We start from the raw sequence: 143,469 nt of genomic DNA, 5'->3' as shown, positions 1-143,469 counted from the left end.
ATATTTAATCAAATTATTGATATTATTATTGATGTTATATTTAAATTAATGTTCACAAATTACCTTCACAGTCACACTCATTAACAATTAAATGCAATATTTTTTAGAACCTAAAAGTTGGGATTGTGTCAGAGACGTGTTGATTTAAGTTTATGGTCATTTCGGAGGCTTCATTTCCTGTAGTGTTGTCTTGTATTGGAACACCTGGCCCCCACCATTATTACTGCTTCTTAAAATCATTGTATCTACAAAGTCATGAACAAGCGCCTGTGAGCCCTGCCCCTGTCTGACAGTCCTGCCTGCCCATAGTAAATCGTTTCAGTGTGAGTGGGACCGATTCCAAAGGCCCTCGGTCAAGACTGTGGTGGAGATGAAATGGATAAAGACTATGAATAGAGATCCCATTTCCCCCAAGCAAGAGCATGACACACAGATACACGGCGCTAGGAGAAAATCCATAAATGCAAATGGTGTCTTGGATGCACTGTGGTGGCTGCAGGACACAAGGAACTTCATATTATAGCTCAGCAAGCCCATTGGTTCATGAACAGCCAAGTGGGTGCTGCATTGATTTCTGGCAAAGGCCTTGATGTTGATTTGCTTATATGTAGATATATAAATCCATATTTATATATATATATTTTTTTGGGGATGTCATGTCATTTTTGCTGATGCAAATCCTGCTGTTATTTTGCACAATAACCAAGCAGGAATTCTCATATTATAGGTGGCAAGATTGGACTTGACAGTGTTATTATGATACATGGATGTTTCCATTTTTTAACCTGAAGAAAATATTACAACTCAAAGTTGCATGGTGTACCTTTACTTTTCTTCTTTGCCATTCACGTTAAGTATTACAAATTATACACCGATCAGTCACAACATTAAATCCAGTCACGGTTTTAATGTTTAATGTTTTAATGTATGAGGCTGGAGTTTTGTGCCTCTATCCGACCATGTTACAGTATATCATCATTCAACACCCTTCCCGGCTCCTGAAAACCTAAATATCTGTAAATGGTTTGCATAGAGCTATTCGCTGTGGTGAGGCCACATTGAGACTATGAATAATGTTCTTTTACCCCCAGCGAGAACATGACACACTGGTGCACAGTGCTGGGAGAAAATCCATAAATGCAAATAATGCTGTGTTTATTGTGCTAGCTACTGAACAGGGGGATCTTCATATTGAAGAACAATAAGCTAACTGGTTGATGCACAGTCCAGTGGGTTTCACATTGATTGCTGAAAAATATCCTTGTAGATGTTAATGTTCTTGTTCCAGGCTGTTGTTCATTGTCCTGTTTTCCGGACTTTAAGCAAAATTGCTAATATTCCTGAGCTTACACCAAACTTTAGAAAGAAAATTGACTCAGCCTGTACCTATCTGATACAGGCAGTTTTGGAGAACAGTTTCAATAGATAAATGAATAAATAAAATAAACAGCAAATGAGGCCACTGGCCGGACTATTTCACTTTCTCTTTCTTGCATTTACAATCTCTGCAGCAAACATCAGTTGCCGTTGCTTCATACTGTCATTTCATCATACTAAACACTATGTTTGAGTCTTGTTTGTGTGATAAGAGCGACAGTGTAATGTGCTTGCTAGAAACAGGATCTATCCATATTTAACAATAATCTGAACCTGTACTGAGAGCTAATGGACTCTACTACTGGTGTGGTTGAAAGTATTGTTTTCCCCTCTTTGATGTTATTATTGTCTTCACTACATTAATAGATATGACTCAGCCCAACGGACTCTCTTCTTCATAAATACCAGTTTCTCTGTGGATATACAACATGTACTGCAGCATTTATACATCAGGGTAGGGAATGAGTTACCTGGCTAAAAATTCTCAAAGTGATGTGTGCTTGGTTCTGCTTTTTGGACAAGGAGTAAAAGCTTTTTATCAAACTTATTAGCAAATTAGTGAGCAGTTTCTTACAGTATGGTATATCACTGGGAGACTGAAATCTGAGGAATTATTAGTGAGCGTGCATAAACATGGCACTAGTTAAAGAAAAAAATGTTGCTTGGATCTGAGATTATAAAATATAATTTCTGTTTAACCCCCACAGAATAAATATCAACTATAATCAAAAGAAATATAGTCAGGTTTAGTTACATGTAAGTAATCAGTTTAAAATGTGCCCATTAATGTTTGAGGTGGACGCTGTGCTCTGAGATGAGCTCAGAGATGCAGGATGAATGAAAACAGAGAGAAATAATGATTGGATAGGGCTGACTGGGATGTGACACAGCTAGGGTAAATCACTACTTTAAATTGTGTATAGATTTATTGTTCAAGCTGCACAAGTGGTTTCTAGTGTTTGCTTACAGTGTTAAGCGAATGGCTGATGGGTAAATATCATCATGAGACTTAAACTGTTTCATTAGCATCATATTTTTGCTTATACAATCCATAAGCTAGCAAACATAACTTAGCAACCTAGAATATTTGATCCTACACAAACTTTTCTAGGAATTAGACATTTAACAAATATGAGCCCAGGCCCCATGATGACTGTGGTATCAGGCTCATCCAGGCAAAGGGGAAGGTTTGCCCCCTAGATTGTCATCTTTATTTCTATGTGCAGCTTTACTGTGAAGAGCCCTGTGCTATACTATAGTGTTTGACTGCTTCCAGTTCCTTTTTATGAGAATATACAGGCCCCATCAGCCACCCACAAAGAGGTAGAGCAGCCTGTATGTAGCCTGTAAGGCCACACCCAGGGCAAAAGACCATCATGAATCCAATGTACCACTCACTCCGGCTAGTTAAGCTCAGCCCACCCCCAGTGAAAATTACACCCTTGCATCCACAGGAGGGCAATTAATAAAAGAACACAGTTTACCCTGCCTCTGTGCACTAATGAATGTATTCTGATTAGAACACTGAGCAGCACTGGGATAAAAAGCAACATTTAACCTATATAAGAGAAAGAGCTTGAAAATATTCCATACATGTTGACATGCTACCTGCTAATATTGTTAATCATTAGTGTGTAAATTTACAATGACATTTACTTTGCACTGCAAAGTGAGAGTGAGAGAACAGAAAGAAACAAGTTTCTTAAAATGTTTTAAACAGTTTGAATAAGTTATGCTTAAGCACTAGTTCTCTTATTTTTCACTGGGTGGATGTCAGCTAAGCCACAATCATGGATTATTTATTACCTCAGTCAACATCCTCCCCACATGCTTTCACATGACGGGTGTGGATGGAAGACACGATTAACCAGTGGTTAATGAAATGCTTTGGACAGCCCACAACATTTGCATCGTGTTGGTCTAACAGATGTCATCTAAAATGTGCCAAATTAAAACATTTGCATAAAAACGGGGAGAATTTGCTGACCTAAAATGTTCATGCACCAAAAGAAGTGGCACTCATCCATAAAAAAAGAGAATGTAATTTGTTTCTTCCACCCTTTGACATATGAAAGAGGCCTTTGCGAATGAATGCAATTATCAGTGGACTCCGCCGCCTAAATGAAGTAAACAATTTTGCATCAATTTTCTGAGTACTGAAAGGAATAATAACCACATGTGTTCCGTCTCTGCAATGAAAAAAAAATCCAGAACAAGTAAAAAAAAAAAAAATATTTTTTTTTCAGTGAAGAAAATGATTAAAATCAGTCTGAGCGCTGGCCCTTCCCCAATTAGTACATGATGCAGGCAGAAAAGAGTTCAGCACTCTGCGGTGTGTATGTGATGGAATTAGTCTGAAATGCATACAGAAGTAATGATTGCTGGAAGTGGGCTGAATCAGCAGCCGAACAGGTGTTGTTGGAATTGTTTCAGACAGAATCCATTCATATTTAGTATCTCTCAGCCGCGCGTGCTTTGCATGAGGCAGCACAAAATGTACAGAGGAATTATGGCTCATTATTATCCTGACTGCAGGATAACATGAAAACTAAATCTCATCACTTGACCCTGATAAAACAGGAAACATTACCATCACAAATAGAGAGCATTACAAAAACTCCAAAGGGAAAAATGTAAATAACTTTTCTGGTTAGTTCAAGACAAAATATTCCTGAATAAATTTCTGCTGTTACTTTAAAGCCTGTGCAAACTTTATTTTCAACTTTTTATAGAAGTCAAAGTCAAAGTTTGAAAAAAGAAAATAAGAGTTTAACTGTAAAAAAAGACTTTCACCTGACAACACATTGTAAGCATAATGTGAAGTTGCTATGTAACTTGAAATTTAATGTTTTTCTTCCATAAAGTTGTGGGAATAACAAATGATAGAATTAAAGAAAAAAAAAGAATGGTTAAAATGTATGATGCAGAAGCTGTGATTCTGGGCCTGGTCTGGGTGAAGCTTCAGAAACAGTTGATCAATACATTTCCCATAATTCATTTCAGTGGAACACAGTACATCTTGATTTATTCATGCAACCGCAATTCTGTCCTACAAAGACAGAGTGCAGTAATTACAGAGGCAGTGAAGCTGAGAAAAAAAGGTTTAAAGTTTGCAGGTTAGACAACTGTAAAACACATAGAAAGGCTGGAATGCTTTCATTTTAAGTCTTTTTAGGCCAATTATTTTATCCCAAAATATCTGTGCTATAGATTCACCACAATACCTGAAGATGCAGATGTTGCACAGAATAAACTTGGTGGTGACCTGTCCAGGTGTGTCCGGCCACTCGCCCAGTGTCAGCTGGGACTGACTCCAGTCCACCCTGAAAAGAGTAGAGAGCAGTATAGCTAATGGATAGGTTTTGTTTGTATTTTTCATGAGGCAAAACCTAATTTTCTAGTGTAAAATTTGTGGAGTGCCCCTTTAAACACACTTAACACTGACACACTGTTCATATCATTACATGGCTGTAAGTATAATAGGGGCATCATAAGCAAGGAATTTAGAGGATGTGACATTTTGTTGCTGCAACACGTTCATATCACATGATAAAATCACAATGTACTAACTTTTCAGACTATAAAAAAAAAATCAGAGGCAGACAGGTCTAATTGCAGCATAGCGTTAGATGGTTTGGATGTTGTTCGGTTATGTTGCAACTCAACAGGGAAACAACTGACATAATTCTTATCATAATTGATTGGCACAATGGCAAAACCGAGAAAAATAAAAAACATATTTTGAAAATAACTGTTATTATCCTTTGAGAGCAACTCCAGCGGGTCAAGCTGGAGAATGAGAACAAGATCTTTCCCAAAACCTCAAACCAGAAAGAACCTCCAGCTCATTCCTTCACACACCAAATCCCTGCAGAAAAGTATATCTGGCTCCTCTGCTTTAAACAAATGTGGCAAAGAAATGGATGTTAAGGAGGTATCAGGTGACCCATGTAGATACTGGACTTTATTCATAACCGAAGTATGAGGGGAAAATGTTAGCTTGTTCCCACACAGCCCAGAGCAAGACTGCAGTAACCTGCCAGCTCAATTCGTCTGATGTCCCTGCTGGTGATTTATTGGGGCTTTCTGCAAGGTTAAAAAGTTATGGCTGAGTTACTACTTGTCTTCCATATTAATTACATAAACAGAAGGGTGTGCGAGGCAGAGATGGGCACTGATATTCCCTCAAGTTGCACAGATCAATCAATATTGATCAACAGTACCTTGATGTATGGCAACATCTCACGGCTGAGACCTTGGGTTGCTTGAGTGATGATGGCATCCAGAAATGGCAGTGTCTCTAAAACAATTCCCCCCAAAATAGATAGGATGGAATTGAGAGCTAAGGCACACACACACACACACACACGCACAAGCACACACTTTTGCTCCCTCATTGTTTCTCCCTCTTTGTTTCTTACTTTCTCTCATGGAGAACCTACGATGCCTCCCCACCACACAAAGACACGCTCTTGTGGATCTTTTTCTTTCAGGTTGGCGTGATGAATTTGAAATGAAATCCATATGGTTCTGTCAATAACATAACTGCCAACACAGCTCCACAACCATTATAAGTGGCTACACCTCGGGCAATACACAAGCTAATGAATAGTGCAAGCAACCAAAACGAAGCATTACTTCATAGCCTCGCCATAAATGAATAAACATGAGTGAGAGTGTACAGGAATGAAATGTTTACTCATAAAAATCCTGTTTCACTTACACACATTTTGGATTTTCACCCTGACACTTCAATTTAACTGGGTGGCTTTTATTTAAATCAAATCAGAGGAGAGGAGGAAAAAAGTGGAAGGAAAAGCAGTTGTGGGAGAGTAAACACAAACGCACACATCTATTTCTATACACTCTCACATGACAACACACACATTCAAGGACAGAGAGGAATTAACAGCAGGCGGAGGCAGGGCTCTTTCCCTGGATGCTTCGGGCTATTTCAGGAGGCTATTTCAGGTCTTCTGTCTTCTTCCCAAGTCTCCTCTCTCCGTATATCCATCTGACTTCAGCTGAGGGAGGGCACAGGAGTATTTTTAACACTGTGACTCAACAACCTTTTTTTTTTTTTTTTCAGATGCACCTCTGTTCACAGTTTACCACTTTCTGTAAAGCGAGATGGCAAAAGGGCCCTTAAACTGTAGCATTTAGCTACAAAAATAACACAAACGTTTGACTGGCGTTGACACAGACACTGGATCAGACTTTTTGGGGGAGAGCTTTTGGCCCTGAGTAGCAGGAAAGTGTAAAACTCTACAGAGATTGCATCAATCTTTAAGAGTTTATCGGATAAGCGAGATAAGTGTTTACACTTTCATCCAATATTCAAATATTCTTACAGCTAAAGTGCAATTTCAGCTTAAATTTTTCAGATTAAAGTCAAGTAAAAAAAACATTCCTTTAATTACATATCTCTGACGCTTCATCTTGCTTGTTGCTTGTGCAACAGCACAGCAGTGTTCTGATTATGGATCTCCATTACTGGCATGTATTTAAACACAAGTAAACAAGTTTAAAGTATTTTCCATACTCTTCAATCTGAAAATACAGTATTGGAAAAAAATGAGGCTGATGCTGGTTATCAGAGTGAGGTCTGTCAATATCCACAACCCTTCTTGTGCTTACATTTGGCTTTGCATTTTCATTGTTACTATCATTAGTAGTATCATCCTGGATTTACCTAATTAGTCACTGTATTTTCAAGGGAAACATCTAAAAACATGAAAAACATACTGATACAATAATTTCAACATATATACAATTGGTTCAATATTACTAGACTAATATCACTAGACTTTCATTTACGTTATGTTAAGACAGCCACCTTAACCCAGACTAAATTAAAATCTATAGATATGATCATGTGTTATCCACCTTAAACAGCCCACATGCCAAGAATGATTGTTCTGTCACTGAAGACGTCAGCTGAAATACATCAGAAAATGCAGTGCACCCTGGGGATTTTTTGGGGGGACTGACATACGTCAACAGAGTGCTAGAGATGACTCAGTCAGGTTGAGTTACATTTTTCAACAAGATATCACAACTCAAAATGTGCTCTGCCAAATGGTTTGGAAAACCTTTAATCAACCTGATTTCAATGCATTGCTCCATTTTTCAAAAGCAAACACATCACACATCCTTTGACATACGTCACTGCTTCATATACTGAAGCAGGTTTGATCTGTAATTAATTTTCCATAAAATCAATGACCAATAATCAGTGATCATTTTATTAGTATACCTTCACTGTAGAGCGCTGCCACCAGCTTCAACATTACAGTGAATTACACAGCAGGCCTGCCTGTTTTAGGACAAGCCAGCATTCATTAAAATAATCATAGTGATGAACTGATTCACTTAATATCACATAATACTGTGAAAAAAAATTAGTGGCAATCAGGCTCACACGGTGCTGACATCTGTGTTTCATGATGGCATTAGACAATGACAGTGTTATACTGTATGATGTACAGAAACAAATGAAATCTCACACCTCTGGCTCATTTTGTTTTCCACTTGCTGTAAGATAATTTGATTAAATGACTCGGCTGGATTGAAATGATGGACACTGTGTGCAGTGATATGATGACATTCCTGGATTTGTGGTCAGTGAATAATGCATTGGTTTTGTGACTGGGGTCCTGTTCAGACATGTCTTGTATCCAGATATTTGCTTTAGATGACGTATTGTGAAATATGCAATCACTGCGAAACTGGAAAGAATGTATGCTGACGCTTGGCTATAGAGCTGGCAATGGCTTTTTGGTACCTTGCCTCAGGTACAGACTTCACAACCTTGTCCCAGTTGTTTGGCATAGACAAATGAACTGTATCCAAATGTGTCTGGGACTATAAGCTAACTTATAAAAACTAAAAAAGTTGACTAGGCAGTCCTTCAATGTGGTTTGGGGGCACTTTTTATGTAGATTTTGTCTGCACTCGAGTTTCGTGCTTCGAGAGCTGTTCACTGGAGTTTCCAGTAATGAGATCCTCTATTTTGTCAGAGAACGATGGAAATGTTGGAAACCCCGGACGATATTTTGTTTTTTAAGTCCAATAGAAATGTTTTTGAAATTCTCACACATGGCAACAACAGCATGGTGTGATTATGATCGGGCAACTAAAGGACTGACTGTGTTAGCATGCTGACATTTGCACTGAACACAAAGTACAGCTGAGGATGATGAGATTGTCATTAGTTTTGAAGGTATTTAGACAGACAGGAAAGCAAACTTAAATTTTGACCTGATGATGACACTAGATAACAATGTCAGGGATCACCAGAGTTATTACCATTCATCCAAAATCCTAAGGGTGAAATTAATGTGTGTTCACAATTTTATGGCAATCCATACAATAGTCTGGAAGTGGTGGAGCAACTGACAGACACTGCTGTCCTAGAGCCATGCTTCTAGTATGACCAAAAATCTATTAATGGTTAATCTAGCAGGTATTTGTGCTATGTTGTGCTACTATGTCAACTTGTAATTAGATTAGACAAATTGTAATGCTGAATTTGAACATAATGCTTACATGAAGATATACATGTTTTGAATACCGCAGTCACGCTCTGTAACCTGTATCATTCCTTACTGGTTCTCAGTCCTCAGTCACGGCTCCTCGTGGGCAACATAATGCTCATACAAAAACAGATGTTGGGTAGCAGTGCCTGGCAGCTGATGGGGGGCCACAGCTGCTTTATGGAACTCTGCCATTTCTTCACATTTCCCCACAGGCTCAGTGACAAGCTGACCAGAAAAGAGTAGAACAGGACGTATTGATCAGTAGCTAAGAGTAGAACAGAGCCACTCAGAGTATCAAACCCAGAGGGGGAGGACAGAAGAATTGGCACTTCTCCCCTGCGAGTGTGAAGGACTCCAGTGGGGTCTTTTGTCTCCGGTCTGACAGGGCCCCTCGGTGCCTCATTACAGTCAGCCCTGTCTGTACCCAAACCAGCATTTTTAGCTCAAGTTTTTCACTGAACGCTTCTGTCTCCCCTGCAGCCCTTAAACCAAGAATACTGCTGACTATTCGAGGCAGAGATTTGAAGTGAGTAAATGTTAAACAGTGAAGCACAACACAAAGCAGCCCTTTCTCTTTCTGTCTGTCTGTCGATTCTGCTTTATATTTCTCAGTGGATTAGGAACAAAGGAAACCACATCCACATTTGAAAGGTAATCAGCATTTCTGTACTGAATGTAACAGTGGAGGGAAAAACTCATTTCATTTCATTTTCAAAGCGGTGGCTCTACAGCACCTTGCTTCGGTAATTGTTACCCTCGGAGAGCTGCCAAGAGGTTTGATGTTGTGCCAGATTAGCTGTGTGTGGTTTGTCTCTCACTCGGGCCCACCTTGTACCCGGCCTCTCGCCCAGGCCTACGCTGGCACTGGCTCCTACCATCTGTCAGAAACTTGGGCTTTGAACCCCCCCCACCCCATCACCCCCATCTCCATATATAAAAAACAAATGATTCCAGTGTGGAGAAATGCTCAGGTAACAAGTGAAAAATCCACTAGAGATCATGGAAACAACCAAGCAAAGGTCGCTTCTCCCAGTCTTTTTTTTTTCCTTTAAGAAATAAAAACTATGATGTTCAGTCACCTGGTTGGATATGTGTCATAGTATATCGGTGGGAGTATCTCTTAATATCATGTCAACACTGAGCCTGCAAGTGGTTGACTGTTACTGACCCATTTGACATGGATGACAAGATTAGGAAAAATAAAACATAATGCAAATGCAAAGGGAACTGCAATAACTATTGTTACCCTACTTAATACATGTTCAGTTTTTATTAATACTACTTCCTGAGCTGTTTGTGTGTTGATTCAGCTACTTTTTATAGTCATTTTTGAGAATGTGTATTGTTGCAGTTTACAGTATTATAGGGAAAAAGTGTTTCTAATATTTCTTCCACCTCACAAATTTACAAACTACAGTTATAAAGTCACCGTAAAATCAGATCAGTGTATATAATAATTCCATTACACAATTATATGAACATATTATTAAAATTATTATCATTATATAGTAAATAACATCTGTTCAACAGAGAGCCAGTTAATTTAAGGAATCAGCACTCTGCTTACCACTTTATTCTTGTGAATAAAGCAGACATTTGTCTCTGAGTAGAAAGTAATGAGAAAAAAAACAGTTCACTGTTGTTCACAGTGTAGATTATCAAAAAAAAACCACCTGCTTGTTTCAAAATCTCATTTTTCAATGCTGTGAGCACCACAAAAAAATTCCATATTGGAGAGGAGAGAGAAATGTCAGAGATGGATAAAACCTGGACAGATAAAACCAAAACATTTATTTTGCGTGTGAATTAACCCTTAAACAGATGCTGTATTCATGTATGAATATCAATTTTGATTTGGAATTCAGGTATTCCTTATTCAGTACTGTTCACTGTTCAATTCCTTACTCTTTCATCACTGATCCACGGTCCATGTTAGACACATGAAAAACAAAAGAATTGCTTTTTTTTTTTTAAACAAGACACGTAAAGGCATCAGTAGGTGAAAGCCTCTCATTTCTAATCACTCTTTGTTGGAGGGTCAAAACATGCGACCTCCCTAGCTGCAATTGGCAGACTACAAACACGCTTGAGAGGCAACAGACAGTCTGGACCCGAAGCACCCCAGGGAAGGGCAAACGTGGCAATTAATATTCCCTCACACATGCACGCACACACAGGCACACACCTATAGATGCTCTCCTCTCAACCCCTTGTCCCCATCTCCCGCGTTACACCAAAAAGCACCTTTCAGAGGAGCCACACCTGCTTGTCAGAGCTATGGTTTGAAACCACCTGATCAGTGGTGCAGATGGATGGTCATGAACAACCGGCAAGCCTGGGGAGACAAAGAGAGAGTGGAGGAGTGGGGAGGGGGGGGGGTTGTCACTCTGATGTACATGCTGCAGCTCTGCCGCTCAGAGGACCACGCAGCACCTCACATTTCACAGATAGTGGTATCAAAAAAGGGCCGGTTGATCTGTAAAGGCCTCATTTGTCGTTTGCACACACTCTGCCAGTGGCAGCAGCTTCTAATTATGAGCAACCAAGAGCAGAGCAAGCAGATCATTTATAATTCCAGCTCTTTGATTCTGCTATCTCAAAAGAATACACCTTCTTCTTCTCCTTCCCCTGTGTGGAAGACTGAAGATGCAAATAGCATGGCTTCCTCCCACCAGAGCCCTTTAAATAATAATAATTATAACATTGATCCATACTGGAGAAGGGCACCTGCTGAAGTTACACAACCTTCCTTGGTTGACTGGAAAAGAATAAACTCTCTATTAACCAGTAACTAGCATGGATCAAATACAGTAGCTAATACACACTACATTAACTAGTCTTAAGTACGTCTACACTGTAGGTGCATGGACTACCACAACTATTATAATACAGATGCATCGCTCCACTTTATTTATTATGGCTCAAACCATTTTTGTAAGGGGGAGCAGCAGAGATTTCTTCTCTGTGATTCTTGTTGGGTGCTAAATTATTTATTGCTGGGGCTGTGGAATTTGTAAATGCCATGAAATTATTTAAATTTAGAAAAGAAAGAATAAAATAATATAGGTATTAAATGAACAAGTGTGGATGTGGCCTTGTGACACATAAAAGTCAGCCCTGAAGATTCAAAAGCACTGCCCACTAACAACAACAATTAAAAATGTTTAAAAACAGATTTAATAAAATGCTGTGGGCCTGGTAGATAGGACGCACGAGCAGACAGATGGACACTGATGGACACAAACCTTGGCTACTGGCTGGCTAACATCTTTAGATTCATGAGTTTCTTGTTCATTTTGACCAGTTTCTTTGATGATGAAATGATGCATTTGATCATGCTACTAGCATACTAAATTAAACTAGACTAAACCTAATATATGTGAGGCTTCAGCAGTCTGAGTTAGACAACTCCAGTGGGTATTTTCCAAACACACAGTCTTTTTAGCAGCCCAGAAAGTGTTTCCATGTTAAGCTGCAGTGGAGGGATGGTAGCACAAACAGAAAATTTCATGCTGAAAAGACTGCAATTTTAAAAGATACCCATCGGATTCCTTTAACTCTTACTGCTGTAAGTAAAAATATCTGAAGTGAACAACGTGAATTTGCCCGGGTTATTCCAATGCATAGAAGAATGCTATCGCCTTTGGAGGCATTACTGGGAAAGGGAGAAACAGCACACAAATAAAGCCAATTACACAGGATTTCATCTGTCAAACAGCTGATCATTTCTTCGTGGGGGTACTGTAATTCTTGGTGGTCGTATATCCTTATCAGCCCCCACCCCAGCAGCCTCAGACGCACCTGTATATTTAAGTTATCAAACAAATTCAGTGAGCCACTTGTATTGATGCAACAGCAAACTGTCCTCAGTAGCAAAACATGTACATGGAGAATGAAGTGCTACCTTAAACTGTACTGAGTTAACAGCTTACTTCATGAATGTTTGGATAAATGCATCTAAAAATTGGTTTTGGCAAGATTTTATGTTGGTTATGAAAAATGATAAAATGCTAAACTGAATTAATTAGTGTTGGAATTAATGTGTAACAGAAGCACAGTCTCTGAGCTGAAGCCTTTTTTTTTTTATTTGTTCCTTTGCCAAATATGAGTAGCAGTCTTGTTTTTATGCGTTTCTGTTTTGTATTTTACTGTGCATGGACAGTCTATTGACTCTTAGTTGTTTTCTTTGGCATTTGAGAGATATTGACGTCCTGTGTTTGTTCACGGGGGCTGAAAACAACTACAGATCCAAGCATTCTCCTTCATTTTTTGCCATCATGTTGTGTGTATGTGTGGTTCTGTGTGTGCGCATTGTGTGAGAGGTAGAGAAAAGAAAAAAACAGAGAAGACACACACTACACACGTACACATGCAGTGTGCAGTGTGGTATTTGCTTTCCCCCTCTTTTAACACCAGCCCATAAAAAGTTTACTGAGAGCCCTCCCTTCTGCTTTCATCAGCAGATCACTTTGAGCTCCTATTATGCAAATGAAATCACGGCTCTATAAAGCATATGTAAATGGAAAAACACAAGCATGTCCAGATGAAATTACGCTCATAAATTTGATCAACAGCGCTCTAATAATCAGAACAGTAAGTGAAGCTCTCCTGTTCTGTATTGTTTAGTAAGATCCTTTCCATTCATCAGAGTGATGTGCCAGCCAATATGTGTCAAATTGTCAGAATTTGAGGGATGATTGTTGGGAAATTTGCTTGTAGCTTCAATAACTGTGTGCCGCATTTCCAAACATCTTTCAAAGTACGCTTAAAATACACTCATGGTAGATAAAAAGGCACACAGCACGTGTCCTTCAAGTCTATCGACCATGCATGATTGACTTTTTTTAGCAATTCGATTTCATCTGAATGCATCTATGCAAAATTGTCTCAGATGTAACTGTGATGTATTGATCAGGTGGAGGCAAAAGCTGCCTCAAATTGCATGCAGAGTATTTACACTTGAAAGGAGTGAGAGTTAAAAAGCCAACACATCAAGCAGAGAACAGAGTGTGAAGGAGAGCCAGATTTAAAGGCCATGTGGACTGAATGGATCCCATAAGCTTCTGATTCCCCAACAACATTAATAATAAATATAGCCACAAGCAGCCATTAGTGGGGTCCAAGCCCGTGGAGCGAATGCTTTGACACTGGGAATATAAAACTGATTCATCATTTTTGGATAAGTGCTATATCTCTCAGATAGAAGCTCCGGCAACTGCAGCTGAGATGGTACCTAACAAATTTCCATTTGAATAACCGCCAATTTTGGTGAAGCTACTGAATGCAAGCAAATGTGGTCTTATGACTTTTAAGCCCCTCTCAAATTTATTAAGTTTGATTAAACGTCAATAAATTATACATCCCTTTTTGTTTTCAAGAACCCTTTTTTCAGTGTTACAGTGAGATGTGTTAAAAAGTATGTGATACAAAGATGATATAAACAGTTGAAATGGCATTAAAACAAGATAAATAGATAAATGTTTTAGCTCATCACATGGTAAACAAAAAAAACTCCGGTATTCATAGATCGTTAGTGGAGCAAAAAATGCTAATTCTCATCTAAGTTAGCATTTCAGCATGTTGGCTTGATATCATATACTAAATACTTCATCTCTGTCAATACTTGATGCTTAAACCAATACATTTATTTATTTAATTGTTTATTTATGGCCATTTGAGGCAGCACAACAAGCTAATGGAATAGCTTATACATACCTATTATGACCTTAAAGTCATAATAGGTAGGCTTATAAAGTTATCCTGTGTTTCCAAATGTAGGAATCTAAGTCAAATAGTCACTCTCCTTTTAGCTCTGCTTTGGCCTCCACCAACTCCTGTGGGAAATATATTGTTCTTTAGCAGCTTTTCTTGCTTGTAACATTTTACCATTACCTTGAAAGACACAAAAAAATGTGCCGTCAGGTGATAATTCTCTACAGCACATTTTCATTGTAGTCTACCTGTCTGTTTCATCAATCAGTAACATGAAAATATTAATTAGAGTTGATTTAAATAGTGTAGTAACAATTAGATTAAAACCTTAACACAAGAATGACAGCTCAGCCTAGCTCAGCATTTACACTCATCAAACGGAAGTTCAACAACAATTAAAAAGGTCTTAAATGATTTAAGACAGATTTCCAGTGTAACATCTTCAAACACACTCTCTCTGAGTCTCAGGGCCCTACTTAAAAAAATCTCCACTCTTTAGGTTTAAGTTAAGGGCTTAAAAATAGTGCAGCAGTGATTTGCTGTATTTATAGGATAAAGATCCGCAAAATAATGAGGTGAGATACCATTAACATAATTGTATATGTGTGAGGCCTTGATAATAAAGCACTGTGTTTGTCTGCATTAAAAGTAATATTTTGAAACTAGATATAAGGCACAGAACAGCCAGAAAAATATCAACTGGTGTCCAGGCTCTCAGCTTGTCTCCTGCTGTGTTAATGGGCTCTGGTCCATATCCAGACTATGACCTGCCCAGCATGACACTGGTTACTTTAGCTTTCACACAGAATGTGACCCGGTCACCTTTACAGCAGCTTCACAAGTGACTGACCACTGTGTTTGTGTGCTTTCAACACAAAAGATGAGAGCTTTGTCTTTCTGTCTGTTCTCTGTAATGACACATGCAGTGGTGGCCTGCTACAGAAGGCTAATGTCTGCACTGACAACAACAGGTGCTCAGTTTAGATTTTGAATAAATACAGTGGGCCTATATTTTATTCAGTAAGTACTATAAAGCTATGAGTAATTTGTAAGGATGTAAGTAACAAATTTTGTCTTGATTTTCTAAACCATGTCTCGTTCTTGGGCAACAACTACTATAAAACTGATTCTTTCAGTTGAAAACCCCATTAATACAACTATTAATAACTGAGGAGTTTTAATTACATTTTCAAAGGGAAGTTTAATGAATATATTAATGACGTATGATATAATCTGTAATACCTTAAAATGGACTAAATAACAGCACACCTTAATTCATGTCTTAAAAGGTCCTTATCATGTTTTTTGGTCGATTTAAAGTTACTTTAAACTTTGTTAAAACTTTTGAAATGATGCACATAATTCCTTTAAAAGCCTTATATATGTCACAATATATGAATTTATCCATTAATTAACCCCACACTTTAAGTGAAATGTTAATGAAATTAATTTGCAAGGGGTTTTATTTTCACCTTTTGCACAAATGATCTCTGGCTACTGTAACAAATATATTAATTTAGTGTTTGGTACGTTTTCAGGGTTAAAATTAAGGATAAAGTAAGGTTATTTTTAGAGCTTGTTGTTTCATGTTACAGCTTTATTACTGTTTCTGTGCAGGAAATATGTATTTTAAAAATTCTAAAACAAGTAAATGTTGAAAAATAAAATATCTATCATGTGAATGTCAGTGCAGGGGAGTTTAGCATACATGCAGAGCTATTTAATAACCCCTGGCTTTGTATCCTATAATGTTGGGAGCTCATTCACCCAAGAAAAAACTGTCATGGGGATGAATTATAAGAATTGATGTTGCCCTTGGGCCACAAGCTGCCCATTGCTGTTATAATGTATAATAAGATTTTGCATGTTACTGTGCTCATAAAGCACTGCAACAATTTATGGTTGCATCAGAACCAATTTTGTTCCATAAAATGACAATCCCCCTGTCTGTCTTCTGCTTCCTAAATTGACTTCTTGGCTCTGAGCACCAGTGGGCAGGCCTGAACCTTTGAACCTGAAGTGTTAATGGGCTTGTGTCTGTTGCAAGAGTCTGACCCGGTTGTGCCGAGACAGCAGGAACACGGTCCCTGTACGTCTCTCACGGACTGTCACCTTCAAGTGAGTGCTCACACTCTTGGCACAGCGGCGAAGCAGTCCATGCATATTTGCTTTCAGGAGACACACACAACTTTCACATATCACCTTCTGTAACCTTCCCATTAAAAAAAAGCATAAAAATTCCACACATGGGGCTTAAACATACACAGATGAGAATTTAAACACAGGGGGAAACGTAACTGCCCATTTCCTCACAGACACATACGCACACATGCTCTAACACACACACACACACAAACACACATCTCAGGCTCTGTCTAGCCTGAGGGCTGATCAAAACCACCGTATAAAAGCTGTCTTGGTTCCCAGAACATAGATGCTCTCTCTCTCTGTCTCCCCTGAGGCTCCTGAACCATCCTGCCCTGCCATCCTCCACATCTGAGGCAACCGAGAGATGAAACAATAATTACTCACATATTGAGGTTACATGTCACATATCAAACAATATGGATTTGGCTAGTGGGGTGTGATCAGATATTGGCATCGTAATAAAGCACTCCTCTCTGCATTGCATCGAGTTGCTTAGCTCTGAAACAGTCCCAAATACGATCCCATTACCACAGTGAAAAATTAAAGTTTTAAGATTCAATCTCAATTTTTTTATCAAAGCAAATTTTCTTTACATTTCATGCTTTGTATATTTTCTGTAATTCGCAGTACAGGCTCCATTCCCATCTTTTTTCATCACAGGGATTGTTGAAGTTTCATCTAATCTTTTGCAAATGCGCTCACTATTTGAAGAAAGTACATTTCATCATACATCCAGTAATGGAACTAAAAGCACAGTGGCCCCCGTCAAGGTTATTTGGCTGCCATCTCCGTACAATTTCGGTACATCAAAGTCTGCAGAGAGAGCAATTTTGTCCTCTTTTGGATGGAGGAACACCAAATTTTAACTCCGACACACATCAGACAAAAAATTACTGAATGCAAGTATTGTAATCTGAGTGAACATGAAATCTAACTGGTAATTAAAGACAAATTTATTTCTCATGGTTTACACGTTTCATCACACAGACTGTTTACTCAGCAAGCAGTGAATGTCAAAACCTATTTTGCATGTTCTCAAGATAAGGGTTAGGCTAATATGAATGTAATTACATTTAAAGTATAAGACATATTAGCATGCAAAGCTTTGAAGCCTACAGTATTCTCACAAAAGAGTTTAGTATGAATATTTTTTTTGTCTTTTCTGTCAAATAATAACTGACCAATTTTGGTGCATATTTTAAAACACAGTTCTGCTAAAGGGGCCCACCCATCTGACCCGTGAGCCGTATTAACCACTTTCAAACATAGCATACTATTTATGGTTATTATTTACTGGGAAATTTACATCCACATTGCCCAGTATACCTAGCTAATCAAAATTTTTAACTACGTGTTTAATAAACCTTGGCTGAGACGCCAAGAGACTCAGTGCCCAGCGAGGTGAGCGACAGAGACAGACCAGAGGGAGGCAAGCTAACACATCAACTTAACTTTTCTATTATTTTCTGACATCAAACTCGGAGAGGAGACAGCACAAGTTTACCTGAGTGCAATTCACTCGTGTTTTTTTCCTCTTTTTGTGACCAGAAATATAGTTTCATTTCATCGTCTTATCGAATTTTCAAACACTGACGCCTCTACGCAACTTAAATAGCGAGCTTAGAGGGGCCACCTGGCTCCCTTTCAAGCTCTCTTGTGGACTCTTGGGGGTCATCTGGCGGCCACGGGGGCCCTAAGCATGCACTTAGTTCACTTGCGAGATTCATGAGTTGGTCACAAAATAAAAAAACTGAGAAGAATGAATGTTTTTATGTTTTCATGTATATCATATATTTTAAATAATAATTTTAGTCTCAGCTTTATTTATCTAATAAAATGTGAAATACCAATTTAAAATCTAAAATAAATAAATAATCCATTTGTATGCATATAACAGGAGAAGAAAGTGTACAGGCACACAGATGTGCCTAAGCAGACAAAATATGTCCTTACCACTATTTAAACTAAACCTATGCCTTTGCATTACACCCAAGCACATGCGCAAATCCATTATGTATTAGCACACACCTTCACCAGGCGTAAAAAACACACCAAAGGTCTATTTAAAAAGGATTAGATTTATTTAAGGAGGTAATTCTTATGGACTGCGCATTCCCCTGCCAGTAAAATTCTCAACCTCTTGTACCTTTTGTATAATGTCCAGTAAAAATAACCTCAGGTAAAAGTAGTCTGATTAGAACTGACAGCCTTGAAATTGCTGGCAAAGTTCTGCATGTATTGCTTCTTACACTGAACGGTTGTGAACCATCTGTTCAAATTGCACTTGAAAGCAGCATTCGCCCCCAGCTGAGAACAAACCAAACTTTAGTCTACATACGATCTCTCTTCACCTGTACAACCCTGCTGTAATGTTTGTGCCTGTTCACAACAGCTGCTGAAATTGTGTATCATGCACTGAACATTTTTGGTTTGATGATAATATGTAAGAGAAGTAGACACATCTGTGATTTTGGGGAGTGACAGCGGAGTTCTTTCATCCTCTGCAGCTTGGCATTCACACCACAGATGTCCTGTGTTAACAGATACTTCATGTAGAGAGAACCATGTTCATAAATCAGTGATTTCCAAACTGATTTGTTCATAAATCCTTCATAGCCATATTTATACGGTGACGTGGGGATTGAAGGATGTTTCTGCGGTCTTGAATTTGAATTAGACACACAGTTGACCGTGAGTGCGTACACTGCTTTAACCCTGTGAGCCCGTACGTATCATATATGATACCCACATTTCTGGGACTCATTGCATCACCATCAAGCATAAACTTTGCATTTAACCCTTTTAGATGAACTCTTATGCTCGTATACTGACTCCTGGTAGACACTCCTCACTTTTCTAAATGTTTTGACATGTGTGATACAAACAAAAGATATACTTAGAATTTTTTTTTTTTTTTTTTTTTTTTTTTACATTTTGTCAAAGGGACAAATAAAGAGTTCATATTTGAAAAATTAGAATTTTCTGACCATTCTTTCATAGTTCAGGTCTCACAGGGTTAAACTGCTTTCTTAAATTATTACATGGACTAGCGTACAAAGAAAGACATTGAAGAAACTCATATTAATGTTAAAGGTTCCATTTTAGTTCATGGGAGATAGTTTTTGCAGTCTTTTCACAATCTGTCTTCACCCTTGCAGCCCTGCTGTGATACTTAAGCATTTTAACACCAGCTGCAAAGTTTATGTGTCATGTACATGGACAAATTTTGGTGTGATCATAATGGATAAGTGAAGCAGACAGCATCGGTTATTTTGGGGAATGAGCAGAGTTTTTTTCTTTTCATTATGTGAAGTTTGGCATTCAAATGACAGCTGTCCTATGTTAACAGACACTTCTTTATAGACTGAACTTCTTCATAAGTCTTCGATTCATGAACAGATTTGTTCAGAAATCTTTGACAGTAACATTTATGCTTTGACACCAGGATTCAAACACGATTCTGTAGTTTTGAATTTAAACATTACACCCACTTGTAATTATTTTTCTGTAATTATATTATTAGGAAAGAGAGAAATGGCATTTTAAAGAAACTGACTAATTGCTGTTGCTTCTGTTTGATTTAATAGCTGATAATTGTTCTAAATCTTTTAATAAGAGCAATTACTACTACAAATAATCGGCACTTAGATAAAAGTGACAACCTCAAGGAAGAGACATTTGCAAACAGTCGGCTGGTTGGACTTGTTCTCTCTTGCCTGTTGAAAAGAAAGCCATGAAATTCACGACCCCATCTGTAACTAAACCAGAGTCCAGACACATTCCCACTCAGGCCACAGTGTGATCATGAGACTGAAAAACTAGAACAGTTGTTCTTTTGTCTCCTCCTGTGCCTTTGATTTTACTTTGTGTGGCAAAAAAGTGCTTTAGCCACTTTTCAAATCCCCTACAAGCACTGCATTGTCTCAGGTTCTGCTGATATTCATTTTCAGTTCCTTTCATTGACTTGTGGACGTCTTCTCTGCCTGTACTGCCTGATCCCACTATATGAATTCATGTTAATTAAGGTCCCATGAAATAATTTCTACCATTTAATTTGGACTGATCAAGATAATCAGATGAAGGTACATGAAAGCAGATGATTCTGAAAATTTGCTCCATCCAGAAAGTGCTTTTGGTTTGTATTATTTAGATTGTAAATACTGTTTACCATAAATTTAGAATGTACTGGTACATGAGACCCCATATTCAGAGCAGTAAAGCAACAGTTAGACAAAATGGGAAGGGAAATATGCATATTATATATTTCTTGTATAGAGTTTGATGAGAAGATTGATATCACTCTAATATCTGTCAGTTGAATATGAAGCTTAGACCTTAGATTAGTATTAAGACCTGAAGCAGAGGTAAATGGTTACCTTGGCTGTGGCCATAAATAACAGGATCAGCCCATTAGCACCTCTGAAACTTACTAATTATCAATTACTAATTGTATTTCTTTTGTTTAATCCATGCAAAAACAAAAATCAACTTTAGTATTTGTTGTTTTATTAGTAGACAATGCCAAACTAGCTGCTTCTCTGTGTTTTCAGTCTTTATGCTACTGTAAAGCTAATGTTCTCCTAAGCTAATGAAAAGCAAATAGGCCTATTTCCCAAAATGTCAGACTTCTTTTCTTTTTTAGCATAAAAATGTGTAAGTGGCTGGTTGACTCGTATTTTTGGACTTATTTTTTCCCACAGTCCAGCTGGACTTGACAGTAAATGTTCTGTGTAGACGGAGGAAAATAGCAGCACTCTCATCTGAAATCCTAATGGTCAGATTTGTAGCTAGAACTGAAAACAGATGCCTAAATATGTTCCTCTTGCAGCTGTGTACTTCGGCTTCTGACAGCAGTTCTTAGAGATAATCATAGCTCGAAGATCTGATGGTGGCGCGTTAACGTTCAACTGCCCTGTTTGGTGTAAAAGTGGAGAAGTCGTGAGCGGGCAGCGACAAACAACAGTGAACAAACCCCTGCTGGAAAGACAGAATCAGATTAATGCATTTTAATGAATACATTACCAAACCTGAAAATTTAAATATTGCCACTTTCACAATCAAATCCTGCTGTTTTGTATTGTTTTTTCCCTCTAAACCAGCTTTTTGATGAGTCTTTGGGTTTCAAAGGTCTATAGCTGTATTATTAATGTAACAGCATTTCAAATTTCAGAACTGCTGCAATTTGTCCTACAAAGAAAAAAAAAGTAAATCAAAACCTTGGAATAGATTGATTGGTTTCTCTACATGAGCCCCCACCATTCCTCCTCCACCCCTTCAATTTGCTTTGTTCTACTGAAGTGCACCTTCATGCTTGCCTTTGCAAATTGCAGTTTTTACTTAACACAATGCTTAATTGCAGGCACATGCTTGAGTGGTCACAGTGCCCATCAGAGGCAAAATGAGTCACAACAGCACAGCGTAGATTATTCTGGAATCAGCAGCCGTGGTGCCAGGCTCCCACTCTAAGCCCCCTGGTTGCAAACCAGAGCAGAGTCCATCTCATGGGCACCGGCACCAGATGGCAGAGCCAGTAACAGAGCTGGGGGGAAAAAAATTTTTAAAAAACAGCGAGGAGGAATGAGGAATAGAGAGAGGAAATGAGAGAAAAGTCAGAAATTGGAAAAAAGAGAGGATGGAAAGCGATTGGGTTTGGTCTGATCATTAGATTTCTAAACTCAGACGGCTGCGGATGGATTTGCATAGCCTAGGGTTGGCAGTGGCCCACTTTCCCCTTGCTGTCTTTCTGAAAGACTGCCAGTGCATTCCATTATTTGTGTCAAGGCGGGTTCTGTGATGAAGAAAATAACAGTGCTGGCACATAGTCAGAGTTTACGGTCTCTCCTCTCCCCTCCCCTCCCCTCCTGGTGTTCACTGTGACTAGCTGATTCCTGAATGCAACCCAGATATCTGCTGAGGAGGGAGGGCCGACACCAGAGAGAGGCAGAAAATACAGCGGGTAAAAGAAAGTGTGAGGCGAGATGAAGAGAGGGAACGAGTTAAAGAATGAAAGAGATAGAGAGATCAGTGCAGGACACACGCTTTCTGCAGGCAGAGCTCGAGGCCTGGCTCACTCTGAAGACTGATGAACCCAGCCTGAGACCAGCTCCCACAGTTCACATGGTTTTGAGACATTACTTTCCTATCTAGCTCCTGTGCTAACAGAATAGTGAGCACAAAAAGACATGTATGCTGGAAGAATGATATCGAAATTCCACAGGGTGAAGAATTAAACAGATTATATATCATGTCACTAAACATATGGGCATGGACCAGACTTAACACAAACCAATGCCATGACAAATATGGAGATGTCAGCACATAAATCTACGAATTTGTGTGCTGCTGATGTTTTAGTATTGTGTGTTGTAAAGCAAAAAGCAAATCTCTTTTTTGTATGCAACCATATTTACACCTAAAACTAAAAGGAAACAGGTAGTTTGCTCGTGAGTCTGCATGATGTCCACTTTGTGTACAAAATACACTCTAAAACCTGAGTGTGCTTGTATATACACTTTGTTCACAGTAGGTTCACTTTGAGTTTACTGAAAGTACAGAAAAGGGCAGTGACAGTAAACTAGTTACGTACTGCTGAAATAACTTAAAAGTTAACGTTCATCATAAAAAATTGTGAAAAAGATGACATGGAAGCTGTACTGCACACTTTAAGTATAACAATAATACCATGACTAAAACCTAGGACTGTGCTTGCAAGTTCAGTCTAAGTGTATTTCATATCCAACATTACATGGAAACAGGATGCTGGAAGAGTACTTGCAAATTTACTGTTTATATACTTGTGTACACGTAGTATACATGTAACTTAGTTTACTGTACATGCAAAATAGTATTGTAATAGTATACTTTCACTATTTTGATTCACTTTTCCATATACCTTCAATCCAAAATGACTTGTAACCATAAACCAGTCTGATAGACTTATTACTTATTAGAAGTATGTTTAATGGTGTGCACTTGGGGTTCACAGAAATATACTGTACTTTGTGGATTATTAGTTTTTTGTAGGGGTAGACGTGTGTGTGTCTGTGTGCACTGCATTTACATATGACTGACATGTCATGCTTTGTTCTTACGCCAGTAATTTTAATATGTATGATATCTTCTTATTTACAGCAAATCGAAGCCCCCTCTCAGGAGCTTCTCCGATATTCTGTTTATCACAGTGGCTGAATTCCACACAGGAAGCTCTTGCATCGTGAGGCTATTGTTATGCATGGACAAGGTGTTTTCACTGTCTCTGCATATTTTTAGGGATTTGAATAACTATCCCCCCGTGGCTCAGAATCTGCTGACCTAATGAGCCAACCTGACTGACTGACACAGGAGACCATCAGAGCAGCCATTCATCATCTCCTCCGGTGAATAAACATTGGCTATTTCATCCTCCCAATGTATGCTTGATAATGGATCATTTTAATCCTGTCAAAAAAAAAAAAAAAATCCCATACAAACTGCCAACACGTGCCTGACAATGCCTGATCACGGTCCCACGTCTTAAGCCCACATGAGAAGGGTGTGGAGTCTGCCAAAAAAAAATTAAAGAAATATGAAATGATGATTGCTTTTTAGGTTCATCAAAGAGCTCATTCTACTATAAAATTGCTGGTGGCTGTACAAATTGAAGTAGGGAAAATGTCTTTTCTTTTAACAAAAAGTAACTTTAGTTGACAAATTTGAGAAAGCGTCTTTAGGAGAGTGATGAAATGCAGCGCATGAATGACAATGGTGTAAGTGAAATGCACTGGATGCTTTTTAATCATTTCTGTCACTGATGTATTCAGAGGCTCACATCAAGCTGTCATTTAACAAGACTTCTTGTTGGAAATCACTGCTGTTCTGTCTTCGTCTTTAAGAAGTTGGACAGACCCAAACTTTCTTAATCCGGCATCGTCCTGTCAAAATGAAGACTAGTGGATAATGTGCATTAGCCTGTTTTCTTTTAACATTTTTGCCAGTGTTAAAGGCAATGCAAACCCAGTATGAATGATTCAAAAATGGGCCTTTTAAAGGGTAAGAGGGAAAATGGCACTGCTGTTACACAAGTAATTAAACAAATTTAACCATGCTGGAGTAGCTTTTTGGGATTCGAGGGGGAGTTCAAATAACTGCAAGGTCAAACGAGTTGACCCGTTTCAATTACAAAAACGTTTCCCACTGAGGATTCTGTCCTCCATTCCTTCAGAGTGCTGTAATTTCACTCACATTTGAACAGAGATGAGAGGCTTTACATTGTGCAGCCAGTGCCAGAGTTTAAATAAAAATATGCCTGAGGGTCATAAGGTATGGATGTTTTGTTGCTCTGTAGAGGAGTGGTTCACCATTTTGGGAAATACACTTATTTGCTTGAGGGCTCTTTCCAAAGGTAATAAAATCTGTCTACCAGCAGTCCTAAGGCTCAGTAATTAACATGCAGTTTCTCACAATAGTAGGCAGATTTTTTTTAACCAGGTTAGTTGTCCCCCCCCCCACTTCCAGTCTTTTTTTGCAAAGCTGAGCTCACTGGCCGCTGGTTGTAGCTTTATTTTTAGCACAAACAGATGTGGCAGTGGAATCAATCTTCTCATCGAACTCTTGTTGCCAAGAGTTCTATGAGAAAAGATGTTTGAAATAAGATCTTTCCCAAAATGTCAAACTATTACTGTAAAGAGAAAATGTGTCTGCGTGTAACTGTAGGCTCTCTGTTTCAACAATTTGGCCAAATCCAAGCAAAAAATAGGCAATAAGTCTAATTTTAAATGTTTTTTTTTTGTTTTGTTTTTTTTTTTATGGGGAAGAAGATGCACACTGCTGCAGTTGATTGGTTTACTGTGTCACAAATCAACTTAAGGCCAGACAAAAGAGGGGAGACCACACATGAGTTGTGACTAAAAATAAGTATATTTTATATGCCTGAAAGGGAAATCAATGTGCAGACAACTGAACTGCAACAAAATCAAACAGGGTGGAAGCCAGGGCACAGAGATGGACTGGCTGACTGCCACCAGAGTACGTAGTGCAGTCAGATCAGGTGAGCTGAATCCCCCTTATGCTGCAACCACTTATACTGCACTGTGGCCTGTTTACGGTATCTATTTAGCAATTTTATGGCGACTGTCATTGCTGTCAACAAAAAATACAGATCTTCTCTCAGATAAGTTGCACCATGATAGATTCCGACCAAACACACATTACTGGCAAATCAGTAAAAGCAGGAAAGCAGATGTTTCTTGCAGTTGTATGTTACCATTTGCCTTTGCTGGTCAAAGTGTGAGAGATTTACAGAAGATTCCTCTTGAACACAAAATAAGTCTATTTAAAAAAAAAAAAAAAACACATGAAGATTTGTCAGGTGTGGTAAAATCTCCCTGTGGAAGTGAGGACTGTGAGGCCTTTGGGTCACTACATAGAATTGTGTCATATAAGACAGCCTGACAGTTCAGATATTGTTGTAGTCTGCTTGGGCTGTGACAGCACAGATGATGTTACCAGCTCAGACATCAGAGGGTGCGAATAGACCTTCGAAAGCGGATATCGACTGAGCTTTGGTCGACGAGGTTCCCTTAGATGGGTGGCCTGGTCACAGCTGAACGAGTTGAGTCTCCGACATCTCTGGAGCCGCACACTCTGGTGACTACCCTTAGTCGGCGCGCAAGAACGGCCCTGAGAAAGCTGTGCTTGAATTGTTTTGTCCGCCACCTCTGTGTCTGTGGCGTGTAGGACCCCAGTAGCATTCCATCTTTGTAGCTGGTTACTCCACATTGTAACATCTGTTAAAATCAAGAGGACGTTTGGTGTCTCAAACACTGTGACCATGCTTTCAAGCCGAACCCAAACTTTCTTGTTTTGTGTGTGTTCTCTGTGCAAAGAAACATGTCACCTTTCCTTGGTCGCTTTGTGAGTGTGTGACTGGGAGCAGATCTTTGACTTCAGGTCAGGTGGTTAATGCCTCTGAGAAACCTGAGGCTGACACAACAGTCTCATCCTGTCACAGTATCATCCATGCCGTCAGTCCGTCCAAAGCACCACAACAACCACAGCATGCAAGTCCCAGGAGAGCAGCAGATTCATACGTGTCTTGTTTAAGTCACAACCACTACAGTAAAAAGGATTAGGGGAATGTTATTCTCGTATGTTATGAATATATGAGCTGTTTCATTCATGTATAATTCATGTTTCATTCATGTACAAACAAGCTGCGATATTCTGTTAATGAGAGTCAACAAAAAAATAACACGTTGTTGTAATATTTGTAGAAGATAGATCTGAAACAATTAGTTAATAAACAGAAAAATCATGATCATAACCATTTTTGATAATTAATTATTTAAGACATGTACCACTCAAAAATTGTAGACAGGGGTTTCCTGAAACATTCATGCACAGCATCAGTCGCTGCCATCTAAATGCTGAGGGCGTTGAGCACAGAGTTACTTTAGAAACTGCTTAGACTGGAAAACATACAGTAGGCTTGCCCTTTATATCTTTGGCAGTTCAATCCTTAAATCCCTGAGGGAGGCACACACCCATTTAAAGGCTGTTAAATGATGATTGATGAGGCATCCTCACAACGAGCTTGCCCCCTTCCACTACTTTAGAAACAATCTGTTATCCCCAAAACACCAAAAGCCAGGCCACATTGTTGTATTAGGCCCCCTAATTTTCTCGTATCAGGGGAATGGGAGCCATTAGCCATTTAAGTGACAGCAGAGAGCTTCGAAGGGCAAGTTGTCCAGAGATGGAAAGTCCTCATTCTAACTGGAGGTCAGAGGGCTGCTAGTTTGTTGTAGCCCCCCGAGGGTGGGCGCCTCACACAGCACACTCACATGCTCCCAGTTAGAGATAGCTCAGTACAACATATGGTCACGAGGAAATATCAGGGAAAACAAAATAGCAATTGAACAAGTAAGGTCATGTTGTGTACTTTTCAGTTCAATGAATCTATTACAGAGAGTGCATGCAACAATATTATAAACCATAAGTCAGGATGTCTGCTTTTTTTTCCTCTCTTTTGCTTTTTCTTAGCTGTGTTCAAATTTGTTAACACATTCTATGTTCATTTTCTTTAGACTAGTAGCTGCAGAACCTTAGCTCCTCGCTATAAGTGCCAGGCGCTGCTGATTTTTATTGGGTGTTAGCTTCTTCCTGTTTCAGCCAAGTCTACACTATGCTACGAAGGATGGTACCGTACATCCATCCTTCACAATAAGATGTCATGCTTCAAAATTTCTATGCAGTGTATACCACTACCTGCTGGATGGTTTGTTAAACTCTATTCTCATTTCCATCAACAGGACACTGAGGCGGCCCCAAGGAACTGTAGTGATTGTCCTGACCCTGCCGGTGTTGGTGGTGACGTTGATCTTGGACCAGAGGTGAGCCAGGTCTCCTGCCTGATGCCAGGGTAACAGCAGTTGTATCTGTGTATGTATACATACACATTGCACAGATACAATATGCTAGTTTTTGTCTGGCTCACTCTGCCACATGCCTTCATTCAGCCTTTATGTGATGATGAGCTTTTAGTCTGTTTTCCCCTTTCACTCGTAAACTCAACATATGAAACAAAAATGTGTTGTTTACACTTTTATTTGAATTGTCCTTTTTTTTTTGCAAACCTTCCACCGTGTGCTTTGCTTCTCTGGTGTCGATATTACTTCTGAAGCATTCAGCTGGGTTTTTAAGGTGAACAGAAAGATGAGAAAAAGGAATGTGGCTCATTGATTGAGACGAGCACAGGTTTACTACTGAAGAACAACACCTGCGAAGGAGATGAAACAACAATTGAGAGAGAAATTGTGATTCAGGACACAGTCTAGAAGCTAAATGATTGTCAGGTTGGTATCTTCATTCCCCCCTGTCGTAATAAATTGTCCACTCTGGACTAGTATTGATGCCCCTCAGCAAAGGTACAGTATGTGAAAATAAGGGAGGAAATAGAAACAAGCCAAAGGAGACAGTGAGAGATAGAGGGGGGATACAGAGGCAGAAAGAGAAGGAATTTCACAGGGAGGAAGAATTACCAGGAGAGAAACAAAGACGGATAGAAAAACAGAAAAAGAGAAAGCGAGGGAGGAGAGAAACTGTCTGTGCCCAATAAAAAAATCTGTATTGACTTCAGCAGTGTGAAAACTTAAACCCTTTAAAGGATTCTTTTTCATCAATGCAACTAACACAGAATGCCCCGACTTATCAGACAAGAGCCCACTGAGCCCTTTGCCCTCACATTACAGATTTCCTACTGAGCAAATGGGAAAACTCGATCTTTTGTTTCTGCTCTCTCTGGGCCTACAAATCTTTTTCTGATCACTGGATGTGTGTGGGGACTCCAGGATTATTGGGTTATCGTATTTCCCTTTACCAGAATTGCTGCATGCATTTGGTCGAACATAGACACAACTGAACACAGTAGAAAGCTGGGAAATGATTCATGACAGAAATTGGACGTCATATATTATGTTCTCATAGTTTGTCATTTATTAGGAACATTCCAATACTGAGTACTTCCTCCCTTCGCTCTCAAAACAGCCTCAGTTCTTCGTGGCATTGATTCCACGAGATGTTGGAAACTTTCTTTGAGATTCTGCTCATTCTTGCTGCAGATCTCCTGTTCTGCCGCATAACAAAGGTGTTCTACTGCTGGATTCAGATTTGGTGACTGGGGAGGCCAGTGAAGTTCACTGAACTCATTCTTGTCATTCTCCTCAGACCTCTCTAATCAACAAGGCCTTTCCATCTGCAGAACTGCTGCTAAATGGATGGCTTTTGTTTTTGGCACCATTCTGATTATACTCTAGAGACTTTTGCCTGTGAAAATCCCAGGAGATCAGCACACTCAGACATGTTTGTTTGGTTGGTTGATTTATCTGTTGATATAAAAATCCTACTAAAAACCTCTTTTACATGTTGTTCAGTTCAGGAAAGCAAATCTTCAATTAAAAAAATATATTCTGTCTAATAATTTTACCTGTGAAAGTGGGAGATCTGAACTGTCCTGCACTGTGCCAGCTGGGTGGTGAAAGAGGCAACGTTCATAATCAATTCTGTAGCCACCCACCCCCAGTCATAAACCTCACTGCTCTCTTGGCTCTCTCACTCTGTTCTTCCTTCGCCTCTACCCTTTCCTGACCCTGATCCCCATCTTCCTCCTCACCTCTCACCTCCCTCGCCTTCTCGCATCCTGAAAAGACGGCCTCTTGCTCCCGCTTCATCCTCATGCAGCTCACATGACCCTCAGGTCCATGGACACACTGCCAGTCTGATTATGTCAGATTAGCGACTCCTTCTCATTTGAATCTCTGTCTCTATCTCTCTGTGTCTATCAGTGTCTTTGTGTCTCGCTCTGCCATTTTCTGTCTGTTTGCTTTGTTAAGAGAGAGTAGACGGCATGGATGTGAAGGAATCATCGGGATAAGGGAAGAGGAGAATCAGCCCATTGTTAAGGGCTGACATGACAGCCATTATTGTTCCATAATGGCCAATTATAACCTCTTTTTCACCATTTGTGTTGGTGCAGGAGACAGGATTTTGTGAGAAGTGTAAGCAAAGTGCTTCCTCTTTAAAGACAGTTTACAGTCAGTGTTTCTCTTTATCACAAAAGCTTCTGCCACACAAAGCCAAAAGTGTCAATTTAGCACAGCAGCTTTCAGCCCATGGCAGCTGGCCACTACACACCATAAATGAGTTTCATTGTCATTGTAGAACTGCCTCTGTGACAGTTTAAAGTGAAAGTTGGACAGAAGAGGAAGCAAAACTGGAATAAAGTTGTTTGACATCACTGTAACAGTTTTGGTTTAGAAGTTATTCTAGAAACACGTCTGATCAACAGCAAGTGTTAGATTTTTGGTTTTGACAGTTCGAGGTTATTTTTAGGTTACAATACCATATGATTCTGCTAATACTGGGATCTGGATCACACCTATTGATGGATTCACACTAGAAAGAGTAGAACCTTTGTTCCGTCTTTCTTGACTCAAGACACATAAGTGCACCTTGACTATGTCAGGCCAAAATATCCCAGAGCACGGTGACCCTGAATCTTTTCAGGGGGATATCTTGACATTTAAATACAAAATGTAATCAGGGGACAAAATCCATGCAGCCTCCTACTGCTAACCTACTTTTACCTTTTTGCACAGAATGTGCTCTGTTCTTCTCAGCTTGGATTCACAGAGAGAGCTGCAGGCTGACGAGGCTGACACTCCTAATGGCAGATTCATATTCTGCCGCTAAGGCACTGCACAGAAATTACTGAGGTAGAAGGGAGACAGAATCTCATATTTAAATTTTTAAAAAGCAAAATCATCCTCAGTGATGACGCTATTTTTGTTGGACACTCCCTTTAACGTAGAAAACAAACTGCAATAACCTCCCCCAGTATTTCATAATGATATATAAATGGAAAATGTAACAGCCACGCTGATGGCTCTTTTCCTGGTAATGGCAATGTCATCATGTTACCATGGTAACAATGATGAAGTTAATATGCTAAGTACATCTTAGTTTAGCATGTTAGCATGCTAACATTTAGACAAATTAGAAACAGACACAAAGTACAGCTGAGAAAGATGCAAGTGTTTGGTCATAAACCAAAGTGTTGCACACATTTTGATTCTGACCTGATGATATCTGATGCCACTAAACATGGCTAAAGCTTATGGCCTCTCCTTGTCTTTTAATAAATCGCTGTTAAAGAAACAGTTACTGCAGCCACAGAATCCACCAAAAATATCAGACAAAGTTAAAGCCCTGACACAGGGAGCCCTTGATACAGAGGGTTGTTGTCTGTACTCATGTGACCCTTAGAGCACACAAAAACCATCTGTTGTTGTCATATATAAACTGGGTTGAGAAAAATCTTAGAGTACCCTCCTCTTAGAAAAAAGGAAGAGTAATCATTTTCATATAGCCCCTAACCTGCTTGTGATTAAGACAGACTTGTGTGCTATGTGTGTGCAGGCATGTGTGATTGTGTGTGTGCAGAGACATGTTTAGAGGTTCTGTTCATGTGCGGAGGGCAACTTACTGATTTGTGACACGGAAAATACAAAAATCTAATCAGTGGCAAAATCTCCTAAACATGTACAAATTCCCTTTGTATCGCAAATCAAAGCTTGCATCAAATCACAAGGTCTCTGTCTCTCGTAATTGTGATTGCAGGAGTGTCATCGTATAATATCACAATTGCCTTTTCTGATTAATTGCCCTCCAGATGCATGCTGCATATAGCCCAGCACTCAACTCAAGGACAGCCACCTGGCGTCTGCAGTGTGCTGTGAAGAGAGCTGCCTGCTCATCACTGTTTGATCCTGCAAGCGCCAGCAAACCGGTGTTTTATCAGGACGGCTAATTATAGGCAGAGAAGGATGTGGAAACGGCATCCTGCCTCCAGAGGAACGCGGCGTGCCCACACATTCATTTGTACACACACGTGCTGAGAGGCATCCACGGGCTGACACAGGCGTTCGTGTTATTGAGGAGTGCGCGTGCATACACACATAAACGTCACAGCTTCCTCTGAGGTTTACCACTATCCATCTATCACAGGGGCAGGACAGCAAAATGACACGGCTAACTGTGCTGCTGTGGTTGGTCAGTGACAGAAACATTTCTCTGGCCCCAATTTGAGGCCCTTGAACTCTGCGGTCTTTGTTTGTATCCTCCCATAACCCCAGGTTTCTCTATTGGAAGGAGATTTGTCAACGTTGAGTCTAGTTTCGGGGAGGTAAATATCTCACTGGGTTTCGGTGGAAGTTGCTCTTGCATGCAGAGGTTACTAGAGTTCACTTGGGGCTGAGTTTACTCACTGTTATTTTTTTACTTTTTTTATTTTGCCAAAATAGGCTCAGTAAAAGAAATTGTGCCTTTATCCACGACAGTCACAGCAATGATAATGATTACTCATCTTGATTTTAAATAAATAGTTAAATTAAGTTTAAATAAATTAGCAAATATTTGCAGACGAACAGGCAAATAAAGTAATGAAATTCTTATTATCAGTAATAAATACCGGCCTAATTATTTGCTCATTTTATTTGCTTTTTATCTAAAATGACACTTAGAGGTTATTAAAATGACTATAAAAACAAAACAAGATTTAAACAAATCAGCAGAATAAAAAGAACATTTTTCTTTCAGTTTTTGGACAAAATGTCAGTGAAAGTGAGGCTGTGCTCTAATCAGAGTCCAAGAAACAAATCCTTGGCATAACTACAAAAATCTGGCAGCTGAATTATCAGCTCCAAAGTCAGAGCCGAGCATCAGTTCATCTAAACTGAAAAGTGTGTCGGCCTTCAAACCATCATCCAGTCCATCTTTTCAGGTTCCTCTTTTATTTGCCAATTACTCAGAGTAGGTTCATGAGAAATAAGGTCTGTGAGGAGCTGAAATGAAAATAATCCTCAGATTTTGTGTGTATATATGTGTGTGAGTGTGTGTGCTCGGCCTTCTGTTCAGACATACTCCCAGCATCTCAAGGATGTCAGCAGACGACGCTCTAGCCTTGGATGCCAACTTCGGGGCACGAGTCATAAAACTGCTACTTCTGCAGAAAAGCTGCTTTCACCTGCTTTGAGTTTCCTTTTGCATTTCTTTTTTCATGCTTCCTCTGCGCCAAATTTCCAGCATGTTGCAGAACTCCTCCTTTAAGCACAGTCACGTCATATAAATTATTATAAGTAATTTTCATGGTTATGACAGAGAAGTGTGATGGGGAACTTGGCTCCTCTTTGTAGCAGAGGCCCCTCTGTAGGGCCCTGTAGTGAGCAGAAGATGGAAACACTGATGTGTGCCATTCATCTTAATGTCAGTGGTGTGTATATCTGTGTGTGTTGTGCTGTGTGAAAACGTGTGTGTGTGTGTGTGTGTGTGTGTGTGTGTGTGATGTATTTTAGTGATAGATGTTCTGACAGCACAGTCGTCTTCCAACCTGTCTGAGAAAGAAGAAGCAGCCTGTTCTGATTTGTGAAGAGCTCAGAAGCTGCAGATGTCAGAAACCAGAGCAGTGAGTGGTTCGTGAATCTCCCTCTCGCTCCCTCGTTCTCCTTCTCTTTTTTTCTCCTCCATGAGGATGTAGATGCAGCACAGTAATGCAAAACACAAATATTGACACACTGGGTAAGAGGTCCAGCCAGGTAAATTTTGTATTTCCATAAACAAACAAATATCCACCGTAATACATATGGATATGAGAGAGCCTTAAAGTCTCCTACTCTGAGGCTCCAAAAAGATTAAATTACGTTCTTATAGTTAGCTAATCTGCAGTAAAACATTATGGTAAACTTGATGTTTTAGTTGGTCACTTGAGTAATGAACAGCTGTATAGATTTAAAGCATCCTGTTCGGAACTCTGTTGAGGAAAAGAGGGAAGCTGTCTTTTTAATACATTCCCAGCCACCCAAATACCCCCCAGCCATGGGTTCCTGGTCCCGTCCTCACTGTGAACAGCAGGACGCTGCCTCATTGATAAGTCTCGTCCTACTTGAAGCAGCGACCTAACCTCAGTAGTCCTGGCCTCACCTCCTGCTGTTGAGGTTTTTAGTTGGAGAAAATGGGCTGAAAGCAGCTGAGCTGTTAACCGAGTGTAAATGTGAAAGTGTCTGGGGAGAAAGAAACATGAAATATAAACTGTGAGGTATCAAAAACTACAAAATGTATTTTATAAAACATGAAAAGAGTTCAAATAGTGATCCATGTCATTTGGATTATGCGTCTAGAGTAAAGTATGAAGGTTTCTAAAAGGATAAGGTTTGAACATTCTGCTCTTTGACTCCCATACGAGTGTCTTCTGCAGTCTAATTCTGTCCTTCTCAGCTTCAGCTGACTGGTGACATTCACTTCATGTTGGAGGTCACCGCCTTGTGAACTGATCTGTGAATACACCTGGACACAAACAACCCAGCCAGTCCAAAACACACCTGCTGTATTTGTTAATAAATTGAAGCTCTGCATTTTAAAAGGACAAATGTCTGAGTTCATTCAACTAAAACAGCTGAATTTTGTATGTAGTTTTCCTCAGATCCTGTACACTGCATTTATATAATCACAGAGGCACTCTTGCATACTGCTTAAGTAATATTCAAATCAGTTAAATTGATTTTGATGCTTAATTGCTTTGTTTTACTAACGATAATGGGGTTAGCTGGGTGTGGAGGAGCACTGCCATCTTGACTGCAGAGGATTTAAAGCAGAGGTTCACAGCTTTATACTCTGTTCAGCCCATCTTCACTAAACCTGTAAATAATTCCAGACAGTGTTTGGTGTCTTTTTAAAGAATTACAACTTTCACATATATCAATAATATCTCGTTCCCAGGATTTCTAGAAGCACAAAAGAACTAAAAGCACAACAGAATCAACAATGACAGGTAAAGAGTCTTTACTGGGATGTTCAAGCATGGCAGACAAATCAGGCAGGCAGTCGTATGAAGAGGTGGCAGGAAGAAGGTCAGGAACAGGAATCAGGAATCAGATAAGAAAACTAAGGTCTGGTGAGTGGAAACAGGGAGGTATATATACAGAGGAGATGATTAGCTAACTGGGTACAGGTGTTTAACCATGCGTAGCTCCATTAGTATAGAGGGCTACTGTAGATGTTTATACCTGTAAATACTATATTATACAGATGTTAGGAAGGCATTTATGTTTTAGGAAATCTTAATTAATAAAGGGAAATATTGCAGGAGGAGGTATACAGAGAGAGAAGAGAGAGAGCACAAAAAACAAGTTCAGTTTTCCACACGGGGAATTTTGTGAAAGCTCACAACAGAGTTCTGACAAAATAATTTTACGAGTTGACAGCGATACAAATTTCCCCTTGTTGATGTAAACTTATGGGTTTGCTGCGACTGGGCGAGTTCACATATGGGTTCAGATATGAGAAGTTATTCTCACGTCAAGTGAGATTCTAACAGCTTGAGCTGTCAATTAAGCTGGCGCTACTCATTGCAACTTTCTGCTTGCTGCAAAGTATAATCTTTTCATGGGAAATGTAGTTAAAGCTATGAAGAAAGTGTGCCATGCCGTGGCGCCATGCCGCTTATGGAGAGCCCTGTACTCTATTGCTCTTGGTAAGAAATCACTTATCAGTGTTAATTGTTTTATGGAGAAAGAAAGTGTGTGCATTGAAAACATATTAATGCTTTTTTTCCCTCTTTTATGAGCTGATGGTCTTTGAGCTACAGTAACTGCGTGGCCGATACATCAAGTTCCTACTCACCTGCTCTCCTGCACACAAGGAGACGAGACTTAGAACTGAGACTTTTAAATGGTGTTTGCAAACACCACGAAGACCGACTTAAGTCCCCCAAGGGTGTCTTTTCTATTCTAAATTTTCTATTTTGGGCCCATTTTTCATTCATGTATTGTTTCATTCTTTTTCTGCAGATGTAAAGCAATGGTTATAACCCCTTTAAAGGCTATTTGGCTGAAAAGTATCCATGATTTTCCAGTATACAACCATTCAGCTAAATCCACTGTGCTGGTCTCATTAGTCATTCACTCTGCTCCTTAAGACGAATTCTAACAAGTTGTCCAACATCATGCTGAGCCTTATTCTATCACCTGAACTGGGTGCTACACAGAGAACTGGCAGAAACAGTAAATGGAATGTGAGAACCGTGACATATAAATGTCCGTCTGGAACAAACTGAGGATCTCATTCAGCACTGAGGACAAAGATGAAAGGAGTTTAAGTCTGACCTCAAAGAAGTATTTTGTGTCAAGGTGTTTGAACCTGGAAATATTTCAAGTGTATAAATATGCTTCAAATTCAAATTGCACAGTAATGAGTGCCAGCATTCACAAATAAGTTTTTCTCGCTTGCGGTACATGGCTTTCGCTGCTTTGAATGAACATTATTATATCCTTGCCCTTTTGCTCTGTTGATTCCGTTGTAATGAGCTGCTTTAATATGGCCGTACAAACACCGAGGCTCTGAGTTAACTGGATGTTTTGATGTCTGGACTCAGAATGCAAACATGGGAAATGAATTTCTGTGATAGGCAGTTTCCTTCGGAGGGTGTATTGATAAGCACAGATAAACACCTTGGAGAGTCAGAGGCGGTGATTAGGATACACAGAGGATGAGGCTCAGATTGTTTTTTTTTCCTGCTTAAAACCAGGCGTTAATGAATACAAATACACATGCTTGTTCGTACATGTTCGCTCGGCGAGGTGTGCTTCATGCTCCTGAAATAAGCTCCAGATGAAACACCACATACACATGCTTCATGGTAGGCTGTTTATTTTTCTGTATTATGATTTGTGCACGGTTAACAATTCAGATGCATCTGTTGCAGCACACATGCCACCAAACTGCAAAGGGTGTATAAACCCCTGATGCTCTTGTGTCCTTTAGCCTTTCATTCTGCCATGGTTACATTGCTTGCAAAATCCACCCATAAGCTGAATAAGCAATGAAAGTCTTTTATCAGCACAGCTGGTGCCCAAATATCCCGTGAAATAGTATTTAATATTCTCTCCCTCTCTCTTGCCGAAGAGATGCCACCTCATTCTCTTTGTGTTGGTGTAATACAGAAAGTCTGCCTGTGCTTACTTGAAGGCTCCTGCTGCTTGTCACATTCTGCTCTGATGTAAGGTTTTAAAAGCTCTTTTAATTTACATTTGATTCCTCAATTTGGCAAGCAGCAAAATGTTTTAACTGTTATTTAAACCCCTCCCCAGAACTGTGATTGAGCAATTATACCTAGGCATAGCAGACTTGTCAAGACTTCTGCATGTTAAAGCAGTGTGTATGATGCTGTAATAATAGAGATACTTTGCATTTAAAGAGTTTGGTGTGAATAGGCTTTATTTATTTATTTTTTTAGCCTTGTCAAAACTAAAAATGCAAGAGAAAAAGTATTGTAAGTATTATAGTATTGGAAGTATGTCCAACCACATTTACTACTTACAAGAGTAACCCCACATTACTTATAAAAGCAAGGAGCATTAATAAACAAACAATATTAGTTTTTGGGGTTATTGGGAACACATTGACCATTTATTTCCTCACTGTGTGGAGGCCAGTCCTAGATGCTATTCAGGCTAACCTTAACAGCTCAGACCTGACCTCTGTAGTATTAGAGGAGGTTTTCACTCCAGCTACCCCCACCAAACTCATTACCTGAGATTCCATGAAATCAGTCATAAACATCAGTTAGTCCTCATCCTCAAAGTCTTTTCTCTTGGAATAATAAAACATTAAGCAGCCAAACAGGTTTACTTCTTCTTTACTAATAAAAGCTCAACACTGCAATACAACAATGCTTCATCAGCTGGTGAGGGTGCAGACTTTTTCCCTGGGACTAGTTTCATGTAGTAGCACACATGCAAGTCACAGAGTCAGCCTTCGGTTTATCCGACTCATGGAGCTGATGCTAGCTTGATTAATTAGCTATAGCTGATAAAATCTGTAAACTGTTATTCTAAGTTACTATTTCAGCTGGTAAATTCAGCTGTTACCAGCTTAAATTGAGAAGCCTGCTTTTGTCTATGTCTGAAATTAGGGACACATTGTTTTAAAAAATTAATTATATTTCAGTAGGTAAATCTGCCATTGTTACCACTGGAAACTGCACTATGTGCTGTACAAAAATGGAAATCTTTACAGGCACAGCAAAGGAAACGTTAAGTCTAGAAACAGTGCATAGCAGTCCTAAAGAGTTAAGCTTATTGCATGTACAAGTTGGGTTGTCTGGCTCTTGCCTGTACAGAGGTTTTGAGTCTTTTAATTCTTTTTTTCAGAGATAAGACAGAATTATTTAAAATATAACTCCTGTGTCTGATAAGTATTATATCAAGTGGGCAAGAGGAATTCAACTGTATGATTAGTAACATCGTCATTCACCAATTCAGCCATTCAATGGGACTAACCTTGAGCTAAAAAAACCAAGAGAGCACAATAACTGCTGGGCATGTACTCTAAGTGCTAAGACATTTGGGAAAGTGTCACTCTGTGTCAGGAGTTGAGGCAAAAGAAAAGTCTGTGATTTATTCTGTGTTTGACTAATGCGACTTTCATTACTGAAGAGGATATGTAGGGTCAAAGCAGAAAGTAATAAAATATGAAAAATACTTTTTTTTCCCATTAAGTTAGATGTATGTCTGCTGTGGTGTTTTTATGACCATTGAGTATTTATTGCCTGGGTGTAGCCGTAGGAAATGTACATTTTATTTCAGTTGTTTTTGTTGATTCACCACATCTCAAAGTCCCCCCCATGTCTGTTCCCATGTTTTGCAGAGCCGTTAACAACACTCCTACATTCACAGTGAAAAGCATGTGTGAGGCCATACAGACCTTTAACTATCTGGAAGCAATGGACCAGTGAGAGGGATGATTCATGTCGACAGCAGAGCTCATATCACCCAGGGTGTAAAAGGGACATCGCTGGAAGGGAACGTACCATAATATGGATGCCATCATTAAAAGCCGGGAGAGTGTTCTGCTTAGCATGAAGCACAGACACACACAACACTTTTCGTACAAAACTACACATGTATACACAAAACTCAGACACACAGAGTGCACAGAACTCTATCTGTCCTGCACACACACTATTTCCACAATTTGCAGAGCTTGCACAGGAAACCTGAATAAACTTTGCTCAAGGCTTAGGAATAATAGCTCAGAGCAATCCTAATATCTGTACCCATTCCTCCATCATTTGAAAGCCATTATATTGGAACTGATTTCATAAATATGCTCTTATCCAGTCCGGGCAGTCAAATCAGCAGGTCTTTATTTAAGCTCAAATGACTTTCTCCCAAAGCCAGAAAAGGTGAACACATCCACAAACCTGGCACCACTTAGGCTGCTTTTTCCACCTTATTTGGTGCAGTTGAATTGAATCCTCTGTTGTTTACCCTCTTGTTTTAGCCTCCCGTCAGGAGTGGAGAATGTTCCAATCAAATGAGATCTGCATGAAACAATAACTCCCCGGCCAGCATGACACAGGTGATTTTGTGCCACTTTGAAGTGGATCCTGGAGAGGGCAATTTAAGGTGAGAATCCAATCAAAAAGTGCACCGTCTCTTACAAAACACAGGAGAAAAAAAAACTTGATTAACTGATTTTTGGCTGCCTCCCAGACCATCACTATGTAGTTTTGAAATCACAGTGAAATTAAAAATAACGTCAGACATGAACTGTTTGAACGTCCTTGCTTTTCTGACTGAAAACGGCTCTTGGCTACAAATGGGCCATGGACAGGCAAATGATATAAAAACCCATCTGTTAATGCAATAACACATTTTGGAACCTGCAGCTTCTTAAAGTTCAATGACTTGCAAAATCATATGATAACAGTAACCTTTTTCTAAGACACAACAGATGCATCTCAGTGGTTGTGATTTTACCCTTTCAAGAAATCCATAATTTCTGACAGCTCAAGATTAATAATGTTTTGTCCAATAAACAGCTGACCTGAGCAATCGTGTGACTGATTACAAATAGCCTGTTTAAATGCCGTTGTCAGTTGTTATTGGGAAACAAGCCTGAGCCAATGAAAAACTGCAACACAATTTCTAATTTGGACTAATCCAAACAAACCAGGTGAGAGGAGGTGAAGCTGTAAATCCTTCGAGAGCACAAATTTAATATCCACAGAAATGGAGAGCGGTGCTAAGAGAACCTAAGCGTGAAAGGATCCAGGGATTTCCTGGAAATGAGGAAGCATATTTTGGCTCATGACTAATAAAACTGCTTAGAAATGAAGCTGATTTCCTTATGCACCTCAAGCAAACATTTGTGTGAAGCCACAAAATGAGGCTGACGTGCATTTTTTTATGGGGAGACTCCAGCTTTTCCATCTGATGACATCATAGGTCTGAGAGTTTGCGGCCTCCAGTAAATTCTTCCCGCTAAAGTTACTTTGCAGCTCTGCAGGGCAAGAGAAGGCATCTAAACAGGGTGATTTATTGTTGAATGTGCAGATATACAGGTTCCTGCTGGAGATTTGTATAAATCAGACCCAAATAATTCACTGTCTATTCAGCTTCCTTTGGGAAGTCAGCTTTCAGTGTTAGATGGAGCTTTACTGACATCTAATGGTGTTAAAAGGAAAATATAAGCTGGGACAACTCGCTGCTGCTGGGGTGGAAGAAATTCAGAGTCTTCTAGGAAGTAGCAAAGCCTGAATGTAAACATTGTTATACAGACTGCAGGATTATTGTCACTGTAGCATTAATTTATGGGCAGCATTTTTGTTGTGGCTGTTTGAGCTGAACTACTACTTACTATAAAGCTTTGGGATGTTTTATCCAAATATATTTTATATATATTTAATATTTTAACCTGTTTTTCATTTAAAGCAAGTAAGTTAAAAAAAAAAAAAGTTTTAGAAATTAGTGGCAGTATCTTAAAATAAGATTTTTTTTTAAGGAAATAAAATATAAAGGTCTTAATTCTCAACAAAAAGAATTTGTAAAAGTAATGAGAGACTGATCATAGAATAATCTGTAAAATAAATGTAATGGAATAGAAGAGGAGCAGAAGTATAAAGTAGTAGTAAAGTAAATGGAAAATCAAAGTTCTTCAAAAATGTACTGAGTACAGTACTTGAGAAAATGTATGTTAAAAGTTATGTTCCTCTACTGTAAAGCTGCAGCCATGGGACTATAAATAAATAAATAAATATCAGACTTCCTACGAGCAGTTACTCAATCTTCAAGGCTCAAGATTAAATAAAATCTAAGTGGGACATCCCTACTTTGACTGAGCTCTGAACATCAGACTAGAAATGTTAATAATATTCACTTCAAACAGAGACGGAGACTCTGGGGTCTCTGGCACCTTTGGGCCCCTGAGCCTGTGCTCAGCAGGCCTGTTCAGTCTTCAGTCCATGGCTGAAATGTGGATTTTCATCAGTTTACTCTGAACCCTTTCATAAGTATAAAGTTTCCTTGTTCAGAAAGTTTTAATCATGTTTATTTCAATACTTTATGCTTTTAAGCTTCTACACACTGAGAAGAAATTCACAAAGCTTACAAGTTTTGAATACGGGCCTTTTTCACAGCATTTTGACAGATGCTACTGATATTAACCATGGCTCTGTTCTGTTACCCAACATGTGCAATACCAGGACCCTAAAACTGAAGCAGCTAAATGTAATTCAGCCATCGTTCATGTTATTGTTTAAACATCTGCTTTTCCTGCTGTGCCATGCTGTGAAATAGGCCTTCATTTCAAACTCGTTGGTTTTATGAATTTCTTCTCAGTGTTATGTAAATATAAGAATATACACCAATATGTCAGTGGAAGCAAACGGGCAGTAAAATAAAGGAACGTAAATTAAAACGTACGTAAACGTAAATAAAATAAAAACACTATGATAAAATACAGGCACAAAATAACTCGATATAGCGAAAGCAACGAGCATAAGGCGTATTACTGTACAGACAAAAATAAATTAAGTTTTCATAAAAGCACAATGAAGTGCTTTTATACAAAATAAATAATACTGTCATTAAAAAATAGGATTACTATTCATAATACAGTGGATACGCACTTTTTATTTCTCTAGTAGCTTAAATTATTAGCTAATTAAAAGCATATTTGGAGAAGAGTATAATCGTTTTGTGTATGTTAAGTTGTCTCATTGAAATAATAACATTTCAGATAAAATAAAGCACAAAACTGTTATGTTGACTTAATACCTCTGCATTACAGCTATTTTACAGTCACTGTGCTGTACATTGTGGTTCCAGTGCGTCTCCGTGGACGTTACGTACGGAAGCGTCAGCGACACTTCCGGCTCTGACGGTGCGGAGAGGAGACGTTGCGGTGGGCGCAGCATCCACACATACAGCGAGAAGACGGCAACAATGGCCGATATATCACTGTATCTGACTAACGTTAATGTGGCGATAGGACAGAACATGGCCGTGGAGCAGGTCGGTAAACGACTTTCTCTTTTCTCACCACATTGTCTCGTTACGGCTTTATTTACTGAATCATGTCGCTCTGTGCCTGCAGCTTGTTGACACTTGTCAGCTATGTCTTGACGGTGTGGTTGGTCATGATATTATACTAGATTTTTTTTTTTAATTCCACGCCTTAAAACCGTGTTTATATCCCACCTTGACGCTGCATTGACTCACTCACTCACTCACTTACAAATTAGTCCCATAATAACACACAGTCTTTGTATCTGCTTGTGATGTCTTCCCAGAGTCCAAACCCGGTTAAGGACTTTGAGTGTGTGGAGCTGGGGGAGCAGGACAAGAGAGAGGAGCAGCAGCAGCAGAGGGAGAAGGTTCCTCGCAGGATCATCCATTTCTCCAGCGGGGAGACCATGGAGGAGTACAGCACCGACGAGGAGGAGGCCGAGGACAAAGAGTCAGAGAGGAAAGACCTGCTGTCCTCCCCGGTTGATGCGGTGAGGGTGAGGAACGGAGGAGGGATGGGGAGTGTGTATGTGCAAGGAGCTAAATGAGGACAAGGGAAATAATGGAGGAAGGATTGTGTGTGTGTGAGTGTGGACGAGGAATTTTTGTTTTCTGAGTGAATAATTCAGATGAGAAGCAGCAGGAGCATAGATGTGTGTCTTACCTTTATAAAAATGTCACAGTGACTGTACTCTTTTGTGTTGTAGTCAAAGATGACTTGGGGTCCGTACTTCTGGTTCCACATGTGGAGAGCTGCCACATCCACCATCTCAGGTTTGTTCACTAAGGTCATTACCTACAACCTGGGGGCCTTGCAGGGCGTTCTTCAGATATCTCTGGGCTTAATTCAGGTTTTCTGGTACCGTGGTACTGACTTTCTTTTGACAGGGGTGAATCACCCCGTGCTGCATGGTGAACCTATTCTGGGTCAGGTTAACTTCGGAGTCAGCGAACAAGATTGACATTTTTACACAACCATGAGTCCACACTGGTTTTAAAGAAGGGTCTCTAACAAACCGAGTCTAACATGATAATGACACCTACGCATGTGTGGCCAGCGATGACCATCCATCGTTTTGTATTCTCCCGTGTGCTTTCATACAACAGCACTGTATCTCTAGGAAAGGCAGATGAGGTTGTACAGCTGATGTTGCTTTGCTTGTTTGTGGTTCCTCTGTTGCCTCCCCTGGGTGCTGAGCTACAGGTGAGTTTTTAAGGTTTGTTGTCATTGCAGATTAAGGCAACTGCTTTTAACAAAGTCGGCAAGTTTGCCATCTACGGCATGAAGCCCAAAATACTCCTGCACACTTGGATGCTTTTCAGATCCTATGAGCACAGCTTTGCTCACTAGCTCCTCCCCCCGTTTTTATTTATTTGCTTAGTTTGCTGACAAGTCAGTAGGACATGCAATAGGTCAAACTGATCGTGAGTTTTAAGAGCGCCCTCTGATGGACCGCAAAGCCAACTACTACTCATGTGATTTGATCTTTTGTGTAATTAAGAACTGAGAATTAACTGAGCCAGTTGATAACCAGCTTTGTGATACTAGTTTCTTGGGTTACAATCAGTGCCAAACCTCCGCTGGCTTTTAAAAATGTCACGTGAGAATTTTGACAAATTTATCTGAAGTATGCATCGTGTTAGTGAAGCTGTAGACCTGTCAGTGTTTTAGAAAACTCTATTAAAAAAACAGAATTTAGGCAAAATATGAACTAGTGATGCTGCTGACATTTAACTCAGCAATTGTCAAGTTAACACAGGATTGGAACAAGAAAATGTGATGACTTACAGAGATGAAAAAGGACTGTTTTTTCATTTGAATTGTGTCCAGCATGTGACTACCTGGGGGAGAGGATGGCCTCCCTCTTCGGGATAACATCGGCCAAATATCAGTACGCCATTGATGAATACTACAGGATGAAGAAAGAGGTATGTTTCAGGGAAGTTCTGTAGTTCTAAGAGCATGTTATTGTGATTGTGAATTCGTCAGTCAGCTGATGTAATTCCCTCTTGTGTCCCTGTGTCAGAGGGAGGAAGAGAAAGAGGAAAACCACTTGTCAGAAGAAGCGGAAAGATCCTTCAACCAGCTACAATCTCAGGAAGACGAGGACGAGCCAATCACCATGACAGACCACCCGGACGTGTCCGCCGCTCACCCTGATGTGACCTATCAGGTCGAGAATGAAAATCAGGTACCTCCAAGCACTATCAGGGTCCCTGCTATTGTCATGGCAACCTAACCATCCGTAGAGAAGCACGTTTGAGCTTTAATGTCTGTCTGTTTATTAAAGAAGGAACACCGTCTTGTTTCACCAAGCACCGTTTGGTTTGTGTATGACACAGCTAGTAGATGGGCAGTGCTGCTGTATGGTGGTTGTTTGGCAAAGACAGCAGTGGTTGAATTTCTCCTCTGATTACCAGGTGTCCCTTAGCAGCAGTGTAGCAACTGATGAAGTAGCTGCTGGATAATGTAGCAACATCTTTTGATGTTTGGATCCATGAAAATTAACTATAGGTGTGTTATGAAACACATACGAGTCAGAAAATGTGATAAAAATGTTTTCTTTACATGTTTTGCCCATTTAGACCAACGGTTTTCCGTTTCGGCTTGGTGTGTTACATTATCCAGCTTGTATGGCTTTGTTAGTTGCTACAGCAGCCTCCCAGATTTGAGCGTCTGCTGTGGAGTGAAGGTTATACGTTGCTCCCATGTGCCTCTGACGGACCAGACACTGTGCCTAAATCACCAATACAGCCAAGTCAGTGCCAGATCTAGACTAAACATTTGTCTGAAAATGATTTAAAGTGTGTGAAGACGTAAAATAACCTTTGATTTAGCGTGTACACTCGGCTTTGGATGAAGTTTATCAAATATTTGATGCGTTTAACAGCCTTTTTTGTCCAGATCTGGTCAGAATGGTGCGTTCTTGACACACCTGGCTGCACCAAAAACACTGACCTTTTTAACACAACCTCACCTGTTTAACTGCTGTCTGTATTAAAGCTTATGAAGCTTGTATTGCACTCAACATCTGTGGAAGCACTGAGCAGACTTAGCCTTGGTTATCAAATCATCTGTGGACCTCGAGACTAACATTTTGTGATGAAAACGCTATGAAAACGGGTTTAGGTGTTCTGTGTTGCTCTTATTATCTGCTGCATCTACTACCAATATAAAACACACAGTAGTAGGTGTGGTGTGCAGGCCTTTGATTATGGCAGGGAGCATTGTTACACTAAGTCTGTATAAAGACATGCAAACTTACATTTTTAACAGTTTTTGGTACGATTTTTGATATTTATGTATTTATTTGACCAAACTGACAGCACTTAATTTAAGGGTTTTTTTTCTATTGTTTTGGTAAGTAACACTGTAATGAACGGTTAATAAAATCATAGTTACTGTCTGACTTTTCTACTTGTCTGGGTGGGAGTTTTTCATTTCAAAATAGAAATGATCACGTCGAACAGATCCAAGTGGAAAAATCTGTATTACTTTCCTAAGTCAATGTTGGCAGCTCCGCTGTCTTGCCTGCCCTTTGAAAGACTCATAGTGGTTCTGCAGTGATGTGACTGATCTTTGTCGCTGTTGACAAAGAGCCTGTGTTGTTCTGTGCTCAGACTGCTCTGAGGTCAGAGACCCCGTCCTCTCGCTGCACAATGTGACCATTCTCAGGTCAGAGTGGGTTTCTGTGGTCCCGAGCGACCTCCACAGCAGTCACGCCCTCACTGTAACTGACATACACAACAGTCAGCGTGCCACACATGGACAACACGCTAAGTGGATAGATAGATACTGATTGAAACTGAGGAACATAAAGTATGTTGCTAGTATTTTAGGACTTAATGAGAGACTAAATGACTTGTGATGGAAATCTTAGGCAGTAATTATGACAGGAAGTTTCTCTTTCAGTATAATAGCTGTTTTCCGGAGAAACAGAAAAAAACTGTTCGCCTGGTCATTTAGACAGGATGTGAAATTATACATTTGGACATTTGGCGTCTTTTAAACTATACAAACTCACAAACACGATATGAAATCAAAGCCTGTTGGTGGATGATCCACCATTTGGTGGCTGAATGCATGTTGCACCACGTCATTATGGTGGTGCCATGATGAGACAGCTCATCTCTAATAGTCACATAGTGAAGTGAATCCATGCCACAGCCAGGCCACACAAGGCCGCCTCACACAACCTCCACGCTGACAGACAATACCACCCACTGACGGCCTGCAGAGCCAAGTACACACAGTCATGTAGTGCTGTTGATGGTTCATCTTGCTGATATGCATAATTCAAAAACACAGAGATGGCAGTTTTTTATATTATGTTTCCAATTTGAGATAGCACATAAATATTTTTGTTAAGAGCCTAAGTGGAGATGTGAGCCTTAAGGCAAGGCCAAATCAGTTCTGCTGCTCTAACTGAAATAGACTTGAATCTTGAAAAACAGCTCCTGGCTGTTTTTATCTTTATAATTAATTTATGTTTTTGAGTCAATTATGTACATGTGTAAAGCTTCAGATGGGATTTTTCTTTCTCATTGTGAACACTGTGTTTGAATTGATTCTTTAAGAGAGACTGACATATTTAAGGTGCCTGTTTCTACATACACATGGGATTTGGTCTGGTGAGGTAGAGGGAACAATAGTAATAATAATGAGTCATTATTATTAAAAGTAATTATGTGAGACTTCATTTTCTGTCAGCCCCATGAGATGCATTTCTGCAGGAGACATTAATTGCTTGATCAGGATCTATAACTGCTTATATTCTTAACATAAATCATAATAGACGCATGTTGCAGTTTCATATCTTGCTTGTTAAGATTTTTTCCAGTATGTTTTTCTCTCCGGCTTTCACCAAGCAGTTCAAGGCATACAAACACACCTTACAGAATAAGGAGAACATGAGAGACAAAGACATAAATCCATACTGTAGAAAAAAAGAAGAGTAAGTAGGAATATCAAGAGCAAAATAAATATATTTAATATAAATACACAATAGAGAATTTAAATAAAACACATTTGAACATCTCTGTATACAGTTTTCTGTTCATCTGTGATATAGACTTAGATGGAGTTCAAACAGTGAACTCCATCTAAGCAGCTGTTTTATGTTGATTTCAGTAGCATCAACCATAATAAACTGTAACAATAGAAAGACTGGCAGCACTATTTACTTTGTGATTAGCCTTTATGTGTGAGCCATTCCTCAGATGGAGCAGGTCCCATATTCCCCATACAGATACATTACTGTTTGGTCTATGGAGGCAGTCATTTTTAGTAATTTTATGTTTCTTATTATATTTCTTATTTTACTCACCAGGGTCAGGTTATAGGCAGAAAAAAAAAAAATATCTGTGCACAAGGGGAAAGATTTTGCAGTTCCTAGTCAGTCCACTAGAGGGTAGTACTGTACTTTACAGAAGAGACTAACAGGGGTAACTATAGGCCATTATGTCAGTCAAGTTGAAACAATGTATGTTAAGAAACAGATGTCAAAGTATTTTTTTTTTTTTTTAGGAAAGTTTATTCAGTTGCCCTGACAAAATAATTTGGCAGCATGAAAGTAAGCACATCATGTTAAAAAACAATCCTGATAAAACAGTAAAACAATAACGGATGGAAAGCGTTATATAATGAAGTCCATGTTGATCTTTGTGTCCTTTTAAATGTGGAATCTGATTATGAGGAGCAGGTTTGGCTATGAGTGTCCATCATGGGTCTATATGAGAGTCTGTGCGGTGGTGCAACGGTGAGACAACTTGACTTCATCTGTTTGAGTTGTCTTCCCTCTGGAAGATGTGAGACACACAGCAGTCATCGGGCAATCAGTGATTAAGAGGGAAAATCCAAAGCTGAGAATTCACAATGCCATTCCTTGTGACTTAGTGTTTACTGGTGCAGCCATGAATGCATGTGTGTGCGCACGAGCAGCCATCCGCACTCATGCTTCTGTAGCTTCCTGTGTGCTCAAGGGTCTGTCCCAAACTTTGCTTCAACTTTCCTGTGCCAATCCCCCGCCTGTACGTCCACACCACGGCCTCGAGTTGTCTGTCACTTCAGTACAGTACTTCACTTCATACCTGACATTTCTGTGGGCTTTGAGTGGAGGGAGTTGGGGCAGAAGGTGTTTACTGTTCTGGGGAGACCAGTTCAGCAAGCATTTTCACTTCTGGTTTACACAAAGGTAGTACACACGTTGAACCACAAGTCTTAAAAAAAGAAAAAACACACCTGACTGCCATATGTGCTGATACATCTACTCTATGATTAATCAGGGCCCATATGCAGTTTAGTCACTCACAAAGTGCTGTTAGAACAAGTCAGTGCAGTTTGTGCTGTAGATACAAAACGTCTGGCAGAACAGTTTTGTATCTGACTCATGACACAAATACACTCAGGTAGATTTGAGGCATGAACACCAAATTTCCTAGAGATGTAGTTGCTTTAAAAAAAAAAAAATGAGGACAGCTCCTCCTCAGTGGTAACAGAGACATGTATATAAATGGAAACAGAGACAGAGGCGAGGAAGTAAAGACACAGAAGGACAGTGAGACATATAGAAAGACAGAAAGAGGGAGGATGATGAGAACAGCAGCAGCCCCTTTGATGTGGGCCTCAGCGGGGCCCTGTGTGTCTAAGACGAGGCAGGCCTACTGAGGGAAGGGGATTTCCAGCGCTGCTTGGTCTCCTGTCTCACCGCCTTAGCCTTCGCTTCCTCCGTGGGCTACAGCTTAAAAACACAGAGAACCTGTCTCCTGAGACAAAGCCTCTACAGCTAACACTGACGCTGGAATGACAGCCATTGTCATTTTAATGAGAAGACATGGCTTTATCACCACATCCCTCTGGGGGTAAAGTGGAGTAGAGTGTGCAAGGTGGTAGAGTGTGGGTTTCTTCTGCTGTGGGGCGTCAGGTTCCTTTCCTTTAGGTTTGCATGCTCCATGATAACACTGTGATGTTTCCAGCTTTGCATCAAAGAGTTTTGAATATGCTTATATATCTCCTCACTGAAACATCCTTTGAATCATCCTTTGTTGCATTAAAATGATATTGCACCCACAGTTTGCAAGGCCCGCAATATCTGCATGTATAAATATGAATATTCACCGCCCCATGCTTTTATTTAACACCCAAAAACACATCTCTTTCTACATGCACAGTAAATCTCCCATATGCATGATTATGATCTCAACGACTTAACTGCAAAAGCTCCTCTGAATGTTTTCTCACAGATTTTGTAGTTCACACCACGCTCACTCACTTACTGTCTGCACACAGTGCCCTTTACACACCCAGACACATGCACACACCCTAATGCAGACACATGCACTTGACTGTCAAAAAAGTACTCTACACACACACGTACACACACACACACACACACATACGCACACACACACGCACACGCACACGCACGCACGAGGTTGTGGAAAGTCCCTGGCACAAGCTGCCTCCTATATCAGCTGCAAACTTAGTACAGGTGGCTGTTTCAGTGACAACAAGGCTAAGACAATATGACCTGTGATCCTAGACCATATTTCACCAGCTACTCATGCATTAATTGACTTGCTGTTTGTTTAAAAAAAACAAAACAAAAAAAAACAGAGAAGTTCAATTAAAGCATGGGACCTTGAGGGTTTGAAATTTACACCAGCTGCCTGCTAAATGTGGCTGGCAAGTCTCAAGTTCATGTAACAACTACACTTTGCAAGGTTTTACAGTCTGAATTCAGTCATTCCCTAAATGTACAAATCAAGAAAACTTTAAATGCATTTGCAGATATTTACCTATGTCTCCCTGACTGTGGTTAATAATTTCAAATTTCACAATATAAGTTGTTACCCCCCTCCTTTTGTGATTTAAACATCTGTTAGATAAAATAAGATCTGATTCAATTTTTTTTTTTAACTGTTAACAGACCCTGTCAACTACCAATGTCAGCCCTTGCTGTTATAGCTGTGAGTCTGTGTGTGTGTGTGTGTGTGTGTGTGTGTGTGTGTGTGTGTGTGTGTGTGTGTGATCATGGCAAAAGGTCCTGGAGACACCTTCTGTAGTGAGAGCTACCATTGAGACGATTTTCCGTACTTTAGCAGGTGTTTATATGTCTGTGTGTGTCTGTCTGTGGACAGATTCTGTTGCTGTGATATCGTCACAACTGTGCAAGATGCAGTCACAAAACTTTACAGGTGTGTAGTTGAGATCAAAATGAAGTCCGAGTTCGAAGATGGCTGTGGTCTGACCCATGATTACTGAGTACCCATTTAATAATGTTGCAATGACCACTGAGTACTCGTGAGGCGGTGCATTGACACTCGTGATCCCATCGCAAGATGATCTCAAGTTTGTTTTTGCTGTTTCCTGTCAAACATTTTATGCCTTTAATTAGTTTATTATATTAAGAACCCGTTTGTTGAACTTCCATTGTTCTCTGTTTGTCTTTCCTTTATGCTGTTTTATTGTTCTTAGCCCACACTGGATGAAAGAACAGGAAACGTGCTAGTTTTTAAACTGAGTCAGGTCCACAGCTGGGGATGTTTTTCCTGCTGCAGATTGAACTGTACAAACTGTGTATGGCTGTTGTATTTGATTGTTATTGAATTTAGGCGTGCTGTGTTTAAGTAAAAGTATGATTCAGTTCCTTGATCAATAGATACACCTGACAGCATGTTGTTTTCTCTGTGTTCGTCAAACGCGTTATGACTCAAGCTGCCGTCAGCCATCAAGCAGTGGTCACAATGTGTCTTTCACAATCTCTAGTCTCATCTGGACACAAGCCACAAGTGATGGATTTTAGCAGTTTGTGAAAAGTCCCAGTGCGAAACAGATCTAATTTGATTAGGTACTTATATCAGTGACTGATTATCACAAAAGTCTCACAAAACCCCCAGACAGACAGTGCATATATTAGCATATTAAAATAAAATAAATTTCAATCAGAGTTGGGACCATTTACCTATTATTGGTAGCTGGCTCGTTAGTATCATGGTTAAATTACACAAAACAACATGCAGAACATCAGACTGAAAAAATAAGACGTTAATCAGCTAAAAAGAAAAGCAATATGACCACAAAGTGACGCAAAGCAAACACAAGGAGACATAAAAGGACTACAGAGACCAAAACAACTACAATGAGATGCAGAAAGAGCCCAAAGAGACACAAAACAAAAAGACACCAAACAACCACGAGACATAAATTACCACAAAAAGTTAAATAAAATAACAACAATGAGATATAAAAAAGATCACAGACACACAAAATGACTACACAGCCATAGAACTACAGTGAGATGCAAAACTACCAAGCAAAAGACTCTGAAACAGCCACAAAGAGATGCAAAACAACAACAAAGAGACGCAAAAGAAGACACAAAATGAGACACAATACAACTAAAAAGAAGTGCAAAACAACCACAAAGAGATACGGCTGCGTGACTGCATTCTTTGAATCTGAGCCACAGTCTGGCCCCTCCATTTCTAAACCCACAGATACGTAGATTCAGAAGATTAAAAAATAGAAAAAAGAAACACGGTAGAATATTATACAGTAATTTATTGATAAACCTTTGACTCCGCCGGACTACAACACACGTCATTTCCATTTGGAACCAGCAGCAATGGGTCTTATTGTTTTGGCCTTTTGACTTTGTTTGAGAAACACTGACTGGTCAGTGGGTGTTTTGTTTTGCAGGGTGGAGGCCTGCTCCCCTTTTCAGAATGGCTTATGTAACTATTGGTCAGCGTGAAACAGTAGTGAAACATCCTCTGCAGAATAATGTCCCTGCTTGGGTGGAGTGTGGTGCTGCAAAGGACACTGAGATCCAGATGTATATTTTAGGTACTTTCCTCTGTAAAAAGCAACCCCCGCCCCCACCAGTGTCTGTCACTCACATATTCTCAGATCATATATACAATAAGCAGGGTGAACAGAGGTTTGAAATAAGGAAGGAGTAAATATGTCAGAGCACCCTTCTGGGCCAAAGACATATAGCTCAGCTTGTGGTTGTCTGTTTGTGTGGACAAAAATAAAAAAAAAAATTTTAAAAATCTTTTTTTGAAAAAAAAAACTTTTGAAACCATTTCTTTCACTTTATTGAGCTCAAACCAGAAAACAAGCTAGTCCTAAGGGTAAGGCTAAAACTCCCAAAGAACCAGTCATTTACTTGATTTCTTAAATGAATGCCTTTTAGTACACAATAACACTTTCTGTCTTTTTATCTGTGTTTTGGACTCCACCAGCTCCTGAGAGACATATCTGGCTCCTTGGCTGGCTAGATGCTGCACTCTCTTCACCAGTTCATTGCCACCTTTTGTGTCTCTTCTGCACGGCAGGTAGTCTTTGCTGCACTGCTGTTTCTGGAAATGACTGATTGTTGCAAACCCTAAAACCAAAACAGTGAGCTATAAGATGCTAAAAGTGCTCGTAAGGGACTTAAGGCAAATGCAGTTCTCTGTGCGTGACAGTTCTCTGTGGGTTCATCACAGACATAGATTCAAGGCATGGTGCAAAAACCAGAACCAGGCAGACACATCCCATATAATCTGTCCCCTGTCCTGTATCCTCTGTCCTCTGCCCATATCCTGCATGAGCCACTGGACTGCTGGTATTGCACAGTACAAAAACTTTTTCACAAAAAGAATTTTCATTTCTTGAGTTAGACAGACTAATTTTGAAAGGAGAACATAAACCCTGGCATTCATAGTGTAACTTTTGGTTTGTTATCTACATGCTGAATAAAGCATGGACAGCTGCACTGTCTTAAAAGTCCTTCCATTAAAAGATAAAAATATGTGTGTACATTTGTGTGAATAATGACCTCACTTCACTTCATCCTTTTTCCTGAATATGACAAACCTGGGTGTGCCCAGTCACCTATGAACTCCAAAGGGAGTAACAGAGGCAGAGGTCAAGCGAATGGCGAGCAGGTGAATTTTCAGGGAGTGGAAATGTCATTTAACAGTTCATGTTAAAGGGTTAGTAGGAAAACACGTCCCGCATAAACACACACACACACAGAACTTGATAGCCTATTGCAGGCACAGCCAGTACTTGCTACTTGATGCTTCACATCCCAAACTGCTTCAGTTCCCAGGAGAAACAGGAGAATTTGAGGAACGCTGTGTCCCTGAGGAGGTCAAGCGCTGAAGTGTATCTCAGCATAGATTACTGTCAATCAGAACATCTTGTCCCCAATCTTGAAATGCTAATGTGTACAAGGAAATCTCACAACATCCTGGAGAAGAGGAGAGGAAACTCCCTGCTTTTGTTGTGCTGTGGCCAACCCACGCAGCAGCAAAACAATGGATATTTTTAGCCCTTTTGTTAAATTTAACCCACTTACCAGCACTGTTAAAATGAAATTGCTATTGACATTTTTGTACGCTATTTAGACAAGCAAAAGCCTGTCTCCTGTTCATTGCTTTGATAATACACCTGTGGCTGAAATCTTTGCATTTTTCCTCTGTCATAGTCAGGACATCTGTGGTGAGGTGCATTTAAAGCACACGATACCAAACACAGCCTCATTGCTAAGTGCTTGTTATGTCTGTGCCTCATACACGGTACTGTATATTTACAAAAAGACTTGGCTCTTTTATCTTCCCTTTAAATTTCCTCAACACAAAAGGATCCCACGCCTTCTGGAGTCGCTACCAGACCAGCCTGTTTGTCTGTCTGTGGGGGGAAACAGTTCATGACACACAGAGGGAAATATGAGAGGAAGAACAGAGGGAGGCAGTCAAGCAACTCATTGTCCCGAGTTGAGGATTTAGTGGCACAAAATACATAGAGACGCACAGTGAGGGAGGAATTTCCCCAGTAAGTTCAAATGATTGCAGATGTGCGCCTGGCCGACTGCTACTGCACACATCTGGGCCAGAAAGCTTCCCTGCACGCCTCCTCTTCCATCCTCTGAGCCCTCCATGTCTCGTCTTTATAACACTGCCCCCTGCTCTGCCCTGGAAAAGCAATTAGGTAGCACACATGGCCCAGTGTAAACCACTAGTCACCAGGCAGCCAGTTCACCGGCTGTGGCAGATCCACAGCAATGCGTATCATGGGAGGCCTGAAAAGTCCATTATCTTGGCAGCGGGGAGGAGAGGTTTGGCGGAGGGAAAGTTTTGGGGGATTTCAGAAGGGAAAGATGTAGCTACTAAGCAGCAGTGCTACTGGAGGTCAGCAGTAGTCCGCCACTTCTGCAAAACTGCACTTCTGTAGCTATACGGTTTTGCAGGATTTGCACATTGTTAAAACATGGTTTTCATTTCTTGAAACTACTTCCCCAAATAAAGCTGCTTTCTGCCTTGCTTTATTTTCAAATGCAAAAAGAGCCATTTTGAAACTAAGTCCAAATTAAGTTAAATGTGAATGAGTCAACATGCATGTCTAAACAGAATGTTGTTCAATTTGGAGTACAGCCTGTTCTCTTGAACCGGGAACATTTCTAGCTAACTAATAAACCATAATTGATCTAAAGTAGGGCTCACACACACAAACAAGACGCATTTTTGGCACCTCTCACCTGGCACATGCTTGTTGTTTACTTCCTGCACAGAAGACGTGCACCTGAGTCAGTTAGACTTGTTTATTCTCATTCAGAGACAACAGGCGCTCCACACAGGCCTGGAGACACGCTGTGCGCATGTGCAAACTGACATTAGTGGGAAATTCCCAGCAAAAATTCCACTCTAGCAGTCCTGTGTGAGCACATTCCTGAGTTTTTCATAACATCTCACTGCTGAAATGAAAGTCAAATTTACAGTTGTGGGACAGTGTTGAAGATCCAGTGTACCCTCAGTCTAGCAATAAATCTTCCTACACTGTGGATATTGCATGTAAGCTTATATCCCTGCTAGATTTCCTGGATGCAGATCTGTTTGGGAATGTGAGGGAGCGTGAAAGAACAGGCAGAGTAGACAGGAGGAATTCTTTGCATGACATAAATGTAAAAACAGCTAGATGCTGTCTATTACCGTAATTCACATTATTACAACTCTACATAAAGTTCATATTTTTCCAGAACACAAAATAGCATCATGACTAACCTTGACTATCCAGTCATATCAACTGTATAATTTTTGGGAACAGTTTTCTCATTCCAAATTCCCCTAACATTCCCTGCAGTGACTTCACAACTAAATGCGGCTAGTTGTTTCTAATCCTGTTTGACTTATCTCAAATAACCAAATAAGATCGATGAGAGCATGTTTTCCATTTGCGGACAATGCGGACACTCCATTAATGAATGCTAAGGGTGTAAAAGGGGGGATTTTTATAGGCGTACAGGAGTGTGCAAAAATTGAGTCATGCTTTTTGGTGACTTGGATCTTTCACAGTCTCCCTCCTAGCGCGCCACAAGCATGTCTATTAAGCTGAGGTCTTGCTCCAGGGTTGCTCAATATTTGGTAACAACAGCATCATTGTTGGTTGTTGGTTTTTGACATATTGGGTTGATGTATCTCTTTCATCATCATGTATGTAATGGTCCAAAGCACAGTTGGTTTGGCCGCTGCTTCATGGTACAGTTGGCTTTGCTGCAATTCAGCAGGGTGTTTCCTCTCTTCTTAAGCCATCAGGAGATTACTGACTTCACTCTGTTATTACTGAAGCCACCACGCAGGAACTACTAGCCTCCAAAATTAATCTGTAGATGGGTTGTTCCAGGTTTTGCAACAGCCAACCCATTTTCATTTTCATTTTGTTAATAAGAAGTGCCACATTGATGCTGATCCTTTGTTTCTTAATGCTGTGCATTATTTTTCCAAATTAGCCCTGCAGTATTTTTGTATTAACAATACATGAAATTAATTATTAAAATAATTATTAACATTGCAGAAACATTGAGGGTCAGGTTTATGCCACTATGCCATAGTAACTAGCTGGTGAATGAAATAGAGCATTTAGAGTAGAGTGAATATTGGACTTATATTTGTTGGGTGCTCAGAGGCACAATTCAGCTGCAGCTACTAGATACTTAAAATGACATGTTAGAAACATCAGCTCAAATTAAGGTTATGTATGAAACCAAGGAGCCAAGAAGTCAGTTGCTTTTAACAGCCAGCTTTTATGTCTGCAGCATTACTGAAAAAGTATTGTGAACTAAATGAAAATGATTCAATTAATCAACTAAATAAAGTTGTAGCAAAGAAATGAGCTGCTTTTGGAGGTTTTAGCCTTTTTGGAGGAGCTGGTTTTCTGCTTTGAGCTCAACAAAGTAAAAGATAAAGCTTCAAAGCCAGAGGGCAATGAGTAAAGTTGTTGGTACCTTCATGTCTGGTTTGCAGTCTGCACATTGCTATCGAATGATGGGCATTAGAGGTGCACTTAATGAGATAGCTCAGCATGAGGCAGAGGATGATACAGTGATCAGGGTACAGGGCAAGGCAGACAAAGCTTACCAGTAGAACCTGATAGTTAAGGCCTGTCTGAATACGCCTGCTGGTGTGTGAGAAACACTCTGCAGGGTTCTCAGACTCAAAATACCAAGAACTACAAGAAAGAAGAAGAGGTTTTGGGTTTCCTGCTGCCCTGTGGTACTGCAGAGTGAGATATGTTTAAAGTTGTTTTTGTTGTTTGAGGTCCCCCATTTGGATTTTTTTTCGGGTTGAAGTTGATCCATGTATGTTCAACACACTTTCCATGTTATTTCTATGCGCTAGGCCCAGTTCTACTGTTGCAATGTGCAACTGACAAGCCTTTTCTATTATATACACAGAAATTAAATATACAGAATATAATTTCATCCATCCATCCTACAGGACAGTTTTGTGGTTACAAGAGGCTAGAGAAAGTATGTGGGAGTAAGCTGGCTGTCTGAGACAGCTATTGATCTCATCTACCACTGTAACATCCGCATGTGGGTTTCTTTGCATATTGTATTTTTATATTACATTACAAGCTGCACACAGACAGGAAGTGCATTTATGCTGAATTATAAGTATTTATTGAACTTTGCTGTACACTTCTTATTACCATCATGATAACCTTCTACCTGGACCTATGCAAACAAAACCTGTGGTGAGCTACAGTCTTGGAATAATATGTTGAAGTGGGAGTTGAATGTCATATGATGTTTAACTTTTCATACAACTTGATGTCTCAAAAAGCAGAAAAGGCCCATGTGGGGCATGTGTGCAATTACCCCACAAAGCATGTGGGGTAATTGCACAATCACTGCTGCCGCTGGTAGCAGGCTCCTTGCACTCAGACCTTGCCCTTGACTTTGATTTAAGTAAACTACAAAGTCAATACACCACATCACTGTCAAAGTTAAATGCCCATTTTTCCTGCCGAAATTCGAAATATTTGAACGCTGCAGTTTCAATATTTCAGATGACTGTATGAGCATTATAATGCATTGACCATGTTACATAAGCGCTGAAGTTAATTCACACTGTGCAAGAATCACAAACCAGGCACAGTCATATGGATCACAACACTACTGTTGTCAGTGGCCATTATGCACTCATATTGCCCCTGGTAGCAGATGAAACTTGGATAGATCCTCCTTGCTGTATGTAAAATGTTAAAGGAGCACTACAACATGAAGTTCATGTAATTTGTGTTGTGGAGTAATAATGGGTTGTGCAAGAGCTGAGTTGTGTTTTTCTTTTTATTGCAAGTAAATGAGTAAGTTTCGTTTTTCCCATCCTCCAGTCTCCATAGTATTTACGTGGAAGATAATCAGAGTAGCACTGAAGGGAAGTTGGTCATAAAAGCAAAGTTATTACCTTAACGGTACATGAGTGGAAGGTGGACAAGAAATGGCAGAAATAAAGGCCAAGAACAAAATTTCCTGGCAAGTTGTTCAGTAAATAAAAGGTTTATTATAAAAAGTGAATTGAAGCAGACTTGACCTAGCTGGGAACAGACCAGCTCACTGAGATAAAGAGAAACCGGACTAACAGTCAGTGGAAAACAATACAAGCCTGTGCTTTCCAGGTTCTGTGTCAATAGTCTTTTTCAAACAAGTGGAGTGAGGAGAGTTTGCACATAAGTCGTACACAGATAATTTATGACATTAGATCAAGAGCTCAGGGTTTTTATCCGTTTTATCCATAATGTAAACCAGGTGTGATTTTATTTTAAAAGCCTGGCATCTGCTCTGTGCTGCAGAGTTGAGCGTTCCTGCCCTCGCTCTTTAAACCATACTTATTGCTTACATGTTAATCTGTGTGAAGTACCTGGGTAGCCTGGTTTTAAACTCTACACCCTAAAGATGTGTGCACTTTGCTGTCTCACTGTTATGCAGCCAGTCCTGAATGACAAGATCCTGTTTTATTTTACTCACATTGTAGGTTTTGCATTTCAGTCTAATACATGAAGCATTCTCAAACAAGTGCGACAACACTAATTGCAACACACCTTGAGGCTATTATGCAACCCCTGGAGTGTTTGCAACATGACAAACCACTAGATAATTTACAAGGAACGACATACAAATTGTAAAGAAGATTTCTGTAGTAAAAGGAAGCAAGCACGCAACATTTTTATCACATGTTCAGTTTAGTTCACTTTAGATAAGCTGTTCCTAGAAGCTGCACACTGCGTTCAGGTTCTTAGAAGCTCTGTGCTTACTGTGTGCTGTAAAATATATTGAATATTTTGTATTTGGGAGGTAAATTAGATTGCCTGCTATATATTTTCATACTTTTACGAAAAAAAAATGTAGGGTTTGTATAGAAAACCACATATAAAAGACAAATTCAGAGAAATTTATTTGGGAAATTTTTAAGAACACATAAAAATGTCAAGAGATGGAAAGAAAAGCTGTTAAAATATTTTATACAAAATGAGTCAAAACTACTAATGTGTCATTTTAAGTTATGAAGGCTTTCAGAGAAAGCCAACCTCATCGTACTAATGTTTCCCTTATTGCCTAACATCTAAACTTCTGGGCTTGGAAAACATTAGACAGTCTGTGGCTTTGTAGTCTTTGCAGTGTGAAAAAAGTTTTTTAATAGATGGTGGAGATCCCCCCTGATCTCCAGAGGTCAGACCCACGCGTTTTCACTCAGACCCGCGGGTGGGGGTCTTTCTGGTTTCAGTTGTGAATACAGTGTGCAAATGCTGCGCTGATACAGTATGAATGAGCTGTGCTTTTGCTGAGTTAGAACCGAAGATGGAGGAGAGAAAGAGAAAGAACAGGGGTGGGGAAGAGGACAGGAAAGGGGGAGGAAAGTGAGAGGTATCAGGACAGAGGGGCATTGGCGTGGGTGGGGGGGTTTGTTGTTTAGGTTGTGAAATATCAAAGCAAAGGAGGTGCAGATTTTCTAGCAACCTAAACTTAGAGGCATTTTAAAGTTTTTCCTTTTAGCCATTTATTTAAATCAGACAACAGCCTAATTAGGCTATTAAAGACACTTGATAGAGCAATGTCTTATAAAAATCAGTGTCTCCACAAATTCCACCACCATGAATGTAGAATGTGTTTATTTTCTAAAATGATCCAAAAACTGCATATTGCAAAATCCAAACTTATGTCTTTATCCCTCTGCATCACTGTTTAGTATGAAGGAGTACTTGTGGTTGTGCAGGAGTGGACAAACTTTTTGCAATAGTGGATTTTGCATTAAGTTTTAGATGCTGTTAAAATACCTTATTGCATACATAGTGTGCAATTGTGTCATATTTGGTTCAGTGGTTAAATACAATACTCCCATGTATGTCATCTATGATTATATCACAGACTGTGCAGTTTTCAAAACAGGATAATGACATGGTAACCTAAGATGGGGACTTTTGCCATAAAATCATGAGAAAGTTTTGCAAGATAACTATTGTTGGCTTTGCGGACCAAAGATTCAACTTCTGCTCATTGATGATCATGATACCACTCTGAGTAGCTGTCTGAGTCACTACCTGAACGTGTTAATAACCTATAAAGAGGAAGCAAACATCCTCTTTTCAGCTGTATTACCTACCTGTGGACAGAGGGAAAATCCCAGATGACAAATCCGGATGACACATGGGCATATGTAGTTTTTTTTTTTTTTCTTTTTTTCAGGAACAAGGAAATGGGAATTGGGCACATACCACGTCTCATGTTCTGTTTAAAGGATGGCATCACTTTCACATGGCTTGTTATATGATGAGAAAAAATAAAGCTGTGGTATCACAAGAGTGAAGCTGGAGGTTTCTCCTCTGTTTTCACTTTGTCACAGTAATATACAATTACATTTTTAGCTTTTTAAGGCAGGTGATGCAGAAATGATGTTGGTGCCTATGGCAGGCAAACTGAGTCGTAAAATAATAGCTAATGTATCAGTGAACTCTAACTCTTGCATTTATACATAAAAACGTTCCTTAGTTAGCGATCAAGTTGTCACATGAACCCATGTGTATGCTTACATATCCATGTTATGTTTGTGTAACATGTATTAAGACTGTGTTGGAAAGGTGTTGGTTCAACTCCAAGATGATGGCTAAGGTGAGGCATTGTAGGCCTTTCTATGCAGCAGACATTATGACAGTAGGAGGAAAAGCAAGTGAAACTAAACCTGCACCTTTTCATGTAAGTGAACCAGCATGTTCTGTGCCTTTTTCCTAGAAGGCACAGTAGGAAAGGTACAGGTATAAATAATACAATGAATGACTTTGCCTTCACGTATCACTGGGAAACACAGAACAAAGCCATTATTCTCCTATTTTAGTATAAAAAGTCAGAATGTCTGAATGTAACTTATGCTGAATCCCATTTTCATGCTACACACTATGTAATATTTATTCATAGTATACTGTTTTACAGTTAGTATACAAGAAACAACACACTTACATATCCTAACAAGAAATGTTAAAATACTAGATTTTTCCCTCAAATACCCTCAAGTAGACTCCAGAGAGGTACAATTCTTATGAACAAGCTGTTAAAACAAAAACATACATCCTAACAGATTAACTTGGAATCCAAGAGAGGTAGTGCAACATACAAAAATACTGTCAACACTAAGCACAGTTATAGGACAATCCACTGTATTTACCCATGTTTTACAATTGGGGTCCCTTATACAGAAATAATAGGTTATTTTCAATATCAGACTTTTGAAACATGTTATCAGTTAAAAAGCCTGTTTACTAGCAATTCTCATACTATGAGGTATCAGTGTATTTTATTTCTGTAATTGTCAACTAAATGTAACTAGTGGTGTAAAAAGTTAAGGCATAAAGCAGCATAAAAAGGAAATACTCAAGGAAATGTAAATACCTTATAATAATTGTACTGGAATACTTGCTTATTACAGTACCTATAATACTTGAGTACTTCTGAACACACATTGAATATTGACCTAAAAACGTTAGTAGTTTGTAGTATTTTGTCACCATGGAAACAAAGCAGGCCTCTCACACCGGATGAAGTTCGGATCCTTTCAGTTCAACTTCCGGGTGGAAATATTGTGCATGAAGTAAAAGCTGCTTGCAAATTCATTTGGACGAACTTCTCGGCCAACTTAGCGTTGTAAAATGTCCCGAGGCTCAAGTGCAGGGTTCGATCGACACATTACCATCTTCTCTCCTGAAGGAAGACTCTATCAAGTCGGTCAGTATGTGGATGTGTTCAAACAAAAGCCGGTTCGAAGGCTCACTTGTTTGCTAGCTAGCTAAATGCCCTGTCATGGTTCGCTTAGCTAGGCTTCTAGCTGATAAATAACACCCCGCCAAAGCGAAAGTAGTATCATATATGCAGCACAGACGTTTTACTAATGGTGTGCGAATTGTTATTTTACGTCTACTTTTCTGATAGTAGCATTAAACAAAACAGAGCTAATCAAAATAGCTAGCTAGCTAGCAGGGTAATTAGCATGATTAGCATTGTAGTCAAGCAAGCTGATTCATTGCTCAAAGTGTAAACTTGACATTCAGGGAATTGTTACGGCTTTGGAAAGTTAGTGAAATGTCTCGTTTGATTCAGTTATATTTTTCATGATAGGGTTTTGTCACAATTACGCCAATTCCATTATTTTTTAGTAATGCGTGAAACGCTGGTTAGACCTAAAGCGAAAATCCAATCTAAAATATGAACAACACACATTCCAGTCTCTTTTTAAGTTGAAAAGATGAACTGGACATGGGCAGGAGTTTTGTTGAAGTCATCTCATCAACAACTTTTAGGAGACAGATCCTAGCATTACTTCACGAACAACAAAAAAACAAAACAAGTGTTTGTAAATTCATTAGAATTAAGGGAATATTCCCTAATATCCATCAATAAATGGAACAAGTAACCCTCATTTGGATGCAACATCTCTTGCTGTCAGTAATTCGCTGTCAGCTGGCCAATCAAATCCCAACAGTCTGTTTGTACATCCTGACTCTACTGTCCCAAAATCATCAAGTGCTGTGATTGTTTGTTACCAGTCCCTAACATCTATTGCTGTTTTAAGATTAATAAGTATAAGTGTCAGATGAACATGTATGCTTGTCTCCTGCTTGTCTGCAGAATACGCTTTCAAGGCCATAAACCAAGGTGGACTCACATCAGTAGCAGTCAGGGGGAAGGACTGTGCGGTTGTTGTAACACAGAAAAAAGTACCGGTGAGTTGATATCAGGTTGTCGTTTTCATACTGCTGTGATAGTGGCGGCACTGTGAGTGGTGTGGACTCACAGTGCTGTCACAGTGACAAAATGCATCCTCATGACACTTGGCTCTTAATCCTAACATTTATACATGTATTCTCTGTTATGCTCTTTACTTGTGGAAATATATATAGTTTATTTTCATGTAGTTAGTGAGTGATTGAGTCTATATCCTGTGTCTGTACACTATTCTCTGTACAGAATCTTAATCTACTGTGAAACGGGTTCATATTTCATATAAAGAAGACTATATATATCATATTTTAAAAGACATCATTCATGTAGTTTGTGTTAGACAAGTGAAAATATTGATAGATGTGCATCATGTTTTTAGACATTAAATAGTTTACTTGGTCTGTTGTTTTCAATTTACATGAAATTTATAATGTTTGAAAACAATACTTTTGTATTTTCAGAAATTTCTATTTTAAGGATTATTAGATCAGCTTTTTTTCTTAATATAATTGGCTTAAGTGGTTTATTTTATTTGCTTTTCACTGACATTGTTTTGTATTTGCTGAGAATGTATTTGTTCGATTGGTTACTTGTATATTTGAGTTCTCCTGGGAGGAAGAGGGGATTTGATATTTAGTGGCTCCTGTGTGTAAGTAATATTTTTACTGGTTGCGATCCCTGGAATACCTGTTGAATTTATTCGAGTCCAGTAAATCTTTGAAAACAGAAATGATCTAAAATGATGAGGCCACTATCCCATGTTCTTTCTTTCTTCTTTCTCAGGACAAGCTTCTGGATGCCTCCACAGTGACTCACCTTTTCAGAATAACAGATAATATTGGATGCGTAATGTCTGGGATGACAGGTAAGAAAACAACTGATGTTTGTATAATGGCAGAGACCAACTGTTTTTGTCTTATTATCTAATATCTGTAAGATAAAAACTGTAAAATCTTATTTTAAGAATCTGAAATACAAAATTCTTGGTTAAAAAAAATACTATTTTCAGTACTGACACTGTGTAGGATTTCATTCATTTATTGTCTTACTCAGAAGCTGCGTACTGAACAGCTGCTTTTCTTCCCATTCTCCTCTTAACTGTCTATTGTTGAAAATTCTTTGAGAGATGCTCATTCAGTATTCATTGTGTTGGTCAGCTCAAAGGCACAGCAGCTTTTCAGTAAAATGGGAATAACCCAGGAAAAAAACGGTTTAAACCCAAGTTCTCTTTTTTTTTTTTTTCAAATAATAATTAAAATGGGTGAAAGTGATGAGCCTAGTGCATCATGTGACATTTCTGTTCTCCTCAGTCACAACTTTGCCATGAGAACTGACTTTTCATGGATATCATTTAAACACTGAATTAAAGACTTGAAGTACCACTGTGACTGTGTGACAGTTTAATGGATGCCGTGAAACAAATCAGCTATTTTTCTCTCCCTCTTCGACACGCTCTGATTCCTACAGCTGACAGCAGGTCCCAAGTGCAGCGAGCTCGCTATGAGGCGGCCAACTGGCAGTACAAGTACGGTTATGAGATTCCAGTGGACATGCTGTGTAAGAGAATTGCTGACATCTCACAAGTCTACACGCAGAACGCCGAGATGAGACCACTGGGCTGCTGTATGTAGTGATTTTTGGATTTCTTATGTTTTTTGTTCAATTGGGGGGATTTCAATCACACAAATAGAAATTTGAACTGAATTATGATAAAGAAAATTGTCTTTGTGTCCCGGAATAGACAGTCCTTGTCATCTTTCTTGAATTGTCATACTAATAACAAACACTGAATCCAAGTGTCACTGCCATTGTCCTCTCTGATGTCTGTTAACCTGCAGGTATGATCGTGATTGGCATAGACGAGGAGTACGGCCCTCAGGTGTATAAATGCGACCCAGCAGGCTACTACTGTGGCTTCAAGGCCACCGCTGCAGGAGTCAAGCAGACAGAAGCCACCAGCTTCCTGGAGAAGAAAGTGAAAAAGAAACTGGACTGGACCTTTGAACAGACTATTGAGGTTTATAAAGTCTTATTACCTTAACATAGCACAAGTTGACGAAGGAGGAAGATGAATATGACAGGAATCTTAGAGGTGGTTTCCAGCTATGTGGTGTCTAATTTTGTAACCATTATTTTCATATCAGATTATTATGCGATATAATTAAGATATCGTAAACCTGATCTTATCTTCACCCTACCTTACCTCTCTTTTTCCTTCCCCCTTTTCACCCTTTAGACGGCTATTTCTTGTCTGTCAACTGTTCTTTCCATTGACTTCAAGCCGTCTGAGCTGGAGGTGGGCGTTGTCACAACGCAGGAGCCCAAGTTCAGGTAAAAGACTACATGATAATTTAGCAAATACCCATTTTGTGGGCAAATACCCATTTTGTGGGAATGAGCATAGTAGCTACCAAAATAATTTTTCTTATATGTTTGTTAAATTGAAAGAGATGTTGTGTGAGATGTGTTTTCAAAATGTAATCACTGTCGGTTGTTGGTGCTCACATTTGGCGAACGTATCGGCCCTGGTTGTAACCTGTCACCTAATGACACTGAAGGTCATTCTTACTTTAGTATGTTAGGGCTGGGGCTGCAAGTAATGATTATTTTCATCAGAAATGAATCATTGTTTATAAAATGACAGAACACAGTGAAAAATGTTATTCCCCACAGCATAAGAAGATTTACTGAGATCCTTCAAATACATTCAGTTCATTGTCATATGGCACAGAAAAGTATCAAATACTCTGAGCAAATGTTTTTGCTTGAAAAATCATTCATTGATATCAATGAATTGCTGCAGCTCTAGTAAGGATTTTATAAATATATATATATATAAAAATTTTCTGCTTTTTTCTAGGATTCTGACAGAGACTGAAGTGGACACCCACCTGGTGTCCTTGGCAGAGCGGGACTGAGCGAGCAGAGACATGTCACCTGTTGGATTAAGTTAGAGCATGATGGGATATGCAGTTCCCAGATGGAGACCGGTGTTATCTTTGTTTGCTGTACATTTACCCCACTGTTTCATTCAACAATTAAAAAAAAAGTTTTTGGAGTAAAATAACAGTTGTTCTTGATCTATTTTTACTGTTCACTGTGGGTTTTTATGGTATTTATTTATTTGTTTAATTTATTTATTTATTTTATTTTATTTTATTTTATATTTATTTTATTTTATTTTATTTTATATTTATTTATTTTTGTTGCACATGGAGCTGTTTGCATTTGTTTTGAACGCACACGCTTTTTAACCCCTGGCCATGTGAACTAATTCCTTTGTTTCATGAGCTGTGTTTTCATGTTGAATTTGAATTTGGCAGCAGGGGGAAACGTTTATGGGAACATGAGCGGGCGTAGAGCTCTACCTTTGAGCTTCCTGTTGTGGCTCTCAGTGCGCTAAAAATCACATGACAAACCAAGGTGCTGTGGAGAGATTATTTTACAACACAGTGAACGAGACTTGATTTGACCTAATTTTCTCAACATTTTTGGCCTTTTTTTTTTTTTTTAAGCACCTGTAGCATGTCAGAAATAGATTACTTCAGCTCGCCGGATATATGGTACTGAAGCAGTTCACACAAGTAGTTTCTCTTTGAGAGGGGGAAAATTTGTTCCCCTTGACACTTTAGAAGCGTTTTGACAGAGCTGACATATGGGCTCTATTATGTGTCAATTGTGTGTGTTGGGGAGGGGGGGTGCATTCTAGTCAAAGCTAGCTCAGCATCAAGAGTAGTACCATGTAGTCATTCTCAATTGCTTTGAGGTCATTTCCCATCAGCTCTTGTCCCCCTAACTTACATTTAGGTATTATCAGAAACCGAAACACAAATCCAGCTAGAATGTCGTCTGTTTTCTTGTCCCAAATGTAGTCAGAATTTTTTTGGGCTTTCTGCTGAGATTAATGTTTACGTCTCTTATGTAATTTCCACGGTCCTTAAGCAACAACTTGCTCCTTGGTCCTTGGAAAATCCCGGTGCAGTCCTGTACAATTAATGTTTACATCCCCGAGGACAATTACAGGCTACAGAACACACAACGACTAAACTTAATCACTAAGACACATTTGCTGGCTCTAGCTTTACTTCATGTTGGGAAATGTAGCAAAAATTATTTCAGGGAATTCCTTCCTGAAAAATTCCAACAAAGTTTCCTGATCAGTATGACACAGCAGCAATACACTCTGACACTTTTTCTTGGTATTAAAAGATATTTCCTCCTTACAAAATTTCCTTGGTGTTTCTACCCAGTGCCAGTTCCTAACTGCTGTTAAGAAGTAGTTCCAGGGTGGGGTGGAATATTTAAGTACATTATGCTTCTCTTATTCTGCCCAGGGACTTTCAAAGCGGTGACTCAGAGACCCGTGACCTCGCCCCAACAAGGAAATCCCAGACTGTTCCAAGTGGCTGAGTGTGATCATTTTTATCTGTGTATCTTTCACAAGTCTGGCTGATGACTCTCTTCTTCGTCACTTTGTGTAAGCGAGAAATGTTGCTTGTTTTACAATGTGGAAAGGCCGTGAAAGCGTAGTCACAAGGAAGGAAATCAAACTCATGCAGAGTGGAGGAAACACATCAGTCAAAGTGCTTTATATTCATAGACTTCTTTTTATTCTGAGCATTTTTTTGTTAATAGTGTTTCAATTCACACACCATATGTACAGGTACAAAAATAATATCTCTGTATTTACAATATATTACATGTCTGATATATACACAATATGTTTATACAGTATACAGAAGGACTACATAGAGGTCACGGTCTTGCAGTTTTGTGGTTCTTGGCACAGAGTTCTGTGACCCAGACTGGCTTTGACCAGGCTGGACGCCATCTTCATTCATGTTTGCGTTCCCAGGGCCAGCACCTTTGGACTTGGACCTGGATGGGGGACGGATACTGATTTGTCCCTCGTAGGGGGCCGTGGCTGGGCAACCCAGTAGCAGCTTCACTGTCGTTCATACCATCAGCAGAGGGATGGGTCTGTTTACTTTCCGAATTTTATGTCGTCGTACAGCTGTAGGAAAGAAGATCAAAATACTGTTAGGCACCTATAACTTAACAGCATGGTTATATGATATTTTTGCTTGTGAGGTGCCTCTTAAGTCTGCTGTTCTGAATCAGATACTGACCTCATCTTCCGACAGGTCCAGATCCTCCATATCACTCTCATCTGATTCGCTTTCGGGGAGCTCCCTCAGCTCCTGCGCCGTCCTCTCGTACAGCTGGCAACGGATGTCTTCGTTCTGGCGCCCGTAGGTGAGGTGGTATGCAGTGAAGCCACCATAGTTCAGGCTGTTGACGTCGGCACCGAGCTCGAGGAGGCAACGGACCAGTGTGGGGTTCTGAAGATCCACAGCCAGGTGGAGGGCTGTCCGTCCACTGCATTGCTCCTATGAGAAACAACGTGACAAGATAATGTTAGTTTCCTGGATGCTTTTCTTTGCTGCTTTTCCACTGGATATTATTTTGTTAAAAAAAAAAAAAAATTATGCTGGCTGCCAGCATTTAGGAGTTAATGAAACCTACCTGTGCGTTGATGTCTGCACCCAGCCGAACAAGGCTTTCCACCAATGAAATGTAGCCATTAATAGATGCCAAGTGGAGACAGTTGTGTCCTGAGAAGAGAAAAAAAACAGGAAAAGTTCAGTCAAGAGCCAAGCTGAAGAAACAGGCACTGCCAAAGTGAAACAAAACAGTCTGTGTGCGTGTAAGAGAGACTTCTGTTTTTCTCAGTACTTACCATTGTAGTTGGGGAAAGACACAATGGAGGTAAGGTGGTGCTGGCAGTTCTGGGTAATGACACCGAAGCAGGCGAGGGAGCCCCTCTTGCAGGCGATGTGGAGAGCCGTGTTCCCACTGTCGTCAGCCAACCGTGGGTCACAGCCGGCCTTCAGGAGTTTCTCCACCAGCTGGGGCTGCTCTGTGATCACTGCCAGATGAAGGGCAGTCTGGGGAGAGAACATTAAAATGGGTTTTTAATTATCATATTGGTGTTAATACCACTTTTCAAAGGCCCTTTATTTAGCTGAAGATCAGCCATTTGTGTTTGATAGTGATTATTACCTGTCTCTGGTTGTTCTGCAGGTTGAGGAAGGGGTGATTGTGAGACAGTTTGATCATCTGAAGGGCATGTTCAGTGGCTTCATGAATGATGGCCAAGTGGAGAGGCCTGTGGGGAAGGGGAGGGAAAAAAGAGAGAGAGAGAGGGGTTAGTTAAAACAGTGCTTTTCCAAAAAAGAAAAGAAACTACGCACGGAGGAAGTGGTTCCAGCCAAATATAAGAACAAAGCCTGAGCAGTGGAGCGTTTCGCAAGAATGGAGTTTTGTCGGGTTATTTCCACCAGTTGTGGCTTGACACATCTGATGCTTTATCAGTTACTGGCAGCTGGCCAGGGACTTTCCTGAACGCGCAACGCGGACTTTAGCACCGCCCAGATTGCTCTCTCAGCCAAAGAACACACGCACACACACGCACTGAGTTTGCGCTGTGCTGCAGATACATTTTTAAAGACCACTTGTTTTCTTGCAACTCTCGACATTTTCATGCGCGCTACTGCAGCTTTTTTTTTTTTAAATATTATCTTTTCATTATCTTTTTGCATTGGGTTTGAAGTTTAGACGTTGCGCAGTTGTGCAAAACTCCAATTTCATGTGCGCAGATTAATTTAAAAATTGCAAATGCGTAATTGCAATATTAAGGATCTATAACAATTCCACTTACGTGTCACCATCATCAGTCACTGCAGCTCTCCAAGGCTCGTATTCCTGTGAGTGATCCCGTATGTTCACAGTCATGTCCTCAAACTCGTTCACCAGCTCGTCCTCTTTCAGGGAATCCAGGCCGCTGTCAAAACGGTCCTCTGAACAAGGCATCAATTTCCCGTGTTTGGGTCCCATGTTGTCGATGTTATAATCCATTTGATTGTGGTTAGACACTCTGTGGACATCCATGTTGACTTTGCGACTGTAAGAAGGAACAGATCCGTCTCTATCAAAAGTTCAGGGCAGAGTGGGGCAGCAAACGAAGGCGCACTGGGTTTTGTGCGCTCGCTGGGCGGAGCTTTGGCGGGGATTTCCAATGGACTTATCTTAGAAAAAGCAAGGGAAATCACACTGAGCTGTGCTTTTGTGAGAAAAATCCCCCCCAGAGAGACTCAGAATGAAAACTTGTAGTTTCCTATTAGACACCTATTTTCACCTGTGATGTAGGTTAAGGGACATTATTTATTTCAATGAATGAGACACGATGGGCATGAATGAGAGAGACAGCCCGTGACTGGTTCTTGAAGAATTCCCTTCTGCAGTGGGGAAATTATCTTTTTTTCAAGTGGCTAACCGAAGTAGCATTGCATATTTTCCATTTCAAGCTTTTGGCCTAATTGACCAAATTTGAATTGGTTTTTAAGAAGAAACATTCAAGTTTCCAATATGAAGTTTAATTCAGAATTTACACTGAGAATGAACTATTGTCTACACCTACTCTATTAACCACACTGTGTTATCATGTAACTGTTATGAATTCTGTGGTTGTCTTTATCTTTAAATGTATGCATGTTCTGCATGTAAGTATGTATTTATTGAAGTATTATGTATGGTTTGTTGTATATAGTTATTGTTTTACTGAAGACGTGGATCCTCTGTCACAATCAAATGTTTTTACAGTCTCAGAAGAGTTGAGAAGAAGACATTATTATGACCACGTCTTCCAAATAAGCCCCTTTGACCCTGAAGTATAAAATTACATATAAAAACACTTCACGTGGTGTAAAAAATTACAGAAATCTACACCTGGTATATTCAGGGGGACAGAGAGGAGGAGGTGGCAGGATTTCCACACTTGATTCTGCACATGCTTACACTACAAAGTGGATTTACTCAGCAAGCCAAGTGCAGAGGAAGAGGGGAAAGATTCTGAAGTTTCCTCATGGAGACTCCTTTATGAAACCAGCACTGCGTGTTCTGGACTTACCCGTCTAGCACTTCACAAGCTTTAACACATCCTATGGAGGTAAAATCCTGCACAAGCTAGCTTTGATTGTGGAAAGCACTGTGTTAAGTCATGTAGAAATGTATAACTACTAAGAGTTTTGGTAAGAATTTTGAACATTTTCCTTTTTTTTTTTTTTTTCACACCCAGTGTTGTGACTGTCCTTGTGATCTTGTTATCTTTGTTTGGATTTGTCCCACTGTTTCTTTGAATCAAGTCTTACAAAGAGAAATTCCTTTGTCTTTAATACCATGGTGGCAATGTGCGTGACAGAGGTACCTGTCTGTGCTCCCCTGACATTTAAGATAAAATTCCCAGGATCATGTCTGTTTGCCCTGTGAAAAGTGGGGCTTGGTGAAAACATAGCAACAGTATCCAAGAGCAGTGAAGCATTGACACCTCTGTAGAGCGATACTCAGTTGAGGTTACGCTATACAAACCAAACACACACACACGCACATATGCACACCCAGCAGGGCAGTGATATCACTACCTCACAGTTTGGTAGTCTATCTTTCAGACGAACGTCACTTGTACAGGCACATACCATCTCCTGACTGCCTGTCTTGAAATTCCACACATTCTTTAATCTGTGTCAAGTATCATAATGAGGCATCTGGGGACAAACTGTTCTTGCAGCCCTGTGTTTTTTCTTCTTTTACCAAGATTGCGTGCTTGTGCCTATATATGGTCAGACTTTCACCCCACATGAGAAATGCTGGGACTTCCACTTTACATATTTGAGAATTTTTTTTTTTTACAAAGCTGTGCAAATGCTCTTGTCTCCACTTGCCTTGTGTTTACTTGTGGTTGCTATGGACACTAACCAATGAGTGAGCACTGACGCCAACTCAGTGTCAAGTGCTGTACATTGCCCTCTGTCTGTGCGTTGGAAAAGCACCACTTATCTAAGTCAGTAAGTTGCCTGAGGGGGTATCACACCCTGTCAGTGAAGTGCTGAGGTCATGAAACTCTTGCAGTTTCTCAGCTGACCAGATAACACCAACCTCACCCTGCATTCTTTCAAAAAAAAAATCGGCATTTGCGCTCTACTCTTAGTTGCCATGTTTATTAAGTACAATGCCTCTTTACTGCCTTATACAACAGCCCCACAATATATTCTGCTGTCATGAAGGTTATAATGTTCAGTTTTTGTGTAAAAGTGTACCTACCCTCATTGATATAAATAGAGTGGGCGAAAACATTCAAAACACCACTCAGTGTAATCAAATACAATTCAACAGCACCACGAACGACAGCCTGACCTGCAAGTTGAATTAGGTTTCCAGGGTTTTTGTGCTGTATTGATTGGGTTTATTAGGGTGGATTTTTAAGGGGTGTCTTATAAACTGACAAATGTGTGTACAGTATATCAAAATAAAAGATAAACCTGCAATTCCCAAGTATTTTATATCAAATTTGAAGAAAAATAATTGTAAATATAATAACTAAAACGCATGTTACATAATCCTAATGTCTTTTTCAAAAGAACTGTCTCACTGTTAGCAACATATACAATTCCCTTTCATTCCAGCAATCATTTTGCAGTAAAAGGTATGAAATTATTTTAAGTAAGAGTGATGGATACCTAAATTTGGCGCTTTTTTTTCCCTAACAGCAACAGTTTAGCAAGAGGTAAAATTGTTGATGAACAAGTGGGGGAAAGGGGGAGAAAATTACTAATACTGAAATTACATCACGGCTAATTTGTGAAACTGAAACACTTGTAATTTCTGGAGAGCATCTAGCTACTATTTACTTAAAGGAATACTTTGACATTTTGGGAAATGCACTCATTCACTTTCATGCTGAGAGATGAGCAGAACGATACCGCACTTGTGTCTGTACACTAAATTTAGAGCTGGGAGGCAATTAGCTTTGCTTAGAATAACCAAGGGGTTAAAGCTTAGATGTTTTGACAGAGCCAGGTTTGCTAATTTTGTCTAATTCCCGTCTTTAAGCTAAGTTACAGTAAGTTAATAACCCCTGGCTCAGGTGTACAGATATAGCTGTATCCCATCTGCATTTGTCAGTGAACAATTTGAACAAAAGTAATATAATGTGTTAATTTTGAATGTTTGAAACTTTATTTTGTATTGAGCCAAACTAGCTGCCTCTACAAGCTTTTAGTCTTTAAGCTAAACTAAGCAAATAACCGCCTAGGTCTGGCCCCATAATTGGCATACAGACATGACAATGGCATTATCTTCTCATTTAAGTCTTAGCAGGAAATAAGTGCATTTAACAAAAATCTCCATCAGCACATATTTCAGAAGTGTAAGATACATGTCAGTTACATATAAAATGAATAGTAGTGAACATTTTAATACTTTCTATGAACAAAGGGTCACTGTCTGAGTTATATATAGTTTTTTGAGTCTGTCAAGTATGTCAGGAGGTTGTATCAGTGATCTGTAACTTGTACAGCTGTCTAAAAATAGCTTCAGCTTCCCAGATGTGTGCATGTCATTCATGACAACTTCCCTCCTGTTTCAGAGGGAACCTGTCACTCCATTGTTCCTGTAATCACTCAGTGGACAGTGCCAGTCAACCTCTGCTCGCCCATTTCATGTGTGGGCTCAGTGACACAGTAGCTCTACGCCCAGAATTTACACAAACTATGCCCACTTTATGTTTTCACAATGTGTGTGTGTGGCTTCATGTAAAAAGGAGTATTTTAGTATGGTATCTTCACACATGGTTGTTTTCCACAGCTTGTATTAAATAATTGGTAGGCATGCTTGTTGTTATATGGTATTACTCAGGCTGTTTCTTTTTCACAGGGACTTCACCACAACCATGCTTTATGAAAGGAAAACATTAAATGTGATCTTATGTAATCACAGTATAGGCCTACTATGAAAATAATAGTGTGTGATCTTTACCCTCCTGGCTTCTCTTTCAGTGAGCTGTAGAAAGGTCATTAATCCTGCGTGTTTCCGAGAACAAATTTAAAAAAGATCACTTCAAACAAGTTTCCATACCTGTGAAAAGTACTTTGCCATACAATGGCATGCATGTGGTGGTCATGAGATTTTGGTGGTTTGAAAGGTGGGAAAATTGAGTATTTCAACATCTTTCTATTGCTGTAGCTTCTGAAAAGATGACTGAAGACATCATAGACTTATTGATTGAAACTTTCAAACTGAGGTGAAAACTCTCAGATGCTCCCCTTTGTTGACTCGGTTTCGCGCTGAATGTGCAAATGCATATTTTTTCGGGGAAATGTGGGTGTTTTTCGGAGAAGGGGTGATACCTTTATTTCCCTCCCCAGGCATTCTCACGGTGTTATGCATACATACAAACATACACACACGCACACACACACACACACACACACAGAGGGATTAATGTATGCAACATGATCTGTCCTGTCCTACTGCCCTACTGCCACCAGGCATCTCTCAAAATCACAGTATTGCTATCAGGTTCAGAGTTGTTGGTTAAGTCTTACAACAGCATGGAAACACATGAAAGGATCACTTCAACCACTTTACACAAAAAAAACAAAAACATATTTCATCACTTAACCATGGTGGTATGTGGCTACACAGATATGTTTGCTTTTATTTGTCTCTGGGATTCCTGAGTTTCCTTAAAGCAATCGTTTGACATTTGGGAAAATGCTCTTCATTTTATTGCCAAGAGCTTGATGAGGAGATCAACACCACTCTTGTCTTAGAGACAGCACCTGATTAGCGTAACTTAGCTTAAGGTAAAGACTGGAAACAGGGGGAAACACCAGGCCGGATTCTGTCAAACAAAAAAAAAATGTGTAAAAACAAAAGGGTGAGATGTTAATGTCATCAGACTGTGGCACTGTGTCTGGCCTAGCACATAACCCCAAGTAAAACCAAAACCTGCAGTTTGGTTTTTGTATGGATTACACAAACTACCTATTAATTAGTGAACTTTAGGTGTGCTGGTAGATAGATCTGTTTCACCTTTGCCGTGAGCCAGACTAGCCCCACTTTTTGCTAAGCTTATTTCAAAGTGAATAAGAGTATTTCTCAAAATGCCTACCTGTTTTTTCAAGCTAACCTTTAAGCACAATTAAAGAGAAAGCTTTAAAGATGATTATGTATTAGTGAGCCACAAAGGTTAGAATATCTCAGGCTATGCATATGTAGAACCAAGGGGTCTGCAATGCAAGTTAAATGGGTCATTAAAATTTTAATGTCTTTTTATAGTGGTAAGCAGAGGAGGAATGCTAATGTTGGGATTTTACAAACACTTTGCTTGGCTCCAGTTCAAAAAAACTTGCTGCTGCATATTTTAACAAGCTGGAGATGTAAGACTGATTTTGTGTGAAGAATTAATAGAGGGATCTGCAGCAGTTCAAAGGAGACAAACCTACTTTAACTTTTTTTTTTTTTTTTTGATGGCATTTTATCAGTTGTAGAAGGCAAGCCTTCACCTGTTTCTCCACCTGTTATTCTAAAGTTTAGTCAGTAATCTGACCGTTGGGTTCATAGCGAAACAAAGTCACAAGAATATGAAACTGTTGTAAAGGTTAAGTATTTTTGAAACTGCAAGCCTAAAATCAGAAGAAGTTTGGATGCACAGCCTGTGTAAGCAAGTACGGTTTCGGGTCATAGATTTACATTGATTACACAATGTTATCACAGCACTGACTGTCATGTGAGTACACATGCAAAACAGTTAAAACAAGGCAAATAATGTTGTTCTAAGAATTTTTCTCGGGGTGCAGAGACACAGTTGTTGTGCAGCTTATATTTTGCAGCTTAAGTAATGAAATTGGAAGAGAAAATATGCAGTTAACCATAAACTATGGCTTTCTGTGTGGACATCTTCTCATTCTTAAGTTTCTCCTACATTCTTTCATGTGCAACTTTATTGATTGCCCAGTGTGTCAGCAGTCTCTACTCTGTGAGAATAAAGAAAAGTTCGGTATTATGAAATGAACCACAAAGACAAGTCAGATTTTCTGCTCACGTATTGTACTGCACCCTGAATACAAATTAGAGCAGCAAAGTTTCCTGACACACTTACAGCAGTGTGAAAATGGATGTGACTGGCAGTGTGCTACACACCACGGAAATAGTGAGGCTACAAGACTAACCGCAATCAACTCAGAAAATTCTCTCAGTTTAATACTCTCATTTACATTTTTTGCGAGGTTGTAGCAGGCCCTCTGTTCTGCCAACTTGTGCATCACACATAAAACTCTAACTTCTTGTTTAGTCTTAGTGATTGCAACACACGTTTTGTTCATGCTTAAAGTTATTTATTTTCAAATATGTAACTCAAACAATATATTTATTATAGCATCTTTGTCATATATAGTCAGCATTGATTTTTATTATTTCTTCATCAGTGTTTCTGTTTAAAGTCTTTTCATCCATTTACTCGTATACCCAGTAACCCACATTTGCATCATGTTCCTTTAATCATTCCTACGAATTCTTCCAGTTTCAAGAAGGATAAACCTAACTCTTCAGGAACTGATTGAAACTGAAGAAATGGACTGTTGTTCATCCATCTTGCAAAGGTCTTTGCCGCTCTCCTGTGGTTGAAACATGAAATGCAGGTCCTTCCACTAAAACATGCACAAGGACATGCATACTTTCAGCTAATAAGTTACCAAAGGTCAGTATGAAGAATTGTATAAAGTAAACTTTACATTACACGAAGCTCGGGGCCTGACTTCCTATAAATCTCAAAACACGAACAAACCAACGAAAGCATACATTTCTGCACATACAGTCAAGTGTTAATTAAAAGTGTAAGAAACTACAAATACCTAAATTCCTCACGTGCCAATTAGTGACCCATAGCAACATCTGATTGGACAAATTCAGTAAAGCTTCTTGTCATTGGCCGACGGTGGCCATGTTTGCATTTCCAGCTGTCTAGATGCGGGCTTGCTAACCGGCTAGCCGTCTGAGCTACAGTTGCCTTCTTATTCGGGGTAAAATTAACCGGCGGCTCTGCCATCCCGTTAACACCGGCTTATCTGTACGACACAATGCCGGTTCACTCCCGGGAGAAGAAAGAAAGTAACCACGAAGAAATGGAGGTGGATTTTCCCGAGCAAGACGGCAGCAGCACAGACGAGGAGGACACTGTTAGCTCATCCGTGTCCGAAGATGGAGACAGCTCGGGTAGGAAAATGAGGCCTTAAACACCAACCTACATTTAAATTTTGTAACCTGCATATCTGTCAGACACGAGCTAAACTAGATATGGCTTTGTTGTTGAAAATTAGTTGACGTTTTAACCGGGGGAGTCGTGGTGGTGGTGGTGGTGGTGGTGGTACACTATGGAGCAGGGATGCAATGATGTTTGTGGTGGTTGAAAAGAAAAGCAGTTGATATGGAAGTGATGTCAAACCTGTTATGTTTTCATGTGAACAGAGATGGATGATGAGGACTGTGAGAGGAGGAGGATGGAGTGTCTGGATGAGATGACCACCCTGGAGAAACAGTTCACTGACTTGAAGGAGCAGTAAGTTTCTTCATATAGTGTTTCCAATAAAATCTTAAGTTGTCTGCCTTGAATTAACAGTGGACCTCAGGAAAAACTCACCATGGTCTGTGTCAGAGACTCTGAGACACTTGTCATTAAAATCAACTAGCCATGTGCTGGTGAATCTTGCCTCCGACTTCTCTGGCTACTTTCATTATGTCCTGGTCTGTTCTAACAGCCATTCAGTGTGTAATTGTCCATCTTTTGGAAGTGACATTCTGTTTTGAAAATGTCTTTGGTTTTTAATATGTAAAGCTTGGCTTGTGTATTTGAGAACACTTAAATAAATGGCTCCCTGCCATGCCACAGCATCCTGTTCTTGAGAAGCAAAGACATGATTTTGCTGTTTGACCCAGACCAGTGGGAGCTGAGAGATGTGATTACTTCCAGCTGTGTTTTATTATGTTCCTTTGTGTGATCCCCTTGGTGAATTTGCTTTTAAGACCGTTTCAAGATTATTGCTAGACTCTCAGAAAATGCCACAATAACAAGTTTCAGCCTGAGTTCAAGCTTACGAATTAATGTGCTCTGCTACTCTATTTTTTTTGCTGCTTAGGTTGTACAAGGAGCGTTTGAGCCAAGTGGACATCAAGCTGCAGGAGGTAATGGCTGGCTGTGCCCAGGAGTACCTGGAGCCTTTAGCCAACCTGCAGGAGAACATGCAGATCAGGACCAAAGTTGCTGGTAAGTCCAAGTAATCTTTGCTTTATTGCACTTACATATTTAGGTTTATTTAGGTAAGTTGAATTTGAGATCACACCCCCTGGCCTTAACCGTTAATGTGTGCATTTATATCAGTCAATATTGCAGGACTTTGCACTTGTTCAAATGTCAGTGTCTGCAATAATATTTATTTAATGACATGTCCTTTTTTTCAGCAGTTTAAAGGCTATAATTGTTTTGAACAAAGGTAATTCTCACCTTACTTGCTGGTTGCCTCTAGATTGACTTGCCATTAATGTTCGTTGCAGGAATCTACAGGGAGCTGTGTTTGGAGTCAGTGAAGAATAAGTACGAGTGTGAGATCCAGGCAGCCTGCCAACACTGGGAGGTGAGAGGGCAACATTTGAGTCAGGGCTTATGTGAGGACGATTGCCTGAACAACACAGGAAATACAGTGTTATTTTGGATGTTTGGGGTTTTTCCAACAGTTTGCAGTACCTGGATAAAATTCAACCCCAGTCCTATTTCTGGAGATGTCATGACTTTCTGTCTCGGTTGGCCCCCTTTTTCTGTTTTTCAGAGTGAGAAGCTGCTGCTGTTTGACACTGTGCAGAGTGAACTGGAGGAAAAGATAAGAAGACTGGAAGAAGACAGACACAGCATTGACATTACCTCAGGTACCAGCCAGGGCTTCAACAGATCATTGTTTGAAAAATGTTTGTTTGGATATGTTTGTTCATCATTTAGTCAATAAAATATCCAAACCTAACAGAAGTTTAGCTTATAGCGAGATCTTAAAGTTGCCTTCTTAATGCGGCCTCTATCCACAGTTATAATGTTATGAAATAAATTCCTTACATTAATTTTGCGAAGTGGTAATTATTAAATATTTCATATTTTCATTGAACAATGTGTAAAGCAGTTTATTCCAACTTGGGAGCTTTCAAGCCTATCGATGAGTTGTGTAGTAGAAGCACTAACATACCTTACATGAAGAATCAGTGAATAATACACTGCAAATGAGATCAAGAGTATGTTAGCCGACAACATTCAAACTTTACGCTGACTATTTGTTAAACAGATGAAATATGAAGCAGATATCCAACAGAAGGAAGTGACACAGAAGCACAGTAATTCCCCTCGCCATAATCTGTCCTCTTTGTTTTCCAGAGTTGTGGAATGATGGATTGCACTCACGGAAAAACAAGAAAAAAGACCCGTTCTGCCCTGTCAAGAAGAAGAAGCCTGTTGTTGTTTCTGATATCCTTTTCCTTTTGCCCTGTCCTTGTCTCATTCCTCCCATCAGTCATCTGCACCGCATTCTGCTGTAGCACTTCAGAGCCGTGCTGTTAAGACAGATGTTGTTCTGCCACTCTTCAGAGCTTTCCTTAACCTCTCCATTACGGCCTTATATTGTTTACATGCTGCAAGATCTGGATATTCTTGAAGACTGGACTGCAATAAGAAAGGTATTAGTAGGACAATGGACAGATTTGTAAAGTGCTAAATGCATCTATGTTGAGGTTAAGTTGTGATTTGATTTTTCAACTTGTGTCTGTCCCCACGCCCCTACAGGCAATGGCATCGCTGGGGCCACACAGGGTGAAGGTAGATGGTAAGATTCTCTCCTTGTCCTTGGTTACAGTCAATATCTGGCCGAGTGCAGCAATCGACTTTGTGCCAGAAGTGCTCAGGTTCATTGATAAGGAGGCAATTGTTGCCTGTGTCCCTCTCCCCTCTTCTCCTTTTTAATATTTTGTAATGTATTTCTTTTAACCTTACCCTGCCCTTAGTTACTTCCCTTCCCTTCCCGTCTCCCCCATCTCGTCCTCACCCCATTTTTCCTTCTCTCTTTTTTTTGTTCCTGCAGTCCCTGCTGTAAAACCCGACAGACATCACCACGTGGCGCGCTCTGAGGACGGTCGACTTTTCTATGACAACCAATGGTATTGCAGGGGACAAGCCATCTGTATTAACAGGAAGGACGAGTACCCTACTAGGTGGGTGTGTGTGTGTGTTTGGGGGGGGGGGGGGGGGGGGGTTTGAAGAATAGATTGCTCTTTGTAAAAATGACACGGAGTGAGGATTTTGATTATAGCATGAGAGAGTTATAAAGCTAAATGACATGTACAGGCTCATCTGCAAATGTGTGTTTCTGGCTCATTGTGTGAGACGGTGAGAGGCAGTGTGGTCACATGGTGGATTTATTTGTAATGGAAATGGTCACGGATGGATTTAACCAAAGACAATGCGAGCATTAGCAGGAATGATTGTGATTCCACATTCTGCTCTTTGTGCGTCCTGCCTTGTGTGTTGTCAGGGCAGGCTGCGCACTGAATAGAGGGAATGCATTGATGTCAGTTTTTCACGGCACAGCATCAATCCGCCTCAGAACCACTGAGAGGCAAAACAAATGCAACAGGTGGCTGTTATGAATGGATAGAGCTGTGATGCAGGGGTGCGTACAAAATACCAGTCAGTAAGTGGTCGAGGGCGAAATGTAAAATGTAGCCAGAAATGTTTCCTGACACATACACATATATTCCTGAAACACACAGATCGGTGACAAGTACTGGAATTGAAAGGGTCAGTTTGGAGGCGGTGCTTAATTTTGTAACAGTTCTTCATGATTCAGCAGACAACCGGTTCCGGTTCCTGTCCCGGTTTTTAGAAGGTTCCCAAGTTGAACCAACTCCAAACCAGCACCAGCACTAGGTTTGCAGTGGTATAAGGGTTTTGTGTATCAGTGGTTTAAATGCAACTGAAGACCTATGGTACTGTGAGGATCGTGGTACGGCGTTGCACTAACTTTGTTCTGTCTTTGTGTCATGCAGCGCCATCATCACCACAATCAACAATGACGAGGTGTGGTTCAAGCGACTGGACGGCACCAAGTCAAAGCTGTACATCTCCCAGCTGCAGAAAGGCAAATACACTATCAAGCACTCATAAAAACACACACTGACACTCGCTCGTACCCACACACGTACAGTACAAAGACCGTCATCTTTGCCATGTTTCTCTGCCTCCTTCCCATGTTGTGTCTTTCTACATGCTTGACATATGAACAGTACACACAGAGACACACACATCATGCAATGCAAAGATTTTCACTCGAAGCTTGACAAATACAAACACACCTCATTTCACTCCCTCTTTGTATGAGTAACAAAAAAAAAACTGTCCAGAAACATATTTCCCACCTATAACCCACCCATTTAGAAGATGGTCTTTTCTGTAAATATGTATATGTTTGTTGATATTATTGACAAGGCCACAAAGTGTCATTTTCTCTGGAACGGAGATCAATGCAAAGTGCTGCTAAAAAAAACAGAAAAACGAAGGGAGAAAAACCGGAGCAGTAGCGAACTGTGAAGCTCAGTCGCGTGCCTTTCTGAGACGAGACGATGCCTCGGCTGATCGAACAAAAGTCCTGAACTATCGATGCAGTGAAGCCTTACTTTGTACTGTGTTAGCACCAGGAGGACTGAAGCGGGTCGATGAATGAGCGAGTGAGAAAATGTGATCCAGGTGAGGATGCCGTTAGACTTGAATTTCATGCTCCGCAGAGCCTGATAAATCTGTATTAGGATCCCCAGGGACCCCAGTTTGAGAAATTGTTTTAGTTAGTTAAACAAAAAAAAAAAAAAAGCGTCAATATGGAGACTGATTAATCAATTTTGAGTAAACGATTATATTGTGAGCGTAATGAGATAAAACTGTTCTTCAGGAACACCCCAGGGTTTCATTGAAACCCACTTGCGGAGCCACTGTACTAAATGATCTGTTGATGTGTTGATGTTTTAGTGGGATTTTCAAAGCACTACAGTTTTAAATTCAATCCAAGGCCGAGTCCCTGCACTAAGCAAAAGGTAACGTTTGGAAAGAAAGCCTAAACATGCAGAAAATGGGAGGTGCCATGTATATAGAGACGACTGTGTTTATTTTTCTGTTTAGTTCACTGTGATTCTTCCCTCTGTCTCCTGTCATGTTGCCATGCGTCTGATAGTGCCTAGGAAACTCTTTCACCCCAGCCTTTTTTCCCCATAAATGTGGCAATTGTGGCTCCCTATGCAGTTAGCCATACTGGCTACCCCCAACGGCTACCTTCTGCGTTTACACTTGGTCGGAGTCTAAGACAAGCGTTTGACATTATTCATATAAAAATCATGTTTGGAAAGTTGTAGGAGGCTTGCACAGCTTGTGTCGACATGCAGTACCTTGTTTTGCTGAAGTTTCTTGTGTCTGTGAGTCTTCACAACAGAGATGTAGAATTAGCGTCACCTGCAGAGTGACTGTGGTTAAGTTGATGGGAAATACAGCAGGTAGAAATATATCAGAATTTTCCTTTAAGGCGGGATCCAAAAAAAGGTCTACTCCTCAGGTTTGGGATGCAGTTTTTTTACTTTGGCAGTGGACTCATAACAGAATCATTGTTGTAACTCATAGTACCATTTTCCATCTTTTTTGTCTTTATTTAGCCTATTTCTGTCCGCTATGAATAAAATAGCTGAAAGGATCATTTATTAAGTACTGCAGTGTAATGTTACATCTCTAAAAAATCGAAAGTATCTCCTGTTCCCTGTCCTCTCTTCTTGTCTTTGTTCCCTCCTGTGTTGTCACTTCTCTTTCCCTATTCCCCTTTGTCTTTTTCTTTGCTGTCAGTGAAAATGTTCCTCAACATTGATGTTTTAACAGTACAAAAAGAAAGCAAGGTTAAGGTTTCCGTGCGTACAATCCGTCCGGTGTAAATTATGTTTGGTTCAATGAAGGAGATCTTGCTTTGTGTTGTCTTTGTGGTGCTTTATACTGTCAGCATTGCATACGTATTTCAAAGTATTACCTGCCAACAGTATTGTAAAGAGAGGTGCTTGCAACACTATACTATACACATAAAGAAAAAGTGTTTGTGAAGCCTAATGTGGCATCCACTGAGTAGAACTTTTGTTTTTTTATTTCTCCTTTGTTTTTATGCGTCATTGTTCCTTTTCCACAGTAGAGATAAAAAAGAAAAATGTGACATTGTGCCAATGCATGTACAGCTGATTAAAGATATTGTTTGTATCATTTGAAGAGTCTAACCTGCTCACACAGAGCATAGATGCTTAATTTGAGTAGAATTGTGTTTCTGCTGTACTTTAAAGGCTTCCTGTCTGCTTTTCTGTCAAAGAAAGGAAGTGTCTGTGCCTTTCGGTGATTACAGTATCAGCCCTCACTGCTGAGCTTGACTCAAGCTAATTTCCTTTTCTTCGACTTAAGAGCTTTGGATGAAAAAAGAATATCAGAGTTGTGCATAGAAGTTAGATATCCTATTGAATTTGGCCTAGCATGCACAAAAAAAGCCCAGATAAAATCTTATATAATACTCCAGTGTACAAAGGGAGAAAGTCCCTGACAGTGCTCAACCCAAAGTCACCCCTGAGGTTTGCTGAACCCTGGCTACACTCCTCTATGACAAAAAAAAAAAAAGTGGCTTATTTGGGAGAAAAATGCTGTGCTAGTCTTATTTGATAATGGCTCTTTGGTCTGCTGTGCTGTTCAACCTTTCAGTCACTTATTTCTGCCAGAGCGCCACTCACTAGATTAACACCACGTACTGGTATTGATTCAGGATCTGCGCTGATGTACCATTTTCTTGCCCCCACCCTGTCCATCTGCCTGCCCTCGGGCCTGTGCAGGCACCCCATGCAGAACCACTGCAACCTTATACTCATCTATTGAAATTTGGAGGAATCAAGGCTAATTGGATAAAGTTCTCCTCTAGGTAGAGCTTTATAGCAAAAAACTGGTGTTTTAATGCACATTTTTTTGCTATGATTTACCGCATTGTCATACTGGGTCAACACCATGCAGTTTATTTAAGAGCATGTATCTAAAAATCTCACATTCAAACAGCCAAACAGGCCTTCCTCGCACTTCCCTGCTGCACTACCATTTTTCTGTCCAGAAGGTGTCAGTAGAGCTCCACAGTGGTGAGTTTGCAGCCTCTGCACTAGATGGGAGGAGGGAGGTGGTCTGCGAATCTGGGGCACCCTGCTACTGAAGCCTTCCAGCTGATGAGAGAGAGGGAGAGGATGGATGAAGGCACAGTTTGATCACAGCTTGCTGGCCACGTCTGCTACCGCAAAAGAGAGAGGGGGAGCGAGAAGGAGGAAAATCCCCATCACCGCGTCAAAAGCACGAGCAAGCAAGCAACAGTGCTGTCTGTCTCTGTATACGCCATGCAGCATCTCTCTAGAGCGTTCCTTGAATCTGCTTCACACATTCCCGTGAACGTGCACATGAATGCACACATGAATATGGTCCGAACGGACATAACATGCAGATGCAGACGTGTAACAGCAAAGCGAGAGGGGTTCCTTGTTTGTTTTCTGTCTAACTGTATCGGTGATGATGCTGGCTGAATGTGGTGCTTGTCCTGAGGTTCCAGAGAGTTCGGGGGAGCTACTACAGTGACGAGTCAGGTCCTGACGGATGAGAGAAGCTGGCCATCTTCAGCCCCATCTATACTTAATGAGTAACCAGAACTGGAGGGTCATTGGGACGTGTTTACTGCAACACTGGGGCTAATTAGACCGTGAAAGTGTCACACTGTGCTAAATTACTTATATCTCTGCCCTTCTGTGTGATATATGTGTGTGTGTGTGTATTGCTGTGTGTTTTCAGGGGGAGTGAGGCTGTGTATGTGAAGCTGTTTGTGCATGCATGCATGCATGTGCTGTGTAGCAGGGGCTGTGCGTGGGCGTGTACCTTTTGCTGATTGTGTAAGAGAATGTTAAATGCATACATCCATAAGTTAACATCAAAGGGATGAGGCTAGCTGCTCATCATCAGGATACATGAGGAGAGAGAGACAGAGAGCAAGTTGGACTCAAATGGGCAGCGCTGCACCTTGCAACCTCTGTTCTAAGTGAGCCTGGTATCACTGCTGTAGGTGTGTCAAAGGCAGTGGCCTAGAATTCACCATTTGCACTCAGGGTAAACCTGGTTCTTCATCTTCTACTGTCTAGACTCTTCTTGCATCAAGTTGCTGCTTCTTTAAAGATAGGCTTAAATTGCCTTGCTTACTGAAAACAAGTTTTTTACAGCAGTTATGAAAGTAACTTTAGGTGTAGCCTGTTTTATTACCAACGTTTTATAGTCCTTTTTAATACCGTGAGACTAGTTTTAAAAGATAAATCTTTGGAAATGTTATATGGGTACCTCTGACTGAAAGGTTTCAAATGGGACAAACAGTGGAAAAACACACCTTTTGAATTTTCTTTCACATGCATTTTAAACAATGTCGATTTTCCACACAAATGTTGTTTTTCTCTAGTAAAGTAATTCAGTGATTCACTTTCAGGGAACTCAAGCATAAATAAAGGAACTTTTTTTCCACAAGGTGACAAATGTCTGGTGAAGAAAAATGTCAAATTAAAGTTGAATACAACAGTGCAGTCGCTCAATAGTACATCGTAAAGGACAACATTCATAATGTTTTGGGAAATAGGCACATTAGTCAACTTAAGGTGGTACTCGTGATTGAGAATTAGGAGAAAAAAAAATTCTGAATTGACTCCATGTTACAAAAAGTTCTGTCCTTTCAGGAATTGCTAGTTGCAAAATACTTCTCATGCTGTTTGTTTCCATTTCAACTGGAACAAAACAGATTCAGTATCACACAAAGGATCATTTTGTTGCTACCTCTGCCAGCATCATTTGTTGATTGTGAAGGCCTTTTTTCAGTGACGTGCAATGACAATTTTCAGTGTACTCACAGGATTGAACTCGATTTGCAGCATTTGCAACAGGAAGACACCTGATGATGCATTGTCAGTGGGCCTTGGCACCTGCGACTTACCCCTCACCTCTGACCTATGTCATGGTGACAGTACCTTCTTTGCAATCAAATTATCAATTGCAGTAAACAACTTGCCATTTTTTGGCACGTGCCGAACTGCAGACCAGATCTTTGTCTCAGCCGAGAAGCTGCTTCGTATGCCACAGAAGATGGTTGGTGGATGAATGGCCCCAATGAAGGTGGCGGCTACAAGTATCTCAGGTCTGGCTGGGCATGATTCAGTACAGCAGTGGGATAGTGATGTTCTGCGTGCCCAGTTCTGTCTTGACAGACCTTTTGGTGGTCAAAAGACCCTCAGAGCCAGTAATATGGCTATTATGGAGTCATTTCAAAGAATGCAGCATGGCAGGGCAGTGACAGCCTTGATTCCCAGTCCTCAAGGCAGAACCCATACTCCCTACCCACCCTTTAGCTGTCAGAGAGTCAGATAGGAAGACCTACTTGTCAACCTGTTGGACTTAGCAACAGTTTTATGATTTGTTGAGGTGTCCCAGCTAATGCAAGCTCAAATTCCAAACACTGGGAAGTGTAGGTAAATGGCATGACTGACACATTACTCATCTTGCGGTAGCTTCTCAATTCTTGGATCTTGAGGCGAAGAGGGTGCATCTAAGATTGACCCCAGCAGTTATGGGAAAAAGAATCCCAGAATTCAGTCTACCATTTCTGTCTAAAAGGCCAAATGGCTGAGTTTTCAGCAGCACTGTTAGGAGAGGGAGTTGACCCAGAGAGCTGCCCAGTCTGTTCTGTTCTTCCTTTCCTGCCTGTCACATTCTACTGTTAAGGTGTATGCATGACTGATCTCTTCTTGTCATGTGTGGTTTGTCGAGAGTTTATTTTTAACCAACCTCTGCTGAATTTGACTGAGGCGGCTGCTTTCTGTGGTACACTCCTCTGCCCCTCAGTGAAAATTGCCGGTTTATACCCATTGGGCCGGCTCCTCTAAAGCTGTTATCCATCACGACAGCATTGCCGCGTGCCCTGACAACAGCTAAAAGGGTGAATAAGTTGTGCACCCTTTCCTACCACCCAAGCTGTACGCTTAGTGAAGGGGACTTGAGAGACACTACCTTCAGACAAAATCTCCCCTTTTAGCCATCGAATATTAAAAGTTCGTTTAGGTGCAGAGGGGGCTCGGTTTCACTGCTTTGTGTCCTCATGGGACAGAGAAATGAAAAATTGCATAATCTGTAGCCTGTTTGAGCTTTGGTCTGATATGCACTCTGTAGCACTTCTTCTACTCTGTGGACAGTGTTGTCAGTAAACCCCCTAAGGCTCAGCCATTGGCTGTGCAAGGGTATCTTGGAAGGACCCCCTTGGCTGTCTGTGTAGTCTTTGCAGCTTTATGTCTATTGAGGACATATGCATGTTAGCATTGCTGCTGAAGCCCTGCATATTTCCAGGTTTAAATGTTATAAATTGACCTGTGAGCTGCTGTGAGACAGTTCTCTGTCCTTGCTGTATAGCTGATTTTATCAGGGCCTTAGAGCAGACTTCCCCTTGCTAGGTTTCCAGCACCTCCTGCAGCACAGACAGATAACTGCTCAGTGAACAGTTGGTGCAGCCTTGTCACTTGGAGTAGGATACTGCACCCTCTTGCACTTTCCCCAAGTAGCCTGGTTGGCAGCTGGTGAGTGCTTGCCTACATACAAATTTTAAATGCAGATCCATGGTGACAAGTGGCCAAGCTGTTAGAGCCCTGTTTGAGAGACAATGCTCATAGTACATGGGCTGTAATGTATATCCATCATTAACATTCATAATTAAAAGAGTTCAGTAAGTGCAATAAGCTAAAAGACTCCACAACCTGTTAGACTGCAGACATTAATGACATTTGAACAGATGTTGTTCGTGTCTGGCCCTGGGCAATATTTGACTTTGACCTTTTCCTTTGCCTAAAAATTATGACCTGAACCTACTTTGAGACTCTCCTCCTGTGCTATAAAAGTGCTGTGAAAATTGATTTCAGGAGTTATAACTCTTTTTGACTTGATAGCTTGAAACTGAGCAGCTCCAGCAGGCTGGCGGGCCAGTGTGTGTCAGGTTTATTTAGCTGACCAGACGAGGTGGTAGTATCACCTTCCACCTCCACACCCACTGTCCTCAGACACCATACAGTATCTCCTCATTATGTCAGCTCTGATATGCAAAGCAGCCCCGGGAATGACTGTCGCATAGCAGAGAGAGACAGGGGCAATGTTTTGAGTATGTGTGCAAGAATGGACGTGTGTTTGTGTCCTTTGCGCCTTCTTGTGTATTTGTGTGTCTGGACGGGCTCCCCAGCCAGTGGCAGGACTGTTGCTATGATTTTACATGGAGAGGGTATCATGTTCAGCGTCATCTCCCCAAACAGATAAACACACACCTTATCCGCCTCTTGCAGGCACAGCTTCACATGATCAGAGCAGGCTCAATATGGAAATGTAGTCAAATGGCCAACTGGCATCAGCCACAGGATAAGAGACTACAGAGACTTGGTAGTCAGGGTGATTCTCCTGCCTCAAAATTTAGATACAGGGCTTCCTTTCTTTCGGGGTTCAGCTTGTGTTTGTGTAATGTAAATGCACGTGTTCATGAATGTGTATGTAAACACACACACGTGTGTGTGTGTGTATATATAAATATATATATGTGTGTGTGTCTGTGTGTGTGTGTATATATATATATATGTGTGTGCGTGTGTGTATATATATGTTTCACTTGAGCGTACAGTTGAATGTGTGTCGGCCTTGTTTACTGCATGTGTGTGTGTGCCTATCAGGCTGTGTATGTTTGTGCTGGACGCAGAATCAGCGGAGTGAGAAACAGAAAGCTCACCCAGCCATTTGGCTGCAGTCCTAATTGGCTGTGTGCTGTTGACAGGATGCTGACAGAGCACATCGCACAGACAGGTACTCTGTTTCTCTCTGTTTCATCTTCTGGGTTTGTGAAGATATTTCCTCAGAGGAATTCCCTGCTCTACTCATTTTCAGGCATAAAAAAAACTAAAGTGGCACCCCTTGACAAGTTACAAAGCTTGTTGTTTTTCTGGTGTTTGGATACAGAAAAAAGGGAATGGGGAGGCTGGAGATAGGCCAGCCTTATTAATGAGGCTGCTCTCTGCTGCTTATCGGGCCTGGGTGGCTTACTGTTCGGTGACCTCCTTGGCCTCTTAGTGAGAGTGTGTCTGTACCAACACATGAACGTACATACACTCACACCTACACATTTTTATAGACGTAAATGAGTATTCACACAAACGTGGTGGGATTCCTGTCATGTTTTAGCATGTAAAGGTATGTGCATCCATATAGACCCCACTGCAAAGTGCTCTTTAGGTTTGCACTTAGAACATAGAAAGACAAACATCCTGAGTTCACATAATGAAGAGTACAGCTCATCATAGTGGCATACTTGACTGTTAGGAACACACGTGCACACACACACACATACAGGGCTTTTGATGGACATCAAAGAGCACTGGGATGTGAGTAAAAGAGGGGGAGGGGACACAAGCAGCATTTGAAACGAACCGTGTCTAAAGGAGGGAAAGATTGCCGCCTCAGGGTGCTTTTACCCAACACTTTACTTTGATGGATCACAATCACATATCACTTAATGCACTTCTTTCTCTCTCTGCCACTCATTCATAAATACATTCACTGAATCTGAGATCCCTTCAGGTGTCTTTTCACATTGTGTATACTTTATGTGAAGTTATGTCATACACTGTATGCCTTTCAGAGGTATAGCTGTGCTGTACTAAGTCAGCCATGTTGGCAAAGAATAACAGAGAATCCTCATGTCTGTCAGCCTAGACTCAAGGATAAAGGAGATGTTGGGTTTCTGCCATCAGGGCTCCTGTGTTGTGAAACACCTTGGCTGAGAAAGCTGGGTTAGCTAAATCAATGTATTTTTTTTTTTTAATATTTTGCTCAGGTTTCCTTTTACTTTTTACAATGTAAATTTTACACAAAGCAAGAGTTTGAGATTTTGGGAAATATGCTTTTTTACTGTTCGGTGACCTGCTTAGCCTCTCAGTGAGAGTGCGTCTGTACCAACACATGAGTTAGATTAGAAGATTGGCACCGGTCTCATGTCTGTCTGTTAAATATGAGGCTACAGCCAGCAGCCAGTTAGCTTAGATTGGCAAAAACAATGGACACAGTTAGTTTGGCACTGTCCAAAGGTGACAAAACCTGGGCACCATGGTCCTTAAAGCTCACTAATTAACACCTTATACCTCGTTTGTTTCAGTGCAGTCTCTGCTGGTTGCTTGGCAGTTGGTCCTACCGGCACCAGAAATAGTCTGACACTCACACTGTATTCAGCCTGTCAGCAGAGAATAGATAGCACAGAACAAACTCCTGTTGTTGTGACTGGAGATTGTTCATGCATTATTCCATGATGGTTCCCCACCACTGCTGGCCTTGTAGTTACATCATTTATTGCTGTGATAACAAGTGAAAGCAGATACAGACAAAGTTTAGGCCCTTTTTTAATTAGCTGAATCAATTTAGTTTTAATTCTGGATTTTATTTTAATGTATTAAGATGTAACTGCCAGCTGTTTTGACAGAGGTTTAACACTTGAAAGATATTGCCATTATCTATGATTCGGGATTACAACTAGCAGGCACAGCAGATTGTCACTTTTACATTTCAGTGTTTTGTTTAGAGTGCTTAAAAATATACAGAATAATGGAAAATATGCGGGTTTGAACTCTAAACTAAGATAGTGGATATGTTAAGCATTTTACCTGATAAACCTCAGCTTGTTAGCATCATCATTGTGAGCATGTTAACATATTGTTAGTGCTGTTCCTGAGTACAGCCTCACCGAGCTGCTAGTTCCTTAATAATTTATTTAGAACAGGGTTATTAGATTAATTCAAACAGTGAATGGATCATGAAAATAATTGCTAATTTTGGCCCTAAATCCAAGTTTATCATGATTATAATCTACAGTGTATGTTATGACATGAGGACATTTCATTAATTGTGTGCTTCTTTCAAGGAATCTTCCAGAAAATACAGGAGACAAATGTCTGAGGCTCATGGGAGGCTCTGCATTGAGAGCAGCTGAAGTGTCCTTAATTCCTTTAAACTGGTGATAGAGTTTAAAAGGTGAAAGTGCTGTCGGGCTGAGTGCAGGGAGGGAAACGGACAGGAATCTTAGACCCATCAGGGGATGTTCCCACGTTGTAAAGCGCAGCCTCTGTCTCCTTTCTCATTGCGGTGTTCTCTGGTCTCAAACTGCCTCTTTAATGTTACATCACTTTCCCTGTGCTGCAGCTTTTCTCTCTCTCTCTCTCTCTTACATTCTCTTTCACTCCTAAACCCTAATCCTCTCTTTCTGTTCCTACGTTTTTTTGTGACTTAGAAATCAACAGTAATAATAAGTAGCAGCTCATGGATTCTTAGATTTTATTCGTGTGTCTTTCTTTTTTCTTTTTTTTTGTTTTAACTTCAGATAATTCACTGACTGAAAAAAATGGTTTAGAGAGGAAATGACTTGAGAGACTCTGAGGGCACAGGATCGCCCAAGTTCAGCGTACTCAAACTGCTGAGAGTTCACCTCTTGTTGCTATAGATAGGTTTAGCATTTTCAAATATTCAGGTGATGTTTCAATTTTAATAAAGCTCTGTCACTGGAACTGTTAGTACCAAAGAGCATATGACGTCTAAGATCCTTTGTTTTTTTTTCCTGGAGATGTGTGTTTGGGATATGTGTAGAAACGTTAAGCGTGGCATTTACCTATATTATACAACTTTTAGGATGAGTAATGCTATGGAAGAAAATATAAAAAAAGATTATATTAAGCCAGTAACATTAAATATGTTATGGGCATTGTTGTTGTTAGTTAGCAGGGTTTTATATTCCCTCCATACTGAAATACCAGAAAGAATCTGGGGCTTACCACATATGTTAGCGATGGTTTGCACTGAAGAGCTCATTACAGTGCATTTCTTCCCTCAGAGAATTTATTCAAATAGCTTTGGCCATAGCATATTCCCCATTAGAATACAGTTAAACAAATTTCATTAGTTGTCTGTGAATATGCAGAACAGCTACAGTGAAGGAGTGCAGTGGATCAGAATCACACTGCTAAAGTCAGAGTCCACCATCTTTGCATGTTTTCCTTTGGAGTTGGCCACAGTCTGGTCACAACAGGTAGTTTATCTATATGGCATTCATTTATCTGTGTGTGTGAGCATCATCAATCATCAGTTTCAGCCGTCAAGTAGGTGACAGTTGTTTTTAGCCACACTAGCAGCGTGGCTCTGTGGATGGCAATGTTTTCGCAGTGTTCACTCCTTTGGTCCAGACTAGAATATCTCAAAACTTATCAGAGGGACAGCCATGGACTGAAATGTGGTATTTACAGAATTCTAAGAACTTGTGATCCTCTGATTTGTCCTCTATCACCACCATCAGGTCAAAATTTGAATTTTTTACAATATTTTTTTGCTTATGGAAAATACCTGCACAAATGATGACTTTCACATCAGCCTGAGCAGTTTTCTGTGTTTGGTGATAATTAGCAACTGTTATCTAACATGCCAAACTAAGAGGATGAAGATAGTAAACATTACACTTAGTAAAAATCTTTAATGTTAGCATTGTCAATGTGAGCGTGTTAATGACAGAGCACTGCTGTGCCTTAGCACAGCCTCACAGAGCAGCTAGTGTGGCTGTAGACTCTAAGGTTTGATTAATAGTTGCAGATTAATCAACTAATTGTTTCGGCCCCACTCCATTTACAGTAATACAAACTGTTGCTGACACTGCTGAAAACAAGTCCAAAGCAGGACCTAACAAAGTGTTTAGAACAGCAGATGTAAAGGCATAGTCATGTTTATATCAGCCTGTTTGGAAGTGTACTTTTATTTTCTTTCATATCCAGTTGTGGTGGATCCAGTTCTGAATCTGTCCTCAGAGCTGTGCCATCACAGATATTTTTCAGTTAAACCAGTTTTCCAAAGCTGACCTGTGCGTGTGTCACCCACACTCCACTCGTAACTCCACATCAAATGCACAGCTGTGAGCTGAGCAACACTGCCAGGGGATCACAGAGTAAAGCAGTAGTACGAGGGTACTTGTCAATGTCTGGGCCCATAGGCTTGGCCCCGTCACAGCTCTCCAAAGCTGACATCAGATTGACTGTCATCTCCGTTCATTATCAAGAGTCTGCCTCTGTACTGTCGGAGCTACTGTAGCAACTCACAACTGCCGAGTTGAAAGGCAGGTGTTGGACACGTGGTAGGGAGCCATCCGAGGACACGATGAGAAGCACTGACTCATAAACACAAGAGAGAACACAGTGTGAAATTGTCCAAGTGCTGTGATGCCTTTCCAGATCAGTTCATTAGGTTGTGTAGAGATCAAGCTCATTACAATTCTTACACGTGTGTGGTTGATGGGCTAATACTTTGGAAAAAGAAGCAGCTGTCTAGAATGATCCAGACTCACCGACTGTGCTGAACATTTACAGATTTAAAAATCATCTAAGGACAGATGTTGAATTATTGCAACAATAATTCCATAATTGCAGTTGGTTGAAGGAAGAGCGCCCCCCCTCATGAAGGGGAAGTGAAGATGTGGACCTCAGTATCCACCAGCCAGGCCATGTAAACATGAAAGCATGCAGGTGGCTTTAAGTTCAAGTGTGTGTGTGTTTTCGACATTTGGATGTGTGTGGGCAGGCAGGATATCAGAGAAAGATCGAGAAATAGAGAGAAAAGAGAAAGAGAGAGCGGCACTGTCACACATGCATACTATACAGCACAAGTGTACTTGTGTGTTTTCGCACAATGGGAATTTCTTGGTGCTGATCTCAGCGAATTCTGTAGCGTCTCCAGCAGTGTTGGTAACATGAATATTCATGAGGTCCTCTTGTCTTCAGTAAAAGCCTCATGTAGTTCCACAGAGGCTGATTGGGCGGGGGGGGGGGGGGGGGGGGGGGGTCAGAGGGTGTGCAGGGTTTGTGTGCACTGCTGAGGTGAATAGCTGATTCATGGCAGGTTCACCTTTTGGCGTGTGGGGGAGGTCATGTCAATCAAGACTGGGCTCGAGCTTTTACATTTTGCATACATGTTTGTATTCCTTGTTTCTGTCTTTTAAAATCAGTTGGAAACATGAGAAGACACGGACACTGGTAATTACGTGATTAACATTTTACCTGGTAGCTGATTCATTTCTCGCGTACCTGTCTCTATGTGTAATTATCTCAGCTTTACGTTAAAAACACACACACACACACACACACACACACACACACTAGGCGAATGTGTTGAAAACCAGCCCTCCAGCTCTCTGTTTATGAATAAGTAAACAGAATTTCCTGTCTAGCAGCGGCTCCATTTGCCTCGGCCCAGCCCACTGCTTCTGGCTATTTTCTTCCCTCACATGGTCCTCTGTAACATCCACACACACACACACCTATCACCCCTTTGGCTTAACAGGCCTACTTTCACCTCCAGCTGCAACAGCGCCAGTATGACTGCATCTTCCATTCTTATGTAACCCTCAGAAGGAAGACAAGCAGAGGAGCAGGCTCGCTCTGTCTTTATGCGCTGGCTTCACTGAGCCTCAGTGATGCCCAGGGATGCGTGTTAAGCCCCGCAGACCTGCGCACTGGAACATACATAAAGACAGAGCGCCCTCAGATGAAAGCATGGCCCCTTCTACCTGACCCATCCATCCATCCACATACATGTTTAAAGTGGAAATGAATGGGCTTGATGTGTCTGCGTCTCTTTATAAGGAAACATTCTGTTCCCTTTATCTGACAGCAAGCTAATGCAGGGGGCTGGGGGAAGGCAGGAAAAAAAGGGCTTTTATTGTGAAATGGATGCATCTTTTAATGGGTTAGAGAGGGAGGGAGTGAGAGAGGCTACATGAGCAGGGAGATGCAGAGAAAAGAGAGAGGAGGCACTAATGGAATCCACCATCATCCAATCATTTTCAAGTCCAAATAATTCCAATAGGCTTTTTATAGTGACAAATATGCTCTGCTTCTGAGGCGATTATAACTGTACACAGTCTGATGTAACTACGCCCTATAATAATAATATGAGTGAGCACTTCGAAAAAGGTAGGGAGCCGGATTTTCCAGTAGAGTTATTAAGAGTACATCTGCCCTCATTAATGTTTCATCGGGTCAAGGCTAACAGTAGCATCGCCAGCAAATTGCAGCCAGTCTTAACCACCTAAATGAATACCTGCTATCAGCACTGTATCACAGGAATGCCCCATGGCGAGAAGATCCAGGGTTCAAACTTTATACCAGGGCCTTTCTGTGTGGAGCTTGCTTGCATAGAGTTTGCATGTTCTTCCCGTGTTCACATGGGTTTCCTCTGGGTGTCATGTTTCCTTCCACAATATACCAACAAGCAGGTTAGCTGATCCGGAAGCTGAATTTCCAACAAGTGTGAATGCAGATTTTTTGATTTTGATAATTTCTTAAGCATTTTAATTATTTATCAGGAAAAATGCCAAATATGTTCCGGTTCCATTTTCTCAAATGAGAGAATTTTCCCACTTTCAAAATCATTGTAAACTGAAAATCTTTGACAGATCAAGTAATTTAAAGATGTCATGTTGACTGGAGAAAAATAACAATATGCGTTTGTCACGATGGTCAGACTATATATGAATAAATAATAATAATAATGAAAATAAATAAACGATGAATTAAAAAAAGTAGATTAGTCAGTATTTAAAACAATAGATGAGAATATGGCAGCAAATACAAATTGTTTTCGTTACTGATCAATCAGGTGATTTTCTTAAGAAGATAAGTGGCAGAAGAAATAGGTGAAAAAAAGGCAATGGCTCCTGATTTCTTAAAGCTCACTTTGACCAATTCAAATAGCTTGTTTTGTCTGACCAACATGCCAAAACACAAAGATATTTATTGTGTTATTTACTGTCATAGTGGGCTGGAAAAGTGAGAAAATATTCACATTTAAAGATGAGAGAAAAATGAGGAAATACTTGGCATTTTCATACAAACAATTGATCCATTATCAGAATTGCTGCCAGTTAATCAGTCAACCAGCGGGTTAATGCTGCTGAGATGAATCAGCTCTAAAAGTAGAGTAGAATAGAACTGAGGTGTTTTTGCCTGCTTCATTGATGAAATACCTGAGCTTTGGCACTTCTGCCAAAATGAATCTAATAGTACACTCTCTATCATCTTTATTAATCTCTAAACAATCTAATGCATTCCAGTACAACATCTAACACACACAAACAGTTAAATTAATACTTGTCAGACCATGTCAATCAGAACTGAACATTATTATCTTTGTAAAAGTATTGGATTGCAATAGATTTTACGTACTTTATTAGATGTAAAATCTCTCATTCTTTTATCCTTATATAAGGTTTGCAAACACGGTGGGGACCCTGCAGTTTAGGGGTGTGGGCCTGGATCTTTGCTGTATCTCTCTCTTCAAGTCCCAAAAAACTTTTAAAACACACAAGCAGCCAAATAAGAACTGAACAAAATACTTGGTAGTTTTCTTCTTCTATCTGAAAGAATAAGTAAACAAGCTTTCGATCCTGTCCTCTCAGTGCACTATTGGGTATCATTATCACTGTTGTGTGTCACTGAACCTGGTCCTGCTCGGTGCCTCTTGCTTGCCCAGGCTCTGTGCCCATTGGCCTTTATTTGCCCCTCTCATTTGTTGCTCCTCTACTGAGGCTAATCGTGAGTCTCTAAATGTTGGCCTGTGGCTGCTTCAGCCCTGAGCTGAGCTCTAACCACAGGCTGGTGAGTTCACCTGCCCTCACCGAGCTACAGCTCCTCTATTATTCATCGGCCATCTCAGGTAACCTCTCATAAACACTCTATTATCATTTAGGATCCAGTGTCTCATTAGCGGCCCATTCAGCTTCCTCAAATATTGCTTTTGTGACTTCAGCGGGCTGCCGACCCGCTGCCCTCACCCGACCGATTGATCCTTGGCTGTCTGTCATTCGGCAGCTGGTGCCGCCAAACTGTTGTGATTGGCCCCTGACGGAGAGTAGAGGTGCTCCGGCAGAAACTGAAGACGCCTCGGCCTCTGGTGGTGAGTTTCAGCAGGCCACTGCCATCGTCTCAGGTTTTCATCTTTCAAGTCCCCCGCAGGTCTCCTTGGTAACTGCAGATGAAGTGCGTTACCCCCCTCCCTGAACCATCCCCACCCTCCCCTGTCCCATATGCCAGTGTCCATGTCTTCTTAAGCTCAGTGGCATTTAGTAAACAGTCATGAGGTGGTGGGAGAGATTGAGGTGGATGTGAGAGACGAGAGATGTGTGTTTACAATGCAACTCTCTGTAACCCAGAGGAACATAGAATAAAAGGATATTTTTAGTTCAACAAGCTGTGCCTCTGTGTTTTTAGCCTTTGACCCTCCATTACCGCTGGACTGGCTTCATAGGCCCAGACCTTTGTTCGCTTAGATTGGGCTCTCAACCCTCTAAATACTGTAGCTCCATTACTGTCCAGTTTGCTTTAAGCACTTTTAATAAAGCATGCTTTGATGCTTTTGTATAGCCTGTGACTGTATGCATACGAGTGTCAAAGAATAACAAAGTTTGGTTGGCATAACATTTATTTTCCATCCAAGACTCAAAAATCTCAAAACAAAAATTACCCAAACATTTAATTTAGATTCTTGGATCTTACTTTTGTTTTAGTTTTACAATTGAGCAAGAGGACGTCTCTTATGTACACACACATACGATATATATACATAAACGCACGCGTGCATGCCCAAACACACGTGACAACCCCCCCAACCACCACCATTTTTGACGTTCGGCGGCCTTTATTTGTCTCAGTGTCAGCGAGGACTGGGCCTTTATTAGATGCTCCGCTCTCTGCCACAGTGTTTTCAAAAAACAAGCCAGAGAGGCTGCTAATTAAGGGCCAGGCTGCTGTTTGTATTTAACGAGAGAATCCTCCTCATTAGTTTGGCAGGCAGTAATTAGCAAGAAAGCAGAGAGAGGGAGAGAGAGCGAGGAAGGGGATGAAAAAGTGACTGACTCTGCTCAGCACAAGGCACCGTACTGTACATCAGTGAGAGTTTAATGATAACTCTTTGGCCAGTTGCTAAACCCCCCAAGTATGGTGTTTTCTGTGGAGGAAAACTGACCTGGAAATTGATCACTACCCCTTTTTGATCACATTATTTATTATTATATACAACAGGGCATATATTACATTCTTCAGTAACAAGTAAAAAAGAATATATAAATAAAGTATCTAAAAGACTGAAGACCTGAGTTCTCTAGATGGGGGAACAGACAGAAGTGCCTTGCCCAAGGAGGAGGTGCCTTGAGGAGGCTGCAAAAAAAAAAAAACATTCTGCATTTTAAAAATGAAAATGTCAAAATTGGTGTCTCACTTTTGCAGAAAATACCAAGCATTATGACATGTTAGCAATGAAACAGCAAGCTCAGCTTTGAAATGACTGTGCAGATGAGGACAAATCCAGAAATTTGGAGTGTGGATCTCTCTAGAGAATATGTGTTTATGTAACCATATAGACAAGAAGGCTAATGCTTTTTAAGTTTTCAAAGGAGAGTTGCAGGTGTTAAAAAGTCTGATTAATCACTTTCTGTCCAACCAGAGGCACTTGTTTAATATGATGTGAACCACTTAGGGAAGTGTTTTAGTGGCGCCTTGTGTGATTGTTTTTAACCCCATTGACTTCCATTTACATTAACCGCCTCTGTTTCCATTTGCTGGAACGATGTAAGAATGAGCTGAGGTCTGACAGGCCTCCCAAGTCACGATGACTCACATACACTTCTCAAAATTCTCAACCATCACTTTAAATCCTCTGCAAGGGCTTATCAAAGGAGGATGATGATGGCATAACTATTTATATCAAGGTAATTCTCTGTTCTGAATCAGCCCCTGCTCATCACTGCGGCAGGGGTACGTTTTGTGTGGGGAGATGAGGAGATGGAAATCATCTTTTGGCTGGGAAAACCGTACATGCTCTCGCTGTTTCCAGTGGACCGGCGGCCTCAGCTGGCCAATGAGAGTGGACTGCCAGCCGCCCACCTGGTGACTAGGCCTCTGTGTGGGTGGACACGGCGGAGAGGACACTGCTGCTTCCCAGCCTTGTCTCTGTGGTTGCATGTACAGACACATATTCGCTTTCATATGCACAAGGCCTTACTACAGTTCTGTGCCATGCAAGGCAAATAAATTGGCTCGCTGGGTTTCCTTAGTTTATCACATTTACTCTGTAGCACGCGTGCTGTAATTAGATGGATAGTTTTTAAGACATGTCAGGATGATTCTGATAAAGCAATCAAGATGTGTATTTTCATATAGATCTGTGCTTTCAGAAACATGGTATCGGTTGCCTTGACAACCATAGGGTCAAATCAGCTAGGGTCAAGGAAAGGAATAGATTATTTTGTTGTGTAGTCATAGAATCCACAATTTTAGAAATATAGTTAAGACAACTTATTGCTTTGCCAAAGATTTCTGTTTTGAGCAGTTGCCTGTCAGCAGTCTGAGCTGGTCAAATCCAGTGACTATCCTCCAAAGCTAATGCCTTTTTAGTGTAAGATTCCTTCCGTGTGTTACCCAGGACACTGTTTTCCCTGTTGAGCTACAGTGGAAGTTACAAAGACAGCCAACTCTGTACTTATAAAAAAAAAAAAGAAAAAAAAAAAAAAAAGAGAAGAGTTGATTTTGTGCTAGCGTTCTGACCTTAGCATTTAGAGCCTCATAGATCTGCTAGCATGGCTGTAAACTCTTACTGATGTTGTTGATTCACAAAGAAGAAAATCTAAACACTGAAAAACATCATAAGGATGGGATTTATTGCATGGTGGTTGTAGATTCTATTACTCAGCAGCTAACTTTATTTATGTTGGTGCTGACTGATGATGCAGGGGAGTACAAATGATTATTTTGAGGCCTCCCAAGCTTGTTTCTTCTATGTGATTTGATCCATAAACTGTCCAGTATATAACATATTCTGCTCATTATTTAGAACTTTACCTTTGGACTTGAGTATTGATTATTGTACAGGATCATTTGAAGCCTTGGCCATATGTTAACATGCAAATAATCACCTCCCATTTCTGCCTCGGGCCTGAGGCGAACACGTATTCATGCAGGGCGATGCTATTGTTCAGAAAAGCCTCAGTGTGGTGTTGAGGACAAGGCCTTTTCATTTGCTGACAGTTGGCCCTCTGTCAATCAACACAGCTCCGGATTAGCCGGTGCTGACGGTTGGCTGACCGACCCATCCTGCGAACGAATGCTGTGCCCTTCCCACACTGTCGCCTGTCAGCACCTTTCACATACAATATTATACAAATGCAGAGCCTCTCCATCCCCATCACATTTCTCCCTGCTGTCTTTTCCAACTACCCCTTGACAGCAGGGTTTTTTTTTCCCCGTTCTTTTTTTTTTCACCCACGGCACAAAATGTGGCCCGCGGCTCGTCACAGCAGGACAGAAAAAGTCTGAGTCGGCTAGTTGCCTCAGCTTTCTTGGCACTCAAATGTACTGTCAATGCAGGAAGAACTGACAGAAAGAGAGAGGGAGAGGAAGACAGAGAGGTGGTTGGGGCTGAGGGGTTATACAAACACAACGAACAAATAAGGGATCTAAGCATAAACCAGGCTGTCACAACACGCTGTCTGGCTAATTGAATTGTTCCTGGCAGCCCTGAGAGAGCACAGACCATTTTAAGTTTAGCTTTATTGAATTATTAAATCAGAAAAGGAGGACGGTAACATTTAAGGGAACATTCTCCAGACTTGTTCACTGAGGGAAGAGGGAGTGGTGTTGTGACTCTCTGACTGTATGCGGTGTAACAAGACTTGAAACAAGATTACTTCTGAAAATTGTATTACTCTGAACTGCGTCATTGTGGATTGCCGTGTCTGCATTACCTAAACCCCAGCCTATTTGCTGTAATGACTTCTTTTGTGTCAAGGTACATTTGAGCCGATTGTGTTTTGTTCAGACTGTGCGTATATTGGTAATGAATAATTAAACAGTTGGGCACATGTGTGTAGATTGTTATGAGAGTGTGTGCATGAGCTGATCCATGTGCATGTGTGTGTTTAGAGGAGGGAGGGGTAGAAGTTGGAAGTGATGCAAACAAATCTGTCGGCTGGGACAGAAGAGGACTAGCTCGGGCCATTCTCACTTTCATTTGCAGCTACTGTTGCACATTTCCATTGCGTACTGATATGTAATTCATAGAATACGTCCATCAAGGTCAAGGGTGCGTTACCAGCATCCTCCTTCGTGCCCGTGGGGGCTTGGAGTAACAGCCTCCTCTTGGACGTCCTTGCCCTGTCTCATCTGCAATGCCTCCCCCAGCACCACTGCATTATGTTGCATTTGCATCGTATTGCCTCTGCATTGCCTCTGCAAGACTGGCCCCCCATTGCACTCTCTCCCCCACACCCACTCCCTCCCCTTGCCCTTTTTATACATATGCCTCTCGTTCCCTCTCGTCATCCTACTCTCCGGTGTCAGGCTGGTGCCAATCTGTTAGGGGCTTGGCAGTGAGCTGTTGTGCAGACGGGGCAGGACGGGGCAGGACATGGCTCAGTAGATCTGCAGCAGCAGCAGCAGCAGTGTTTGAAGTGAAGGTAGCAGTGTGCAGTGCTCGGGTATTGGCAGGGAATGTGCAATGAGCCCAGGAAAGATTACGTTGCGGTAAAAAAAAATAAAAAAGAAATGGGGGGATTCATCAGAGGGAGGAAATCCCTAGCAGGAGGATCCCAGCTCAGCGCTTTCTCCCTGACACCCTCCTCCTCCTCCCCCTCTTTCCATCTCTCTCGTTTTTCCCTCTCTCCCCCCTTTTTCCTCATTACCTCTTCTGCATCCTGTCTCTTTGGATTGGGCTCCCTGCATTGATCGTTCTTTGCTATTTTTTTTCTCCTTTTTCCAGTCCAGTTTATCCCTGTTGGAAGAGCTGGTGATGCAATCCACTGCCACTCCGGCCCCCTGCCCCGTGCTCATGTGTGTAAGAGGAGTGCGTGTACGTGTGAATGGGTGTATTTGATTTTTGCATGTGTATGCATTTGTTCTGTCTTTAAATATGTTGTGTGACAGAGCACAAGCAGGACGAATAAAAGCTTCACTGGCCCTTTCACAGTCACTTTGTCTCTCGTCCCTGGCTGTACAATATATAATGCAAAGGGGGGCTTTGCACAACAGGTGGACTCCCATGCTAGAGATTGTTCCTACTATGCTGATAATGGTGGCTGTTATGTAGATAAGCCACATAGCACAAGTGGGGCCCCATGTAGCAAACAGGCTCATGGGTGCTGGTGCTTTCAGTCCAGGGACCCAGCGTTGATGTACGGGGTCTCTCAGCCTTTGGCCACAACAAGTCAGCTGAGCTCCTGAAGCTCAATAGGAAGCAGGCTGTTCTGCCAGGCTGTTATTAAAGGGCTGTTTGTATTGTTTTTTTCATTAGCAGGAATCTTATATCATCGCCTCTGAATATTGCATGAGGTTCAGCGAGGTTTGGTTGTCGTGACACCGCCGTAATATTTCACAACAATCAAAAATGGATGAGCCTATTCTTCTAGGTAAATAGAGGGGGGCCTGGCACCGATGAGGAAAAGCCCAGAGATGGTGACGGTGACACTGACGCACTGTAAAGGGGGCTGGAGGAGGAAGAGAAAAAAAAAGTACAAGAGTGATTGGAGTCCATAAAAATGAAAATGCACTGTAAGACAAATGGGGCAGGCAGAGATGAGAGAGCAAGGTAAATGAGGGGGAAAGAGAGAGGGAGAGGACAAGAGAGGGAGACAGAGTGAGAAATCAAGACGAGGGAATGACAGAGTGAGGAGGATAAAAAAGCGAGAGATGGGGCTATTAGAGGGTTGAGAGGAAGAGTTAGTGAGAGACCCACGCTGCTCCCAGTAATTGAAAAGGCACCAGGACTGATTTAGAGGGGAGCTTAGCTGGGTTTGTTGGGATGGCGAGGGGGTGGGGGTGTGGGGGGGAGGGGACGCTGCATTGCAGAGTATGAGGAGCAAGAACAGCCAAAACCCCCTGCGGTGCTTTGCTCTACCACCTCTACAGTCGTCATTAGCGCAACACAGTGAAAACGATCCTCCAAGGCCCATAATATGCAGCGAGGCTGCAAAAACATTATGGCTAAATCCATAGAAGCTAATTACTGTAGGTGTCTCTGCTGTTTTGGCATGAATAATACAGCAAAATAAAGAATGAGAGAGGACAGCTTTAAAGGCAAAAGATAAAATGCAGTAATGAAGTAGGCGGAAAGTTCTTGTGTGGCCACAGGTGAGATCCATACATGCACGAAATAGGGAGAATTTTGCAAGGAGATTGTGTGTGTGTGTGTGTTCGTGCACAGCGTGAGTGCAAAGGTGTAAAGATCAAACCATTATAAAAGGTCGTCTCTGCCGTTCTTTATTACTGTGCTTGTGACTCTGTACCTTTAGCTTTAGCGAGCACTGGCCCATTCTTTTCAAATGTTGCCACCTTCACAGCCAACAGCAAGAAAAATATGCTTGTTTAGCTCAGTATAACAACATCCAAAACACATTAAGCTGGTGCTAATGGACTTCTACTACTACTACTCTGTGTGTGTGTGTGTGTGTGTGTGTGTGTGTGTGTGTGTGTGTGTGTGTGTGTGTGTGTGTGTGTGCGTGTGCGTGTGCGTATGCGTGCGTGTGTGTGGTAGAAAGTGCCAGAAGCTTTCCCATATTGATGTTGTGCCTGGCTCAACTCACCTCGTCCACTTCCTTAACTTGCTAATACAGCTGGACAATACACCAACAAACAGGACTCCATGTCACCTAACACATGCCCAGTCTGCACCCGCCCACACACACAAACACATATATACAGGACACACACCCTGTCATAGACATACACACTCCTGGTGTATGTCATGAGCCTGTCTCATAAGTGTGCCTGTTCTTTCCAGGAGCGCTGATACGTGATACCTCTGCCCGGTCAATCCTTCTCGCATTACTGCCTCTGCAGTGCGCTGCTTCATTTACACGTGAAATATTGATGTTCTTAATTTAACCCCCGGGGTGCTCAGGTGTCCCTTCCTCCCCTGAGATGAGGGGAGGCCTTTTCCAGAGAACCCGCACTCTTTCCATCTTGGGATTGGTTGACAGGGTGTGTTTAGTTGTGCCTCATTGGGTGACTGGCACCTAGAGCGGTAGCACAAACCCATCAGCGGAGTCGTATCCCCAGTGGGTTTGTCCTTTGTTTGGTGTCCCAGCTGTTCTGTGTATGTGCAGGTGCATGTGTTTGTAAGGTTGATACTGATACTGCATACTTGTCAGAACACGTGCAAAGCTTAATACTGTAACTGTTGGGTGTTAAGTTTAAGAAATATCTGATGTGGCAGGGGAAACTGGTATCTGCAGGCTTGTCCTAACATCTGTGAATTATAGTCAGTTCAAGATAAGATGGTTTCTGTTTCTCAAAACAGTGTGGAACTCTAAAGCATTAAACATTTAAAAAAAAAAATTAAATAATATTGAAAGATAAAACATAATTAAAACAAATAAATGGTTTAAAAATTCAGCAAATAATTTAAGCTGAACTTGCTATGAACTTTTATTTCATTCATTATTCTTGTTTTCAACTTTCAGCCAATCTCAGCTTTGATTAGCAAGGCTGCTACCAGATTTAACTAGCTCCTGTTAGCGTGAGCAGCAACAGTGCAAACGGTTCTAAAATAAACCAACTTGCTGCTGCTGTAAATAAACACAGTACGACTCAGTAACTAACCTCTGCTTTTTATTTCATTTAACAAGGCTCCTTAGGCTACCTACCTGGCCACCCAGCTCGGCTAGAGTACATTCTGAGCTTGGATTATTAGGCCTACTTGGCATCAAACTTAAGAGCAGCTAGTGAGTCGGGAGTGTTGTGACTCTAGAGACAGGAAGATATTAAACTCAGTGAAAGATAAACGTCTTTCTTTCTGGTTTCTCCAGCCAGGTGCTGGCTGGCTGGCTGGCACTACAGTTCCAGTTGGCAGTTGTCGAGCCTGATAGGAGAAAGTTGGAGGCATATGTGACAGGCTGAAAGCTGACGGGACGGACACTGGAGACTATTCCACTGTCATGAGGAGTGACATTATGATATACAGTAGAATGAGGCATGAGATAAACATGTCACTGGGAAAATGCCACTATGAAATATTAACCAGACATTTGCAAAAGCTTGTTATGAAATAAAGTAAAAAGCTGTATTTTAATGAAATCAGAATGAACTCTTATAAAACCTTTATTATGAAAATGATGGAATAGCATTTAAAAATCATAGGTTGAGTTTTACTAATTTATTACATTATTTCATGAAAGCATTTATAGAATTTGCTTTATGTATGTTCTTATTTATTTAACATTGAACAAAGAACCTTTAAATGTAAATTTCATGGTTATGAGCACCTGACTATCTGAGGTAACCTAGAAGAGCAGTGCTTCAGCCCCAGCTGTCAGTCAATTTCACGTCTGTTCCTATTGGCTTGTCTGGTGCTGCAGGGAGGAGCGAGTAAGGAGGGCTCAGTGCATTAGTTTGCCTGGTTTTCTTCAAAATAAAACACAGTGGCTGTAATTAGGGGATGGTAAACATACTTGCTGGCAGTATTTGGGCAGGGTTTCTAATCCTGTTTCTGACTACCCACCCTTTCTTTCACTCAGCCTCAATTTATCTGATTGATGCAGGGGAGTCTCATTTCATAAGAGCTGAATGGCATCTCATTTAAAACAGATCTACAGAGATAGTGTATGAAAAATGCAAAGAATGTGGTGCCTTTCCCTTTGAAAGCAGAGCCGTGCCCCATATCTGTGTAAAAAGAATAATGTGTGTGTGCCTATGTATAGGGGTATGATTAAGGGTAGTGCAGGTGGGTGGAGAGCTGTCTGCTCAGTTGCTCTGTTCCAAACATGGTCAAATTACAGTCCAAATATAGTAAAACGATTCTGCTGTTACTTGACTTTTTAGGCATTTAGGTAGTATGCTGCTGGAGGCACGGCAGAGACCTTCCTGCCTGCCTGTCCTCTGTGTATGTGTATGTGTGTGTGCTGTTAAAAAAAGTGTACACGGCAGTAGTGTTGTGGCCTGGTTTGCCTTACTAGGACAAGCCAACATGGAGTCATCAGCAGAAGCAGGAGGGTTTATTCAAACTCCCACTTGCCTTTTCAAAAACCCCCAACATCCCAGTTACAGCATGCTGCTGTTGCCTAGCAACCAGCTGTGTCTTGAGAGAGAAGAGAGGCGTCATAGATGTGTATGTATATCCACGGCTGAGCGCGAGAGCAAACACTCTCTGCTGCCTCTCCCTCCCCTGTGGGCAGCTCACTCTCTCCACAACCCCACTGCCATGTAATATGCCACAGTATTATACAGTGAATCCTGCCTCTGCTCAACATCACCCAATGACACTGCACAGGGAGAGAACGATGCTTATAATCATTTATTATTGACACATTTGTCTAGTGAGTAAACAACATACAGACTTATTATGCTGCCTTTATAGATCATTTTCACAATCAAGCATAAGAAAAATGACATAAGACATGATAAAGTTCATGGTCTTTTATTTGAAAAAAAAAATAAAGACTAGCATGTACAACTTGGAATGAATGTAAACTGAACTCAGATGAACAGTTGCGAAGACTGGTGCCTGCTGACACTCCTAACAGCATGCGCTGCAAACACAGTACACCCCTCACTATGCTCTTATCTGAGTCGAGAAACAGAAGAAGAAAAAGAAAAGTGAAGGCCAGTGATTCTCTCTTGCAAGAAAAGAGGACAGACACTCCATCTCAGCGAAAAAAAAAAAGAAAAAGAAAAAAAAAAAAGAAAGCTCACCGTAAGACTCTTTAAGTCCCCCCTCCTTTTAAAAGGGCAGGACGCACAACTACTAAGATGGCCGTCCAAATAACATAACAAAAAAAACAAAAGAACATGCCAAACATTTGAAAATGTATTTTTTGTACATTGTTTTTTTTCTCTTTTTATCTAGCATACAATTAAGTCCCATTCCACTTTAACGCTTTAGTTAGAACCTGGTATATGCTCTCATCTTAACCGTACAGGGTTCCTCTCCAAATACAAAAAAACTGTACCAAACCAACAAGAGGACAGCTTATAGTGGAATCAGCACGCTCTGGTAGCCCGGAGGAGGGATTGGGAGGGGGGGCAAAGGGGTTAGTGCTCCGGTCTCAAGCTGCATGCATGAAGAACAGAAAACAGAGAGAGAAAGAAGAGATGGCCAGCCCAGACATTTACCACTAGCAAATGGAACTGGAAGGAGTTCGCCAAATGCTTTTGCTTTAGTCTGAAGGTAGTAGTTACAGGGTTTGTTGTTATTATTTTTACTTGTTAAGTACTGATGCTAAACTGATCTCCGGGGGGAGGGGACAGGATCACTAACCATCATTTTCATGCAGATATTTTTTGTATATTTTTATATTTTTCCTGTGTGGACAGAAGGATATTTTATTTCAACATTCAATTATTTTCTATACAGAAACAGTATGAATAAATGAACATTTTTCCAAGAGGTAAGTAAAACATTTTGATTTTTTTTTTCTTTTTTTCTTTTTTTTTTTCTTCTAAGAGGGGACAGGACGGGGCGGGCAAGCTTCACTTTGCAGTCATCATCTGTACAAACTCTGCAGGGAGAGAGAGAGAGAGAGAGAGAGAGAGAGAGAGAGAGAGAGAGAGAGAGAGAGAGAGGACAAAAGACAATAAGGACATCAGGTTTAAAGCCTTGGCACAGCCTGTTGCCAGTAAGAGCAGTCACCTGCTAAATTGTTAAATGCTTTATTAATTTTTTAATCAACTTGAGCAGGTTCAGAACACACATCCTAATTAGTGTCCCCTTTCCAAACGGCTTCCATGTTCATCTCATTAAACCCATTTGATTAAAACGCTCTTGCATTGTGCTTACAGTTTTGGAGCGATGTGATGATCATATGCACGCACGTGCACACAACATAATACAAATGAAATAAAGGGAGGCTTCCGTTGTTCATAGAGTACATATTCTGTCTGTGGTACAATGGGAGGGTAGAAGTAGGACACTTTTCAGCCAAGACTTATGGACTGTTCATAATATATCAACAGCCTTCTAGAAAATGAGCGCAGTCTCTCGTGTAATGTGCCAAGGGACCGACAGAAGGGGGATGGGAGAAAGAGAGAAAAAGCTCCTGGCACACTGATGGTAATTCAGAAGGATGACTTTCTCCCATCTCTGTTTCAGCAGGCTCCATCTATAGCCCCTGTCTAATAACTAATATTACGTGTGGCTAGCTTATCTTGCAGTTACCCTCAGAGAAATACACTTGCTTGGAAAATGAAGTGTCTGGTCCCCCTGTTTAATAAACCATATACCTTATACCATGGCCTAGTAACTGAAGCTGTTTGTGCTTAGTGCACCATGACATTTTAGTAGCTGTTTCCTTTAGTTATTTATTTTTACCTTCGTAGTTGACCTGTCCGTCTCCGTCAATGTCTGCTTCTCTGATCATCTCGTCCACTTCCTCGTCCGTTAGCTTCTCTCCCAGGTTCGTCATGACGTGACGGAGCTCTGCAGCGCTGATGTAGCCATTTCCATCCTGGAAACATGCAGCATGGGATCAAATGTATGAAACGTACAAAAAAACCCAAATGGCTGACAAACGGTGGGAAAAAAAAATTCCCACCAGATAAATTACTGAGCAGACATGGCGCATGTTGTTTAACAAGCAGTAGGTTGGGTAACTCTTATTCCTTTCACAATCAACTTTACTTTCAATCTTACTTAAAGGGGCAATATAGCGTAAGAACAGGCCTGTGGAAATCATATTGTAAACAAATAGGGGGCAACATATTACCAGAAAGTTTGGGGTTCCCTTGTTGTAAGAAACCAGGGAATGCACTCTTTGCCCCCTCCCCAAACTTTGGTGGGCCATCAAAACTCCATTAAGTTTTTACAGGCCCTCTCTGTGTATTCTGTCATTCAGGGTGTGATTGAGAGCGTGTTGTATGCGTGTTTTGGGATTGGGCTCACTTGCTAATGTTCGTTGGCAGTCGTTGACATGTTGCCAAATCTGAACGGATTCGGGGAACAATGATTTCCGCCGAGGTTTACTTTGCAAATTCATTAGGTAAGGGACGAGTCAATGCTAGCCAAATTCATTAGGTAAGGGACGAGTCAATGCTAGTCAGTTAGCAAGCTAACTTCAGTAGATATCTCTGCAATGTAATACATAGGCATCTTTGACATAACATCAAAACTGTTATTGTCAATGTTTGAATGTTTAAAATACTTACATGCTGCCCCTTTGAAAAGCTTATCAGATGATAGTATAGCTACAAGCAAGTACCTATAGTTCTATTTTTAATAAGGATTAAAAATAAACCTTAAAAACGAAGCTTGCCTGGCATAGAAACAGCTCTATAATATCCTCTCTATGCACTTTAAACTTCATTTACCTTGTCAAATACCCGGAAAGCCTCACGGATCTCCTCCTCACTGTCTGTGTCCTTCATTTTTCTGGCCATCATGGTCAGGAACTCCGGGAAGTCAATGGTTCCATTACCTGGAACAGGTGATCAATGAGGCACATTTAATCAGCAAAAATTGCAATTACTTAAAAGCAAACTCAGATTGGTAGAGATAATATAAAGCAGCATTTAGCTGATGAAAAGCACCCAACTGAAAATACTCATTTAGTGCTCCAGTCCCCTTTCTGCCCCTGTGTATGACAGTAGTGTTTATATTATTGTATGGGGTATAACTTCTCTCCAGAGGCGTTTCTGGAAGTGACGGTGCAACCTGAGACATGAGTAATTGCGGAGAGGACAGCAGCCCTCATATCATTTTAGTATGCACCTTCCATCCTGTGATAAACACAGCCACTGCAAGGGGGAGGGGGGATGTATGTGTGTGAGGGCCTGTGTGTGTGTGTGTGTTTTCCCCTTTCTTCCTCAGGGAAGCCCCGGGAGGAGGTTGCGTATATACAAAGCACAGCAGCACTGCGAGGGGGGAGACACATGGCCAGTCATCCATAATGTAGACATACAGTGTACTGTGCAGCTTGGCCTTCAAAGAGCCTGGATAAATTAAAAGCTCATCTCTCCTGGTGCCGCTGTCAGAAACTGAGGCTGTAGGGGAAGCAAGAAGGACAAGAAGGGAGGTGGGGAGCTTCAGTCCAGATGCTCCATTCCTCCTTTCCACTTTTATCCATCCTAAAATCCCACTTTTTGTCCTTTTTTTCTCCTCAAATATCAGGCAGCTTCTTGCATAATGTTTTTGGGTCGCCCAAAAGTGTGAACATTTGGACAATTAAGCCAGTGGTGGTGGTGTTTTTGGTGTTTCTGGTGTTGCTAACTGCTGGTGGTGCATGTATGCGTGCAATAGGATCAATATCCATGTTGCTGTTGTCAAGACAGGATTACTAGGGGATCAGACCCTCTTGACAGGGGAAGGATCTATGAGGAGCTCAGCAGCTCACCAACTGCAGCCACAGAAGGGAGGATGGGAGGGTTGGTGGTAATTTTAATAGTGGTAAGCCTTGCTTCTATGGAGATGTTATGAGAATTTAGAGAATGAATGTGTGAATGTGTATTGTCATTAGGAATTGACAGAAAACACATAGAAATTTTGTCATAGAGAGAGAGAGACCTACGAGAAGGTCAGGGACACCAAGGGCAAAGTACCCGCCAGGATTAGCCCTGGGGTGGGACTGATGGGGCAAGGGGGGGGGGGGCGGATTGTACGCAGATTAACCAATGATAGAGCAAGCCTCGGAGAGCAACATTGAGAGAGAACAAGAGAATGGATGTGTGTGTGTGTAGAACAAAAAGGGATGCAGTAATGTGATTGGGCAGATGGTGATCTCATGACCCGGGGTAACAATCTAAGGACCTGTTATCTAATGCACAGAGACAGCCAGCAGCACCGAGGGAACACATGCTGCCACTGGAGGGCTCGGGAGGGAGGCTGAGGAGGGGGAGAAGGGCAAGGCTGCAACTGGAAAAACCATCATCTGAGGGGCGCAGTGACTAGAGAAGCAAGGCAGCCCTTGAGTGATATCTGCTCAACTGCACCACGGGCCAGCTGCTGCAGTGGAGGAAGGAAGCAGGGAGGGAGAGAAGGAAGCAAGGAGAGATGGAGATAGGGAGGAAGGCAGGCAGGGAGAGAGAGAAAATGGTGGGAGGGAAAGTGAGAGAAAAAGGAGAGGGAGGGAGTAGGCGGTAGAGAGGGAGATGGAGATGAGGGAGATGTGAAGAGGAGAGAATATAAGGAGTGAACCGAGTGGGAGATGGTGCGATTACACATAAGAGGTGCTGACGCAAACTATAGAAGGCTGAGGCATCTCAGCGCACTTGTATGTGTGGTCATCAGTTTTCCTGCATCATAAAGCCAACTTCCAGCCCTGAGATAAGAAAGAGGGGTGGGATTGTGTAATGATGATGAGTGATGTGCTGCGACTGAAGCAAGTATTTTTGTCCTGCAGTTATTTAATCCATAATTTAATTGCTTTATCTTGTCTCAAACATCTGTTTTGCCTTTTTTATCTCATCATGGTCTGCCTATGCCAGGAATACAGAACCCCTGTATCATTTTAAGTGGGTGTGGTTAGATCCCCATCCGTGTTGTAAGAAAAACAGCAGCGTTTCCATTTCATACTGTAATCCGCACTGTCCATAAATTGCAGCTTGGCTCTTACAGTCAAACAACTGAGAGAATATTTCTTATAACAGCTCTCTGTCTAGCAAAAGCTCTCCATCCTCTCTTCCATTCATTGTCATTCTTTGCCACAGCATCCTTGCTTGGTAAATAAAGCTGATTTTCAATGGGCCGGCTGACATCCCATGGCTGCCGATGTGGGTACGGGATGTGCAAAGCGCAGCGAGGCCTTATGTAACCACTTTTATTTTCCATTACTAGCTTCATTGCTGTCTGACCTAGATTGCATCAGCCAAGGGAGGCAGAGGCAGAACAAGGGGATGTTAGTGATGGTGTGTGTGTGTGTGTGTGTATGCTTGCTCTTTGGTGTAACTGGGGGGGAGGGGAAGGTGCTGAGGATGGTGGGAGGACGTTTCAATAAAGGGGCAGCCAAGCTGCGGTGCAATTGATTTCTCCTAATCAATGCGGTCCCATTTACGAAATCCTATAAGCTGACAGAGCACCACTGGGGTAAAGGCCCCACTGACAGCTAACATCCTCAACTGTACTGCCCAAGGACAGCCAGCTTGGGAGCTACTAGCTAACTTCTTGCTCTGACTTCTTTCTCTCTCTCTCTCCCTCTTTTTCTCTTTCTTTCGATCACTCTCTTTTAATCACAGTACCTTTGGGAGACGCTGCAGTGCAGGATAAAGAGTTGGTAAACAGGGAGAAGGAGAAGAATCTGTCTAAGTTACGGCACTCAGCATGGGGCGCCAACGCTGACAGTCTCTTAACACTTAGCCTGCTCTTCTCACCAGCACTGAAAGCACCTCCTGCACATCCACATCTCTGACAATGACAACTATGATGGAGCTGAACACACAGTGACTAAACTGCTGACACAGAGGGACACGTCATCTGAAAATAAAGCTGGCCGGACAGTTGGCTTGGACAGTTGGTTGACAGTTGGCAGAAAAGGGAGGGAGGTGGGCAACAACACCAGCGATGTGTTTTGAAATGGGGCAGTAATGGATGCTCTGTCTAATCTCTTATCCATTTGTAACAGAGGTTTTATCACACACAAAGTCATGCAGTGAAATGTCAACTCCGAATAGTGGTTAAATTCTCCCAGAACAATTGATATTAATGGATATCTCTCACTATGTCCTCTACCACCTTGGACTGAGCCGAAATTAATAACTGGAAAGAAAGTATGTAGTTTTTATGCAAGTGTGATGGTGGCAGGTCATTTTGTTGACTTAAAAATAGGGGATTGAACAAGAAAGGATCATAGTAACCTAAATATTAAGAGTCCTCCCCCCTCACTTATGGCAGACTTTGTAAAATGTACAGATTTGCCAGAATATCAGGCACCTCGATTTTCCAGTAAAGAAAATAGATGTTAATTCCTGATGTCTGCGCAATACAAGACGATTCCAGCACCCTATGATGATTTAGTCCTCTCTTCTGTTTATGTTTTGACAGGAATCACAACTGAGTTGCCTTGTAGCACTGTATTTGAAGTATTATTTCAAGATTTAAAACATGTTAAAGTTTATTGTGAGGAGCATCCACTAATATAAATTGTTCCAGCAATGTGGTTGGAAAATATACCACTTCTGCCACCTGTTTCGGCCTCACCATGTGGGACCACTGAAGAGGAATATATTAGCTCTATTTCCTTATTTGGAATCTCATATGACCTCTTTAACAGAAAGCTTAGTTATTACTGACATATCAAGAGGGATTAACTCTAGGCTGTTAATGTTATGGATAAATCAAGCACATGTATACTGACCATCAGCGTCCACCTCATTGATCATGTCCTGCAGTTCAGCCTCTGTGGGGTTCTGGCCCAGCGACCTCATGACGGTGCCAAGCTCTTTGGTGGTGATGGTGCCGTCACCATCCTTGTCGAATAAGGAGAAAGCCTCCTTGAACTCTGCAGGGGTGGAGGTACGAGCGAAAGGTTAGATTACTGTTGCTATGCAGTCACAGAAATGGGTTATGTTAGGACGCTGCAGTAAGGTCCAGAAGGTTAATCGATTCTTGTGAGTGATGTGACTACAGGGGCCGAGTTAACTCGGTTCATGCTTGTCTGTGAATTGGCCCATATGAGCGTGAACACAACTGAAGCTGTAAATGTGCTGAGTACTGAAACCACATAGGGATCTTATCTCATACTGTGAAAAAAAACAAAACAGAACAAAGCAGAAGACTATGCTGACAGAAAGCAACAGGATTTCAGTGTAAGAACTTTTATGTGTGCGTCAGTTTTTTTTTTTCTTCATACGAGCAGCCTTCTAAACTACAGGCCATAAAACCCATCCAGGAAAGTGCAGGCAATAGTGAGCATTAGCACAAGCTAATTAGCCACAGAGGGGGTTAGACTTAGAAGAAACTGTGCAGCCTCCAGTTTTAGTACAGAGCTCACATAATTTATTTATCAAGAATATCAAGGTGCCTGGAAAACTGTATATTCACTGTAGTTTGATTGGTTTCAGTCCTGACTCCTGACATGCTGTAAATACTTCTTCTCCTTATGTCCTGTTCATAGTGAAAAGCTAATGATCTACCAAGAGAGGGCGGATGCCAGATCCTTCAGTTTTCTGTTTCATTTCACGTTCTCTGTGAGTGACGTGGAAGCAACAAGAACAGCTAATGAGAAATAGGAGGAGGAACTTTAATGGCTCTCGTAGGGTGGAACTGATCAACTAGCAGCTAGTAAATAGAAAAGAAAGGATTTGGCTGTGATGGAAAGTAAAGAGGAGAAAATCTCTCTGTTCCTACCTGCAATCTGCTCCTCTGTTAGTTGGTCGGCCTGTGGTTGGAAAAAAAGAGGGAGGGAGAGAATCACAAACAAACAAGTTACTCAACAAGGTAATTATTCCAAATCAAATGTTTCGTCATTACATTCCTCACCATCCCCACCCACTAACCACCACACAGCTTAACACTGGCCACAGTGTTCAGGGGTCTGTTGGCCTCAGTGCAAGGCCATCACCACAGGCATCAGCTGGAATCTACTGTTGGGACTGCCAAACTTTACAAATGGCAATACCCCAAACGAATCGCTGGCCACAGTAAAAGGACTTGATTCAGTATTTGTAACTTTAGATTTTCTTTACATTACTTGTCTTTGCTTTTCCTCTCTAAGCAGAATTACACAGTGCCTAATTGATTTTGTCCAGTTAATGATTTAAAGCCAATCAGAGTCTCACACTGACTCTGGTTTGACTTTGACTGCCATATAATTGATACTGATGATGAAAATCAGTCATCAGGCTTGGCTCACACTGATAGCAGGGGCTTATCAAGATGTTTTTAGCGGCTGTGTTTGTGCCATAGGCTGTTAGAAAGCCAACCTAATGAGAGCTCTACAAAGGTACTGCATGAGCAGCTGATGAGCGGCTCCATGGGACTGTGTAAAAGTAGACTATGCCATGGTGATCCTCACAAGAGGGATGGCTGGGAAACAAGACTGTTATAAAACGGATGAGGTGCTGTTTCCAGACAAGGAGAAAATGTTAAGCGAGGTTGTTTTAGGACATATCGGTATGGGAGTGTTCTCCATGGTCCTACCAACAGGAAAAGGGTCTGCTGATTGGTTGGCGTGGTTTGGTTCCCCTCCCAGCCTGTTCCCTCCACTAGCTGGGGCTCTTTAATGGCTGATAGTGACTCACACATACTTTAAATGGCTTGGAAGCGAGCTTCCACTGCCAGGCTTTTTACATAGATGGATCCGGCTTCTCTGTAAAAGCAGCCACTGATTTCAAACAAACACCCACAGCAGTAAAAGTGTGAATACAGAGCTTGTGGTGCAAATAACTCCCACAGGTACCCTCCCTCATCTCTGCATCAGAGAAAAAGGAGTTTGTTTTATTATTATTGTTAACAGACCACTCTGACATCATTGTGCCTGGCAACAAAGGAGGAACACACACAGACAAACAGGAGTAGTCACAGATGTGCACATATACTCACACACCAACATGCACCTACATGCATGCCTACTCACACACATACCTACATGCCTACACACACACACACACACACACACACACACACACACACACACACACACACACACACAACAGTCTTAATGACATTCTTCCTCAACACCAATACTTTCCAGCCCCATGTTTCCTGTGAATTAGTCAGAGTAGCTAGTTCTGCCTCAAAGCAAATTCCTGCAGCCCATCGGTGTGTTTATGCGTTTGTACAAGCAATCTGGCTCTGAATACAGCCAAGCACACATCCAATAACAGAGTCATCCTCAAATCCCATGGCTGTGGAAACCTGAGCCTCATTAAGTCCACGTTTTGGAGGTGAGGGTACTTTATTTTTTAATTCGATTCAGTAAATTTAATTTGTTGCATAATGACTAGATTTGGTTAGACTGGATAAGATTTAGCAGATCACTGCAAGACATGCTGCGAGCTGACCTTTAACTCATCAAAAACAAAGGAGACCTCTCCTCATGGCTTGAGTAGCAGCAGCCACAGGATGGATTGATCTGGCCAGCAAGGGGTTCATGGATAACTTCAGCAGCGCTCAAACGATTAGCTGACATGATTTAATAACCTGCTCTGCACACAACAGCGCTTGATTTTCTTCTCCCTCCCTGCACTCTCTTCCTGTCTCCATCTCCATTGGTGGGAAAGGGAAATGTCAAGACACAAAACAGCCTCGCCAGCGCCAACATGCCACCCAGTCTGAACAATATTTTCAGTCTTATCTGTTTATTTTCTGCCGTCATCTTCAACTGTCCCTCTTATCTCTTATGATCTGTCCTCGCTCTTCTCTTTCTCTGTTGACGAGTCTCTCTTCATATCTTTCCTTAGTCACCCCATTTGTTATGCTGTGTCGCTCCTGATGCATCTTTGCTGTCTCTTCATGTCCCCCACTGTCTCTCTAAGTGGACTGGGTGTGGGGTTTGGTGACTCAGTGCTATGGATCCTCCCCTGGCTCAGGCCCAAGCTGTTTGAGCCTCACAGTGCTGCTGCACCACCAGGCCCACTACCGGCCCATCCCTTCCTTTTTGGCTTTTTCTTCCTTTTTTTTCCCCAGCCGCTTGGACCTCAGCCAGTACCAACTCCTCCTCCTAAAGACCTTTACCCTCTATGTGTCTCTTTTCTCTCTCTTTATGTGACATGCTGTTCAGAGGAAACTCCCTGTGATTCACCATCCATGGTGTCTTACGGTGTCTTATGTTCACTGCCAGGCTTGCACTCTTAATAACAGCTTGTAGCGGATTGAGTCTGTGTGTGTGTGTGTTTTTGGGGAAGGGTGGTGCTCTGCTGGCAGTGGTCCGTTGGCATGAGTCGGTCAACCACTCCCACTGTTGCCTGGGCAGCCGGCCTCAGCAATGCGCTCCAAACAGGACTGTGGGAGGCAGGAGGCAGTTCACTAAGCCAGCGAGGAATATCTTTTACTCTCACTTGATGCCATATCACCCTTGTACAAACATACCGCATCCTTCCCTGTTCACACTAAGTTTAATTTGACAGGGGATGCTGAATGGTGTACGTGAACGCCGGTTAATATCTTCTTCATTAACAACCCTTTATCAACATTTTCCTGTTTTGTTTTTTTTTTTTGAGGTGCCAGTCTGTCACTGTGAGGTGCCCAGACAAATCCTGAAGTAGCTTCTCTACATTCACCAAGTGAAAGGTGCAAAAACCAGCTGTCACTCTGACAGATGGGTGTGACACACACACACACACACTTTCTTACACACTTCCACTGACCATGACACAAGCACAAACACAAAGAGTCAGTGTGACACACACACACTCCTTTTCTATAGGAGCACTGAGCTCCATGGAGCACTGAACACCTCTTCTCTTTGAGGCTGGACAAAAGACAGTGAGGCCTCGGGGCCAGGCTGTGTCTGGAGGGGAGGAGGGAGAGAGGATGGCTGTAAACATCACCAGCCTCCCTAAACCCTGCAGACAGGACCGGTCCACCATATGGCCTGGTGGCTGTAGGTGGCTGAATACTCCTCCGCACCATAGAGAGCACTTTATCGCTCCTAGACACTAGGGACATGGAACATGGCTAGGTGTTGCCGCCAAGCATATAAATTATTCACTGCAGCAGATCAGATGTCCTTCAAGTTACTAAACATGCATCAGCAAACAAGAGCATAACAGGAATAGGATAGGGCCTTAGCATGGTCCAACTACTTATCCGATACTTCCACCTCAATGGGAGAGACTGTTTCCACTTCAATGGGCGTACTGATGCAGACAAGGGGCTTACGCCTGTAGATTAAACTTTTCAGAGATGCTGATACGCAGGCTAACTCCACAACAATTCCACTTTACACTCCAATTACTGCGCCGCGTTGCAACGTGAAACTGCATCGCGGCTCGATACCATATATGGGACATTTGATCACAGCAGAGGGGGGGAAAGAGGTCTACAGCTTCTTGACTCCCTCAGGCCATAAATGATCTATCAAGCTCGATAATCAATGGATTAGCTTGAAGGCCTTTTTTCCACATCCAGATCATTTCCACCCGGTAACTTCTCCTTATGTGACGTAGCCGGTGGAGGGGCTCTGTTTCATTAGCTGGTTGCAGATGTCAATGTGCATGTGAACGCGTGGCTCCAACATCTGGTGACATTGGTCAGACTTGGTGTGGCAGTGTGTGTGTGTGTGTGTGTGTTCATATATTTTGCAAGTCACTGTGGCCTACTGAAACCTCCTGGTTGAGCAGAATTTAAGCTGCTACAGAATAATACATAACCTTTAAAATATATATAAGCTGTAGCACAGAATGGCAGTCCTGTAATATTTATAGCTGACAATATGTGGTGTTACAGTGGTTTGGAGAAAGTCGACTAAACTTCACAGCTGCTGATGTTTTGTAGTGGCTAATGGCAGAAAGAGCTTCTTGGACAACTCACACGGGTACCACATTTGCATAACATCGAAAATTTGCAAAGAGGCAACCAAATCAGCCACATAACACAAATAGATAACACGGGCTAAGATAAACCCCTGGAGCCCGCAGTAAAGGCGGAACTGCGTCTGATATCGCCTTTTTTCTCTTCTACAATTTAGCTATAACCTTGTAATTACAGAGTATGGTCAGTTTCCGTTGCGGAACATTGACGAGATCCAGTTGTGCCATTTCCCATCACGGCACGGCTCGGCACGGCTCGAGCAGCAAGATGGTGCAACCTAGAAAAAGGGAAACCAAACGCAGCCAGCTCGTTTTCCTCATGAAGGGAGGAGCGCCATTCGCGGGTTAACCGTGTTCAAGACGTGTGAACAGCGGCTACGGGGAGGAAAACACGAATATCTCTATAACATATGTGCAAAAACATGATGGCTCTGCTGGGGGGGGGGGGGAAAGTCAGCGTACGGCTCCCCTATGTCTCTAACAGCGTTAGGTAGGCTTCCCAGCACGCCTGCGCTCCTAAGGCGGATTGTAAAATGTACCCTAACATGAATTATGCTGTAATAACCCAGAATAGCTTGCTAGTTATTCCGATGCCACTAAATCTCGTCCAAGTATTAATTCGATCTGCACCGTGCAGCCGTGATCCAGCTACTTGACCCGATATAGCCGAATAGCCAATAATGCTCTATGAATTGCGCAGTTATGGGGAAATTACGGTCCCGGTTTGAAGGTGACCATCATTTCAGACATAAAAAATAAAACAAACATGTACGAAGCCAGACAATGATAGGGCTTCGCCATACCTCATGCACTGGCTAAAACACATATAAATGCGATTTGCGGGCGTTTTCCGTCCCCGTCTACACATAGTACAGTAGCTCGTAAGAGAAATCAATGAGTGACTAGCAAATATGAAAACGGAAAACCATTAAACCGCACCGGGTTTACATTTGTATTAACTAGGCTTTCCTACAATTAAAAAGCATTTCCCTTCAACACAGAATGAATGATAATACATACCATGTCGGATGGGTTGTGTGCTTGTTGGTCTGTGGAGGCAGACTAGGAGTGTGGTCGTTCCTTAGATGGAGTTCCACTGGCGGGTTAGCAGTGTGTATATTGGCCGTGGCCAGAGTGGGGATTGCCTGTGTATCCCTCCGCCACTCTAGCACTGATCACTCACTTCCTTATTTCAATTCAGGGCTGTTGCAGCAGCTCAGGCCTCCAGCAGAACACATGCCAATCACTGGGGCTAAAACGCCTGCAGTGCACGGAGAGCATCCATACACTCATATTCAACTGCATGACTTGGGATGCAGTGGTCATGCAGTTAACTGTAGCTAAATCCATATTTGTAGGATTATGTTTGCATGGTGTACATTAAGATTGTTGCTTACATAATATCACTTTATCAGTGGATATATAAAGCACATAGTAGACCTGGGGATCAGACCTCCTGTAGTTAATATGTTATTGCCATTCTCATGAACCGTGAGCCTCCCTCACAGTAAGCAGTGCTGCGAATGTTTGTGTGTGTAGACTATTATGATGTAAGTCATGTCAGGATAAGGTCCTTTAAGGAAAGCATGGATGAATGTTTCTAGATATTACTGTGATTCACGTGGATGTCTGCCCTATTTAATCACCTACTAGAGGCTGTATTCTTCACACATCTCGATACCCGTGTCCTTGTTTTGTGCATCATATGCTGCAGACAAACATAACTTGCAAGAAGCAATATGTTTGAAGTTTCTTTTTTAGGCCTCTCGAGGGCTTTTAGGCCAAGTTAGGTGAAGCAACAAATTAAAGTTAAGCCTAAATAGTTATTGAGGTGTTATGGTTCATATAAAAAAAACCCCACACAATTAACTTCAAGTAGGCAAAGGAAGTACATCTGAAACGAGCCATGACCATCCTTCTTATCACTGTCATAGCCAGGAAGAAAGAAATCCTATATGTGAATGGACAGGGTAGGCTAACTTGTTTGTCTGGATTTTAGTAATTGTCATTCATGTTGAAAGACTGGAAAGACCTCTGCAAATCTATCCTTTTTGCACTGCCTGATAATCATAAAGCCTATTATAATAAAAGCTACCACCAACCAAAACTTATTCATGTGAAAGGTGGACATTTAACAAATTATTTCTATCATAAATATAAAACAAAATTAGGCTCCAAATTAAAGTTAAACTTTCATCTTTTTTGATTCATTTCCATGACCATAATCTGTTTTCTAATAAATTTATTTGTAATTTTATTGCCATATGTAACAATTTAATTAAACTCATTGGCTTGAAAAAAAAAATTCAGACTGCGCCTTTAAATTGAGGCGGATAATTGTGTGAATCCAGTAGAACAGTGAATATATCTCTTACATAAAAATATACCAAATCTCCAGTGGTGCATTTTGAAGCTGCCAGCCATCCACCTGGCTTCTTATTATTCCAGATAGAGAGTTGGATTCTCCCAACACGGGGCACTAGTTTTCAGCCGCGGAAGGATACCTCTAGTGTAGGACGCAGCCTGGTTGACACTGGAGAATTTGCTGTGCCGGTGTGTGATGTCGTTTCTGATTGGCCGCTGCAGACCTGCAATATTATACTCCATGTGTCGGTCGCATCGATTGGCTACACGGGACCTGCATTGCACCAGGCAGTGGCACTCGATGGAAATATAATAAATATAAATACGGGAATCTTAAAAATCAACGCAGCTTTCAGCGTCGTGTTTCCTCTGCCTTGTTATTGTCTATAATTATTTAGATTTTTGAGGTCGAGACGGTCGGAAAGTGCGACAGGTTTTCATTGGTGCGGAGTAAAGGTTTGATAGGCTCCATATGGGAAGTGCGCAGACTTACTATTGGCTACTACAAGGTCTGGTAGGCCTACGTGAAATTAACAATGAAGCATGGAAGTGTTGCTGCCTAATTATTTAGGCGCAACACAACTGGGTTGCGTTGTAATGCGGAGTTGTGAACGGAGCTTGTTCGTGGCGTTATGTACTCAAGCTAAGAATATGTCCACCCCTTGTAAAAAAAAAAAAAAAAAAAGAAAGAAAAGAAAGAAAAACTATTGTAGGTAGACTGACGACGCAAGATTTGGCACAACAGATAGCATCGCAGTGTTGTCATAATACTCTACACACACAAACAAGTGTACGTGTATGTGCGTGAATATACACGCACACATTTCTGTGTGTGTGTGTGTGTGTGTGTGTGTGTGTGTGTGTAAGTCCTCCAGACTGTGTGACTGTGAAGTGTACCTGACAAAAGCACCACTCAGTGGACAAAGTGTAGAAATCACGAGCAGTTGTTTACAGCAGGCAGGCAGCAACACGGAAGAAAGATGCCACACACTTCATTAAAACAGTGCAGATTATGGGCCTTAAACACAGGCTTTACCATACGCACTAGACTCTAAATCACTGAAATGTGTAACTACAGTGTAATGGCTTGCTGAGATGTTCCTCCACCCATATTTGTTTCTAGTTTGATTAAAACAAAAACAGCAGGTCTGTATAAACTTCTGAACAAGGCCTCACAAAGTGTTAGTAACTTAGGTAGTTAGGCGATCAGTGTGTTACATATTCAAGGCTGTAAGAGGAAGCCACTGTTGTGAACACTAAAACTATAAAGTAAATATCCCACAACCCAGTGCCTTCAGTAGATCTGTCATATACAGGGCAGCTGTCCACTGGAAATAAGTACTGCTGATATTGCATATTAGTACTGTACCTTGTTTTAGTTTCTTTAACTACCTGTTTCATATTTATGTGCACATGTGATATATTCACATTGCTTCATATACATAATCATATGAGAATGTTTTCCTTTTGAACCCAGGAAGAGTAGTACTTGTAACACCTAACAATATTTCTGATATCTGTAAAGAGCTTTATTATATATGTACAGTGGAATCCAAAAGTCTAAGACCGCTTAGACTGGTCTCAGACTTTTAAGCAGCGACTGTATTTACTTATTTATTTATTTATTTTGCAAAATGTAGAAAAACATCTCTGCAGTTCAGTCAGAGACCAGGCTGTTTGCAGTCGTCTCATCAGGTCAAGTAACTCTAACTCAAGTTGAGCTGTTTCATTTGTAAATCTACTGGAACTAATCGGGACTTCTTACTGAATTTGTTCGCTGCCTTTGTCCTGTTTAACAGGAGAAATAGCTATTACATAAGCAGAGATATATTCCTCTTTCTGCTTTGCGTTCCTGTCTCTTCCTCATGCACAGATTTCTCCTTCTTTTATTGCTGCACTCTTTGCAGCATCACAGAGGTGAGAGGACGGGTGTTGTTGTTTATAGTCTCGGGACTACATTTCCCTGCAGGTGCGGGGATTTGACATGGCAGAGGTATGGTCACAACCCCACTTTTTTAACTTTAGCCCTCTTGCCGTTCTTTTAAAGGCTGGATGAAATAGGACCCTCCTGAGGTATCTGATAAGGCCATAATTCAGGTTACGCTGTGGATTGTAAAGTCGTCTTTTGCAAGTTATTTGTCTGTTCGTGTGTTTTGGAATTTATTAATTTTAACATTAAGGCTATTATTTGCTTTTACACAGAACTACATTAACTAGAACACAGTCTGCACACATTGTGATTGAACTATAATGTGGATGTGGCATTTCAGAGAATGCCAACACCATGGTCAGGCCTGCCGTATCATCCCCCATCAGTGTCTGTGCGCTCACGGGGGCGGTTTAGAAATACCCAGCCCAGAGTTATCCTTAAGCTGACAGGGCAAATGCCTCATACGCACACTCTCTCTTCTTGTAACCCTCCCAGCCTTTCAGGCCCAACACGCCACGCTTGATTTAAATGGGCTTTTTTTTCTTCCATTTGCTGAATGTGCTGCGATGTATGAGCTGCAGTTGAAATGCGTGACTGATTTAATAAGGAGAGAGTGTTTCTGAGGAGGGGGCTGCAGTACAGCAGCAGCTCCCGTTCTCACTCGAGCCCAAAGATGGCCCTGTAAAGTGGTTCGATGCTTTGCTGCATGGGGCCACTTTCTGCTGAGCACTGAGTTACACATGGCTCTACATCAAGAGGAATTAAATCAACGCTGCTGTTCTCCACATGTCAGACTGCAGCAAAGGCAGCTTAGCTGGATTTACTTAACTGTGCTGTAATAACTTACAAGGCTGATTTGAATACAAGACGGCAAAATCAAATCACAGACCACACTCATCCCCCTTCCATGGATATGTTATGTGCAGAAACATGCAGCAAAACTCTCTTTGACTTCTCTCTACTGCTTAGGACCATTTCCCTTTAAACACTTAAGAGCGAAGCATTAGTGCATTGACATTACGCAACTCCTGGAGGAAATGTCCGAGTAAAATGCTACGCTCAGGGTGTTTTATCTCATTCTGTAACCCGAAGATTTAATTATGTGCATATGTGCTGTTGTGATGTGTGTGGGAGTCATATGGAATATTCTAGTAATTAGTCAGTTTCTTTATAAGGGAGGGAACGTGCAGTTCATTCAGGCCTTTGCCTTGCCTCTGGCCTCTGGAAATGACAGGTGTATCATGGTCAGGAAGCAGGCGAGGAGGACAATAAGACAGCAAACATGACTTTGCATATTGATACGATTGATTCTGTTTGTTGCACCGAGGGCGACTGCACAGAGGCTGAACTAATTGAATAATTCATGTGATTAATTATCTCAAGATATTACAGCACAGAGATGAAGTAAATATACAGGAATCTAATAAAGAGCAGACGTCAACAGATGTTGCTTCTGTACAAACAAGATTTTAGAGGGTGCTGTGAGCCAAAATGCTCCTGCAAATAAAGAGGATAAAACTGATGAAGAACATGGCACCGCCAGGTATTTTTATTCTCTTTTTATTTATTGTCTTAACACAAAACAGGAATAGGAGAGTGGGATAAGCCAGACATGACATGCACAAAATATATCAAAACTCTCTCTGGGGAGACAACAACTCAAATGCTGCTTCCTCTCTTTCACACAGCGATAGATAGAGGTGGGGTGAGGGGAGTGAGAAACACAAAAGTTTGAAGGTTAGAGGTAAAGCCCCTCTGGTGTGCCCTCCTGCTTCTTGTACAGAACGTTTTCCTTGGACTTCTTGAAGTCTTCGTTGGTGACTTTCATACGGCGCTCTCGTAAAGCCATGAGGCCTGCTTCTGTGCAGATGGCCTGGAGGACACAGTGAGCAGAGAGGAGAAAGAGAAGAGTGTCAAGCTCAATCTAGGCTTTGTTAAATATTTGTTTTGTTAAAAAAAACAACCGCTACTGCTGCTTTTTGTTTCTGCAATAATAGGACGAGTGTCCAGTGACATTTTTACTGCATTTCTACAATGCTTTGCTTTGTGTTGTCAGTTAGTCCAACTTTTGTATGTTTAGCTTTCTTGCTTAACAAGGCCAACTAGTAACTCAGGCAAAAAAAAAAAAAAAAACAACAGGGAGGGAAACTATTAAAATGTGGAGACTGCTGATTTGGAGGAATAACAGAAACACTTTTAATTGACCTAACCATGTTGTATTGTTCACCTGATAAACTTCTTTAACACTAACAATGTTATTCAAAATCAAAAAAGAACTGGCCAGCTAATGTAAACGATTGACATCATTAGTATTATATGTAAAAGAGAGTAAATCTACATAAAAGGAACCATTTAAGCACGGTAGAGTATGCTGAAGCCCACTCAAAGTGTCATTCTGTAACATCCCACATGGGGGCAGTAGAGTTGAGTCAGTGAGAGGCGGAGATCTTAATGCACAGTAAACTTTTGATCTATTTTAATGGAGGACTCGGTGCAGTATTAAACAAGTTGACACTAGAATGATTAAGAAAGTCAGGCCTTATCCTTTAAACAGCTCCATCTAGTTTGCTCTCTTCTGCCTCAGTGAGAAGCCGCTCACTGCCAAGACAGTCAGAGAACCAGGCCAGAGCAAATAAAGAAAACAGCCAGAGCTTCTCCAGTGGCAGGGTGTTCCATGCTGCTTAATAACAAATACGATTACATGTGTAAAAAAGGACAGAGAAAAAAAAATTCTCCCTATGGCTGGAAAATGTTGTTCTATTGACCTACTAATTATTTACAGGATCCTTTCTATTCTAAAGGACAGTGTGGCAGGTCAGACAGTGAGACTGGCTGCTAGGTTTAGGAAGAGAATGGACAGTCTCGCTCTAACCTTGATGTCTGCTCCTGATAGGTCGTCCTTAGCCAAGATGAGGTCATCAAGGGTGACATCATCTGCTACTGTCATGCGGCTGGTGTGGATCTGGAAGATCCTCCGTTTGGTCTTCTCATCTGGCAGGGGAAACTCGATCTTACGGTCGATTCTCCCTGAAGAGAAGGAGAGAAGGAAGAAATGTGACAAACTGAGGTAAACTAAGAAGTTCTCTGTGTTCTGCCAATTTTTATTTTTGACATTTTATTCAGAAGATTTTACTGATTATTTTAAGAAATTTTAAGGAAGCACCTCAGCCAATTTTGTACTGTTGTGTTTTTGTGAGTACATTAATGTCTTTTATACAAGTGACCTAATTCAGTTCCAAATGAAAAAAAAACTGACAATCTTTCTACTTCCTGCCATGACTCAGCAAAGTACAACCATTTCCCGAATGCTAGTCAGGTATACTATAGGTACGCGAGCTGACAGCTGCTCAGTTACAGACGCAGGCAGAGTCAGACCAAATCACATTCCTACTGACCGGGTCTGATGAGAGCTGGGTCCAGAGTTTCTATCCGATTGGTGGCCATGATGACTTTCACGTCTCCCCGTGAGTCGAAGCCGTCCAGCTGGTTGAGCAGCTCCAGCATAGTCCTCTGGATCTCCCTCTCACCTCCAGAGTTAGAGTCATACCTACGCAACACACACAGGACATCGACATTTATCTTAGGAATTTATGAAATCCACTACATCGCCCTATATCTTCCGGCTCCAAGGACTTTAAGCTTGTCCATCACGTAGTCTATCACCAACTCATTTAACTGAGCTGTCTGCCGTCTCTTCCATGAGAGGTAAAAAGCCAGTGCAAGCTCATTTATTATTAAGTCAGTCAACATCCAACCTAAGTCATGTACCGGCTCATTCATTTATGTTTGCAGATATGCTAGCCAACATTATTGTCTTTTTACACTTCTGACAGGAATGAAAAACAGACTAATAAAGCATTTGAGTTAGATGTACATTTGATTGATAAACCTGGTATACTGTACAGTTTAATATCCTTAAAACATTTAGAAATTTCCCAGGAAGAAACATACTTTTAGTCAGATGATGAAGAAAACCTTGCAGCAGTAAATCATACTAAGGCACAGCCAGTTGTCACGCTGACTAATCCGACACCTTGTCATCCACTTCTGACTCCTCAACACCACAGGTGATATATCATCACTGCTCTGACGCTCCCGGTCTCAAACAGTCTTAAGAAGACCTCTGTGTACCTCTTAGTGCCGATGGCGTCAATCTCATCGATGAAGACGATGGAGGGTGCGTGTTCCTCTGCCACCCTGAACAGCTCTCGGACCAGCTTGGGCCCGTCTCCCAGGTACTTCTGGATCAGCTCAGAGCCCACCACGCGCAGGAAGGTGGCTGATGTCTGATTGGCTACAGCCTTGGCGAGCAGTGTTTTACCTAATACACGCAGAAGAACAGAAGTAAGTCAAGTAAACACACTTCCACACATCTAAGTATACATTTAGCATGAAAACAACTGAATTCCACAAAAAAACATCCTTGTCATTGAGGCTCTGCACACTGCTGTTTTTGTATTCTGTCTAATGATATTCAAATGAATGTGTGTGAACATTAAGTATAAGTTGAGTGGAATGGCAACACTATGGTGAAGAGCTGGTAAATATAAAGTAATTTCTTGTGACTTTTGAAGAGAAAAGGCTCTGGTGGCTTCCCATGCTGTGTTCTTTCTGTGAGGGCTGTTCCAAAACCTTCAGCTTGTGTTTCTTAGGTAGATGCTGAGATCTGCTTTCTGTAGTAGAAGTCAGCCTTTTTTCACTTTCTTGGACCAAGACGCGACATTTCTATTTTGTGGAATCCATTCTTCCCTTTATCTGTGCCATGCCTCCTGTGCTAAATGCTGCTCCTTTTTTCTCTGAACACACCTTTGCTAATTGTGGTTAAAGAGCTTAATTTTAGCATCACTTCAGAACGTGTTGCCAAAAGGACTCTGGCTTATCTAGATGTTGCTTTGCATACTTCCAGCACTGACTTTAGGGATAAAGTTGCTGGTAAGGTTTTCTTCTGATGGCTCTTGTTTGTAGAACCTGTTTGTGCATCAATACTGCACAGTGGAACAGCGCACAACCACTCCCGTGTCAGCTAGACCTTGCTGCAGCTCCTCTGCAGTCATATAGGGGGTGCAGTTTTTTGGTGTCCCAGATTTTGTCTCAACCTCTACAGATCCATCTTAACTGCCATTATTCATTGTTGGATATTTCTGAAGAAAATCTGAAGACTGACTTTTCAAATCCATGGCAAAGGTTGACAAGTCTATGGCTAACTGCACTTCTTTGATGGAACTAGCTACACCATAATCTTTTTACAAAGTTGTTTTCAGTCATAACTCTGTAACATATTATGGAGCACTTTTATCTTAGAGGCTGCAGGACGTGTGTGACAGTCACCACCTTCCCTGTTGTGGTGGTGCCCTTTAAAAAAAGGTTGTGAATGGTCCAGATAGATTTTGTCAGTGATGTCAGACTGAGGTAGCTACATCCTCATCTTTGGACTTCACTTGAAAAAGTATTAATGTTACTGACCGGTACCATATTATTTGTAGAACATAATTATCTGCTTCATAGGAATTAATGGGTGTGAAACTATTATCTATGAATAGTTGATAATTAAAATTCAAATTAATTCTGGACAGTATGAACTGAGTTATCACGTTTGTTCAGCCCTCATTAAAATGGCTTCAAACCATTACAGTGCTGCCATATTTCACACTTTCTCTGGTGTAAGGCAGAGTGGATAATGTAAGTTACATGTTGGAGGGATATTAGCATCGTAAAACCGTCTTTGCTTTCTTGCTATTTTAAGAGTTTTAGAGACACTGTTGATAACATGTTTAATGAAAGTACTTACCTGTGCCTGGTGGTCCATACAGGATGACACCTTTGGGAGGCTTAATGCCCATCTCCTCATAATACTCTGGATGTGTAAGGGGCAGCTCCACTGACTCCTATTAAAAGCAACAGAAGGCTAAAGTTAGTAAGTTGGATTTTCTTAATGAAGCTTAATGAACAAACAAACAAATTCCTGTATTTCTTGCCTCTCGTTGTTTCACATAATATTAAAATGAAGACTTCAGGCTCAGGAAAACTTACAACATGTTTGTCTCCTCATGACACTGTGAGCATTGTGAACATTGTGAGTGCATGTGTGGTGTACTGTGCCTTGATCTCCTGGATCTGATTATCTAGTCCTCCGATGTCAGCGTAGGTTTCTTGTGGGGCTTTCTCCACCTTCATCACTGTCACCAAAGGATCAGTGTCATCCATCAGCACCCCAATCACAGCATGAACCTACACATATGCAGGATACACAAACACAGAATATTTAGTAAGATTTTTTTCAACAAGTTTAAAGGCAGCTGATATTTTTAAAATAATCTTTATATGAACCAGGGAATTCTGGAGTGCCTGCTGGCTCGACTGATGGACTGTTAAGTACAGCTGGTAGTTAAGAAGCCACAATTCTGCAATTATTTTTGGTGAACTGTCAATCATAAGCAGACAGCTCTAAGCCTAAAATAAGAACTGTTACCTTGTGGTTGAGCAGGACAGAGCAGCCTGGCTCCAGTAAATCCTTATCCACGAAAGACAGGATGCTGACGTAGTGCTCTGATCCCACTGAGGTGGAAACAATTGCATGGTTGTCATCAATGATTTCCTCCAGGGTGCCTACAGACATGGGGGTCCCCCTCAGGTCATCCACCTTTGACCTTTCCTCCTGTTAAAAAAAAGGCAAGAAGTGGCTTATTTTCCCTATGTTTTACCCAAATGTGCAGCACAACAACATGTGAGGTACTAAGGCCACAAAGGCTGACCTCCTGTTTCTCTTCCAGGGGTTTCATCTGCTCCTGGTTCCTGATGAACTCCTCCTCCATCAGTAGGTAGTCTTTGATCCGCTCCTGCTTCAGCAGCTTCAGGCGGCATTGAGTGTGAGGAGTGACTGAAAGACAAACAAATGCCAGAATTTGTAAACTTTCCATTAAGAAATTATCTAAAAACAAAGGTCATGCTGTAACAGCCACACTTTGACTTGACAGTCAATATCATGCATTTTCTCCTCACCATCTACATCAGATCGTTTTACTCTCTCTTACTTTGTCTTTTTATTCAATAATGCAAGCAGTTTTACAGTCTCTCTACCAAAGATGTCATGATTCACAACTGTACAAGTAATACTTGTACAGTCTTGTATTTTCTATTTCTTTAGAACTCTTTGTTTTTGCAGTTTCTTACCCAATGGTAGTTTGCTGGCAGCATCTGGTCCCTTGGTCTTCTTCTTTTTCTTTCCAACTCTGGTGGGAATTGGAGGCTCATACTTCTTTTTCTTATCCTTCAATTAACACACAGTGCACATGTAAGAAAAGATAAGAGCCAGAAACACATGAACTACAGTATTTATTTTTCACAAACATTTAACAAAGAAGTTTATTTGTGTGGCTACATTAGTCAATACGTCCTTGTTTATTACCTTCACACAAGTAGTTAATTGTCTTTTTTCCTCTTTACATACAGTGGCCTGAGGTAGATCAGTGCTTAACACAAAACGTGTGGCTGGCCAGTGAGAAGACCATTTTGACTAAATATGGGGTAATTACTGGGAGATGTATCACATATTGCTGATCTTGTTGCCACATAAAACCATCCTTTATATCTGTTAAAACATCAAAACATACCAGATTTGTATGCAAATGTAATGAATATTTTCAATACTAAAATCTGTTGCCAATAATGAACGAGATCGTTGAAATGATCTGGCTAGCAGGAGCAGACGTCAGCTAGCAGAAGCTGTGTTATTTTCACCTTGTCATCCTTCTTGCCTCCCCCTGGACCGTGGCCTCCACTCTGGCTTTGACCCTAAAAGAATTACAAATATATTAATTATGCTGAGAAAAGAGTAGCAATCAGTTAATTCTGATCGTTACAGACAATGATTTCCCTTCCAGTAGTTCATTAGCTGAACTGTTTACAACAAAGTTAGCTCACATCATGAGCTCGGATAGCAAAATTCAAAGCGTCAGCTTTTATTAGTGGCAAGAATTGTAACAGTGACACCGTCATACACGAAGAAATATCACTAACATTAACAATAAGGGAAAAAGCTGCCTCCACACCATGAATGACTTGGCTGTTAAGAGCAAGGATAGCGACGACAGCTAACCGAGAAAAAAAGCTAATGTCGCTAGCCTTCGGCTGGTAGACTGTTGCCTATTTTTAATTCTGTTGTTACTTCACAAATACAACATAAAACCATCTGAAAATACACGACAGCACGGGTGTTAACGTTGCAGGGTATACGAGTAATCTTATATTGGCGAATAATACGTTTTCCTATAATAAATATACGAGCCGCTGAGAAAATTGCTTGCTCACTTACCATAGTTACTTGTCGCTCTGTGGTGACGTCAAAGAGTACGGCAAGACTGAAGGACAAAAATCTCAGGGGTTTAAAAAACGCCCGTCTGTCGCCGGAAAAGTCCTCCGTGAGGCCACCTGTGAGTCATAAGCTTTATACAGTGCTGTGTGGGTTTAATTGTATATTTAACCAATCTTATTGTAATTATATAATTTTAATAATTATTATTATAATCTTAAATTAATCAGTATTTTTAATGCAAACATTGGTTACTAATATGAGTTAAGTAGTAGTAATATAGGACCATGCATTGTGTTTTAAAGATGAACAGTGGAGACACAACAGTGAATAACTGACCAATTTCTAAACACCCTGACAGTAGCCATGATTATTTTGTTGGGGCATTTGTGGACATTAAAATAAATCTTTGTTCAATCAGAATAGCCCATTTCAAACACAAAATCTTTATGCTCCACTAAACTGTATGGCAATGGACTAACTTTAAACATGTATCGTTTTATGATATCATACCTTCATGTTTTGATGCTCCAACTTCCAGTTTGGCTTCCACAGTTGTCTGCATATGTACAGATGTCTGTCTGAACTCATTGGACTAGCACACTGTATTGTGTTTTAATCAGTTTTTCTTTATAGTTTATTGAACACATTTTATTGAACATCACATGTCGTGTTGTCATGGTTGATAATGCATTACTGCACACTGTAGCTTATTATTAATCATATAGGTCATCAGGGCAAGTAGTAAAGCAAACTGAAGGTCTTGACTTGGGTGCTCAGTAGTAAAGATGATGGAATAAAGCTGCAGTAATAATACTGTCATTCTTTAATTTTGTTTCTGACAAAATGCATTATTTGCTCTGCATATGTTTGACTAGCACCGTGTGCCACCTGGGTCTCACAGCCTTGGTTTTCACACAGACTTTTTAATTGGCTTGCTTGCTATTTAACCTCCCCTGTCACACTCATGCTCATGATAAATCAATAATTATGCACACAACACTGACAATACATTCCTTCCATCCTAATTAATTCATTAAAGTAATTAGCTAATTGTGCAGGGATGCCACTGTTTGTGTACTTAATCCCTCATGTCTGTATATGTGTAAAGCCATTACTTGACAGCAGCTGACCTTAACAGGACAGTATCACGTACCTACTGTTTAATGTGAGATTTTAAGGAACTCTACTGAATATATGATGCATTATATAACCCCATCAGGAGCTGAAAAAAGTTCAACCCCTTGGCCCCCAGCTTGAGAACCACTGCATTAGACTAACTTTCAAACTGTCTCCAGCCCAGCGGATATGACAGCGGTGTCAGTAACTCTCTGGGAGTTGTCGTGACTCAGAAAAAAAGCTTTAACAAAGAGTCTTTGTACGTCTGCATCCATCCGAGTCTCACCTCTAACACACACATATGTATTTGTGCACGCATAGACACACAAACAGACAGGAACACACAATCATTTGTTCAAAGCTATTATTATCTGTGTAGGCACAGCTTCTCTGACATATTCTCTGATTCTCTATAAACTATTTTGTGTGTGTGTGTGTGTGTATACAGCATGCATGTGCACGAGCACTGGCAATGGCAAGGCAACATCTTTCTAGTTTGTGTATCAGATTTTCTGTCTGAGGGTGAGATTGTCTCCATAGCAAAAGTGGAGGCTGTTAGATTGATGCTATTTTTGTCTGTTTCATTATTCTGTGTAAGATATTGGATTTCAGTATTTAGGGAACTGTTCATGTCTGTGTTATTTTCTCCTTCTCTACTTTTAATGAACTGATTTGCTGATAATGTACGCGACATCTCAACGTTGGTGTTGGTGAGAGCAGAATGTTAACATGTAGGTTACATACACTGAGTCAAGTATGCTTGTATATAAAATGTAGTACCTTGCAATGTCTGGAACTTGAAAAAACAATTAAATTCACTGAAGAACTGTTTTAAAATGACAAATTTCTCTCTCAGGCCACTCTCTCAGCCCTGCGCCCTTAGTTATTGTTGATATTGTTGTCAAACTTTCTGTTCTTGCACATTTACAGTTTACAGTGTTAATGGTGGTAATTTTACAAATAGAAATTCTTCGTAATTTTTGAAGTAATATGCCCTTGCTTTTAGACAGAGGCTACACCTGCTTGCTTTGCTGAAGTTGCTGGGGTAAAAGTGCAGCACTACTAATGTTAGCCTCATCTCTGATAGCATCCAGGACTGGCTTCCACACAGTGGAGAAATACTACACAGTGGAAGTGCTTGTGCTAGTGAGTGCTAATGAATAGGATCTTTGGCCTTGGTGGTAATGCTGAATTACTGCTGTAGGTAGTAGGACTGTTAGGCAGACATGCAAACGGCAACAATTTACATTAGAACACAAAAACTCAGTTTAATATACTCTTTAACTTTTACTTATGTGATTTTGATTTTTGAAAATGCTACAAAAAGGCGCTAGTTTTTCTTTGATTACAGCCCCATGCATGCTCAACACGTGGTCTTGCCAGTTACAGTAGCTAAGCTATGACTGGACAATTGCTGTGTAGGGGAGGGGTTTAGAAAATGGTCAATTACAATGTGTTTCTTTCTTTTTATACAAATACATTCTTTACTCTGCATATGTTAAACTAATGCTGTGTGCCATCTGGATCTCACCTCCTCCTTCTCATATTATGAAGCAGATGACTCACAGATACAATATTCTTACAAACATTAGAAATCATTCTAAGAAAAAATCATGGCAACTCACAAAAATATTATAGCACATTCTTTCTTTGCAGTTTTGCTAGGTTGTCATTTTATCAAGACAGCTCCAAAGGAGGTTATCTCTCTGCTCGTTTTCCCTGTAAATCAGACACACTTAAGTAACATATCCAAAACCTCAGCTGGTGACACCAGGTGGAACCTGGAGGATTCTCACCCTGTAATTTCAGCGTCCATGTACAAAGAGCATGAAGACGACTATACCATCTCCCTAAATCATGCAAAAAGTACAGTCCACAAGTCATTCTTGTGCTTGGCTGTTTGCAGTTTTCACTTAAGTCAGTCACTCCACAGTCTTTCTGTCTTTTGTCCTTTGTGTTTACTCCACTTGCTGTGAGTCCTAACTACAGGAAAATCATAAACCTAACACTGCTGAGCTAAAATCATATAATAAGCCCTGGAAGCATTTGTTTCACTGAATTTTTGATCAGTACCAACCAGCTACAGGCCTAGACATCAGGGTGTGAAAATGTCCTCATGTCTGCATCTGTGCTTGGATAATGTGCAGCAAAGCCTCAAGTAAACAGCAGCCTCACATAATAGGTTTCATTTCAGAATCAGAATACTGCTCATTCAGCTTTAGCAAGTTCTGTTTGGTTTGTAATGAGATTCTTTTTGGAGGTTTTGTCTTCTGTTTGTCATGATAATGAATGAGAGCAGTGCCAGAGACAGAGGCTATTGAGAAGGATATAATATGGTTGTGAAACATTTGTCTGAATCATGACTGATGTGAATGAGAGCGCCATTGATTGTCTGATTGTAAAATTATGTATTCTGCATTGAAGGTAAACATTCAATTACACATGAATCGGGCTTCTTTTTCATTTTCTACATGACACTGAGTTTTATGTAATAACTACTGTTAGACACAAAACCAAGAAACACCCATTTTATTAAAGCTATTTTTCCTCTCAATAATGTCCTTTACAGAGACAGATACAGTACGGACAGGGGTAGAGTCATAGTGTGTATTAGTAAAGTACTGCCGGTGAGTGGAAGTTGTGGTTATGTGTGAAGTAGCATGTAGTGTGCATCAGGTCTTTAAAGCGTAGATACAAGGGCACCAGGCAGGCTTCTTTTTTTTTTATCACCATGGAAACTGAATTCCTCATGAGGGAACATACCAGCACTCTGAGCCTGGTCCAGATGTGAGCAACTCCAGCAACCTATCATGCATCATTCATGTAGCCGTGTTCTTGACAGGAAAGTGGGCTGAAATGGGTTGATTCTAAGCTGTAGCTGCTGAGGGGGCTTTGGGGGGGGGGGGGGGGGGGGGGGGGCAGCCTGCTTGTCGATGGTGAGGATATATTGTGTAGTCATAAATTCAGTCTTGTACACCACCCAACTCATTTTTCTTCAGGAAGGCAGTCCTCTGTGCCTGATTGTGCTTGCTAGCCTCATCCTCTCAGCCTTTTGTATCCTTTGAAAAAAAGATTCACACTGTTTCCCCTATCTGTCCACACTAGTTTCTGCCAGCCGGTTGTTCATGATGCCAAGGGCGCCCACCCCTCCTGAGAATCCATTCTGACGTGAACTGGAGCTGGACTGGCGCGGGTGCCCGATGGCCATCTCCGATAGCTGTTTCTGCATAATAGCCAGATTCACCTGCGGGGAGCGGAAAGAGATAGAGAAATCAACAGGAAATATTTGCCTTCTGTGTTTGGAGGGGCTACGTGCAACCTGTGAAGCCTTATGAAACAAGAGTTAATACAATGTGTTGGAACATCTGATTTCACAGGTGTGATACAAAGGCAGCAGATGGTGTTTCTCCTCTCCTTTGGTTTGTCGATTTAAGTGAACAAAGACGACAAATACTGTACAAGTGTGACTGGCAGAAACCAGATTTACTCTCCCACACACTAGCCTTCTTCATTTTTCACTCAACAAAGCAATGTGTGGAGAATGTACACAAATGATGTGTAATGCTGTTTTATTTGTGCTCAGTCGATATTATATCAAATGAGATGGAGCAGTTTACACACACTTATATATATATTAGCCACGCTATGGGCATGGCTCTAATGATGGCATTGTCCGTACACCACTTTGATCCAGAGTGAAATATCTCAACAACTAAATGGCTATCCATGTATCCATGAAACTGTACCAAATTCCAAATTCCTGCCTCAGCTCTACTCGGTCTTAATGCTGATTAGAAAATGTTTGCATGAACTAAGAGAGCGGTCATGGAACATTATGAGCATATTAGCATGCTGATGTGAGCATTTATCTCAAAGTGTCACTGTGCCTGAGCGCAGCCTCACAGAGATGCTAGCATGACTGCAGACTCTTTATGGGAGTCAGTTAAACTTGAGATGACCACAAAGTATTTTGAATGCATAAAGATGTAAGATCACAGTGTACAAACTCCAGTGTTATATATTATTATGTATTATATAACATACTGAACAAATCAGTAGACCGCAATTCAGAGGTCTGGAATTACACGCATTTATATTTACATAATACTCATTTGCCAGATGCTTTTGTCCAAAGCGACTTGAACGTGAGGGACGACACTAAAGCTCCAGTACAGTAGGAGACCTTGAAATATGTACTAAGTACTGAATCTATTCAATAAGACAAAGTGCAAGGAGATCAGATAAAGAAATGCACCAAATGGGCATAGTATGTGCTAGTTAGGCACGTTAGGGTGTTAGAGGTGTTAGGAGAGGACATGCTCTCTGAAGAGATGAGTCTTCAAGAGATCCTTGAAGATAGAGAGGGATGCCCCTGCTCTGATAACATTTGGTAGCTCATTCCACCATCAGGGAACCACAAACAAGAGCGGCCTGAACTGTAACTGCCATGTGTGCAGGGATGGCAATGCAAGACGATGTTCCTTGGAGGAACGCCGTGGCCAAGTGGGAGCATAAATGTACCTAATGTATGAGACGTGTCAAGGGCAGCAAGTCTGTAAGAGAGCTGGTATCAGCACCAGCCGAGTCACGTAAATGGACTTGTTAGGGTGTGTAATACTGAACAGTCTCAGCAGAAAGAGCATACAGTAAGCCCTGAGGAGAAAACATGTTAGCCAGTCACTACCTGCATTACTTAAAGCTAAACTTACTTACTTAAAGCAGAGTTTTTAACACTATTTAGGGTTGTAATGCCGTTATTTACAAGGCTGCCAGTTAGTTTGGTAATATATAAAAGTCAAGTGGGAGAAGGTGAAAGCTTTTGTCTATGTCAGACTTGTGCAGGGCATAAGGCTATTTCCTGGAGGCAGTAACTGCTGGTATGAACTTGAATTCGAGTTGAACTCACAAAAATAGTTGAAATAATTTGGTCCTTCATTTTGGGCCAGCACTAATTATCTGGAAGTGTAAATCACTGAATGATATCAACATGTTTGTTTGTCCGTATGTTTGTTTAGTTTCTGTGTTAAGGGTTTGACACCAGTTTTATCACATCTGTGCTATAGCATTACACCATTTAGTCTTTTATCAGTCAAAACCCTGCAACTCTTGAATCAGATCATCAGCTGTAAAAATCCCTCTTTTTAGAGTTTAGAATAACCCTCGGGTGAGTGAGCATGATTTTGATATTCAACAGCTCACACCGCTCACTCCTCTTGTCTCAACAGTAGGGTAGCTGTTATGGAAATGTACACACAATTGGCACCTCTAAGTGTCTATAAGAGCCGTTGAAGGGGTGATAGGAATGGAGTAATGCCATTGGTATTCAGAAAAAAATGTATGTATAATATTTACAATTATTACAAATATGTTAATATGAGGAATCTCTGCGTTGGCAACTGTGCTGCCATAGAGCATTAAAAATTCAATAAAGCTTATAATGATGGAGATGACTGGGAGCGGGGTGAAGAAGGAGTTAATGACTGCAATAAGCACAACTAGAGGGAAACGTTACCGGCTAAATGTGTTGTCTGATGCTCATGTGAGCTGTTAAATCAAATTACTCTCGGAATTAACTGAATATCTTGTGTGTAATAACACGTGTGATTACATTAAACATGTGGAATGTTACGCAAGCTGTCGCAACTTGCTCTAGGGCTGCAGCTCTCACCTTATTGGCTGCTAAGAAGTCCCTCATGGAGATCATCTCCCCGGACATCCTGCGGCCCGTGTCAGTCTCACTCTCGTTGATGGCGTCTGTCTCAATGGAGGGGTCTCTGCGGGTACGCAGGTGACCCGGGGCCACCACGTTTCGTCGGGGGTGCCGGTGCGGGTGGTGACCCCTTCTGGGGAAACAGCAACGGCAGGGGGCTTCCAACCTCCTAAGCAACCAGTTGAGAACCTGCTTGATGACGATGGAGATGACATTGAAGAGAGAGTAGATGCAACAGACGCCAGTCAGGATGAAGAGGAAGTTGCCCAGCCGGTACGCAGCTGTTGCGTGGCCCTCGTAGACAACTCGCTGGCTGCTCACCATGTCTCCAAAACCAATGGTGCTGAAGGCCACAAAACAGAAGTAGAGCGAGTCTAGGTAGCCCCAGCCCTCGGCTGCCGAATACATCAGCGAAGCGCAGCAGGACACCAAGATGGCTGCTGCTCCCAGAATGAGCATGACACAGTAGACTGAGGGCTTCCAGCCAGCCAGATCCTCCCCTTTTCCTCCTCCACCTCCAGCCGCACCACCTGCTCTGTTCCCTTCAGAGACCTGCCGGCCATTTTGTGGAAGCACAACCTTGTTATGGCGTCGTTCATGACAGGACTTGAGGACAACGGCGATGACGGTGATGACACGCTCCAGAAAGAGGTTGAAGAAGAGGATTGTGGCTGCGCAGCCAAGGAGGCCGTAGAACATCAAGAAGACTTTTCCTCCAATGGTGGCAGGAGTGGTCATCCCAAACCCTGGGATAATACATAAAAAAATATTATGTAATAAGAGGAAAATTCGTAGTCAACCTGGTGTTATTACAAGATAAAAATGAAGTGAATACTAGGAAGAGTAGCTGAGCTTTTTCTGTCCTCGGTATGTACAAGTTCCTCTGAATAAAAGGACAGAATAAAATAATTATTTTACATAAAAGCATTACCTTCACTTGAAAAATACTTAGTCTTACTCAGTGCCTCCATTTTTATTTCACACACACACACTTCAGTGCTGTAAGTAATAAATGAATGGATTATTTGTAGAGGAGATGAGGGTGGTCATTCCCTCCAGCTGCTTTAACCCACCTTTAAAACCAAGGGTTAGGGTCACCCTCTCTGTGTCATTAACAAAGATGGCGAATTACTGATCTCTTCTCCTTCTACATGAAAATTGTACTCACACAACTGCTTCAAACCACTGAGTTGCCATTGGCGATGCGCTGTCCCTCTCTCTCTCTCTCTCTCCCTCTCTTTCTCTCTCTCTTTCTCTGTCTTTCTGTCATTCACACCCACTGAGGTGTTTTGAGTTGAAGAACATCACTGCAATCAGTCCCAATGTGTCAGTTTGTCTAATATTTCACTGTGAAGCTCTCACAGTTATTTGGCAACTAAAAGACCCAGTGGAGTCGTTTCACATCTCAGTTTGAACATTTTCTCATCTTTTCAGAAGGTTCGAACCCATTTAACTGGTTGTACCCCGAGGGGGACTGAGACACTGCTTGTGTGTGACCTCTCCTTTGTCCCTTGAGAACAGACAGATGAACAAAATGGTGGTCAAAGTGAGAGGTCTTTCTATTGACTGAGCCAGTCTCAGTGATGGCTCCTCTTCATCCCTCATTTAACACTGAAAGCTCAATGAAGCGCCCTCTGTCTCTCTGCTCTCCTTTTTCAGTTTATTGCGTACATAACATTGTTGAAAATTTGAACACATAATCGTTGTGGCATTTACAGTGGTAGTGTTTCGTTTGTTTTTTTGTTTTTTGCTGTGACTGTTCACAGGTATAGCAGCTGTAAATTCTTACAACACGGAAGCTCTTTTCTGTAGAAAAACAAAGATAATTGTAACTGTATCTTGGGTCGTGAAAAACATACTCAGCAGCATGACTAATTGCCACTGTGCCACAGACAGGCTTCTTGTGGAGGATTTGATTGCCTCCACATTCAAATTGGTTCTCAAGGTGCTAATTGAGCTGGAGTTTTCTTTCAAACATGGCAATAAAGCCAAATGGCCTGGTTTTTATAGATGTGTTTTTCCTTTCTTTCTTGTTTTGTAAGCCCGGTTAAATGTGATGTTGATGAGTCATTTAACCTGTTTAATAAAATATCCAGCCCATGAAAGAAGGGAGAGAAAATACTGAGCGACTGTGTCAGTAAGACATCTGTGTCAGGATGGCCGTGGAACAGAAGCTGTGAACATAGTGGATGTTAATGAAGGTGCTGGGTTGTGTAACACAGACCTGACTTTTCAGAGCCAGGATCACTGCTTACCTCTGTATCCAGTCTTTGTGTTAAGCTAAGCTAACTAGCTGCTGTTTTTTTTTCTCCTGCTCTGTATGCTCATTTCAGTGTTTTCAGTACCAATATCCTTGGTGCTACTCAACATAGACACAGTGGATTGTCCCAGATAATGTAATGATAATGTAGGGTTATGCAATGGCCACCAGTTTTATTTCAATATTATTTCTAAGAAATATGGTCAGTTTGGCATGGCAGATGTGTACTGCAGTACGAATGCACTGTGGCCACTTTCTCTATCGAGAGAAGAAGCCATTTAGGCTTCGTCTGTGAATTTGTAAATGAAACACATCACCATAGTTGCAAAATTAACCAAGAATCTAAAGGTAAATTGATTTAAGCGGCATAATGTATTTTGTGTTTTCGCAATAGAATTTGTGGTTCTGTGATTGGATATTTTTTTGCTGAAATGCACCCTGGGAGGCTTTGTTAACTTCATCCCTTAAGTTTTCTTGCGCACAGAATTGTACCTTTTTATCAATGAACCTTTAAACTTTTCGACTGATGATTTAACTGGGACAGTTTAATGCCCATCTGAGCTGTAGAAGTGCTCCAAGTGTGAGTTACCAGATACCACAAACGTGCTCATATGCTCTGACTGTGTCTGACTGTGCATACTCTAATAGATGCTTTAGTCTTCCATGTATTCATCTAAGCTCTGACGCACACAGTACTCTGAATGATGATGCATTTGTTAAGGGCGTTCTCTAGAGCTATATACCTACTCCAAAAACCAAGAGTGTTGGATAAAATGAAGATGAAAAGGATGAAGACTGATTTCTTAGATTGATGTCACAAAATTAAATATTAGAAAATCTCTGTCTCTTCAGACAGCGGGATTCAGAGTAATTACTATAATACAGCTTACAGTGTCTGTGCAGGGGGTTACAGCAATGATGACATGACAATGCAGCTGTCATTTGTAAGATCAGCGATGCCGTCTCGTCACAATTACAGATCAGTGGGTGCATTCTGACTTGCACTGTTATAACCGTCAACTCAAACTTGTGATTGTAGAGTCAGTGATTGTGATTTGCCAGAGCATTGTCTGCATTCATACGCATAACAATGTGTGATGACAATGTGCTTCTTCTCTTAGGAGGCTACTTGAGTGGAAGGTGTGATGACGTTCTTTATTACTTAGTCAGAGATCTCAGAGGAGAGTCAGAGACCTCTGGGATCATTTGATCAGTCTTGCAGTCACCTCTCTTTTTAGGCGTCAATCCGTCTAATCAATCTAGGCAGGAAAAAAAAAGGAATGAAGTTGTGAAAAAATGTGATCAGTTTGGAAAATGGCTTGACAAACCCCTGTTCCCTACACCACCATCCCTCTGATTAAAATGGCAATGGCTGTGCCAGTCGTCTAATCAGAGAGCCTGTCAAACTGTCAATCTTTATAAATGAATTCACTCCAATCAAAGAGGCAGCACTGGCTCTAACCTATCAGGTACTAGGACAAAAAAAGAAACTGTAAGAAAAAAACAAAGTGTGAAAGTACGAATCAGAGGTATCAACAACAAAAGATTAATAGGTTTATTATCACTGTGTATAACAGTGAGATTGCCTGAAAGGGTGGCTCTGTCTGCCTGCTCTGCCTGTTATACTGACACTTGCACCTCTAGTGCTCTCAGACAGTCCTGGACACAGCCTGCGCTGAAATGGAGAACTGATTGCCTGGGACAAATCTTGCTCTAGAGCAGGCATTATGTTTTTCTACTTTCTTTTTTTTCCCTTTTTTCTCTGTGGAGTTTTGTTGAACCCAAAGACATAGACTGTTGGTGCTACATCAAAAATAACCAATGCCACAAAACTGATGCTGCCTCTAAAATGAATGTTTACAAGATCAGAGAGGATAATCTGTCAAACACAGGTGTGATTAATAGCATTAAATATTGCTTCATTCTGGTCACCTACACAGCCACACATATCCAGGACTCTGGTAATCTGTATGCGCGATTACAGCTGTGCTTTTCCCATTGTGACAAAATCAAAATGTTTCATGTGAAGAAGTCCATTGCACACAGTGTACTTTGCTGGTTACTGGGCTTCATCTGTTTTGTGTGGAAGTTAGAAACCTAACTTGCTTTCCAACACCTTTTCAGCACAAAATAAAATGATAGGATATAAATAATTTTGCCATTTTGACTAGGGAAAGTGAGTAACTCGTGGTGTTGATATGGGTGAGTTTGTTATAGTATTTGCAAAAGATGGGAAATATGAAAAGACAATATCTGTGACACAGTGAGTCACATTGTAGGGAAAGCAAAGAAGCTGTAGTCAAACGCACGCAACAGAAAACATACACACCAGTTAATATCTGATTATCCTCAAATCGATTTTCAAATGAATATGTTGTCAGGAAAACTGCATTTTAACACCGTGTCTTCATCTCACCAATGGTTGATACCACAGTTCCCACGAAGTAAAAAGCGCCGGTGAAGTCCCATCGAGGTCTGATTGTGTCCACACGGATACCGGCTACGTTCGCCTCCTCGTAGTTCCTGAGGAAGTTATTCAGGTCCTTCTTACTCAGGTTGTACTTCTGGCTGAAATGCTCGAACCTCTGCGCCCAGCGCTCCTTCGCCTCTCGCTCCTTTGGCTGCTCCAGTGCGGAGAAAACCGCGGCCCCACAAAAGAGATAGATGATGATGAACAATGCCAGTAGAAGGAACCTCGCGTTATCCTCGTTTATTGGACTGGAGCCGCAGCAGCAACCGCTCCTACATGCCATTATGTTGCCGTGGTGCAGTTGCAGTGAGGGACCTGTGGCATGGTCTCAAATAAAAGGCACAATCTCCGAAAGAAACGTTAACTATTTTTCTTTTAACAACAGAAAAGTCCTGCGGAATCTAATTAAATGATCAGGTAGTCTATAGTCGAATGGTTTCAGGCTGAGGATTTGGCATTTCGCTCATGAGCATCTGAATAATCCAAAGTCCAACCCGTTCAGCCAAACGCATCCTTTGACGACCTCTCAGTTCATCTCCACCGGTTACTACTCTTGGGTCTGGGTTGCCAAGATGCTCAGAGAGGAGGAGAGAAGCGC

General features: G+C 41.0%; 7 protein-coding genes across 10 annotated transcripts; 3 read left to right on the top strand and 4 right to left on the bottom strand.

Moving 5' to 3' along the window:
- Positions 1-42,527: 42,527 nt before the first annotated feature.
- zgc:153383 (uncharacterized protein LOC751751 homolog) lies at positions 42,528-46,057 on the top strand. Of its 4 annotated transcripts, none has more exons than XR_005896424.1 (5): positions 42,528-42,658; positions 42,937-43,143; positions 43,360-43,591; positions 43,727-44,581; positions 44,680-44,729. XR_005896424.1 is itself a non-coding variant. In XM_041063684.1 (5 exons), the coding sequence occupies exons 1-5, from the start codon at positions 42,590-42,592 to the stop codon at positions 44,890-44,892; spliced, it is 654 nt and encodes a 217-aa protein (XP_040919618.1). In that variant the 5' UTR covers positions 42,528-42,589; the 3' UTR covers positions 44,893-46,057. The 4 variants fall into 4 exon arrangements, 2 of the variants coding, with proteins under 2 accessions (XP_040919618.1, XP_040919617.1); XR_005896423.1 differs by having other exon boundaries at positions 42,937-43,149; XM_041063684.1 differs by having other exon boundaries at positions 43,360-43,426; positions 44,484-44,581; positions 44,680-46,057.
- A 15,964-nt stretch (positions 46,058-62,021) lies between these two features.
- Positions 62,022-66,256, top strand: LOC121200025 (proteasome subunit alpha type-6). Its single transcript, XM_041065058.1, has 7 exons — positions 62,022-62,196; positions 63,097-63,191; positions 63,973-64,054; positions 64,657-64,812; positions 65,028-65,206; positions 65,426-65,520; positions 66,050-66,256. Exons 1-7 carry the CDS (start codon positions 62,121-62,123, stop codon positions 66,105-66,107), a joined length of 741 nt encoding a protein of 246 aa, XP_040920992.1. The 5' UTR covers positions 62,022-62,120; the 3' UTR covers positions 66,108-66,256.
- Positions 66,257-67,776: 1,520 nt separating this feature from the next.
- LOC121199867 (NF-kappa-B inhibitor alpha-like) lies at positions 67,777-70,213 on the bottom strand. The gene is made up of 6 exons (XM_041064842.1): positions 69,911-70,213; positions 69,253-69,358; positions 68,930-69,137; positions 68,716-68,804; positions 68,319-68,579; positions 67,777-68,203 (listed from the first exon to the last, which is right to left on the bottom strand). The coding sequence occupies exons 1-6, from the start codon at positions 70,138-70,140 to the stop codon at positions 68,174-68,176; spliced, it is 924 nt and encodes a 307-aa protein (XP_040920776.1). The 5' UTR covers positions 70,141-70,213; the 3' UTR covers positions 67,777-68,173.
- Positions 70,214-77,058: 6,845 nt separating this feature from the next.
- Positions 77,059-82,025, top strand: brms1lb (BRMS1 like transcriptional repressor b). Its single transcript, XM_041064960.1, has 10 exons — positions 77,059-77,301; positions 77,554-77,644; positions 78,222-78,349; positions 78,637-78,716; positions 78,909-79,005; positions 79,499-79,588; positions 79,733-79,797; positions 79,904-79,943; positions 80,199-80,328; positions 81,163-82,025. The coding sequence occupies exons 1-10, from the start codon at positions 77,166-77,168 to the stop codon at positions 81,278-81,280; spliced, it is 975 nt and encodes a 324-aa protein (XP_040920894.1). The 5' UTR covers positions 77,059-77,165; the 3' UTR covers positions 81,281-82,025.
- Positions 82,026-106,716: 24,691 nt separating this feature from the next.
- On the bottom strand, positions 106,717-119,864 carry calm1b (calmodulin 1b). The gene is made up of 6 exons (XM_041063866.1): positions 119,731-119,864; positions 114,587-114,617; positions 113,595-113,738; positions 109,618-109,724; positions 108,623-108,758; positions 106,717-107,813 (listed from the first exon to the last, which is right to left on the bottom strand). The coding sequence occupies exons 1-6, from the start codon at positions 119,731-119,733 to the stop codon at positions 107,785-107,787; spliced, it is 450 nt and encodes a 149-aa protein (XP_040919800.1). The 5' UTR covers positions 119,734-119,864; the 3' UTR covers positions 106,717-107,784.
- A 4,662-nt stretch (positions 119,865-124,526) lies between these two features.
- Positions 124,527-131,343, bottom strand: psmc1b (proteasome 26S subunit, ATPase 1b). Its single transcript, XM_041064548.1, has 11 exons — positions 131,316-131,343; positions 130,742-130,795; positions 130,175-130,271; positions 129,757-129,881; positions 129,474-129,659; positions 129,104-129,232; positions 128,793-128,889; positions 127,136-127,325; positions 126,400-126,551; positions 125,877-126,031; positions 124,527-124,877 (listed from the first exon to the last, which is right to left on the bottom strand). Exons 1-11 carry the CDS (start codon positions 131,316-131,318, stop codon positions 124,743-124,745), a joined length of 1,323 nt encoding a protein of 440 aa, XP_040920482.1. The 5' UTR covers positions 131,319-131,343; the 3' UTR covers positions 124,527-124,742.
- Positions 131,344-135,519: 4,176 nt separating this feature from the next.
- Positions 135,520-143,154, bottom strand: kcnk13b (potassium channel, subfamily K, member 13b). The gene is made up of 3 exons (XM_041064549.1): positions 142,818-143,154; positions 138,100-138,887; positions 135,520-135,675 (listed from the first exon to the last, which is right to left on the bottom strand). The coding sequence occupies exons 1-3, from the start codon at positions 143,152-143,154 to the stop codon at positions 135,520-135,522; spliced, it is 1,281 nt and encodes a 426-aa protein (XP_040920483.1).
- Between the last annotated feature and the right edge of the window lie 315 nt (positions 143,155-143,469).

Source organism: Toxotes jaculatrix, chromosome 19 (genome assembly GCF_017976425.1).
Source record: "Toxotes jaculatrix isolate fToxJac2 chromosome 19, fToxJac2.pri, whole genome shotgun sequence".
Lineage (NCBI taxonomy): Eukaryota > Metazoa > Chordata > Actinopteri > Toxotidae > Toxotes > Toxotes jaculatrix.
The sequence above is the reverse complement of the archived record's forward strand: the minus strand, read 5'-3'. Positions and strand labels throughout refer to the sequence as shown.

What these genes read in the sequence shown, in the direction of transcription:
- zgc:153383 (XM_041063683.1), top strand. Translation starts at nt 42,590, where the DNA reads ATGGCCGATATATCACTGTATCTGACTAACGTTAATGTGGCGATAGGA. An exon ending in CCCCGGTTGATGCGGTGAGG is followed by an intron (nt 43,150 to 43,359) that starts GTGAGGAACGGA and finishes TTTGTGTTGTAG; the next exon opens with TCAAAGATGACTTGGGGTCC. An exon ending in ACTACAGGATGAAGAAAGAG is followed by an intron (nt 44,582 to 44,679) that starts GTATGTTTCAGG and finishes TCCCTGTGTCAG; the next exon opens with AGGGAGGAAGAGAAAGAGGA.
- LOC121200025 (XM_041065058.1), top strand. Translation starts at nt 62,121, where the DNA reads ATGTCCCGAGGCTCAAGTGCAGGGTTCGATCGACACATTACCATCTTC. An exon ending in AGGAAGACTCTATCAAGTCG is followed by an intron (nt 62,197 to 63,096) that starts GTCAGTATGTGG and finishes GCTTGTCTGCAG; the next exon opens with AATACGCTTTCAAGGCCATA. An exon ending in ACGCAGGAGCCCAAGTTCAG is followed by an intron (nt 65,521 to 66,049) that starts GTAAAAGACTAC and finishes GCTTTTTTCTAG; the next exon opens with GATTCTGACAGAGACTGAAG.
- LOC121199867 (XM_041064842.1), bottom strand. Translation starts at nt 70,140, where the DNA reads ATGGATGTCCACAGAGTGTCTAACCACAATCAAATGGATTATAACATC. An exon ending in TGCAGAACAACCAGAGACAG is followed by an intron (nt 69,138 to 69,252) that starts GTAATAATCACT and finishes TTCTCTCCCCAG; the next exon opens with ACTGCCCTTCATCTGGCAGT. An exon ending in TGGACCTGTCGGAAGATGAG is followed by an intron (nt 68,204 to 68,318) that starts GTCAGTATCTGA and finishes TCTTTCCTACAG; the next exon opens with CTGTACGACGACATAAAATT.
- brms1lb (XM_041064960.1), top strand. Translation starts at nt 77,166, where the DNA reads ATGCCGGTTCACTCCCGGGAGAAGAAAGAAAGTAACCACGAAGAAATG. An exon ending in TTCACTGACTTGAAGGAGCA is followed by an intron (nt 77,645 to 78,221) that starts GTAAGTTTCTTC and finishes TTTGCTGCTTAG; the next exon opens with GTTGTACAAGGAGCGTTTGA. An exon ending in GAAGCCTGTTGTTGTTTCTG is followed by an intron (nt 79,589 to 79,732) that starts ATATCCTTTTCC and finishes CCTCTCCATTAC; the next exon opens with GGCCTTATATTGTTTACATG.
- calm1b (XM_041063866.1), bottom strand. An exon ending in CTTTCCGGGTATTTGACAAG is followed by an intron (nt 108,759 to 109,617) that starts GTAAATGAAGTT and finishes GCATGTTTCCAG; the next exon opens with GATGGAAATGGCTACATCAG. An exon ending in CGGACAGGTCAACTACGAAG is followed by an intron (nt 107,814 to 108,622) that starts GTAAAAATAAAT and finishes CTCTCCCTGCAG; the next exon opens with AGTTTGTACAGATGATGACT.
- psmc1b (XM_041064548.1), bottom strand. An exon ending in GAGGCAAGAAGGATGACAAG is followed by an intron (nt 130,272 to 130,741) that starts GTGAAAATAACA and finishes TGTTAATTGAAG; the next exon opens with GATAAGAAAAAGAAGTATGA. An exon ending in ATCAGATCCAGGAGATCAAG is followed by an intron (nt 128,890 to 129,103) that starts GCACAGTACACC and finishes TGCTTTTAATAG; the next exon opens with GAGTCAGTGGAGCTGCCCCT.
- kcnk13b (XM_041064549.1), bottom strand. Translation starts at nt 143,154, where the DNA reads ATGGCATGTAGGAGCGGTTGCTGCTGCGGCTCCAGTCCAATAAACGAG. An exon ending in AACTGTGGTATCAACCATTG is followed by an intron (nt 138,888 to 142,817) that starts GTGAGATGAAGA and finishes GTATTATCCCAG; the next exon opens with GGTTTGGGATGACCACTCCT. An exon ending in ACTTCTTAGCAGCCAATAAG is followed by an intron (nt 135,676 to 138,099) that starts GTGAGAGCTGCA and finishes CGCTCCCCGCAG; the next exon opens with GTGAATCTGGCTATTATGCA.